Genomic DNA, 141806 nt, shown 5'->3' with positions numbered 1-141806 from the left:
CATTGAACATGCCTGACCACATTTCCCTCCGGTGACACGCTTCTTTTCATTCAATCCCAAACATGGTCTTTTGTGGCATGGCACCCCACTGTCAAATCTACTTAGAAGTGTCTTTGAAGTTCCCCCCTCCTTTTTCTTTGCTTTAGTAACCCTGGATCAAGGGTGGTGACATTTTTTACTTCGTAGGTGTCTCACAAACGTACGGAGCAACTAATCTCCATGTGTCATTTTCATAGGTAGAGACCACAGACAATGAATACCTTGCCTTCCTAATTTGAATATTTGTTCTGACTGTGTGGGACACATGCAAACGGCCAAATTAAACAGTAATGAACAGCCTTTTCTGCAATCCTATCAGTGGTATTTGATTACAGAAGGATTGTTTGGCCGTGGGTCTATTTCTAGTTTGGCATGGCATGAAAAGGAAGAGACCTAAATTCATCCCGGGCTGATTGGCAGATGCATCTGTTTGGCACGGTTCATTCTGGACAAAGTGACAGTCACTCTATCTGTCTTTTGTGTCTAACTGTCTCTCAGATAAGGATTTTGTTTCATTGTTTATTTAGAGGGATTGATTTTTATTGATACGTATCGTGTAAAAAAAGTGTTTGTGTACACAAGGTTTAGGTGTACAGTAAACGTTATTTTCTAGGCAAAAAAACATGCTTTTTCAGTTTTAAACATCACCTGAACTACTCTTGTCTCTTTTCTCAAAGACAGCACCAGCCACTGGACACCAGGGGAGTTATTTCACAGGATGGTGACAGCATGCAGTAGAGGTTACTTACCAGCTCCAAAAGTGTAGCCACCTGGCAGAGATGAGCCCTCCTGAGAACATTTACAATCCCCACAGTCACAAGTACCAAAACAATCTGTCTCTCTTCCTCTCTCTCTCTGTCGCTCTCCTTCTAAACCACCACAATCACTTCAAGTCATTGCCTCAGCTTTTATGAAATAAAAAAAAAGTTAAGGGTAAAACTGACAGACTAGAGTAAGATTAACATTATTTATCTAATTCAGGATTAAATGTTCCAGTATCTTTCAAAGCTGGACGTTTCCTGTTCCTCTTCTCCCAGTTGTCCTCGGCATTCTTGCTGAAGCCGGAATTATGAGGAAAATCTGCATCATTTTCCGGCAGTTGGCGGAGTGGCTAGTGATCTAGTTTCACTACATTTGCATTCAATCTAAATTACGACTTAACACCAGCGTTAATGGTTTATTATCGTGTTAGAGAATTGTAGGGCTCATAATCTGGCAGAGCGTGGAGATGCAGTTTCACTGGACAAAACTAATTCAATCACATGAGTGCGATCTTCTTTCCAACGAACAATCTGACTTTTAAACAGTTTAGCGAGGCTCTCGTTTGCGTAGGGGTTCTATTATCATATGTTGATTTTATTGTTTGTTCCCAAATCTCCTTTTTCTTAACTTGCCCCTCGAGGGTTAAATATGAGTAATTAGAAGCGAACTTGAAAACAAGGAGTCTTTCTTTGTGTGAAGTGAGCCACAGAGACGCAGGGAACGAGAGGAGAGACTGATTTTTTTACACTTTCTGCACAATTTCCTCTCTATTTCCTCCCTGAAGACCCTTGTCTGCAGAATGTGCAGAGTATGCTTTCCGTGGACAGGCTATGAAACCTGCCAGAACAAAAAAAAAAAATGAAAAAAGAAGAGAGAGAGAGAGTAACACTCCTCCCTCCCTCGTGTGCTGTGTTACAGAATGATGGAATTATTATACAAAAAACCTACTGCCTTATTTTTTTCACTTTTTTATCCCGGAGTTCCCGGAACACTGAGCTACTATTATAACCAGAATACTTGGACCGCACACACCGGTTACCCGCTCTGACGTCGGGAGAGAAGAAAACACAAATGCTCTTTTTGCAAAGTGCATCTGACTTTACTTCTGTCCTGAATCATGCTTAATTGGTGTTCATGTGAGAAAGTCCATGGTAGACTGTGGCTGAGGTTCAGCGACGAGTAGTGTTAGAACACCGGGATTTCCCAGCCTGCACCTTCTCAAACATATGTCGGGACTTTAGCTAATGATAGTGACAAGGCTGTTATTAGACCATACACTGCAAAAACGCCCTTGTGAATTTAATGCTGTGCTACAGTAGCAAGAGTAACATTGAAATCCTCACTAACTCTGACGCTCATACAGGTAAAATTGATCATTTGTATTTGCTGAGTGATCGTGTTTTAGAATTTTGGTGTAACTCTCACTCATGACTTTTTTGTAATGTGCATTTTGCATATTTATTTATTTATATATATTATTTATCCTATCAAAAATAGGATACCAGTACATGCTAATGCTCTCTTTTTTAACCAACCCTTTAAGAACCAACACTTTTGACTGTTGTATCTTTTTCGGTGGTGTATGTTGATTTAGTGCAACATGCACAAAGTCCTTGCTATTACCATGTTCTACAATATGTTTACCCTTGCTGCAATCAGTCAACCAGTATTTATTTTCTGCAAAAAGTCCACATTTAACAGCCTTGCTCTTCTATCAGCGACACATCCATTTTGGTCGTTTTAGAAGGAAAACAAAAGTAAACATCAACAAACCACCTCGACAAGGGCACAAGTTTTCATTCTTTTTTTAGAGCCATGGTCAATGACAACTGTCAGACAACTTTTCACTCTAATAGGTGAGAATTGCTACGCTCGGTGAACATTTGTCAGCGAGTTAAAGCAAAGGTCAGAACAGCCACATGAAGGCACCTTCTACCGAGAGAACCTGTGAAGACGCCCATTGTGCACACTGGTGTTAGAGCAAAGGAAGTTGGAGAAAAAGAAGGAAGGATGCCCTCTTAAAAATCAGGAAATGAGACTCCAGGATGCCAACTGCTCACCCTGCAGTGTCTTTTTAACCTCCTATAGTAGCAGCACACCTAGTGTTAACACGGGTCCGACATAGTGATGAGGCACATTGGCAAGAAAAGGTGTTAAAGGTAATTAATGCTCTTAGTCAACAGTGTTGCAAGTTTCAGTTCCCAACATATGCTTCAGGTTATGACAGGTGTGTTTTTGTTTGTATCGTATTTGTTTCTCAGACAACATGACATAACCGTTGTTTTCCACCTACTCTGTCGTGAGTCATCAGCAACTGCTGTTGCTGGCTGTCAATAAAAGATCATTTTATAAGCTCCTAAATTACGCTTCACTGCAAACTGTGAGGCAGCGCGGCAATAACCTCCTCCCTCCAGTTTAGCGCGCACACACACACACAGACATACACACTTAATGGCAAAAATCAGCTCTGGATATTTTAACAGTGGGAGGATGGAGGACCAAGGCCAAGGGCTGGGAAAGGGAGAGGAAGGAAAGGGGAGATGGGTAGATAGAGGGAGTCATTAAGATAGCTTGGGTGTCAGCGTAATCCGTCAAGCCTGATAAGGCCATGGCCTGCTGCCAAAGAGCAAGGTGTGGCAGTTTCCCTCACCAATCACTGTCACTGGTAGCATCCCTCATAACAAATTTGTTGTACTTACTTTTGGTATTAGTACCAAAACTGATTAAACAGAAATGAGGGAAAACATCTGGCATATGAGGGTTATTTAATGTTGTGTAGTAATAAAATCATTTCAATTGGCCTCTTTACACTTGTCCCCTAGATTAAATCTGCTTTTCCGGCAAAGCCACATTAAGCCACTGGTCCACGCTGATTTTGAGTTTTAATGCGTTTAAATGATTTAAACACACTTTAAATTGTCCTTTTGCCAAATCACTGCTTGTTTTGTCAACACAAACACAGAATTTTTAAGTATAAGTATTTATGAAACTACCAAGAACACAGAATACAAAATTTCCGAGCAAGAATGTTTATTAAATATGTTATTTACAAAAGTGTTTTAAAGTAAATAAATAAATAATTACATTAAAAAACTATTTCTTCCAGCAGGATAAAGTCAGAAATAAACTGCAATGCAGCGACATACACGCACAAGATAGTACATTCACAGTACAGTCATTTTAATTGACATTTTTTTCATTGCAAGTTTGCAGCAAATATGACTAAAACAGTGGTAAAACAATTATTTCAAAAGCGTTTTGACTGTATGCAGACATGACAAGATGCTTTGTGAAAGGAAAGATATGTAGATAAACTTTTTTAATGACAGATTAAGAGGGAGAGCTTTGAGTAAAACACAAAAATATACCAATAAATGTAATAACTAAGTACAAAAAAACTGTATAGATTGATTTGTTCATCAATGTCATGGCAGGGTTTTTTGTTTTTTTGCACTTCCCCACTTCTTGCAGTTCTTAGGTGATGACACAAAACCTGTGCAAAGAATGAACTTTGCCTTTGCATGTTAACTCTCCACCCATGACTGCAATTTATGGAAACCAACTACACCTGAAGCAAGATTTTCACTTGCACAATCGATCAGGTTCACACACACGCACACTCTCCCAAGCAGAAACAATTCAAACATACTTTTAAGTACTTTAAGCATCTAAAAAGACGTGGCTAAACCAGAGGAGTGATCGTGTGTGTTTTTCCTCTTTAAATGACCCAGAAAATGGTGTGCATCACTATAAGTGCTGTCTCCCCGAGGGCGATGATGGATGGCTTCATCAGCCCTGTTGTCTCCTGATTAAGTGGCTCTTACTAAACTCCAATTTGCCAGTTTGGTGCAGTAGCAAACCACACTGACTGACTGGACCCCTCCAGAGCATTTCACTTTCACACTTCATTCTCTCTCATCAGCTTGCTCCGCCCGTCGAGCGCTACCGTGACCAAGGTGCACTGCTTCTCGAGTGGCTTGCCTCGCAACAAGCCGTGCACAGTGAAAAGTTGCACAAATGTTCATTCATACATTCGGTCACTAAACATCATCAAAGAGAGTTTCTGTTTTCATTGGCACTGAGGCAAACACACCCAGTCCTGTTCTGCAATGAAAAGTTGCCTGTGCCTGAAATTCAAGGTGCCAAGGAAGTGTTTCAGTAACGGTGAGGTTCTCTCAAAAGTTTTTAATCAGCAGCGTGCAGGTGAACCTTGGGAATGTTTCAACATTTCAACACTTGTGACAGAAGCTTGCAAGATATTTGATATTATTTACTATGCACTGATGAAAGAGAGAACTATGCTGATCTACAAAAGGAGGTGAAGAGAGGAGGGAAGGGGGAGAACAGAGGTTTGAAAGATGACGCATAGGAGAAAGCTGAAGCCTCCTACTTGCACTTAAGGAGGTGTGAAGAGCTGTTCAGGTCCCTCTTGTTCTGGATTTGTCCCCCGAGCAATAAGAGGTAACGTGTGGGGACGAGCTTACCTTGTTGCACAAAGGATATCCTGTGTTTTTCACACAGACTCACACACTGACCCACACACTGAAATACAAAACCCCTTAAGCTTTTCCCTCTGTCAGAAGGCACACGTTTCTGAGCCCCAGCTTACAAATATTTGTTTGCTGACAGCCTGCTGGTTTTCTGAGCCACAGAGGAGAGAGAAGAGCTTTAACCCACATCTCTTTCCCTCAGGCTGATAAAGTGCTCTGATAAGCTGTGAGGTGCTGGTGAAAAGTGGCTAGCCCTCAGCCCCCAGGGTTACAATATAAAAGAGTGGCTTGTTTGGAGAGAAGCAGAACAGAAGAGATGATGAAGCCAGGGAGAGAAAAAAATGTAGAGAGGAAAAAAAAAAAGTCCAGAAGAAAAGAGCTGGATTAATGATGAAGTGGTCTGGGTGCAGCTAGTGTGTGTGTGTATGAGAGAGAGCTAGAGACTGAGTGTGTGTGTTTGCGTGTGCTGGTGAGAACTTACTTTTGCCACCAGCTGTGGGCAGTTGTGGGGGTGGTGGGTAGAAATGGGGGAGCCATGCCATGTGTTTATGTTGACTAATGAGCTAATTACCCAACCCCTAATCTACTTCAACTTGTGTCATTTCACAGGAATGCTGCAGCAGTCAAACGCTTGCAGATTATGGGTCATTTCCTGACAGTTAAAGGCAAACTACTACAGCAGTAATTCCTCCACACCCCAGGCATTAAACCACAAGTGCTACAGCCGCTCCATTTGCCTCTTTATGACTTTATTGTCGTGAAATTTGACTACAGGATTAGAAAGTGACAAAGTTGATTCCAGCAGGGGTTTTTTGTTTTTTGTTTTTTGAATATCATTTTTGCTCTAGAAGACTCAACTCTCGGTGAGCACTTTTCAAAAGCATCCCTTCCTTTTTTTATTGTTTTGTGGAAACCGGTTAAGGTCTGTGCACCATACGTTTATGTAGCATTGTGCCTAAATGTATCTGCGTGAGTTTGTATTTAAGTTTAGTCTGTACTGTTTATTAAAAAATAATGAAAAACTTGTCACCTGTTGTAAAATGACCAAACATAGTCATTTTATAATTTATCAATCAGTAGATAAACATATATCTTCTTTTTTTTTTTAAGTTAAATCTCATCTGAGAAATGCAAAAAGAAAGTATGGCTGTATGTTTGGCTAAGCTAAGCTAGCTAACTGCATGTCTTTGAGTTTTACGAGTTGACCTGACATCCTGGATAAAAATGATGATGCATGTGAAATGGCTACAAATGCTTGGACCACATGAGCACTGACTGATTTGATCATCAACACATATCTCTTGAAGAATTTCTTCCTTTCATCTAAGAATATAACGCATAACTAGAATTGCTGCGGCTCCATAATTTATTTATTTTTTAAAAGTCATATTTTTTAATGGAAGTGATGGACATTTTAGGATAAACAGGCAAAAGTTTTTCTGAGAATGAAGTCTAATTTCAAGTCAGCATGGGAGGTCTCCACCCGCTCCACCCCAGAGCAAGAGGTGTGAGTTTGGATTTGGTGAACTCTCCCCTGCTCTCCCACCCCCTGTTCATCATCCTCCCCTCCCCTGAGGTGTATGCTGGCTGCTCTACTCCCCCTCAACAGCCTCCCATCCATCACTCCTACAATTTCACTTTAATAGGTGGTCCTCTTCCTCCTTTCACACAGCCTTATGGGAAAATTCGGCCAAAGAGAACAGCAAAGACAGCAGGGGGTGAAAAGTATAGGATTAGATGCTGATGAAGATATTTACCAATAACTTTCTACGACACGTGAACTTCATTATTCATGCAAAAATAAATAGCTTTATGCGCTATTTATTTTGGACTAAAGCTATCATTTGTGTCATTAAATGCTCAATCACAAACAAGTCAACAAATGCAATAAATTTACCTTTGAATGCCATCTTTTACCATTAAGCCCTCTGGATTTGTGTGGTTTTCTGTTTCTGGGATAAGCTGCCTTATATTAGATACTATACTATAATAATTTTATACTATAGCCTTGCTTTGTTGTTGCTTCTCAGTTTGCTTTCCAACCATGAACCCAAAGCCTGAACACGTTTGCACCACAGCATACCGGACGAGCTGAAGCCGAGCTGCCGCAGTAGCCCCTCCATTCAAACAGAAGGCAGGTTTGGTTGATATTTAAATTGCCTCTGTTTATTTTTCTTCTGGTCCCGTGTGTGCATGTGAGCCCAGTATAAAGGACATGTCCTTTTGAAGGGGATAGCACCAGGAAAGTGAGGGGGAAGGAAACCTTGCTTTGGTGTTTTATATATCAGCGGAATGACTTCCCTCAAATAAAGACGTGTTCCATTCTGCCGGTGGGTCTGGAACAAGCTGCTCGTTTCCTGTCCTGAAAACTCTCAGTGTGCTCGAACAATGCTCCGGGCCAGAATAGAGGAGATGTCACGTCTCGAAGAGCCGGTGTGCTGCTTTTGTTTGACCGAAGGTTCAGCTTGAATCTCGTGTTTACAGTATTTGTGACATTTGAATGAACCGACACAATTGTGGCATTTGAATTAATATAAATGCTGAAACAATAGAGAAAGCGGCTTTTGAACTGTCATGTGGAACAAAAGGCAAACATAAACGTACCTGCCCCAGAGGGTTAAAAGTCTCTTTAAACTGGCTTTTCAGCCTAATATAGTAGCAGTGTTATAAATCTGATAATGGGGATTTTTTTTTAAAAGGTCTCCTGCAAGTAATTTATCTCAGATTCATCAGATTCATCTAAACAGTTACATTTCTACCAAAAGGCTTGGTCGCGCCACGGACAAAGGCTTCTCTTTGCCTCCCGTCTGCCAGGAGCTTGCCATGCAGAGTTTCTCACTCGCGCAGCCCCCTCATCAAATTACAGCCCTGCTCCCTCCTGTCATGTTGGCAAACAAAGGTCTTGAAGCGCACTCCCAGTGTAATTGCCTCTAATCTCAGACATAATGTGGTCTTTCATGTCAACTGGTTGCAGAGAAAAGGGAGCTGTTGTTCTCTCTCAGGCGTTTTTTTTTTCTCTGCCCCTTGAGTTGCTCCACTTTCACTTTGAGAGAAGTCTTAAAGCTCTTTCACTTTGTTTTGTGGAATGAGAATTTTATTGTGATGTTGTGCAATTATTTTTTTTTTAAAGAAAAAGAAAAACAGCCTCAGATTCTACAGGCAAATGCTTGGTGCTGCAATTAAAATAAACACGATATGGACTCAAACCCAGAGAAATAGTTGAGCTCCACTTCTCCACCTTTGGCCTGAATTCTCTCTGTGGTGAGCATCAGGCAGCCTGCAGCTGGAAGTGTTTCTGTAGTTTGGCCAGGTGTCTCTTTGCGCTGCCCATGACAAGGCCTCAGCGGGGCCTGGGACTCGAGTCTAGGAGCAGGCTGAAGGCATTGAGAGAGCTGGCTGCCCCTCCGTGATCTAAAATCTCCCGCAGACCCACCTGACTGGTGGTCAGCTGTAACTGATACAACACGATAGCAGAGCTGGAGGGGGGAAGAGAGAAAATTAAGATGTGTGTGAGCATGTGGGGAAGAGGCAGGGAAATGTAGACATGTGGAGAAAAATGTGGGAAAAGAAAAGGAGAAAGGGGTTGATGGAAATTTTGGACAAATTCTTCGACTTAAAGAGGCCCATTGGTTGAAAATATGGAACACAGACTTTAATACGGTTTCCAGGGGCTTTGGCAAGCAAAGATGAACATATCAAGTAAAAAACACAGTATCTGATATCGGCGCTGTTCTCGATGGAGAGTGAGTGTGGGGTAAGAGGAGCTGCAGTGTTTCTAAAACCATTCAGCTGGGCTTTTTTAAGGGACCCAGCTGTGCGCCCTGGAGGTCCTGAGCTCTAACTGGGGAAAAATCAGCACAGTGAGGCCAGGCTGCCGCTTCAGAGCCTGGTTAGCCATGACCTGATGTTCCAGGAGGCTCGGCGAATTGATGGGCCCCAGGAGGGTTGTCACAAGGGCCAAAGAACAATCATCCATTCATCCCTGCAGCCACAGCGAGAGGGCAAACACTCTGCAGTCTCACAAAACTTGCAAAAAGGCTTCAAGTGCAAACTAGCAACACGTGATCGTTTTTGGTACTTGAAGTGGCACAGAAGTTTTGGTGAAAAATTAAATATTATAAATATTTTTAAATATTTATAATTCTCAGGCAAGCAAACTTGGCTTTCAGTTTTGAAATTTTAAGAACTCCAAATACGCTTATATTATCCCATAAATACGGCTGGTATATTTTTGGATTATGTGGCTGAACTGGCTTGAGCCCATCACGCCTCATCTGTCACGACTACAAACTGCTGTTACATAAGACAGCTGAGCCGGTCCAGACATCAAGACCGGTCTTTATGTGGACAAAATGGGTGTGCTCACTGTGTCCCTTAGCCCAAATCCATTTACCATGTCTGCATCAGCCAACTTTTCTAATGCTTTAGTTGCTTCTTTTCAAAGTGTCTTTCACTCCCAAAGATGAGGGGCTCAGAGGTCAGCGGCGCATCGGTTACATTTTTCTGTGACTTATACCGGCCAGTTATTTATAGAGCAAGAACAAATATACAATGGAAGGCGAGTGGTGGGTAGGTTGGGTAGGAGGCAGGCTAAGCCCAGGAACATCTGTCCTTTCAAAGGCATCTCCTCCTTGGTATGCTCAGAATCCACTCCAGGGGTGTCGGCACTTCACTCTTAGTCAGAGAGCTGGCATGCTAGTCAAAACATAGATGAAAAGGAGGGGGAATGAACATCCTCATCCGAGCCTAATCTTCCATATCAAGAAGTGCAATGTATGTTTCCAAAGTCACCCAACTCTTAACAATACTAGGTTGGTCTTATGTAACAGACAACATTGTCCCCTTTTGTCAGTGCCGGGAAGAAACTTACAACAAAAGCAAAACACAAGGTGCAAAAAGAGAAACCACAGTGAGGGGTTGCAGGATGGGGATGGGTGGGTGAGTCTGAGGACTGTTTCACTATAAACATGACTTTACCAGTTACGTTTTCTGCTGACACCAGTATAATTTTCCTTTTAAGAGCTGCAGCCACGCAGCAGCCACACGGCCTTACAGTTCGACTGGTCAATGGATAAAATAGAACTCATCTTTATGATTAATTCCACAGTTTGGCTTTGTGCTGTTTTTCATGTCCCGTGATGTCTTCTCTGATGAGGGCAGGATGTATGTATGTGTTTACGTGTACGCACAGACTCTGTTTAGTCTGCCTGTGTCAGAGATACTTCACGACACACTCATAAATTCAACAGCGATGGCAGTCCCACCCCGACCTCCCACTCTCTATTTCTTTGTGACAAGCATGAAAACAAGCAAACACACACAAACATTAGAATACACGCAAATGGCATGACGATGTCAACACCTTTATTGACCACAGAGAAAGGTGACTTCTGGGGAACTGAAGAAATAATTCATATAACATTCCTGTTTGACACAAACATAACAATATACTTACAGGACGGTTTAGTCAAAGTGCAGCACAGTAAGAAAGATCATCCAAAAATGATTCAGCTCGTAATGTTTATATATTTCATCCTCAAACTTGTTTCAGTCCAAGCTTTTATAAATTCATACATGTTGACTAATAGTGTTTTTATATAGCAAATAGCAAATAATAAAATAAAACAAAGCAAAACTGGTTAAAAAAAAAAAGAATTTGTTGTGAGATTTCTTCTTTTTCTTCTCGTCTTCTTCTTCCTATGGCCCTGGTGTGTTTTACTTTCTCAGCCATGCTCTGCAGAACAAGTGAGGGCACTTTGAGGATGAATAGCAGACTAAATAAACTTGCTGAAAGCAGCAATGTCACATACTTGAACTGAAGGAGAGATGTAATATTCATGAATCTGTAAACCTCTATAATGTCTGCTCACGGAAAATTTCCAAACCTATTATGTAAATTCCATCACAAAATTAATAATTCATTCATTTTAAGTATTTAAGATTTGTGACAGAGTTATCGTTATTATCATAATCCTGAAAGTAAAGCCAACAAATATCTGTTCGAGGCCCTATTTTTCGGGGCTGCTTTGATGTTTTAAAACACGTGTAAATCTTTAACATAACAAAACATATTTTTCGGGGGTTTTTTTTGTTTTTTTTTTTGTTTGTTTTTTTTTTTTACTGTGAATAAAATGTAACCTGCCAGCTTTAAGGCAGATTGTGGATTGATCCAAATTTGAACATGTTTAATTTCACATGTAAATTAGCCATGACGTCTGTTAAATAGAAGTAGTGTAAAAATAGCTCACTCATTACTTTAAAATCGTCATAAAAACAAGTGATTCGCCTTTCCGCTCCGGTTATCCGACAATCCTTAAGTTTAAAAAGTTACTTTACAATCAAAGCAGCTGAACCTCGACTCACCTCATTATGTTTTTAATCCACTGTAGGCTCTGAAGGCGGTCTACGCCACCTCTTCAGGTCGCGCTAAATTCCGTGACCTGATCCTGGTTTGTGCGTAACTGTCAGCGACGAGGGGAGAGGCATCAATTAGAGATCTAATACAGTCCCGATGGGGTGGACTGCGCCGCGCTGGATCTGCGCCATCTCTAAACATCAACACACACTCAACATTAAGGTCTGGCCTTAAGGGAATACATGCTTTTAGAAAAAAGCATATACTAGATAAACCCCACAGGCCTAATCTTTATTTTATTTTATTAAAATCCCTTAATTAGAGGGGGAAAATAGGACTTGTCTCTTTTACATAAAAAATGGGCTGTATTTATTTAAAATTGAACACGGAAATTGTTAACCTTTTAGCATACTTTTAAAGAGGAAATTTTTATTCTAAATCCTATTTATAGGGAAATCATATTTATATTTTTGTTTTAGTTCAGTTGTGTTTTGTTTGAAATTTGTCCATAATGTGTGTACTAAGCTGGGCTATATCTTGTAATAATTGAGAGTAAAATTTCAGTGCACTTTGAGTAGTCCAACATAACATCAATATTTGGCCTAGTTCGTTGTTTTCATTATTTTTCTTTTACATCATTGTAAAAGCCAAAACACAATCACACACTTCCACACTAAAATACTTTTATTCCTACTGTAAGATATTTATTTATATAACAAAATAAATGTTTGTAGGTTTTACGTTTATCTAAAATAAATAAATTAAAATAATGCCCCTCCTTTTTTTTCTTCTTTCTTTACAAAAATCAGAAATTATGTTAAATAACAACTTGTGAATATTAACAAATCATCTTGGCTCAATATATTACGCAAATGGAAAATTTAAACAGAGTTGTCAAATGCCTGTGTCAAAAAAAAAAAAAAAAAATTCACCCTATAATTACATTTTAAGAATGGTGGAAGGGGCCTGCAGTGAACTTGGGCCTCACCAGAGACTCAGATGTACTCTCACACAGTTGCACTGCTGTAAATAATAAATGTCATATCCACGAGCACCAAAATCAGGGGTCAGGATCAGGGTGCGTGACTGCTCAGTCATGTTATTGAAAGCATGTATACTGAATGTGGGTTACTTTTTAAATTGCACAAAAAATATGGAGCATATTATCACTCTAGTATATCATCCAGTCGCCTATTGTTAAATTATAAAAAACTGCTTCTGAAGTGTAACACAATCAACAGAATCTGCCAGTTTTTCAGGATGGGGAAAGATCAGTAAGCAGCATGTTGTCACTTGTCTAGTAGCGTAGTGCCACACAATATCAGCAGACTGTAAACAATAGCAGCAGCATTCTTATAACAACCGCTGAGGTGACCTATGGAGTAAAATATTTTTGGCTGAGTGAAAACAACAGGTTTAATTAGAGAGAGAGTGAATGCGTTGAAACGCACAGAGACGTTTGCAGGATTTCCACTTGAACTGAAATGTGATATCCAACACATGCCATGGAACTTCTATTCTTCATCTGCCCATGCTTGTCTTTGATGCTGTTGCCAAAGCTGTCAGTGCAATAAACTTCTATGAACCTGTGGAGATATGCATTACTGAGATATTACACTTCAATTCATTTCAGTGACAAACAATTATTGTGAGTGGTTTTAAGATCAAAAGCAAAAACTTGTTTGACACTGAAATAACAGGGTCATACTAGCATCTAGTGCTCTTTGTAGGTATTATTTTTATTTTATTTTACCATTTATTTATTTATGGATCCACTTTTTTTTTTTTTCTTTAATTTGCATTGAAAAAAATTAAAGCTGGAAGTTTAAATCATATTTTTACGCTTTTTTCTAAAGGTATTTGATTAAAAAGTGGTCAATATCTCTTTTCAAAGAGATTAACCATCAATTAAATCTCAACTGCTCAGACCTAAGAGACGTCTATGAGCTTTGTCCCGAGCTTTTGAGCTGTAGCTCGGTGATTTAGGTTGAACTTTGTAATCTTCAGGTCAACATCAACATTGTTTCAAGGTGGCACAGCGAAGCGGTGTTGATGACACATTTTGAAACATTGGATCTGAGCACTAATTGAGGTTATAACCTTAAAAAAACCCTTCTACTTGCCTTATCAAGTACTATTGTTTTGTCTATGAAGATGCCAAATGAAACAAAACAAGTAGACTGTCAACTATAGGAAAAACAGAAACAAACCTACTACTCATCCATATCCCACGCTTATGGTCTGAACTATGCAACGCACCAAATATTTAGAGTAATAGCTAGTTACTGTGCTATCACCAACACCCAGAGCTGTCAATCTGTACCCTGGAGCTAATTAAAAGGGCTGTGGCATTTTAATTGTTTGCATACACTTTGAAGGCAGACTGGAACAGTCAGGTGAAGGGCATGGCAAGCATGCCATGCCTCCTTAAATCACTCCCCTGTGCCAAAATGCTGACACCAGACCAAAAATGCTTTTAAAAAAAGGCCCTCTGTGTGGCCATAAAAGACATAGGGAGAAAGAATCATGATGAACATATTTTAAATATGTGATTTAATTAAATGGCAAATCATCAGCTTGTTCAGTTTTTTCATTAATGATATCACCTGTGTGCTAAAGCCCATTTGCCTTCCATGAAATGCCATTCAGACACTCCAAATGACATAAAACATGTTCAAGAAATGTCATTACTTACAGTGTTATCCAGGGCTTGCGTCCCATCACCAGCATGTGTGTGGCTTCATCTTCTGCTCACTACATTTCTTTGGCTTTGTCACTTCTGCCGTTGTTCCCTTGCTTTTCTACCTTCTGAATGTCCTGACACTAAGATGGAGCTGGCATGGAATAAAAGACACATTCTAATTGTGTTGCATGGGACCCCAGGGCATTAGCTGCTCTGGCCTCATGGCTCTCTGCTGCCACCTGTCTGTTCCTAAAAGATCACATGAAGAGCTTGCATGAAGACCTGCAGAATTTGCTGAGTAATGCAAAGAGATCACATTAAAGTCGTTTGCTGTTGTAATTTTTTTTATTGCAATCAAATGTCAAAATTTGACTTTGTCAGTATGATGAGGGGAAATTCAATTTCCTTTATTCTACACTTTTATGGGCCCCAAAACTGATACACGGCTTTGTTACTTTAAAAGTACTGTATGTTTTACCTTGAAAGATTTCTACAAATAATCACATGATCTCGCTCTATGTCTAAAGACCTCATGTGAAAAAAATGGGAATGTTAAGTGACCGGACTTGCATGAAACATAAAAACAAAACAATTTCATTAACTCTAAAGAGCGGCAGAAAATGTATCTGTAAAAGAGCGTTTGCAGATTAAACCCCTGCTTTGTATGATGTGATAGCCCAACAGGAAGCCATTGAAACTCCAACATAAATAGTAATCAGGCCATGGGTAAACCAATCAGCAGCGCTGTTTCAAAATATGCACCAATCAATTAGCAAATGTATTTTCTTTCAAATGTGCAGACCAAATCAAAGCATTTCAGGAAACAAGTTACGGCTAATCTACGTTTTGTTTTTTGTATCTAAGGCTCTCGTTGCAGTTTGCACTCTCAACCTCCTAGATTTAAAATCTCAAAAATGTGTTTACATTGCAGAGATTTTAATCATTTGTTCAATCATATGTGTATAAAGAGGATTTGCAGTGAGTGCCTTTATATTTTTTGCAGTTACCACCAACTGTGCTCATTTTCTTCTCACACTTTCTCTGTTGGCAATGTCTTCTCATAAGCTCTGCAGACACTGAGCAGTTAATCAAAGGCTGATTATCTCTTGTTCATTACTGCTGTTTAAATTTAAAACGCTTTCGTTACCGAGTTTCTTTACAGGTTTTGGAAGCCAGCCTCTTGGCTTCATATGTACTCCAGTCCCACTCACACACAGCTGTCTTCCAGGCTCCATCACCTGCATCCAGCTGCAAACCACAAACAGATTGCAGTATTCCCCCGGAGGGAGATTTTGTGCAGTCGGGTCATCATCGGCACGAAAGATGAAGGGGCAATATATTAAGTAAAACCTCACTGCTCATCAACCAAGGACATTTTGCACAACACTAAGCCCCTGTGCCAGTAAGGACTGACACAGTAGTAGCTAACAATGTTGTCAGAGCATGTGACAACATTTCCCAGACCACTAAACATTGAAAACAGACCAACGAGGCAACATACTGCTTTGATTTACTTATTTGAAAAATAGCTTTGGAATGAATATCCACGTCCAGTTGTTCCTATGTGGCTGCCATACAAGTAGGGGATAAAAGGAAACATGATTTCTTATTTTAAGCGCAGGAAATGAGACAATGACAGGAGACAAATTTATCACATATTGATGTGATTGTGGCGATAAATGCGTTCTGGATGGTGATTTTATTGTCTCTCAGTGGACACATCTTCTCGTAGTTATCCCATTCATAAAAAATCTCTCATGCTTGTGTTTTAATGTGTCATCTCACGTCTGCGTGACAACAGGACGGGATCAGATCAGCTTCCATGTCTTTCACTACATGCATTGTTTGGCTGAGTCTGTGTTGCCCTTTTACCACAGCTATTTTTATTTAGTAGGATAGCCATTTGACTTGTTTTAAGAAGAAACAGGCTCAGTCCTTTGTGGTGACAAATATCTGAAGTATAGCTTTAACTTACAGTAATAATCATTTGAACTAATGTGTAGCCAAGCCCCTACTCCGATTTCTCTGAAAACGGGCAGGAGAAAATCCTCGTGTGAATCACTGCAGAGTTCTAATTTAATCTCATACGAAATGTAAATACAGCTGCTGGATTCAAAATTATTTGACTACAATCGTCCAAAATTTTCTTTTAAAATTTATCAACTCAGCCAAAATCCATATTACACATAGCACACCTGCCCTATGTGCGAACAAATATTTTAATTAGCCGCATCTGGGAAATCTGCACCAAGCACTCATCAAGGCTAGCAGAGTTTTGCCTTGTCAAAACAGACTGATTGCCCTCCATTTGATTTTCCTAAACCCTGCAAACACCAATGTGGAACTTCTGTTGAGAGCGAGAGGAGGGCAGTTGAATAAACAGGATTACTTGCTATGGCAACACCTGCAAGCAGCACGTGCGAGCAGGAGAGGGAAAAGGATCCTGGTTAACTGCTGCAGATAATGACGCTGCTATATTTATATTTGTCTTTGGCAAGGGATCCTCAGCCATTCTACTCCAAACCACAGCCAGCGTTTTTTGTTTTTTTTTAGTCTGAACAGTGCCAGTACGTCTCTTAGCTCAGTGTTAGAGTGAAACACAACAGAGGAGTTTCAAAATACTCACACAGCCAGTGTTGAAGCTGAGTCTGCAGCGTGCCAGTGAATCAAAGCAATAATGTGGCAAACAAAGAGTGAACACACGTGAACACAGTAGAATGTCTTTAATTATGATAATGACGCGGTGATTAGTCCATACATTCATGTGATTACGATGTACCACCTTCCAACGTTGTGTATGCTCATTTGTATATTGGGGAAAGAAGCGTGCATTTTCCAGAATCCCAGCTAAAGAAAAGCTTAAAGACCAGGAGGGAGCTGCCAAATGTGTGGTTTCAGAAAGGGAGACCTGATGGACCACCAAATGCAGGAAGGGTATGCTATCGGATTTCCTCAGAGCCCAAACAAAAACACTGTTTTTAACGCAAATTGAGTTATTAATTGTGGAAGGAAATCATCGGCGCTTAAAGAAAACCACACAATACACAAACAAACATATTTATGGTGTAGAAACACATAGTGTGAAAGTGGTCACTGATGATGACGAGCCCACAGGCTCCATTTGTTGACAAATCTTTTGGGGCTTTCTGTGGTCTTTTAGCTCAGTGTTTCAGTTTTTACACAACAGTTGAACTGATTAATTTCACTCATTAACATTCCTTTCAATGGGAAGCTATGGTTGGAAAAAAAAGACCAGTGAAGTTATATTAACAAACTTAGTTAGTTCCCTGGAAAATACCCAAAGGATGATCCCAATTTATCCATCAGTCAGGACAGCAGATAATACCTACCCTCCCAGGTTCAAGGTCAAATTCAGGTGGAGCTCCCGTTTGACGCCATAGAACTAAAATCCCACTAAACAGGCCCCTTTTTCTAAATAACTCTGTGACCCAGAGGTCCCAGACAGTACGCCAGGCTGTGTTCTGGGCCCGTTTATCAAGGCTTTTCCGCTCCATCGGTGCAAGCATTGTGCCAAAAAAGATGGCCACTATCAAACGAGATGGAGAATATGAGGTGAGAAAGGGCAAAGTGATGTGAAAACAAAGAGAGTGGACAAGAGATAAGGTGTCAGACAAAGAGATAGCGAGAGCAGCAAAGTGAAAAATGTGTTATCACCATGCCTGTTCATCACAAGCTCAGGTCAGAGGGGCGTGAACCGCGAGTTGGCAGAGCTAAGAGCAGGGGCTAGTTGGAATATGTGTGGGGCCATAGGAAGTGCTGTGTGGAGAAGATAACAGAGCGCAAATGTGTATGGGTGTGTGTGCGTGTGTGTGATGGAGAGGAGGCATGGGAGGTGGAGTGGGGGAGTAGAGTGAGTAACAGTGTCCATAGCTCTGCCCCGCTTTCCTCTATTCACTGCCCGCATCCTGTCTGCGTGCTGCTCCTTAATGGCTTTTAATGAGCCACCGGTGAATCGTGCTCCTTCCTGCTTTCGCACATACCAGGCAAGAGCAAGCGAAGGGAAGAGAAAGAGTGAGAGAGAGTTGATCAGTCAACATCACAGGCTCCTGTGGTGGTCACTCGCTCCCCTCCACAAGTCTGCGAAACCATCCATTAAAGGACCATGGCGACTAAAATGATACACTAAGGTCATGATGAGAGGGTCCCACCCTGGGTGTACACAGTGCACTGTAAAAAAGGCAAGACGTTCAAAAGTATTTCACATATTTGTCTTTTTCAGTACTTTTAATAGATGCCTTGTTTCCAGAGAAAAGAAAGATGTGAGCCTGGTTGTTTGGATTTTGCAACCATTTCTTTCCAACCAATCTTATATAAAAATAAGAAATCCATAGATAGAATTCCTCTATCGCTTTTGCTCAGTATCTGATAATCAGGAGAAAAAAATACACAAGAAAAATGTAGAAATATAAACATTCATAATTTCTTAATTAACATGCAATTTCAAGTCTGCTCTCAAGAGAACTTAACATTAAAAATTGCCGTTTTCTGCTATTAATTTATTATGTAGTATTGTCTTCAATTACTTATTTAGAATCTACTAATTAGGAATCCCTGATTTTCTAATATTACTAAGTTAAGTGTGCAGGTTGAACCTTTGCAATTTGTCACTCGTGTAGAAAGGTATGAAGCACTCTTTAACACCACCTTAAATGTCACGCTCTCATTTGCTCTCCTCTGTCTGCTTTCCCGCTGGCGGGATTTCATAGCTCACAGTGTCTCGTCATTGTGATAGATGACAGGTGAGAGAGTTTCTCTGATCCCTCTGACACTCTGTAATCGAGTTAAGAACGCTGGATTAGAGGCTCCTTTTGAAAGGAACTGAGGTCAGCTCTCTATTCTGCTTGATGCATAGCTTCAGAGAGTAAGAAAAGTCCTGACATTAATTGCAGGAATGTGTGTGTGTGTGTGTGTGTGTGTGTGTGTGTGTGTGTGTGTGTGTGTGTGTGTGTGTGTGTGTGTGTGTGTGTGTGTGCGAGAGACAGGGAAAGGGGAGGGAAAGAGGCCCCACACATAGTTCATGTAGAGGAAAATGTGTGGGGCCTAGAGGGTGCTGGTGCTCTGAGTACCGAGGCCCGCCCCCCTCGGTTACTGTTGCTATCGCTGTCAATCTTTCCATTTTTGCCTCAGCAAAAGAGTGGTTTGCAGTGGGAGATATACTACCTGAAATTACAAGTGGTTTTTGGATATGCAAGTTTAAAATTTCACACAAAATTACACAAAGGCTTCAATTTTGTGGCAGTTGTTACTCGGGTAAAACTGATTCTACAGTTGTCTATCTTGGCACCAAAAATAGAAGATCTACACATTATGATCCTACAGGTAAATTTAAGCCTCTTCAGCAGCTGATATATGTTGTATTGCAGGTTAAAAATATTTTAAAAAGACTGTGTTATTAAGGTGATCTCAAAAAACTAAGTCGTTAACAGCACACATGATTTAAATGTGACATGCTCTGTCTTATCCGTATCATCCAAACAGACATGCATCAGCTTGAAATTAATTTAGGGTAGAGGAATAAGTCACAGCAAGCCAAATCTGGCTTCTAGGTCAGCAAACGTTGTGTATGCGTGGCCAGTAAAACTCAAGCCTTCTCAGTTTGCTGTGAATGGGAGCAACTGTCCAAAAAGTTCTCACCAAGAAAATTACAGAAAGCTCAGTGCTGATTTTCAGACTCTTGGGAAGAATTCAAAATGCACAACATGCAACTGAAAAAAAATAAAGATAAAAATAAACCTGGTCACGTTCTTGTTTGATCTCTGGGTGGTAGATGATCCTCAACATAACTTTTCATGTCTGTCAGAAGTTGATGTTCACCCAAGCTTAAGGCCCATTATACATTATACATGTGAACGTGCAAGTGGTCATTCAGAGTTGGACTCCAGGGAGCAATCTAATATTAGTAGCAGTCAGTGTTGGGGAGTAACGGAATACATGTACCGCCGTTACGTATTTAAAATACAAAATATGAGTAACTGTATTCCGTTACAGTTACCGTTTAAAAAGGTGGTATTCAGAATACAGTTACTTTGTTGAAATAAATGGATTACACTGCAGTACTTTCCTGTTTCATATTGTCGCGGGTCAGGACTGTTTCGGTTTTGTTTGACAGCTACGTTCTTTTGTTCCAGGCGGCAGCGTTACGGTTGCCATGGTTACAGGGCGACGCTCTCTCTGCGACTGTGTGTTTCTTGGGTGAGAGAGCGCATTTTCGTTGTTGTTGTGCTAAGCTAACAGGCAGAATGCTACAAGAATGTAGCATCATGGGCAGTGTAGTCCGTGTTGCAGGGAGAATGGACTGCCATACACGTTATGGGTCTGTGAGCGCGAGGAGGGAGAAAAAGGGGAGTGGAAAGGTACGAGTTGTCATCGAGGAAAAACGGGAGCTGGAAGCATGTAAATATAATAATAACCACTGCAGCCAAGAAGAGTGCCTGACGAGCCCAGTTGTAAGTAAGCTATTAAGACTCGACTGTACACTGTGTTCGTGTTTTCCTCCGAAAACAATAAGTTCCGTTGGAGCAGTCTTTCAACGCCTCTCTCTGTCTCTCGCAAGAAAGTTGACCCACACAACAAAGTAAAGCTATTTTTCGGCTACGAGCCGACAGGGACCCCGCCGTATTAGTCAGAGGTCCCTTTACTACAGTTCGGAGTCGCGGACCTTCAGTAATAGTAATAAATCACACAGCAATAGTACATTCACGTTGTTGTAAAAAGCATGATAATATATTAAGTAATCCAAAGTATTCAGAATACGTTACTGTCATTGAGTAACGTAACGGAATACGTTACAGAATACATTTTGGGGCATGTATTCTGTATTCTGTAATGGAATACATTTTAAAAGTAACCTTCCCAACACTGGTAGCAGTACTGAAAAAGGCTGATAGGCCCACAAGAGCACTGAGCACTTTTTCAATTCCTTATGAAATGTTATTGCTATCAACACAATCGATCGTAGTTGGACAGAATACAACAGAGAATGAAAACGGATGGCTCGATGATGGATGCAGGATGAAAATGAAGGTCAAGGTTAACAACAAACATATGTGACAAACATAGTCCTTTCAGATTTGTGTTGCTGCATAACAAACCGAATAAACAGGGATGCCCTAATGTACTTTACTCTAGTAACAACAGAACAAATCTTCCATAAAGTCCAGCCCACGTCCTCACATTGTAAGACAGAAAGCAGTGTGAAATGTGGCGGGATGTTTACTGTTCAGCTTTCACCTCTGATTTGAAGGTGCGGGTGGCTCCACTCACTAATCTGAGGAAACTGGGGGTGAACCACCACCCAGCTGATAAAGATCCGAACATTAATGCATTTTAGTAAAATAAGAAACAGCTTTAATAAAACTTGAAAACAAATAAAGCAGACTTGCCAAGTAGTGTTGAGCACGGCCAACAGATGGTGGTTAGTTTAACATTAGTCATAATAGTCATGAAGCCGGTGATGATGACAATAATAGCTCAAGCAGCAGACTACAGTCGCAGGTGGGGATACAAGAAGGAGGAAACTCTGTGTGTGTGTGTGTGTGTGTGTGTGTGTGTGTGTGTGTGTGTGTGTGTGTGTGTGTGTGTGTGTGTGTGTGTGTGTGTGTGTGCAAACACCTGAGTGTCTTGGCAGCCCTCAGAGGAAGGGTCCCGGTCATCGGACATCCCTGCTGCAGGACCCACTCCCTGGAGTGGACCCCCTAATCAGTGGGAACAAAAGGGTGAGGGTGTGTAAAAGAACCAAAATAGCACAAAGAGTAGTGGAAGGATGGGGAATTTGATGCAATGCTTCAAACTGCATGCCTTGGTTATGGCCAAAGTTGACTCTAGTACAGTACACGTGCATAGGTGATATCTGCCACAAAACTATACAGGAAACCAAATGTTTAAGTGAGAAAGTGCAAATGAGAAAAATGATTCCTGCGTTTGATCGAGTGTGTGTGTAATACCCATCGTATTCAGAGGTCCCTCCTCTTAAATCATTACTTTTAAATGCAAGCTAAAGGTGTGAGGAATAGGTGAGTAGTAGTTAAGGTTGGGGCTTTGAGTGAGTCTCTGGGAAATGAATGTGAGTCAATGTAATCTCTACTGAGGGAATGGAAGCGTCACTCTGCGTGTGTGTGTGTGTGTGTGTGTGTGTGTGTGTGTGTGTGTGTGTGTGTGTGTGTGTGTGTGTGTGTGTGTGTGTGTGAGAGAGAGAGAGAGAGAGAGAGAGAGAGAGAGAGAGCACATGACTTCCTCAGCTGTTCATTATGGAGTGACAGCCTGACAAACTGTGGCTCTAGTGGTTGCATCGACTTCCTGACCTCACAACCCATGGTGTTTTCCCCTAATTGACTCTACCTCTTAGACGGGGAAACAGGGAGAATTACATCACTTATCGTGACACAGATCTGGTGTGCTGACTACATTAAATATTGTAAAGATTGTATTGATTTGTGCTTAATAATGAGTGCACACAAATGCATAACTGCAGCAAAGACAGCAGAGAGCTTTTTTCCATGCTTAGTAACCCCCACGTTTCAGTGATACATGCAATCTTACTTAAAATTCCCTTTGTGCCGCCCTCTTTGTCTCCTGTGGCTCTTTTTCACGAGGAGTCCCTGTCCAATATGAAGAAAGGCCCATCAAAAGCAGGAGATGATAAACTGGACAATAAGCGGGGGCCACCAGGTCCCCCATCTCTGGGGGCCACAGATTAGGTCTCCTGCACTTCCTTTGGAAAACAGGCACCGGACCCAGAGGAAGCTCCTGTCAGCTGCGCTCCCTTAACTCCCTGGCCTCTCTCACTCTAACTCCTAGCTCCCTTTCTCCACCGCTGTCTGTCTCCCTCATTCTCTTTTTTCCTTTCTTGCTTTTATTCTTTCTGTCTCAGAGATAAAATGCAGGCCTTTCCATTCAATACTTGCCATCAAACGCCACTCGGATACTACAGAGCAAGCTTCGTCAGCCTACTGAGCAAGCTGACACTTGGCTGCTTTTTTTTTTACTTTCATACTGCCACGTTAAGTTGCAATATCTTATATGAATAGCATCCACAAATACATAGTCACCCGTGTGTGGGTGGAGCAGTAATTAAAGAGGTACAGAGATCTATGAATAGAAGCTCCTGCTGTGAATATCCTGCATTCTGCTGTCTGGTGGAGGTCAGGTGGTCACAGTAATGGAGTGTGGACACTCCCCTTAATGCAGAGCCAAATCACAGTTTAAGTCCTTAGACAGATACACCTCCACCCTTACACTGTCTCTGGGATGACCCAGAGAATTATGTTTGGATTAGGTGGATCTTTGGCCTTTAACATCTCAGGAGTATGTCTGGCCTTATCAAAGTAGCTGCTGCATACTTGAAATCATTCATTTGGTAGTTTTGTTGAAAGACAAAGAATAAGTAACCAAACAACTAATAAAAACTCAGAGCAATCAATACACACACACACACACACACATATACATATATATATATATATATATATATATATATATATATATATATATATATATATATATATATATATAAAAACACCCAGCACGCCCCTGCGGGCGGTTTATCCTTCAAGCTCGGGTCCTCTACCAGAGGCCTGGGAGCTTGAGGGTCCTGCGCAGTATCTTAGCTGTTCCCAGGACTGCGCTCTTCTGGACAGAGATCTCCGATGTTGTTCCCGGGATCTGCTGGAGCCACTCGCCTATCTTGGGAGTCACCGCACCTAGTGCTCCGATTACCACGGGGACCACCGTTACCTTCACCCTCCACATCCTCTCGAGCTCTTCTCTGAGCCCTTGGTATTTCTCCAGCTTCTCGTGTTCCTTCTTCCTGATATATATATATATATATATATATATATATATATATATATATATATATATATATATATTTTGTGTGTGTGTGTGTGTGTGTGTGTGTATAACCTTAGAATATATCAGATATGCAACAGCAGTCTGAAGAAAGTGCTTGCAGATGGATTAACATCAACATTTCCCATCATAGTTTTTAGATCAATTTTTTGGTTTACCTTTAACTTTGAGTTTCAGTCCGCCTCGTTTTCTTGTGCAATGAGTAATTATTGACATGTTTAGTGTCACATGTGTGGCTATTATTCCATCCAGGATTGCGTTCTGGTCTTTGTAGACATGACAGGCACTTCAATACACTGCAGGACTGTGGATTCTATTTCCAGCAAGACGGCCACAGGCAATTTGGATCTCCTACTAGCCAAGTAGTGTGCTTGGTGTGGGCGCACATGGAAAGCCTAAGTAGGTAACTCTGTCAGGCTTTCATGCAGGCCCAGTGGCCAGTGAAGGTTGGCACATAGTGCCCTCCTCACCGCAAACACTGCCGCAGGTAATGTTTTCCTGAAGTCACGCCAGTCTTTTAAGAATTTCCATGCACTGAGGAAAAAGCCCCAGGCCTGACTTCTGAAATACAAGTAGTCTTTTCAGCCAAGACCAGCACTAATGTAGTCTGCCGTTACAGACAGCAAGCAGACTAAAGCGCCTCCTGTCTTGAAACCAAAGAGGTGAGAGGATTAGGGCTTGCCACAACATTTAACGACACTGAACCTTGTTTGATTCAATCAAGCGTGGTAAAAAACAGGCACAGGCAAATCTGACCTAAACCTCCTGTTTTTGACCCTGCCATCCAATGTGTGGTTGTGTTTGGGCTTCTGTAAGCATGCGTCTGTTTATGTGTGTGTGTGTGTGTCTGTGTGTGCCTGCTGAGGCTTCTGGCACCTCGCCACACCATGAGCAAGTTGAGAAGACAGATTTATCTTGAAGCAAATTTCATCATGTTATCCCCTGACAAATCTGACAAATTTACAGGAAAAGCCCATCATTTGTAATCAACACGCACTTTAGGTGTGATTAAAGGTGAGGCACGGTTCTTTTCAAAAAGGGAACCACTCAGAAAAAGTTTTTCTTCCTTTTTTTTTTTAACTCTCTGCTTAATCTATAAATGTCATCTCCACGATTTCTAAAACCATGTCAGTGGCATTCAGTGCCTGAATGACATGCTATCATTCCCACCATAGCCAAAAGCTAGACCTCAGCTAGACACCAACCAATTCCACTTGCTCCTTTGGAGCGTTGTTCAGTGATTTTACAGGGTCTAAAACTCAATCTGGTCATTCCAGAGATAGGAATGACATATGATAAATGGACCTTATCTGGAAGTTGTGGTGTTGGGAAGCTGACTCTGTTTCCCTCCGATTACATTAGCAGGCAGGAAAATGGGACACTGGGGAAAGACTGGAATTCCATAGAACGAGGGGCAGACACCCATTTTTACTTGTTTGCCGATTGATAAAGAGACCAGAAGGAGGCATCGGGAGTACTAGACACCTTCTGGGTGTATAATAAGTCTGTTTAATATGTCAGTATTATTTATCTGACAAACCACAGTCTAAAGTGTCACAAGTAAAGGCTAAATGGCAGTTCAAGTCCACGTTAACAATTCAACAATTAACAATTCAACTGATGTTCATCTGCAGGATGGTGGTGCACCATATGTGTTGTTATCTATCTGACCTTCCTGGAAAAACAAACTGTTTTAGGCCAAAATACTGGTGCCTGCACTGGTCCATACTGGGTGATTGATTGCTTGATACACCTGCACCACTTGACTACACTTGACTGGAGTGTTTCCTGTTCGCAAACCTTTTCAGGGAGACCAGAAGTGTCAGAAAGTGAATCTGCAGTATGATGCTCAGGAATAAAATAACCCAGTTATTTTTAACAGTTTTGGTTCAAATGTTGATAACGCAGCACATTTTGACACTAATAGCAATATTTACCAGCAGATGCATATTACTTTAATTACTGTAGATACTAAAGAGAGCTGTTGTTATATTCTTAAAACATTTTATTCAGTAAAGTTTCATTATTTTGCTATCACTATGTTCAATTGGCTTTTTCTGTTCCAAAATATAAGTCTTGAAGATAAAGTATTTGCCCAAAACTAGATAAACTCCTTAGAAACTGTTTGGGGAACAACATCTGAGGTGTCCCCCCAAAGAATGATGAACAACTGTGCACGTTCCCTCAATATACAATATGTTTTTAGCTACTACTTGTAATATATCACAACCCAGTCTACTTTTATCAATAAAATGTAATGTCTCTACAAACTGGGAGTGTAGATCATTTCATTCCATGTAATTTAATCCATTATCTGTGTGTCAGAGCACCTTTGTAGACATGCCTGACGCCGCAATAGCACAAAGAATAAATTGTGGAATTTTATATATATAAATGACACAGTCAGGTAGTGAATGTGGGCATCTTGACCACATGAAGTCTTCTTTTCTGCCTACCCAGATTTAAAAAGGTCCACAGTTTTCAGTGTAAAACTCGGTCAGCAAAAATATCAGATTTGTGTGTGGACACAATGTGTAAACATAGCACAAGTTTCACATTTTGTGTGGAAAAAGCCAAAGATAGTTATCTGGTGGAAATACTGTGGCTCTTTGTAAACCCACAGCTCAGATTAGTCAGGGTCCATGAGTTGCTAAGTATAATGCAAAGTTATCCCTTATCAGTCATATGTATACAGTATATGCACAAGCTTTTTACAAATGAGGCAGCGGAGCTGAATATTTCTTTTTAAACATTTTATAGCAGTGTTTTGCTTTTAAATATAGTTTCTCTGTTTTTCTTTTTAACATTTTATTACCAAGTGTCCTGCACTTTTTATATTTATGCCCATGAAGGAGTGACAGTTTCCAGGCTTTCCAGATTTTTTGAAACATAGATAACACAGAGATATAATAATATGATATTGAGGCTGAGCTCAAAAAAGGAAGAGAAAGAAACTGAGATAAGAAGTAGGCAGCAGCCCAGACGAACATGGCGTGGCCCTTCCTTACTGACATCCTGAGGAGGAAGCTATGTTGCTCCGGCCCCTCGGCTGCAATCCCAGAGAGACGAGCTCCTCCAACGGGTCATCGGAGTGAGCCAAATAATGCTTATTAACACTTTCCCTTCCGCTTTTCCTCCAGTTCCAACTCACTTTTGTTATTTATTTTTATATTGAACTCAATAGAGAGCAGCCTACCAAAAAGGCTTTCTGTCTGTCTAGATATCTTGGTATCTATACTATATCTATTCAGTTTTCCTGCCTTTTTTGCTCCCACCATTGTCTCTTTTCTACAGTCTGGCTCTTTTTCCACAATTTCAATCAACCTTTCCCCTTTCCCTTCCTTTCCACTCGCCACATCACTTATTCCCCACACCTGCTTGTCATGATTTTATGTGGATATCATATACCAAACAACTGCAGATATCCACCAGACATGCAGGAGAGCAAGCATAGGGAAAATCTTGCTCCCAGCTCCATAAATCACTATTCAGTCAATCAAGCTAATTGCTGCCCAAATGGCTTCTAACGAAGCTCTAATTGAATAAGGTGGCTGATGCAGTTAAGCAGCACAGTGAGTTGAACTGGAAAGAATATTTTGTTGTGTGTGTGTGTGTGTGTGTGTGTGTGTGTGTGTGTGTGTGTGTGTGTGTGTGTGTGTGTGTGTGTGTGTGTGTGTGTGTGTGTGCACCAGGCCTGCTGGCACCAGACACACAGTGGTAAACGGCTCAGTTTAGCATTACAGTGGTGACTCCCCACGGGCCTGTCCTCCACTGCAGCAGCAACCTGAGGAATTGCAGGCTCTTAAAGAAAAAAGGCTGGAAAATAAAGAGTGAGACCAGAAGAGAACCAGACTGTGCCAGTAAAATATGTACTCTGCAAACACACAAAAGCAAGCAATATACACATTAATCCAGCAAGTTGTTGTGCAGTTTAAGTCATAGTTTATAGATTTCATTTTATTACATAGACACACCAGGCAGAAAGTAAGTGTTTGTCCAATCCTGTGTTGGCAAAGCACATCTGACCATGTCTGACATGGGTGTGCAACTTCTGGGGTGGGCCTCGGGTTTTTGACACCAGGACTTTGACACAAATTGTTTTGGTCTTGAGACTTGTTAGGTTCTGCATCCACAGATGCTCAAGCACATTGGGTTCTGGAGGTTGGATCCAGATTCCTTGAGCCATTCAAAAGTCGGCTTTGCAGTGTGGCATTGCACATTGTCCTTCTGCGGGCTGTCAGGACATGCAGCTTTATTTTAGGAACCATTCATGGTCTTAACCATGTTTAGGTGGGTGTTAGGCGTCAAAGTAGGACCGCATGAATGCTTGGAGCCGGTGTAATATTGCATTTTAATGAGATAATCAGTGTTATTCACTTAACTTGTCGCTGTTGTGGCTGATGAGTGTATTTCTATCTTGTTTTGAAATGTGTTCCCAGCTATCAAGGATTGGAGTCCACAGACATGTTTTCAACAAGGTGTGGTCGTCCAAGCATACGCCAAAAAACAATGGGAGAGTCACTCTTTTTAAAAAAAAAAAAAAAATACCATATTGGGTAAGTATGACTGCCATGGATTGTTATTCCCCTTTCATTTTTTTCTCACATCTATTCATCCTCTATCATGGTTATCGGTTCTCTGCATGCCTGTTCAGCACAGCAGGGTTTCCCCGGGAGAACAAACCCAAACTCAAGGGTATGGAGCAGTCACACAGTCACCCCTCTCCCTCCTCCTCTCTCCCACTCTGTCTCCCACTGTGTCCCTGCCCATAAGCCCCATCAGTCTGCCTTATGACTGCATTGCTGATAAGACCAGGGGCCCCCACAGTGCCCAGCTCCTGGTGCCAGCACTTTCCTCTCATACAAAGTCAGTCCCGCTGTGTCACAGATGTTATGGGTGATCAAAAGCAGCAGCCCTCCTTAGCAAAGACCAAATACTGTAAAACAATAGGGTTTTGCTGATATGGCAGCATGTAGCAACTTTCTCACCAGAAGAGATTTCAGTTTCATTTTATCCAATAGTTCCTTTGGTTTGTGACCAAGTGTAAGCACAATTAATTACATTCTCATGTGCCACAGCTATACTCCATGCTTAATGCTAAATGGCACTTGTTAGCATGATGCAATGCTAAACTATTATTGTTAACATGGCAAATATTATATTTGACTAAATGTGCAACAGCTGTTTTGTTCGCCAGTGTGGAGCAGAAACAAGATGCAAACAGACATTAGCATGGCACTGAAGAACTGTATCAGAGTATTTCTACTCATTGCCCAAAGGATCTGCTGTGAGAACATAACAAAACTTTCTTTAACCTGCCAGGTGTGCCCATACCCAATTCAGTCATCATCAGTGTTGGGGTCATTACTCAAAAAAAGAAACGTGTTATACATTACTCGTTACTTGTCTTAAAAGCAATATAGTATGTTACGTAATTATTTACCAGAGAAAGTAATTAGTTACACTACTCATTACATTACTTTGTCATTACTACATAAAATAACTTGCAACACACTGTCTCATAATTACCAGTTATACAATAGACCGTCAGCATCACAGCAAAACGTGTAATGCACACACCGGTCTAGGGTCTCGGGCTATAGTTCCACACACCAACACAAATCCATATCCAAAGAGGACACATACAATCTTTCTGTTAGGTTAAACACAAAGTCGAAAACACAAAGCATGAAACCAGCCCTCAGAGCAATCACCACAGTGATTCTACTGTAGAAACATGAATAAGTACAAACAGAGGCTTCTAGTCTGCTTGCACATCACTGCTTTTGTTATCTGTTGAGGATCAGGCTCAGGCTGCTGGGCTGGGTCAAGCTTAAAATCACTCTGGGTTCTTAGCTAGCTTAGCGTTAGCATGCTGTCTGTGCAGACGCTCGCAAAGAGCCAAAGTTCTGTTAGCAGTATAACTGTTTCTGACTTGGATGAAGTTTCTGTGCTCTAGTCCTTTTGGCAATAAAAACAAAAGTCATGTCCATATCTCCACTCCTGAAAAGTTCTAGACCGCTCCACCATTGTCCTCCTCCTGCACACAAGCTGTTGCAGAAGTGCCCAGGAAGAAAAAAGCATCCTTGTTCTATCTGCCCAGTGTGCAGATAACTAAAGAACTTCTTAAATGAAAGTAGCAACTGTAATGTAATTACTGAATTTACTACAGTAGCATGTTGCATTACTGAGTTACTGAAAAAAGTGATTACACCAACCAGTGGTCATGATCAACCTACCATGGATGTACAACTGCAGCAGTGCGAGAACAGCACATTCACAATGAGTGAGTGTGTATCTTGTGACTTTTATCAAGCACCAGACCCTTCTAGGCCTAACAGAGCAGGCCTATTTCCAACTGGGAACATGTGTGAAGCAGACAATCTCCTGTTATGCACTACATGCTAGGAAAGCTGTTTGGAACCAGCACTGTCTTGAGTTCATGTGCTAAAAGGTTATTGTCACCATGTTAACATGATTAAGTTTGCTTTTAGCTCAATTATGCAGCAGTTGCAGCAGTTCATCACTCAAATTCTTTTCCTTTCTCTATTTTGGATTTTTAATGAAGTTGCTTGACCTGAGACAGTGAGTAAAATCTATTTGTCTCCTTGCTGCCACAGGCCAACGCTTAAACAAGGAGGCACACGCCCTCCAGCTTCTCCAAAAGATACATACAACCCATAACTCATCCTCTCACTGATTCAGCCAATAATTCACTTAAGAGCACACCTATTGAAAGAGAACGTGTGTGTGTGTGTGTGTGTGTGTGTGTGTGTGTGTGTGTGTGTGTGTGTGTGTGTGTGTGTGTGTGTGTGTGTGTGTGTGTGTGTGTGTGTGTGTGTGTGTTTGCTGTCTGGCACAGCTGAGTGTAGTCCCTGTTACTATTTGTCTGGACATATATAACAAGGCTCATCAATCTTCTTCAGGGACTGTTCGGAGTTTGGATTAAAAACACCTGGGTCTCGCCAGACTGACTCATGAGGTGGAAACATGCTCCTATACCCTGTCAGAAACCAAATAGTGGTCAGTTTAACACAGCCTCACACAGATGGGCACACATGGGCAGGGTGAGACTGGTGGTGTGGTGCTCTGGGAGATGTCTGACATATTATATCTTCTTCCAGAGCAACTAATGGAAAGAATAGACAGAGAAAGACAGCATGTGAACCTCTTTGTTAAAACTCATAATAAATCTCTGGGGGGGGGAAGAACTATATACCAGGAACAACCAAAACCTTTGCTTATTGATGATAAGTTGATGACTCAGTATGCATTCAGCCTCCTACTGGCTGAAAGTAGAAGAAAAACATCAAAACGCCCAGCAGTGAGAAGGATATTGGCTTGCTTTGTGGCCTGTTTGCCTTTCTTAGCTGTTCTTGGCACTCAGAGAGATTAAGTCAACTATGAAACAAGAAAGGTGAGACCTGAGGTGAGGTAGACTTTAAAGTGCACCCTTATTGAAAGACTGGTATAATCCACAAGAGGAAGGAAGAACAGGCAATCTGAGGGTGTTTCATAAATACATTCCTGTTCAAAGCTGAGGCAGTGCAGACAATAAATTTGTCTAAGTTGACATTCAAGTCTTTCCCTGAAAAGAAAAGATGATGGACAGTGTGTGTATCTGCATACGACTTTGAGTTCTTAGTCTGTGCGCATGCAATCATGGGTGTGTGGCTGACAGGGGTGCTATGACCCCGGTCAAGTCACTTGACTTCTCGGCACCTCAGCCTCCCCCAGCTGTAACAACACATCCCTGCTCTACCCGTACAGGCAGGCAGGCAGTGGGCCGGCAGTGTGTCAGGAGCCTGGCTTCAGCCCATCACATGGAGACTGACTGTTTGTGTGCATTGTAGGTGGAGGGGACCCTTCACCACAGCTCCACTCTGTGGAATTCTAATTATTCCTCTCCACCCTCACCCCCAACTGGCAACCATGCCCTGTGTAAACAAGCAGCTGGGGTCAGGGGCAAAGCAATCAGCACCACTGGGTAGCTCTTAATGGATTGCTGTGTTTGCTGACAGGTGGTTTGGTGGCACTTTGAAATCAATATGGACTCAGTAGAGGCAGGTTTTGGGATGTGTTGTAAGACCAATATGTATGTATGTTACGTGGCTCATGCTAATAACAATAACACTGTTATTGCTGTTATTGCAGGAGGTGCAGGTGGTGCAGTATTTAATAACAATATTAGACGTTAAAGTGTGATAAAAATCTTTGAATTTAATTCGCTATTTTCCACTGAGCCAAAATTTTCTCTAGTCTTGTTCTCTTATTCATCGTTATCCCTACATATGTGGATTTACATGGCTTACTTAGGTAACAGTGAATGACAAATGCATTTTCAAATGTAGGGACCACAAATTAATCAAATCTACATTTTGTGTTGATAATATGCTAATAGATGCATTTTCATCTGAATACATACCTGTAGCATTTTCCTATAAGTGAAGGTCAAAAATTTTATTGAAGTCTCTTGAGATGTAAAACGCGCAAGTGCTCGACCTATCATGGGACAAAGGGCAGTTAGCAAAGTGGAATCAAAAGCAGCCAACAGGATTCTAGAGGACAGTTAAGTTTATGGGGACCAGTGTCTACGAGAGAGAGGAGACGTGAGTTGATCTAGGTGAATCCTCAGATAAGGCTTCCACAGGAATGTATTGTGTATGTACACTCCTGAAATGTATTGTACACAGTATTGCGTTAGATGTGAGTAAAATTGTATATTTAGGTAATCGGAGGAGGATTCTTAGGAGGCGGGCTTTGGCTTCATTTAGTCCTGACAAAAGAGTCATAGGACGGTGGGTCAGCAAGTGAGTTGATGTGCTCTTCAATCCAAAGAGGAACAATAGGAAACAGAGAAATGCAGACATTAAACAAGAAAGGTTTACAGGAATATGATGGAAAGTCCTGATCACCACAGTAACGTAGCAGATGATCAGGTGTAGAATGGACTTAAGAGCTGGTCCTTAAATACTGGCTGACAGTGAGAGTTGATGATCAGTTGGTGTGACGACCAAAGAGCGGAAACTCAGGGAAACCTTCACCTGCGCAGCCCAACCAAGACTTTGGAGACTTCTGTATTGGGTCTTCATAGAGACTATGAGTCAAACATATTTGTCCCTCGAGTTTTTCCATTTCTTTGTACATTCCCTCGCATCCATTCCAATTACTTTTGTGCACAACATCTGTGAGTTCACTTCAAACACTACGGTGTAAAAGTATCCAGAAATACACAGGAGGACTCCATGATAGTGAGCATGCCAGTCACAATAGTTGTGGGCTGTGTTGATGCTACGTGTTGTTACATCTCCAGGGAGGTGTAGCTCAGGTTACAGGGTAGGTTTAACACAGGAGCATAAATCTCCTCTAACACTTGCTGTTGACCTTCTATTATACTTATGGTAACATAATACCTTGTTGTCAACATTGTAAAGTACTATTTCACTTCAGGTGACTGCTGTCAGCTCCACACCTGTGTGCAAGGAGGAGAAAAGGAGAAATCAGTCTTACTGTAAATTTTAGCAATTTGCAGCCTAACGACTCTCACTTTGATCCAAAGTAAGACCAGTGAAAATAAATGAGATGTATCGCACCAGCAAATTGTTTATTCGTTCCCCTTATTCTTCTTGGGCTTGTTTTCATTTATTATTTCACTAATAAATATCAACAGTTTGGTAACTTCATAATTTTTTTATCATCAGTGCTTCGCTTCACCGCAAACATCTTGTGCAGCTGTAACTTGTGTATCTGTAGGTTCAGGCGCAAAGGTGAATCACTGCATTGTGTTATATGTTTAGCTTTAAGTAATGTGATAAACATTTTAGGCCCCTTTGTTGTTGAATCCCATGTAATCCTTTCCACTTGCACAAAAAATCTGGAGAGCACAGAGCCTGAGTTTAAAAAAAAAATCCTGCTTTCATCCACCTGAGGTCATGGCAGTTTGTATATGTGTTCATATCATGCTTCACTTCAGGCTCACTACGGAAGGTAGCCGGAAGAGGATGTGGATATGGGTGGAGGGATAGAGTAGTCGAGCTACACACTGCAAAGGGTTGTTTGTGTGGACATTGATACGAATACCAGGAATGAGCATAGGGTGTATCTGACCCTGGGATACAAGTGCGGAGAGACGCGCTTTTAAAAGAAATAAACAAACAGGTGGTCTTGTTAACAGCTAAGATTTTTAACACCCTTTAACTATTTGTCTACCTCACTTGGATTTGAAATATTAAACTTCTATAATTATAACAATTATAATTACAGCTTACATTTATAAAATCCCCTATTGAAATGCACAAGGTGCTTAATGAGTAAAATCACAGCTTTAGGGAAAAACATGAAAATGTTTTCCATTTTCAAAGACACATAAGGAAGATTTTCTTTTTAAAATTGCAGCTCTCCTTACGCTGCTGTTAAAATTATAATGCATGGCTTTAAATGATGACGCGCATGATGCATGTTTAATTTCTGCCCATTGGTTTTTATGTGGATTAAAGGATGCTGGATGCCCTCGTAAGTGGCATTTAATTTAAAAAATAAATTAAAGTCTGCCACTTTACTAATCCTCTCTCAATCTCTAATATCATTACGTTGATAAATTCATCTTGGAGCGGGAAGAATGAATGGGCCTCTTGTGTTATTATTATTATTTCTGGCACGGAGCACCACACACACGCCTGTGTAGCACTGACTGAAGGTCTATGCCCAGATGGCAATGGTGCTACAACTTATTGTACAACAAACACAACTTTCAAGTCTCCAGCCAGCACTGGCCTCAATATGGGCTGGGACAAGGGCCAAACAATGCATTACCTCTCACCGCCTAACCTCCACCGCTTCCATTTCACATAGTTAGCCCTCCACTGAACAGGAGCATACCAATCCCCAGGTTGATTTACTGGCCGAGGGATGCTATGGGTTTCCCTGCTCCAGAGTAGCTGAGGAGCTGCTGTAGAACACAGCATGTAGACAAATAGCCTTTAACACAATGGCACAAATGAAGAATAAAAGGGAACATTCATACATTTAATTGGTTATCAAGTTTTGTATGGTTTCCACTGGATGACTAATGACTATTTGGAGTTGAAAGCCTTGGGGCCTTGAAAGCTTGGGTGTGTGGTTCTATACAGTCTGTGTTCTGACAGCTGGTAGAGGGGAAAAAAATAACTTGGCAGAAGTTTGCAATCCACAAAAAAAGTAGTCAATAACAGGAACTCAATCAAACTGCCCTGGTTTCCGGCAAGCTATGTACTCTGGACTGCCTGGTCTGACAGGGGCTGGCTTGCAGAAATACTGTTGGCAGCAGGTTGGCCCCCACCGCAGCACAGAGTGCACTCAGTTGGCTCTGTTGTGTGTGCCACACTCATTTGTACCTAATCTCAGTGAGGTTTTTGTGTTTTATGCCGTATACTGCAAAAGAAAGTCATTGTCAGAAACATATATGACTTGTCACAAGTCAATTTACTGTAACCTGATCTGAGTTATTCTGTTTGCAGGATAAACAACATGTGCTAGAAAAGGAACATTTGTGGAAACAGAAGTTTCACATAAATAGTGGTGTGAGTGTGTACAATACTGATCAGCAGAATGTCTCGAAACCATGGACGTCACGAGCTGATGCCTTTACCCCCTTGAGATGCGTTTACTGCAGCCATCTTTAATTGCTGCTGGTCTGTGGGTCTCTGCGTTTTATATTTAGGAATTGGAAAACATGTTGTGTTGGGTTGAGATCAGGTGACTGTCTTGGCAATTGAAGAATATCATATTTCTTTTCCGACTCTTGGGCTGCTTTTGCAATACGTGTTGGGTTATTATCCATTTGCACTGTGATACTCCACCCAATCAGTTTTGCAGCATTTGGCTGAATCTGAGCAGCGAGTATAGCCCTGCACATGTCAGAGTTTATCCTGCTACTTCTATCAGCATTCAAATCATCAATAAACACTAGTGACCCACTTCCTCTGGCAGCCTTTCATGCCCATGTCATTAGCATTCCCTCTACCGTGTTTAACCAGTGACGCTCTAGCATCTTCTCATTGACTGGCATCTAAGATTCCAGAGATGATTTCCTTTTATACCACATCCCTGACATAATATGTCATCTGAAACAAAGCTACATATTTATACAGATATAAATACAGTCTTAAAGATTTGGTTTAAAACTTTCCATACAGTTAAGGTTAGATCCAGTGAGCATGAATCATCGTTTAGTTATGCTGCTGTAGGTCTAGGCTACTTGGGCTTACCATGATGTACTTAGCGTTTCTTATTCAGTCGCCTTTTTTTACTCACTGTGTTTATATGCCACTTTGCATTTAATCATTAGTTATTATTTGACTCTGGCTCTCTTCCACAGCATGTGGTTTGTCCTGTCTTCCTTCCCTCACCACCAACTGGTCGTGGCAGATGGCTGCCCTCCGTGAGCCTGGTTCTGCTGAGAGAAAAGGGCGATAATGTTGATGCTCACATTGTATGATTTTGTGGTACACGTTGAAAATAATGTCATAGCGAGTAAACCTCCAGAGTGACATGCAGCGTTAGCTTTCCACACTTGGATTCCACAGCACCTGTCATCACCGCTACCTTGTTTAGTCTAAGTGTCTCTGTCTATCAGCTCACCTAACACAGAAGAGGCAATGCTTTGAAAATCAGATCCAGAAGTGAGAAATAAAAGAGATGTTTACAGGAGAATTTTTAGCATTAGACAGATTTTTATTTTCGTAATAATGGCCAAAATCACAAAATCATGGCTTCAAGTGTAATCTGTCTTGAACTGGTAGGGAGCGAATAGGTACAAATACTGTGCTTAATTTGTACTTTATTGTCGTATTTATCTTTCTGACAACTTTTTACTTTCACTCCCTACATTTTTAAACAAATATCTGTGCTTTCTACTCGTTACATTTTCAAAACACCCTTGTTGCTTTAGGGTCAACGTTCACAGCGTTTATACTCGGAAGTTAAAGTGGGCCGGATGGACTGCAGGTGTCCGTATATTGTGTTTGCGGTACTTATTTATCTAGCCAGCACTACAGAAGAGGTGGAGGGAGTGATGTTTTTTAAGTGGTAGGTAATTTAAAATTCAACATTTCTATCAGACTGAAAACTGTTTGTGTGCAGTTTGTCGCATAGTGTGTTGCTAGCTAAAGGTCTAGCTGCTGTATTTAACAGGAAGAGAAAAGAGTGCGACATAACTAAAGTGAGAGATGGAGAAAGATGTAGGAACACAGACAGGACAGGAAAGGAAGAAGAGAGGTTTGATTTAAAGGTAAGGTCTGCTCATTGACACCTGATAAACTCCAAATTTAAAGCTAAATAAACTAACACAAACTAAGCTGCGCTAACTTTGTGTTATTCAAATGTTGCATGAAAATACTGGGTAGCTTTGTCCAGGATAAACAGGTTAGCTTGCATTAATGTGGTGAGTTCACAGTAAAGCACTGTGTTGGATTGGTGCACGGTGCCTGTGGTGCTCATGACCAGAGGTAGGTTACATCAAGTGTAGCAGAGATGAATTTGGGTTTAAGCTGATGATGCTTAGATTAATTCACTGAATTCCAACTTTACACTGTGTAGTGTAAATACACAAGACAGTACAAACAGTATAGTGCCAGTGTAGGATAGACGTCAGCCATTATAGCTTGTGAAACTACTTGAATTCAGTTGTGTAAATCCACAAAGAGCAGCATCTTAGCGTTTTCCGACCTGCTGAATCTCAGGTTATAGGTTATAGGTGTGGAGGCAAGTCACCCTCTATAACATAGCCAACAGAAAATAGTTGTTTTTTTATTCTCTTTCACTGCTTTTGTCCTACATAACAGATTCAAGTGCAGTCATTAGAATTAGAATATAAATTTGAACATTTTTTCTTTTCATGTACTAATATTATTTTATTGTTATATTCATATAACCAAAGGGTTGCTTTGTACAAAAATTGTTAGAAGAATTGTCCTTCAAGGAGCTACTTTGTGCTTTCTTACTTTTTCACTTTTACTTGAGTAAAAGTTAATTCAGTACCTATGGTATTTTTTTTAACCTAGGTATTTCTACTTAAGTAAAGAAAGTCTGTACTTTTGACACCTTTGTTCAAAGCAGCTTACTGATGACCCATCAGGAATGAGTCACAGCCTATTTTGTATCTTTAATCAAGCTCCTGTAGTTATTTACGCCTGCTTATGAGATGTCATATAGGCGCCACCCTCTGGCGGGAAGCCTCATCTACACTTAAGAAAAAATTAACATTATCCAGCGTTATCAGTCCTCTTTAAAGTTTGTGTCTTCTCCTGTCCTGTTTGGCAAAAAAAAAAAAAAAAAAAAAAAACCATAATCATTGCCAGATCAGAAAACATTTGGGGTGGAGTTTTATCACATATGCCTCACACCACCACCTCCCGCATGTGCAGACCACCACAGTCTATCTGTACACTTTCTCACACTCTCTATTGCCCTACCCCATGTTTAGAGCCATGGCTTCAGACTAATTGAATAAGCAGCGACCCTGTGGACCGCCTCTCTGAGGGATTAGGATATGATCTCAAAAGAGCGCTCCTCTGAGGGCAAACATAGCCAATCTAGAGCCATTTCATGCTCTGGGCTCCAGCATATGAGAGGTCGGCATGGAGGCCCACACACACACCAGAGAAAAGTCATTCATGGGGTCTCAAATCAAACATGTTTTAAATTCTGGTCTTTCTCTTATGAAGCACAGATGTTCTTTATCTTTCTGTCAACCTCCCAAAATAATGGCAACTCTATTAAAAGTCAAAAACTACTCTGGCACTTAAATTCATCGCGTTCATATAGCACTAATTGTATTATAAAGAATTACAAAGGTAATATGTTTTGACACTTTTATTGATCAAGTGTTTGTGATGGCCTGCCTGAATTTCAGATGTCTGGATTTTTAAATCACTGCTGTCACACTTTTGCCTGCGTGCCATTCATCAAATTAACTGTATGAATCTTCTAATGACGCTTGCTTCAATTACAGTGATTAACGTTAGCTCTGTGGAGTGGTTCTCACACGTAACGTTGGCTACAAATCCTCCGATCCACCACTTTATTTTTGAGAAAATGCTGCAGTCTGCGAGCATTCACCTTGAGCAGCATTTCTGTGAGCTTAAGGGTTCAGAGGAAGCGAAGTCAAACAGTGTGGGTTTTATTACATGCCTCAGCAATACAGGAAAGGGGAAGCACATGTCTCAGTGAAATATGATCAAATTTAGATTATCTGTGGATATTTTGCCCCATTTTAACCTCTCACATAAAATGAATCATATAAAAGTCTACCCTAATTCTGTGTGCATTATTTGTTACATGGAGCGTCTTCTTTTCCCCGTGGGCAGCCAGTGTAGCAGTTTATTTCTACCTCTCTTTTTCCAGCTGCCTATTAGGATTGTGGCTTCCCTGTTGCCGGTGTATTTCTCCCCTATGGCAGAAAGAGAAGCATGCCATTGGTTCACCAGACCTGCCATTGCTGTCAAAATATGAGTGGGCAGTAAGCATATTAGATACCTATATTTCCTAGTAGAGCAGCCTCCATCGCTGCCTTCTCTTTTGGCACGTGGAAGAGAAAGACAAAACCCAGATGACTGGGTCCAAATCTATGAAAACATGAACTAAGTACACTGCTTTGGATGTGGATTCCGAAAGAAAATAATGAAAAAGCCACTGGTGGAAAAAAAAAAATGCTTCTCAAATGACAATTCCCCTGAGAAGACAGTTTGCTGTCATGGTTAGCTACAATCCCAAGTGCATTGTCGTGCTTTGTTTACCTGCTTGCTCTTTTTTTTCACGAGTTTGTTTCATGCATTTTGTGCTGTACTGAAAGAAAACGTGTGTTTATTTACTTTTTTTCCAAACGCAATAATTCTATTTTTTTTTTTTTTCAAACAGTGCCAGTTGCAAATGCTCACAGTGCTACTTCACCTCATCTATCTTCATCAAGGGACTCAAATAGTCGGAAGCCATTTTTTGCTATTTAGTACTGGGTTTCACTTCCACAGTGAAGCCAGTTTGATTCCTTAAGTAGCAGAGGGAATGGTGCAAGAAAGATTTGTAATAAAAGCCTGCACAGGTAAATCAATTTTCAACCTGTCATCACCCACAAGGGTAATATTATTGGAAACAGGCGGTGTGTATAGCATGTGGATGCTGGCAACTGATTTCATGGTCCCTTATGACTTGGGCACTGTTGAATTCAACACTTCTTTGTGAATTATCATCAAATATTGATGTTTTTTTCCTCATTTTTTAAAGTTCACTTTTTTGTGCATAGACCCAACTAGCAAAGAAAATCCCACCTTGTAGTAAATGTCTCAGAAATGTCACTCAGAATTTTATATTAATCTTAAATTAAGCATATATACACAAACTAAGACACTGTTATACCTGCCCTGTGCTAACAACAAGCTAAACAAAACAGGAATGTGTTAATGATAAATCATCAATAATGATAATAAAAGTTTAAGATCAGATTATAGTTTAGTTGTGTTAATAATCAAACAGTAATATTTAAATATATATTGTTGTTAATTTAATACTGTATTAAGCAAAAATAATTTCAAATCAATGTATAATCTCAAGTAAAATAAAAACTTTGTAATAGTTCAGTTCAAAACAGAGAGATTTGAAGGTGACTAAATAATAAACTCATTTTCTGGATTGATTATCTTAAAAAAAGGTTAAATATATTTATGTAACTATATATAGTTTGCTTTAAATTAAAAAAAAAATCTAATTATTGAGTTTGTAAAAAAAATTTAAAATGTATATTTTTTTCCCGTCACACGATTATTAATTCTGCAGTTATTTGAATACTCCCTCTGTCTGGCCAAAGCCTTATCCACTAAGCTGAATCTCAGGGCAGTCCACAGTTTGTGTGAGCTCTGAATCTGCAGGCTTTGCAGGCTTTCCTCTTCCCCGGGCAGGGCGGAGAGGCTGCTGACTCCACATTCTCATCCCTCTATCCCTTTTCCTCCATCCCTCCATCCCCCAGTGTCCTGTTTACTCTCTGTAGCCCTGTGGCCATACCACCTCGGAGACTCTCCAGACCACCAAGGCCCTGGCGGCCTCCTTGGATTGGTTGGTGACGGCCCTCACCATGGGAACTGCAGGGAGAGGTGCTGGAGTGGGTGGGGGAGTGGCACGGACAGTGGCTTAGTGGTGGGGATTTTTCATGCTGCGGACCAGGCCAGAGGGTGAAGATATGATTACATGTGGCCGGTCCTTGACATTCAAAATATATAGGTAGGATGTTGCATTGTGTGGCCAGGTGACCTTTTATAATGCTCCTCTGCTGCACTGGAGATTTTTTTTTATCTTTACACTGGCTAATGACTATTTCAAAACCATAAAAACCATTATGAAAAAGAAAGGGGATTTCAGATTATCGTTGGAGAAACTATAAAGATGTTAAAAGTTCCAGTTCGAATGTCTTCTCTCAGATTCTACCATTACATTCAGTCTCGGCTCTGGTTGGCAGGAGGTTTTCATACCATCCTTCTTAACTTTCCTCTATTGCCATGAAAGTAATAAGAGATGTTATTTTTGACACTCTGAGAAAACGGGAGGGAGTTATGCTGGCCTGCTAATGTCCTGGGATTCTTTCCAGAGCATTGGTCGCCCTCTGCTGGTCAGAGTCTACAATCTTGTCCTTGTCAGCAATAATGTGGTGTGTTTGCACAAAACCTACGGCCTACCACAAAAGCAGCCACAGCAAGCTCCATTATGACATTTATATTTGCATGGGTGGTCCTCTTTACATTGTTGAACTCAGTAACAGCAAGCTCTTACAAATCTAAAAAGACAGCTCGGGTCCAATTTTAGGCAGTAAAAAAACGGAGCTCCGCTTAGGTCAGTCCGTCAGCGACCCATTAAAGCAAACAGCACGGGCCAAACAGCATATTGAAGGTTTTCTCAAAACGTTCACTGGCAGGACATCGTATTCTCTTCAGGAAGGCCTGCCATGGTGGAATGATGAAGGAGTGAAGGAAATATGGGTTTCTAGTTTGGATGCGATATATATGAGGTGTTCAGGGCTAGACTCTGGAATAGAAAGAGATGAAAAAAGGAGGCTGGAAGAGGATACAGGTGTGTGTGTGTGTGTGTGTGTGTGTGTGTGTGTGTGTGTGTGTGTGTGTGTGTGTGTGTGTGTGTGTGTGTGTGTGTGACATCAAGGCATTCTGCATTAATTTTCTGCTGAGGTTTTGGAAAGCAGGTCCCAGCTCTGAGTTAAAAGTGTGTGTTTTCCCCACACTGGTGTGCTGACGTGAGCTCTGTGGGCCTACAAGTTTCTTGTGGCCCCCTGAGTTCTTTCAGAAAAGAGGGGGAGGGTCTGCTGAGACAGCACATATAGGTAAAGAGTGTGGCTTGCAGTGGTCAGTGATTAAGCAAAATTTTAGGAAATGAAAAACTTGTTTGCGAATTATTGTAAGCAGCTTCTTAACTGGACAGTGCATATGTGTCGTTTCGTGTTCCCTTTACAGTCTGAAAGGGAAGCTCTAGTTATTGATTCTAAAAACAATTATTTGTTTCCAGCTATATTCCTGAAAAATCTCACCAAACCTGAAGCAGTTCTGGAAAATGCACTTGGGGGGGGGGGGGGGGCTGACTCTAAAGTGTTTGTGTAGGGTCCTCAACATTTTGACAGCCACAGGATATGTGTGGGCCATTGTTAGTCACTCCAAGTGCTACCTCGGTGGTACAGCTTCCTCCTCTCCCACCAACTTCCATGCACCCACACACACTCAGACACACATTTACATGCCATTACACACAACTTTCCATATTACTATCACAAGTTGTTGTTTTTTACTTTTTGGTAAGTTTCAGATAAGGTTAAAGACTTTTCCTGCAGTTGCATTTCATTTACATTTACCCAACAGATACAAAGTGTTGATTCAGACAAGACTGAATAAATAACATAAGAGTAAAAGTACAAGAAATAAAAGCTAGGTTAGTGTTTCAATAAAAACCGTCACAAAATAATATAAAAAGGCATCGAACACGTCATTATTTCTTAAACTTTAGCTATATATGAATGATTTTTTGGGTGAATTTAACTGCTGGAAGAAAAGAGTGTCACCGTTGTCAGAAACATCCACCTGATAGTATTTTCCAGCTGCAATAAATCTCCAGCCTCTACCAGTAAGAGCATGAACATCATCCAAAACACCCCTGAATAGACACAGTAAATCTTTTTTCTGCTTGCGCTGCCTGCCACACAACACATAAAATGTCTCCCTCAAAATGGGCTCTTTGTGTGGTCAAGTGAATATAGCCCGAAGAATGAACCGCAGTGCTGTGATTCTTTTCCTGTTTCCCCCCGTCTAAAAGCAGACTGCCCTGAAAATGAAGGCAGGCACAAAAATGCCAAACCAAGAACAAACCAGGGAGGAATTTTTAGCTTAGGTCAGGTATCAGTGATCCCCCAGCAGTGACCGCCAATCTACGATCAACACCCAAATGGATGTTATTAAATGCAGTCAGCAGCGGTGGACAGTAATATGAGGATATCTGGCTGCTGTAGCTGTATAGTGTTTCTCAAAATATGCAGTATTGCAAATGTTGGATCCATCTTTTGCGCTGTACTAAATGTTTCAACAAGACACAAACTAAGCTGACACCCATTAAATCATTAAATCTTTTGCTTCACCTCAGAGTGACCCTTATCTCTCAGTTTCATTGTTGTGTCATCCATATAATTCTCCTGTCCCATCCTGAGCTTCATCGTGGGAAATATTTCATACTACAATAGGAGCGGCTGTACGGGTTGCCATTTGGTTGCTTCGTGCTGTGTTTTTGTTGGCCATGATGGCTGTTTTTGGGAGTCAGACGGAGAACAGGCTAAGGGTCTTTTCCCCTCTGTACGGTCCCTGCTGCAGAGAGTGCAGCTCATCGATCACTGTGCACTGGGAGGGAGGACAAACTCTGTGGGTGGGATGGGGGAACATAACAGAGACATGTACAATATGGATGTAAGAAGCTTACATACATCTAGTATGCTGTATCCTGTAACATATGAGAGCTCTACAAGTTTTATGTGTGCGCAGGCAAGTCACACACTCACACACACACAGTTCATTGGACTAGATGAAGAGGAATCCAATAAAACATGACAGGGGTATGTTGTGGGAAGGATAAGTAGAAGTTTGGGGGGGGTGAAAGGGTCAAGAAGGGAATCATTTGTGTCCCTGGAAAAATCCAAAGAGTTAAAACATGCGCACAAGCAGCGTGTTCAGACACCCACGCCTGCACACGAGCTCAAGTTAGCACACAAACCTCAGACACCAAGAACATGCGCCTTCGCCCTGCTTGAACAAGATGATCGGCTCCATTTAGTCACTTCAGCAAAAACTCCTCAGCAAGAGCTAAGGCATAAAAGCGCGAAACACATACATACAGAGGCCTGATAGATTGCGGCTCTTTCGGCCACAGAGGCCTCTCAGCGGGGCTGGCAGGATGAACAGAGACCCCATGCAGGCTGAGGGGTGAGTCGGAGGGATGAGTAAATACAAATCTGATGGAAAGGGACCGCCTAACCAGCAGTAGGGCCCAACCTGGAGATGACATGGAGCCAAGCTGATGACCCAACAGCGGGGAACCGCCAAGATCATTTAAGGTTTGAGCGTGACCATTTGATCGAAGCTGAAACCACTAAGTGAAAACACCGGACGCAGCAAGCTGCCATGTTTCTCCCTCGTCTGGAAATCAATCTGCCTGTGGGTGGGAGCTATTTTCATTCCAAGTCATGATGCACTCTCACTGAAAACAAAATTTTACTGTAAATATCTGTCAACCATATGGGACGTCAAGTTCCAAATAGTATCTGGAAAATTATTGTTAATATCAGACTAATTTGATTTTGGCATACTTTAGAACATCAACGTCCCTGATAATTTCTAGCTAAAGCTCTATTAACTGTAAGTGAACTTCTCATTGAAATTATAGCATTTTAGCTGCCTGTTAGAGATCCTGATCACTATTAGCAGCTCATTATCCAAAAGCATAGGCAACAAACCAGGTAAAATCAGGTTTCATTATTTTTGAGGGACATCGTCCATATTTTCTTGAATGTATTAATTATGTTTCTGCTAAGAGTGACCAAAGATGGCAATTAAAGAGCAACAGCAGATGATATAACACAGGATACTTCAGTGTCATTAGAGCTTTTAGAAAAGTCTCTAAAAGCATCTGGTCGTGCCAGATTTAAAGCAGTAGGTGTAAAACCACTGAGTGCACTGAACTAAAAACGAGTGTGTTTTATTGCTTGTGAGTTACACATTGCTTTTTTCTTTCAAACTTAGATCGTCTCGGTTTAACAGGAGAACAGTAGTTTGCAGGTGTGGCTGTTCAGGGTGAAAACTGTGAAGGAATAATTGGACATTGTGTTCTTATTGGTGTCAGACTTCAGCAGAGTAAAAAACAGATCACTCACCCAGCATGTTCCCACCGCTGGACGTGACGACACGTGTACTGCTATTAACTGAACATAAACATGGTCTGTTCCTCCCCTGCACAAATCAGAACCACCTGCCCTCGGGCCCTGAGAACTAGCTGGTCCTCTCTCCGGACCTCCTTTGAGAGAGCGAGAGAGAGAGCACCTCTTGTTTGGACAAACGTCAGAGCCGGTCCAGCGGCCTCCTACATGAAACGAATAGTGGAGAAAAGAGAATCTTAGCCTTCGTGTAGCCTCCTTCAACTCCAGGCTTCCTCTCCACCCCGTTGCACAGAGCCCAATATTTTTTAATTACATACAGGAAACTCCTGTTACAAAGGACACTTTCATAGTCAATCTAATGGCGGGCTGTGAGAAGTGCTGGGGTCACCTCTCCCTGTCTAATTGATTGTGTGTGGGTGGTATTGACTAACAAACTGGAGAGTGTGCAACCTAGAAATTCGGATCCACTTTCTCAAAGCCAAGAAGGCACCAGGTGCTTGAATGCAACATGCTTCTTAAAGACACCAACAGCAAAACTACATGTACAGCTATTGTCTTCACTTTTACAAGCACCTGATCTAGCAGAGAAAGCTGCCTCTGTAGCACCTTCTGTCTTATTTCCTTGTTCGTGTATCCTGGATTAAAATACTTGTCAGTCTTAACAATATTTTATATTGCCAGACAAAGAGTTAGACATGTCAATAAGCTTTTTCAATTCTCAGATTTTTTGCTCTGGTGGTCTCTAACTGACAGGAACTGAGGCGCTATTTGTTATCTTTAGGTCCAATAAGTACATCTGGTTTTGGTTTGGCTCCTCAAGATCGCCCCTGGAGATGTGGATGGAGGGGACTTAGGGGTGAGGTGGAGTAGTGGAGGGGCAGTTCTTGGAGCCTTTTTTCTTCTCCTAAATTGAATTTCTCACCATTCCAACCTGGGCCTTGGACCAGGGATAGAGCGAGAGCTTGCATTTGGCTTCCAGCCCTCAGGCTCCTGAAAAGCTATTCAAAAAAAGAGAAAAGGTAGGGAAAAATCCTTGGCCCAAATCAGTATCACCTGTTTTGCCAAATGACTCGCATGTTCAGAGTAATGGTTATTAAGCGACTCAGATTCTCTCTGCCTGTGTTTGCAATAGAGGAATGTATGAACTCTCTCTGAACCGTTCCTGACATGAAACTTTTAGTGGGATGAAATGATGTGTGAAAGTAAACAAATAGTAGACTAAACAAGACTGTCAGCCTCAGATTGGAAACTATTTGAAATGTATTTTTAGGACGCTTTATGTAAAAGTTTTTTTGATTTTCATTTTGATTTTTCCCCTCAAAATTGGTTATAAATCAGTTGCCAATATTCTAGTTCGGTTCAAGCATCTGTAATATTTATACAATACTGTCAATTGCACGTGTTCAGTAGCCCACAGGAAAACAGCTGTTGTTGGAAGAAAGATTATTATAATAACCCACTAAGGTGGCCTATGTAAGGAAGTGTGTGTTACAGTTTTTTATAATTATTGACTTTAATTATTATATAATTATCATTTCAGATTCAGGGGAGTTTAATGATATAATCAATTTTTTTTTCATTTATGTTCTGAACATTTATAATTGAAAATAAATTAGTCAATTCAGCTTAAAGGAGACATTTGTGCTTCTTGGTTTATGTCTATTAAGTTTTTAAAAATCTGAAAAAGCAGAAAAAAGGCATCCAAACTGTTTTTCTCCCAGGTTGTTTAACTTTACTGTAAAATTGAGTGTCTGTGGGGTTGCCTTTAAAGCCAGCTTCAAATAGCCATTTAATGAAGTTCAGAAGTGACACTTGGTCACTCCAGACATTAGGATTGCAGTCCAATAGAATGCATAAAGAAATGTGTTCACTGAAAACAAAGCATACAAATACACTGCAGTGGTTTGTCATTTTTCATTTACAGAAATGCTCATAAACTTACTTCCTTAGACTCCATGTGCGACAATATGCTGCTTTATACATTATTTGTGCAGTTCAAAGTCAACCAAATCTTTACATTTAAGAGTATTTAATTGAATAAAAAGTGGATTTAATGGTTCTCTTTAACAAGTTTTATTTATGATTCTTATTGTTCTCTTTTGCAGAGTGCATATATTCAAGTTTTTGTCTTAAAGTTTAATTTATTTTAAGAACAAGAACAACAATAAGAACAATGATGAACATTTACCATCCTTAATATATATTATTGCCACATATTTACCTTATATACTCACTTTTCCAATATATATTGGAATAAAAAGCTTGAAAATTATTTGTTTTTCTTAGTGTTTGTTTTTGAAGTGCACTTATTCATGATAAAAAAAAATTACATGTTTGGGTATGCTAACAAGCATAGTTTTGCATAAATGCATTTATTGATTGACTGATTTTGGTACAAATGGAGGTATGGGACATTATAGGGTCCCATATTGTAAAATGTTTATGTGCCAGTATTTACCATGTTTTTGACATATATTAGATATTCAGTCCAGCAGATTTTCATGAAGAAATCTGTCAAATAAAAAGCCATTTTAATATGCAAGAAATTTGCATAGGCCTGTTAATTCTGAGAGTCTGGTTTTATGGACAAAGCCAAACTGGAACTAAAGGATCAGGCTGTGGTGTAGAAAGGGCAGTTAAAGAACATCCTGAAATACCCGTTCTTAATGAAGAACAATAAGATTCACAAACTGAAGATAAATCATAGAATTTTCCAGCAAGATATCAAGAGTCGAACAAATATGAAAAATCTTCTTTTCCTATGGTTGTGCCTCATTCTTAAAAATCATCAAACCTTCCATTACAACTACAGAACATTTCATTATAGCTATCATGTTTTCTTTGTATTCAGTTTCGATATGAGATGATTTTTAGTTATTTTCCATGTTCAACTGCACTTTTCACATCATGTTCATTTCCTAAGAAGAAATTCAACCAAAATAATTCAAGCTTCAGCAGATTCCAGGTTTTACAGATGGAAGAAAACCCGTAACTGTCTAATGCATGCTACGCAAAGCAGAATTGCTATATAAATCAAAATAGTTTATTTTCTCAACTCTTACGATTCTGTAGCATAACAATTTCACACTGTAATTGTACTCAAATACTGGGTTCCTAAGGCTTTGGGGGCAGTTTGCATTTCTGGTATTTCTCTACAACTGAATACATGTTTTCCTGTTGTACTCTCCCATAAAGTCTTTACTTATCCCTGATTAAACCCCTGGGTTCTGTACAATAAGTGCGTATAATGCTTGCTTTGTGGGAAAGTTCTACTTTTCCTCACTGTCATTCTCCTTTTTTAAGACTCTTAGCCTGTTTTTTGTTGTCGGTACAATCCCTGATACCCTGAATCCCATTACTGCAACAGCATCGTCACCCCACACACTCAGTTTATTTTCTCAAGTGACTGTATTGCACAAACTGACCCCTTCAGATTCTCCTGATTTTGCTCCTGGAATCTGCTCTACTTTCATTCTGAGTGAAAGTGTGTGCTCCTGTGTTTCACTTATTATGTTTATTACATAAACTGAGCCAAGGTTTAAAAAAAAATAACTCTGCCAAAAATAGAATATTGCAAAGTTTATAAACACACAAAGAAAGCTATAAAGGTCTCTGTAATATTATCTTACTAAATGGATTTAGTTTTTGACAACATGCAGTATACTTAAAATTCAAAAGAAGAAAGGACAACAAACGCTTGAAGATACAATTTCAGTTTAATGAGTGTGTGCACACTTCAAAAATACATGCTAAATATGTTAGCAATCAGTGAGAATGACTTATTTTACCAGAACTACAATAATCTGGCATTTAACACGAAGGTAGATGAAAACGTAGCTCTAACTAGAGAGGCAGCAACAGGTAGACGGTGTGTCACTCTCAGTTAGTGAACCTTCACAGAAGGCGTTTCAAATAAACACTTGTTTTCTTTATTAGCGATTTTAGTGCGATGAATATGCAGAAAGAGAGGCTCTGAAGCACAAGGTACAGTTAAAAAAAACTAATGTAAATTATAACTACGTACCAAGTTCAAACTTTAGCTGCAAAGACATGCAAAAAAAAATGTATATACTTTGCTAATAAGACATATACTGTGTTGTCATGGTGTTTATTTTAAGGTGACATGTGTTGCCGACTAGTCTGTCCAGTGGAACCTCAGCAGCATTGTGTGATATTAGGTCATAAAGCGCACATACTACAGCTTGTTAAGCCAAACACACAAATTTCATTGTCTCCAATAAGCACAATGCACATCCAACAGATTCTAATTTGAATTATTAGCACCTATTTACAGCTTACCGTGTTTATAACCAAGAGGGCAGCGCACATAATTACATTTATATTACAACTGTTGCTGTAGCCTTCAAGCAGTAGCAGCTGAGGTATATTTCTAAATGCATAAAGTTGTTGTTCTCAAAAGGACAAAAAAAATCAGCAAGGAAAGGCAGTACAGTGTTTTTGGTTAGAGATAAATAAGGATGAGTCCAAGCGAGAATTTTATAGTGAAATAAAAGAGAAGAAAATGCGAATTTTTGTGCTTTCCACAAGCAAACACTATCATACAATATGTGTAATAGCAATTTGTAATAATAATAATAATAAGTATTAATATGTTTCTATTAAAACTACATCAGATTATGACTTCAGCACCATTTTGAAATGCCAAATAAAAGAATATTGCAAACCACCAGTTGAACATGTATACTTCCCCTGTCACAGTTTCAACAATAACTGAACAGTAGTAGCTTCACAATGATAGCACAGTAATCACACGTCACATAGTAATTCTACTGGATTTTTTAGTGTTATGTGATGGTCTGTTTTTTTTTTTATTTACCCTGTTTTTTTGTGACATCATCACCAGTATTTAACACACAGAACTAGCTACTGTTATACCTAAACTGAGCTATTTTCCTTTATATATTTCATCAGGGTGTTGCTTACAATAACACAACACAGTGGATCACATGTCAGGAAGAGGTTTGCGGTGTAGACAGATTTTCAGTCAGTGTCATGAGTACACTGACTAAAATCTAGGTAATTTACAGGGACAGAAGGGTTGGTCCAAGTGGCCACAGGTGGAGCGTCACCTCAGTGTAGCACCCTGGAAAGAAACATTGCGATGGTTTACTGTGAGAGAACCACATCTGTATCGCAGCATCCATTCTGCTACTCCAAACAAAATTTGAGACATGCTTCCCTCTTGTGGATGATTTGAAAGCATAACTCTGACACTGAATTTTTAAGATGTCGTCCCACAGCCCAAAAAAAACACGTCGGTTCAGTTAACTCATGATTCTAAATTGGGCGTGCATGTGAGGGTGTGTTTCTCTGTGTTTGCCCTGATACACTGGCATCCTGCCCAGGGTGAGTATAAGGAGGTGTGTGCATATAAGAGGGGAACAGATTTAAATATAGAGCAATACTTTCAGACCCACCTCAGCTTTCAGTATTGGGCACACATGATGATCTCCGTGATCTGCACATAGTTTTCTGTGAAACAGACAAAAAACAATAATCACCAGTACAACGGTAAGACAGGAATAAATATCCACAACAAATGTAAAGCACAATAAGATGCATTCAAATAATTTTCTTTACTAGGTTCACATATTTTACAAATTTAAGTACTTTTCCAGCATAAAAAGCCTTTACCCTCACAAACGCATGCTTTACCTTTGTGTGAAGACGATGATGAAGAGCAGGGTCGGCAAGCCAAGGATGCCTCAGAGCCTCACATGCCCCCATCCTCCAACTAATGGGAAACACAAAATCACAATATTTGTTTTTACACACTTCATGTATTATTAGCTTTCGTAAGATCAGAGGTCAGTGTATGTGTACAAAATCCAAATACCTTTTATTTACAATCAGGAGTCTGGAGATGAAGTCTTTGGCTTCTTCTGATGTATCTACAAACTCTTGTTCCTCAAAGTTCCACTGACAGGCCAAGATGTTATTCAGAGTCTCATTGTCATCATCGCCGAGGAAGGGACACAGACCGCTCAGACTAGCAGGGAAAAGGGAACGGATGATCAGCAAAGGTTTGTGGATGTGCATGCATGCTTCTGTGTGTTTACTTACAGCATATATGTAATTACACCAAGGCTCCACATGTCTGTGTTGAATGACACAAAGTCATAGTTGATGACTTCAGGAGCGAGAAACTCTGGAGTCCCAAAATTCACTCGGAGTTTCTCCCTTGGTTTATATCTAAGTTTGAAATATGATTGAAATTCACAAAAATGACATGTTGCATGTTGTACGACCACAGCAGTTCATCCAAGTGGGAATAAAACAGAAGTAAATACCAGTACTTACATCCTGGCAAGACCAAAGTCAATGATCTTGACCTTATTTGTGATTCTGCTCACACACAGGATGTTTTCTGGCTGAAATTCAGCAACAACAAAGTATTACCATTTGACTTTTTGAATGGGATAATCCTGTTATGCAATATATCTACAAAGTAATCACTGCAAACATGTGTGACTTTGTTACTTTCAAGTCGAGATGCAGGATGGACATTTTGTGCATGTGTTGCAGGCCATCGCAGATCTGCCTGATGAACAGCACAGCATCCAACTCCATCAAAGTGTGGTTTTCATCAATAATCCTGTCAAACAGCTCGCCTCCGGCAACGCTGAAGGCAAAGACGAGCACATGAAAAGCATTAAAAGAAATTTAAAAAAGAAAAAAAAAAGGCAGGTTAGATAAACTATGTAAGCAAAGTAAGCTGCATATGAAACCAAATTAGAAAAAAGGTAAATAATAAGCTATAAGTAAACCAAAATCCCTTCTGAAATAAATAAACATGTTTTTTAATAAAGGAACGTACTATTCAAGTACAAGGATGATGTCATTTCTTGACTCATAGGCCGCATACAGCTTGATCAGGTTGGCATGGTCGAGATTATTCATGACTTGGATCTCATTCTTCACGACCTCCTACCAAAGAGACAGAAACACAGACACACGGATGCGATGAGAGGTGTCAGCTGTTCTCTGCTAGGACAGACAATGCTTCTTCTCTTCTAGGTCAAATACTTGTCACCTCGGTGACAAGTATTTCCCTCTATCTCTGTTCCAAGAGAGATCTTGTTTTGTACTAGCGAGTGTTTAAAATTCGAAACCAGGACTCTGCTTTTTATATCATGTGATGTAGCTGTCACTGTACTTTGTAGTCGTGACAGTACATGAGAGGTGTCATACCCTTTCTTTCTGACTCCTGGCTTTGATGACTTTCGCTGCCAAAGTGAGACCGGATGAATTCTCCACACATTTGTGCACCTGGCCGAAACGACCCCTTTGAGGAGAGAAAGCAAAGACAAAAGTCAGATTTCTGTAGCTGGAGAGAAACGTGTCAGTTCCATTATCACATCAAGTCAGACGATCCAGCAGTTGGGAAAGATGGTGCTGTGATAGATGTATTTTCCCACGACGAATCAAAAACTGATCTTCCTTCATACGGGGATGTTTCTGGAGAGTCTTGTGCTTAATCTGTTATTTCATTAAATGTGAGCCAAGCTGTGTCTCCACTTTGAAGACTTGGATTAACACTTTGTGATTAGCTACCAGCTGGCACCGGGGATACAGTTTCACATGCCAGTCGGTTCTAAAGTAAAAATAACTGCCGTGACTCTGAAGTTATGAAACATCAGAAAGGCGGGGGTTGGGGGGACTTTACGCGGTTACATTTTACGGGTAATTAAAACCTGTTCTTACCATCTTTGATCTGTGATAGATCAACTTGTCGATATCTTTTACTTATTTTGCATTTCATGGAGATTTGAGGAGAAGTACAGCACTCACCCGCCCAGGATCTCCTGCCAGCTGATGGTATAGAAGTTTGTAATCAGGTTGGGCTTGGCTGACACAATGCGGTGATTAAAAGGAGCCACTGGAGGTGGAGCGGTGTCTAAAGTCGGATGGGGGCACAAGAAAAAAGATGTAATCTGTTTTAATAAGTTGAGGAATGTGAGAACATACAAGCTTCACTGATAATTAGCTACAGTGAGCCTTTGGAGAGTGTAGATAGCTGTCATAATCAAGTTAGCACATTGTGTACTAAAGTGCTATGATAATCAACAGCTACAGAGTTGCCGCTTTAATATAACAGGTTACCATTTCACTTCATTTTGTAGTATTCCATTTGTAATTATTTTTCTTTTTTTATCCTCCCTCCCCTCACCAAGAACCAGTCATACCAGATGGTCTGGCTGTACCTGCGGTTTCTTCCTGTTAAATGGGAGTTTGTCCTTCCCACTGTCGCCAAGTGCTTGCTCAGAAGTTCTTTTGATAACTGGGGTTTTATCTCTGTTACTGCAGTCTTTACCTTACAGTGTAAAGCAACTTGAGGTGACTGTGATTTGGCACTATATAAATAAACTGAACTGAATTGAATGAAGTCTGCGACTAACTATGCTCAGAGTCCCAATAAAAAGAGTGGGAACGCATATAAATGTATGTACTGATATATAAAGCTATATAAAGACTCTTTACAGATATTTGAGCAGTTCCAGTCAAGCCATTACAAAGACTTCTACTATACAGTGTACTATAAATGATACATACAGAATTTGTTGCTACCTTGAAAAAGCAAACACATTTTCAGTTTAAAAAATGTATAATGCTACAAAGATAAGTATATAATAATTTACTGGTGCTCTCACCGATAAAGTACTGCTCAGGACCATCGTCATCCTCCTTTCCTGCATCATCTTTTTCTCTCTCCTTCTCCACCTGTTGTTTCAGGTTCAGCTGGAGTTCAATTCCATCTGCCTTGAAGACACCCCAACCCTCTGACTCAGCCTTCTTCTCGTCCTTATTTTTGTTTTCTTCCTCCTCTTCCACCTTCTTTTCCAGCAGCTGGCTCTTTGGGTGTTCCTCTACAATAAAGTGTTCCTGGGTGACAAAGGACTTGGTGCTGCTGACCTGTGATATGGTGTCCTGTTCAGCCTCAGGAGATGGTGCTGCATCTTTGTGGTCATCTCTACTGAATGAAAGTCGATGTATTAGTATGTTTTTTGCATTTTTAAAAAAAAAATTTGTTATGTTTTTGTGCATAAATTTGACCAAAAAATAGAAAAAACACAAACAAACAAAAATAATGTAATAACATATCTAACACTGTTATGAATTGTTATTGAATTAATGAAATGTTTTAGATCTTAAATATATACTATACAGTCGCAATGTGACACCATACAGGACGTTCATGAAATATCATGTTTTGTTCAGCAATTTTTAACAGACACTAAAATGTTTAGTATTATAATTGTAATAATAATAAATTATTACAGATTGTTTTAGTCCTTAAATGTAATAATGGACTACCTGATTGGAGTTGCTTCCTTCTTCTTGTCAGGGGAGGTAGAAAGACCTGAGTCTTCTTCAGCTGCAGAAACACCTTTTTCCTCTTTGTCCTCTTGGACTTCAAGCTTTTCTTCTTCTTTTTGCTTCCCTAGATTCTCCACACTAGGCTTGAGCTCCTTCTCTGTAACATCCTCAGGCACCTTCTCTCCACTTTCCTCCTCACTAACTGCCTCAACATCCTCATTTTTCTCAGCAATATCCACTTGGGAGTCTTCTTGCAGGTAGTCCACCAAGCTGCTGGCAGAGGCATCGGGTTCTTGATCTTTAAGGGGCACTCCAGCTTCTAGATCCCGAAAACCAAGGGTGATCTGCTGACCTGATTTCTCAGCGTTCTCCCTGTTGAGTTTCTGAACCTCCTCAAGGAGCAAAATCTGCTTCTTCAGTGAGATATGTTCTACAAGAATACCAAAGAGAAGTTAGATTTAGTCTCTTAGGATCTGGTTAATATTCATCACTTTAAGAAGAATTAACATTTTCACTCTGAAAAATTCCACTCCGATCTTTAAACGTAGTTTCTATCCCAATTAAACGCTAGCAAGCAACAGCTACGTGTAATAACACTGTAATACAGCCACATGTTCCACTCATAGAAGGTATTTTAGAGTATTTATTTACATTTTGCTGCTGCTGTGTCTCAGATTATTTTGACTTGCAAAGAGACACTGGAGTTTGTAGAAGTAACAGTGTGTTGATCTCAGCACCTGCTGTATCTGGAGGCTTCATCTTCTTTTGTGCTTTCAGACCCTTAGGGCTCAAACGGGGTGTATCTGTCCCATCTTTGCCTTTGTGGTCTTTCAACTGTGAAATGCAAAACAGAAACTGTCAAACCAGAGACCCAGACGAGTACATTAATATGAAATGAATGCATGATCAAAGCTTTATTAGAAAATAAACAAAGCAGTTGTGTCGCCCTGGTACTATTTCTTGTCCCAGAGCGATTATAAAATACAAATGGTCTTCTTTTTTTTCGTATCTCTGGAGTGGCGATGCAAATATTTCACATGTTCTCTAAGCACATAAACGTACAAAGTTTCCACATTTGCGAGAGGTGAGGAAATGCTTTGGTCCGTGAAGCTTTATCTTGGGAGAAGACTGCAGAGTACTGGGCTCGCATGCAGGCGTTATCTCTTGTTTCCCTTTTTTCCCTTTATTAGAGGTAGTTTTCTAGTAAAAAGACAAGAAGACAATGCTTAGAAGGGTTACATGAATGCACACAGAATTGGTGGCATTTTGGTAAGTTAGATTCACACGTTAATGCACAGGATGAATCAAAAATCAAAGACATGTTGGATTTAGTGTCACATGTAAAACGCAACAAGAAGTTAATAAAACGTTGAGTAATTTGATGACAGGTGAATGAAGGATAAAATACGAAGCATTTTCTCTGTTCTCAGCACACAAATTAGCACAGTTAGTGCACATCTTTATTGCACTGGTAGAATTGCATGCCTTTGATTATTTGTGGCAGACTTGGATAGACAGGAGCAGGGCAGTGAATTTATAGCTTATCACTGGTCACACTCAGCGATGGAATGCAATGTCGACCCTGAATGGAAAATATTGCAAGTGACTGCAGGCTGTAGTTCAAATTTCTCAGCTAAGGAAACTCACTAAACACTCTCTGATCACCTTAGCATGGAAAAAAGCCTGTCTTGAACATCAGGTGTCTCACATTTGTTTTCTGTATGCTGTTGGGACATAAACAGCAGGGGAGCTATTTCAAGTGCAGCGTCTCCCCAGTGACCACGGTGATTGGAGGGTGAGGAAGTGAATGCAGATGCCGCAGTAGCCCGAATTACTTTCAAGTATGTCACACCTGTGGAGGTGGAGGAAGACGGAGCAGCCACCTGGCAAACGCTCTGACGAGAACAGAAATTCCCTGAAACGTGAGTCACGGTGAAAACATCACATTGGTATTTGGTCATTAATCATCAGGGTATAATTAAGCCATAAAATGTGACACAAACTTTTAACGGGCTTGATATCGTTGAGTCTGATTTTAACGTAACCAAGTATGGGCATATAAAACCTAAGAGTGCACCACTGCACAATGTGCACTGTTACGTAGGTATTTTTTCCAAGTATGTGATATCGTTATCATGTTACGTCAGAGCCATTTAAGTGAGTTTGCGATTTGCTTGTACGTCATACATCAAGAGAGATACAAGCTGTGTGGCGAACTGATAGGAGTGTGGTGTAAGATGTCAAGCAGCACTCAGTGACCTTTAGTGAGGTTTAACTGGATGTGAGTGGATCCTAAGTTTTCAGTTGGTGAATTGTTTTTCCTTTAAAAAAAAAGTCATATAAAAATGCATATTAGATTTTTTCTTTTTCTTCAATAAGTTCAACATTTTGAATCTTGGTAGACTTGGGGGCATTGCCTCAATGGGACTGTATTACTTCCATGAACTTGTAGCAGACTTCTGAAACACTATCTGCAGTTTAAAATAAAGACAATTACTGGAAGCTGTAATTCAAAAATACCTTGGCAGCATTGTAACAAGAACTCTCACCTAAGTTTTACATTTTATGTGCTGCAAGAAGTTTAGAAGATTGCAAGGAATCACAATGACAAAGACTTCAGACAATGACTGTTCATCAACAAAGCAATAATGGCAAAGATATGACTTGGATAGTAACACTAATAGGTCTGCACAAGAGAGCCGCAGAAATGAAATGGAAATGAAAGAAATGGACTGCATGACAGAAAAGGAAAGAAAACTCTACAGTTTGTTAACACCTGGTAAGCTGAAGGGATGCAAGACTATTTGGACCACAAACACTGTAGCCCGCATCCAAAGACAGCATTTCTAAACCAGGCCACTCGTATTTCACCGCAGACCTTGCACTGGCCCTCTCGTGCCCTGCTGGAGGTCCCCCCGCACGCTTCATGCGAAGGAGACCCTCAAGTTACACTCGGAGATCCAACATCGACACGTGTGAGTTAAACTGGGAGTTTATATATGGAATAAGTGACATACTGTCCAGTAGCTTACCCAACACTATAAAACTAGTCTTCTTGCTTACTTTACCTTTAATCAGCAGTTGGCAAGTTTGTACACGCCAAAACTCAGACACTATACCAGTCCATTATATGTGGAATTTCACACACAAGCCAAGTCACATTTGCTGCTATGATCATTTTCATATGTCCTGCCAAGAACAACAAGATCCCAGTGAGATCTTAAAAATCAAAGTCAGCATGGAAAATACAAGACTTGATGCTCATGGTGATGCATGGGCTATGATGCCTGGGCCACCTTTATATACATCAAAACAAATGCTTGTGAATCTAAATTGGATCAGTAATAAAGGTTGTCCCCTTTTTCTCCAAAACCTCATTCATGACCAAACATCTTACAGTCCTTTTGCAGTATAGAGCAGGTGCACACTTCAGCCTATATGTGCAGTGTCTTACTTCAGCTTGTCTCACCTTGTCAGGCTTTTTCGATACAGTATCTGAAGATGATTTCCTCTTTATAGCTTGCTTCCCTTTACTGTCTTTTGACCTCGAGCCCTTCTTAGCCGTCGGGCCTTTGAGCATCAGCTCCATTATCTTCGAATGTTTCACCGTCTCCCCGATGAAGCTGATCACCTGTTGCATGCTTAGGACCAATTTTTCCATTCCTTCCAGCTTCTGAGCCTGCTGCTCGGACCGCTGGTTCACCACCGACATGATGGAGCTCATCTCCTGGCAAATCTGCCCCACCTCTCGTCCCATGACTTGGGTCTGATTCATTACCCTGGGCGGGAGATGGATCTCCTCCTTGTCGACCTTCAAATTCTCCATATCCTTCTCAATGTCGTCAATGTCGTGAGACATCCCATCTAGTCGGCTGAGGACTTTTTCCTGAATATTGATGAGCTTGTCCATCTTGCTGCTCAGTGTCTCTATGCGATTTTGGATGATATCAAAGCCTGCGTTCTCGCCATCACCCACTGCATTTATTACCAGGGAACTCATGGTTTCCAGTGATGTAAAATTCACGTTAAGACACCAACTTGAGACAAGAATAGGACCAAGAATGCCCTCAAAAATACTTCTGCAAAAATCTTAGCCAGCTCTACAGAAAATGAAATAAAATTCAGAAAAAATATTCTACATCGAAAACTGCCAGGTGACAGATCAAATAAACTATAAAGCTCAATTTGTGTTTATCTCAGTTACTACTGAGTCAGACTTCTGTTCCTCCCAAACCTTATCCCTGAGCGGCTGCTCCTCTCTTCTAGAATTGGTATCTAGAATGGAGTGAGCAGGTGTCCCTAAATGTAAACGGCCAGCCTACGTCAGCAGGGTTTAAGTGATTGGGGTGGGAGCTTGGCAATGCTTGGGACATATGAGACGTTTGAGAGTCTTTAAGTGTTAAGCCCACCACCGTCACTCGCCTGCTGGCTGTCAAAACGTTCACTGTACACATTTCTGCTTCTAAGGACAATGCTCATTAATTTGCACAATTTATCCTATTTAACTGACGGAGGTATTAACTTGTTCCAAGAGACGGATACATGTGGTTCACATTTTTGAATCAACTGCACTAAAAAAAGACAGAGAGCTGAATGTGAAGTCCATGTGTGGCTTTTTAGGCAACGCAAGAGTACGTTTGAGATCATTTCAAAAGAGAAAATGTTCCGTTCGAGTGTTTATTTGTTTATTTGTTGTTTAAATGTTTGTGACATCAAGGGAAGGACTGGGCTGTAAGATATTTGGCACTGATGTATGTGACTGTGCGTGTACTGTTGTGAATGAGAACCATGTTGCAATGCAGATTCCCTCCTTATCTTTTGAATGCCTAAAACTCGCATTCAGTGTCAGGGCAACCTGAAGAGGTCTGTGTTTCTTGGTTGGGTGGAGATAGATTAAAATGTTTATCCCTGACCTGAAATAAGAGATGGGTAACATGGGCGAGTTATATGATGCTTACTCACTGACAGAAACATCCACCGATAACCATCCTTAAGACAGCAAAGGATCCATTTTAACTGAGCTGCTGTAATATGACCGCAATCCAGGTTCACTATATATCAAAATAGGCATGATGTATTCTACCAACAAATCAGAGAAAAAATATAAACACAAATGCAGCCTCGCTGTTGGTCGGGTTTTTGTTTCGTTTTGTTTTTTGCCTTTCTGAGTTCATTCTGTACCCATAAGTACACGGATGCCAAAATGAAGGAAGGATCCAGCTTTGCTCAAGCTACCATGAAATTCTTTTGACAACAGAGGCACAGAGCACAAATTGAGCCACGGTGACCTTAGCCAAACTCGTTGTGACTCGAGCCAAAGTCTGGCCTCACTGGTGCAAAGGACCAGGGAAGGTTCTGAACTCTGCAAAGGAAAGTGCAAGCAAGTGAAGTGGGACAAAAAGAGTTTACCTGTCGGCTTATGTTTCATGACAAGTCACCACACCGGGTTGAACATTTGTCTAATTTTTTTTTTTTTTTTTTTTTTTTGGTGTAGATACGTTATGTTGAACAAAGCCTTCACAAATCCTTCTACACCAGTGAGACCAGAGAGTGAACCGAACCACTGCTTCCCCTTGTATTTGTATTGTCTCGTGTCTCGCTAAAGCAAGACAGCTGCAGCGGGAAGACCAAGTAACTGTGACAGGGCAGAAACAGATGGAATGAAATGGACCATCAGTCACTCAAGGTAAGACACCAGTGCTCACACCTGTCTTTGAATGCCAGCAGATGACAGACAGCATGGGAATTAACAGCATGTTGTGTCAATTTAATGAGCTCGGACACTTTGCTTTCTTACAGTGTGCATGTGCATGTAACAAACACAAATATTAAAGACAAGACAGAGCAAATGATTCTGCAACATGGTGTTGTTGTCATATCAGTGGACATTAAACGCAACCTTGCAACATCCTGGCACAATCTCGGTAGATCTGTCAGTGGTCAGCGGTGGGAGGTTACGAAACCCAGCAGGAGATATAAAGAGACATTAGACTTATGACATAAAGCAAATGTCAAGTTTATATCACTTACACTTTACAGTGAAACTAATACCAAAGAAAGTAACAGCATCACGGCCAGGGCTCAAAGTCGTCTCTCACCATCTCTGCCAAGAGCGAGTATGTGTACACACAATGTGGAAGCTGTGAAATCTTTGCCCGGTCTGCTGCTGCGTGGTTAAAAGTTGTTACGTTAATGTGACAGCAAAATCACTGGGATGTTTAGCGGCATTGTGTAATGCATAAATGATGAATGCTTTATAAATTATTCAAAATAATTCTTTGTTATATTTACGGGTGCGTATCCCAGTTGAACTTGTAGTTCTCGAGTGACTTCTAGAGTGGAAAACATGTGAAGGTAAATTGATATACAGCACAGGGGACAACACCTTTAAATAGTAGAACTTAGAACTTTTGAGATCACCGTGTACCCTTTGTATCCCCAAAGTCATACGTAATAAAAGCACTAAGAAGAATCAATCTAGTTTATGCCACAATCACTTGGTTGCAACTGATGAAGCTGATTTATCACTCAGTGAATAAGTTCTTTGCCGTGTTGCAAAAAAAACCCCAGAAAACAGATGATGTTTTTGAATGTCTTATTTCTTCTACAACCATTCAAAAGCCCAAATATATTTATTTTCCCTGGTAAATTGCAGAAAAATCCTCTGCGAATTCATAATTATGAACTAACTGTGCATAGATTTTTGTCACTGACCTCATTTTTTTAAGCTTCAATAAATTGTCACATTATTTTGGTTATTTATTATACATTCAAGGGACATGCTTTTGGAAAATGAATGCTTAGAGGCATTTTTCTGCACAAATAATTGCTGAAAGACTTACATGTTGCTTCAAATTTCCGATGAACCTATGTACCCCTCATTGTCCTCACCTGTATGCATACATCCATCTACACATACTGTGTACATGCAGCATAGTATGTTTTTTTTTGTTTGTCTGTTTATTCATTTAAGCTTCTGTTGACAGCAGTGGAAGAATATAAAAAATGAAAAGAAGATACAAAAATGTAAAAAAGTTTACCTAAATGCCCTACAAATGTGTTTGTTTGCTTGCTTGCTTGCTTGTTTAGACAGCATTTTTTAAAGGGTCAGTGTGTGAATATTGTGGCATGACCCTCTGCATTAGGTTATTTGTTTGGCACTGAGACAAGATTAAAAATGGGCTGCCCTTACAGAGAACACAATGTCCTGGGAAGCTCTGGGGATGTGTGCTATGGCCACCATCCAGTCACCTCTCCGTCTCCGCTCACACACCGCTCTGTCTGCCAGCTCTGGCTATACTTTCTCTTGGAAACTTGTGGGCTTAAATGTGACTGGCAACCATGAAACTCAACTCCTCATGCTAATGTCTAAGAAGCCTCTTCTTTTCTCCCGCTGTCATCTCAGATTTTGTCTTGGCATGCAAACACGTTTTGCTGCTGCACTTTGACAGACTTTCTGGTTCTGTTTATATAATGTCATGAAACCACACTACACAGCGTCCTGATGATTCAATATAGTGAGACGCACACACTCCAACTTCACCCTCACCCTCTCGTTGCATACAAATATGTCTGTCTTGTTAAATGCAATTGTCACGAGGACGCATTGTGTGCACATTTCTGTATGCAAACTGAAATATGTACATATTTTGAAAGCAGCTTTTGGATCCTCCATCCAATGACCATTTAAGAAAATACAGTCATTTTTTGGGTGCTTTCACTGGTTTAATTTTTCAAATAGAAGGTGTTGTGATTTCCCATTATATTGTTAGTCATATACCACAAGGAGTGCTTCAAATAAAACCAACAAAGTGCCAGAAAACTTTCATACACGACCACCTGAGGGTCACTCCAAAAAGGAAGCTAATCCTGATAGACTCCTGTGTTATAATTTCCAACATCAGGGTAGAAATAAACATACTTACAGCTTGGTACAAAAAATATTTTCCCTTTTATAGCATATTGTCCACGCCAATGACAACTGTACAGTGGTTCCATTTCTTCCTAATTCTACAAGCTGCAAATTCTACAAGCTGGATACATTTTTTTTACATCATCTTGTAATTTTCTTATATTGTGGTGACTTCTGCCTTATAGTGCATCACATAAAGTTACAGAGATTATAAAAAATGACTGACTGAATGCTGCTTCAATGTTCCTCCACATAACATATAATCAGACAATATACATCTACAACTGTATGCAAGTCTATAAACACAATACACCCTCAAAATTTCTGTATCTCTTGAAAATAATTTATTTTTTATCTTTAAACATTGCTTTAATTCCACATTTAAACTGCTTCCATATTTCACACAAAAACTTCTTATGGTTCAATATTGTGCATCTTTAGATTTAACGTATGCCTTAAATTGTACCCATCCAATTTAAATTGCTTAAACAAAAATTCATAGGCAACGACCCATACAAAGAGAACAGTAAAATTACCTGCATACTGTCACAGTTGTTTGTTGTTGTTTTTTAATCTAAGCACTGCTCAGAATAATTTCATTCATTTGCTTCTACATAGCACAATAATCCTTATTGTAATCCTAATTCACTCCCATTAACATCAAGTGCAGTCCCACTGAGGAATATATTCCCTAAGGCACTATTATTACCAGTATGGAAATGTAAGGAGCGTTTTACACAAGAGATATCAACGTTAGTGACAGACTGCAAAGAAAGCTTGGTCAAATACGTGCCACTCTCCTAGAGTAAATGTCAGTGTGTGTCTCCTAAATGCCAAGGAATGGAAACAAGAGAGGGTGAGAAGTCTTCAGCTTGTCTCTATGGTATACTGCCACAGTATTAAAGATAACTAGAGGATGCGTGTATTTATAAGCAGCGGTGTATATAGGCAGTGTATATATTTACTCTCAGTCAGATTTCCCTCAGTATACATGAGCTTTCTTCAAAATAAAATGCCATGTAAGAGTTCTGATGGAAACAAAAACACATAGGAGACAAAGTGAACTGAACTGTTGAGCTGCAAACAACAAAAGACAAAACTGTTGAGTTGCAGAAAACATTTTTTGCTCTGATGTCAGCCCCTGAATGTACTACACTAAATCAAGGCTGCCAAAAATCACTAAGTCGCTAGATGGCAGCAAAGCCAGAATCTCCTGTCTGTTTCATCATTCAGCAGAGACACTACATTATTGTGTCTGTCATGCTCTGCCACTAGAGTACACTGTACCTTTACAGGTGATTCTCTAATGTGCTCCCACAAACGCCACCAGCTACAGTCCTAAATCAGTCCCAACAAACTGAATGTTGTGCAAAGAACTTTCCAACTTCTAATAAGCATAAGAGGAAGCCAAAGATTGTGCTGACATTCCCTTGTGGCAGTAACTGTTAAAACACAAGAAGAACAAAGCAAGTACTAAACTACACAAACAATCTAGCTCAACTATAAATTCTGCATTTACAAAGTTATTAATCTTCATCTGCTATTGACACTGACAGCGGATTTTTAGTTAAACTACTTACTTGTGATGTACTGTGGCATTGTATGTAACAGGATTTAGGCCAATTGGGTACATAAGTTTGTCTTGTTGTAATGAATTACAGGCAAATATAGTTTACATCTGTGGCACTTGTGTTGTCTGAAGTGTCATACAGACTTGCTGAGGCCAGACTTTCCATGAAACCTAAGGGTACAATAGAGCACAACATCATTTTCCTGTGTAGTATACAACTTGAACTGGACTTCACCTGTAGAATAAAAACTTTTATTATGCATCAGGTAATATTTATGTATTTTGATCCCAGCAGTGAATCTTTAGTCTATTCCAAGGAACTGAAGAAGACTAAGAGCAGAAGAGAGGTGATTATGTTCAAGTAAGGGGATATCTGCAGAAAACAGCGGTTCTTTTGACATAGTAAACTAAGTAAGTAAAGTTTATTTATACTTTATAGAGCTTTTCATAGACATAAAAGTCTCAATGCACTGTACAATAAAAAAAACAAAAAAAACCACACTTAATACCAATAGATACATGCAGCAAGACATAGCTGTAGGGTTAAAACACTGTATATCACTATCCAAGAATATTGATTTTAACACATACAGTGGTGTAATGTCCTTTCATTTAAATAATAATACTAATAATACTACTAACTTAAAAATCACCACTAGAAACATGAACACTCAAAAAGTGCAAACCTCCACCAAGGCAGCTCATTTTCTTTATGGTACATATATTTCATTTGTTCTTTTTAAACATACTTTGGAAATTGTACGTTTTTATTTCCGTAAAAAGAAGTGCAAAGTGCCGGCTTTTATTATTCACCCTGTGGAAACCCATTTTAATGTACTTGACATTATTTTGATTATAGTTATTGTTTATTTGTCTAACTGATTAGGCAGCTCATTCTCTTGCTCTTGACATACTTTCGTCAAAGATATAACACGTTTTGGGGCAAAATTGAAAAAAAAAACAGACAGATATGACAGGTCAAATGTGACATGATATTTGGATGCAAACTATAATGTAATATTTAGAATCCCCATAAATCACTCTAATATTGCCAATATAAACATTTTTTTTAAAAGATAAAAGACATATTATGAAAGCTTGACCTAATTAAAGTTTACTTAAAGAAAACATCAGTGGTCCAAAGCAACATGACATTAAGAATCCTCATAAATCCTTCCCTATATGCCTATATGCTGTCGATATAAACAATGGAAGTAAGAAACACAATTTTAAATAGCTCTGTATAGCATTATTATCACTTTGACCTTCAGATCAATTTATTAACCTTGAAGGAGAGGTCAGAGGTCAGATGTAACATGATATCTTAAATCTTTATATGGTACTTTTTATATGTTAATGATACATACCACACATGTAGGAATCGTAGTTTATACGTTATAAGGGTTTTTTGGTCAATTTATGACTCATAAATCGTGAAGTTGACCTTGATGACTTTGGTGGATGTGCGCCAAATTTTCATAGGTTGTTAACATGCCCCCACTCGGCGACTCTTTAAAGTTTTAGCAGAATTCATTGAAAATTTCTCGAGCCATCGTGTTTACAGACAGAATGACACTCGTGCACGCACGCAAAACTGACAAAGCATAACTTCCTTAGTGGAGGGAATAATTCTATTCTGCAAGAAAAATACAGTCCTGATGTGACAGTAAACACTGTTCTGCCCTTCTTGAAGGACATAGCAATGTGGACGGTGATTACCAGGTAAGAGCTGGTATTAGATGTTGCTTTAAACGCTGCTGCTGTCACCTCTTCTTAACACAGAGTTTTTGGTAGGATTGATACTATTTGTTGTAGGCCCTTTTTAATGATTGCCAGCAAGCAAAAACACAATTAGTGTTTCAGAGTAAAAGAAAACATAACTCACAGTGCAACAGTATTGTTATATGTGTACGTAATAGGGCCATTAACATTCACTTATTAATACCTCAATAAATCAAAGATGTCTTCTTCTAATTAGATTTTAAAACAACATGGCATAGCATCTTACACAGATCCAAAAAAAATGCAATTAAACAAATATGTTTTAGTATTCTGTGCTGTCTCATTAGGACTTATAACAACAAAATGATCCCCATAATGAAAAGACTGGATCTGAATATAATGTTTTTGTTTGCAAAGGTTCTTTGTCCCATCTGCTAGCTCATCAAAGCATTAAGACAATCAAACTCTTCACAGAACAACTGCTGACTATTCAAATGCTTACATTGAAACCCATACAATGAAAAAATGTAAAATACTGATAACCATTGTTTAAAAACACAAAGATATTTTAGCTTTTTACGATTAACGTGTAAATATTGTCCCACATATCAGAAGGTTTTGTATGTACCTGAATGGTGAACGCTCTTTGCTGCCTCCTGTAGTAGAATAAATCATACAGGCTGTGCCAGAGGTAGGAAAGAATCAGACACATGCTGTTGACTAGCCAGATATCCCAGAATGTGACAAAGTTGTCCATGGCTTTCACTTTACCCTTCATCCTTCCCTTTCCGCCTCGCTTTGCCTATATTTAACTACAAACGGCCTTTGAAAGCTCAAGGAGGAGTCTCTCAAGTGAAGCTGATGAGCGTATACTTTCTCAGGATAAGAGCTGGCAGGACATTAATGCTACTTTACCTCCCGCAGCCTCTTTTAATTCAGCCAAGGGTCCTACTTCAATCAGCACTTGCAGCTAAAGGAAGGGCAGTGTGTCCTCATGACAAAAGAGTGACAGGTGCCAGCAAAGGGTGTCTGGGAGATAAGCTCTCTCTCACGCTGTCCAGTCACTCCAGCTGTATTAGGAATCGACCTTTTTTAAATTTTCTATATCACTTTTGTCCCATTGATCTCCACTTTAAAACTGAGAATCACAGAATGAAGAAAAACTAAATTAAATCAGCACAGCATTGACTCTGAAGAGTGAGAGAATTGTTATGGGTTTCCAGCTCGCTGTCAACACAGACCCAGTGTAAACCAATAGCCTGTGCTATGCAATTCCCACTGCAAATGTCACAAAGACTATTACATGAAGGATTAGACTCAATGATTCCAGCTGTATCAGTTTCATATATAATAATTATTAAATGACACTACAAATGAACTTCTAATCAGTACTTCATGGTGGCTCTGAAGAGCTTTAAGCTCAGCACCATATCTTCAGTATATTGTGCAATAAAGACGTGTGTGAAAGGTGTGTGAATATATATAACCACAATCCCAAGAATGTATTATCTGGCTAAGAGTGGTACGTCACAGCTACACAGCTATGTGTAGCATGTCTGGAAACCTCCTCTGACTTGACCAGTCATTCTGCCAAACACAACACAGAGCTCACTTTTGGCTTCTGGGTGGAGGCATGTCTAAGATTGCTTCTTACAGACAAGACAGAGAAGTGTTGAGGCACATTAGTTATTGGTTTGTTTTTTGGGGGTTTTTTTTTTTAAATATTATTACTATTATTAATATTGTGTTTTATTTTTAATATTTGATCAACTGGAATTCCTCAATTTACTGAGGTCAGATTTAAGTTTCTTTTTCCCCCAATGTATTTCAAATGTTTTGTAAAATTATAACAAGTGTTGCTGATTATGTTATTTCTGGATACTGATAGACATTGATCCTGAATATGAGATCTTAGAAGTTTATCATTTAAACTTATGAACTGTGAATTTTCGCAGTGGTGTATTTTTACTGATACAGTTCAATAAACATTTTCTCCATTATAGATATAAACAATTAGATAAAGATGAAGAACAGTTAAATGGGTCATTTAAAAGACATTTAACTGGAAATAAAGAAAGCACATTCAGAATTTACAATAGAGAAATTATTAGAGAATTATTTGAATAGCGAAAACTTGCTGAAAACTTAAAATGCTTGTTCCCACAGTCTTGCAAAACCACAGCCACAACTTGCATGCCTGGGGGCATACAGGTCCTCCCGACTTTTCAGAGGAATTCACACTTTCAAACAAACAGCTCCACAAGACTATATGATTAACTTCACCGAGGTTCTTTTACTTTGACATAAAGCTACTTACAAACATCCTGGCACAGATACCTTTCACCCTGAACTCTTACAAAACAATTAAAAAATAATTAGAAATAAAGAGGGATAGAGAAGCTAAAAAAAACTGTGTGGTTCACCTTTTAAGTCCCAATTTTATTTTATTTTATTTTTTTTATAATTAGGTTCTGACTTTTTTTTTTTAAACCTATCGACACAATGTGCTTTCCTGGTGACGGACTGTCTAATCGGCACGTAAACGCACACAGGAACGTAATCCGAAAACTCGTCTAGAAAGGCAAAATGTTCATTAAAAATGTTTTTAAATCTACACACCACACCACAGCTGGTTAAAAAGAAAAAATTAATCATTAAAAATGAAAACGTCAAAAGGTCAACGCCTTGTTTTGGTCACGTGATCAAAGGTCCAACGTTTAGCGGGAACCAACATGGCGAACGAGAAGACAGCTGCAGCACCAGACTCGGTGCAATGTCCCGTTTGTTTTAAAGACTTCACGTCCGCCACAATCAACGGACATCTGGATATATGTCTGCTGAAAGGCGTTACCGACAGCAGCCCGTCCACAGCAGACGAGAGCGGACCTCCCGTAAAGAAATCCCGCACTGGTCCCGAGGCTATCATCAAACCTGCAGCCAGCTCCTCCTCCGTGGCCAGCGCGCAGTCACCGGGGATGTTTTCGCTGTTTCAGAGCAACAGGGGGAAACCTCCGGTCCAGACTGAACGGAACGGTTTGTTTGTCGGTAAACAAAGTCCTGGCAGTGCTGCCAGCAAGGGGGTGAAACGTTTACTGAACGAGGAGGCGGATCTTGGAGCGGCAGGTACAGAGACTTTGAGGAGTCAGCAGCCCGCGCCTGCATCCAGCGGGCAGGGCTTGAAAACGGCGAAACGTCTGTCACCGCGGACGTTGCTTGCAGTAGACAAACCTCTGGCGGAGGTGCTGAGACCAGAAACACTGGAGGAATACTTTGGCCAAAATAAAGTTGTAGGAGAGCAAAGTCTCTTCCGGCCACTTCTTGACTCCCAGGAAATACCGTCGCTGATCCTCTGGGGACCCCCGGGATGCGGAAAGGTGTGGAGGTGACCCAGTATGATGCTGCATCTCTCCCCAGCTTTGCTTAGTATTTTCCTGCTGTTTGATATGTGATGGTTAAAACACCTTATTGCCACTGATTCAGCTCCCCTCACTTTATTTACTGGTGTCAAGCCAGCCTCCAATTCGAGACTTGCAGTCAAGCCAGCCTCCAGTTTGTTTTACGTTCCCTGTGTATTCAAAGTATTACGGGAATGGATGTGGAAACCGGATTTCAAAATAAAAGCCAACTTCGAGTGAATTAACAGATATGTTAAGAACATAATAACATATAATTTAGGCTTTTTTTTTTTTTACAAACTCTAGTGTTAGATCTATATGACACAGCCTTGTACCCTAATTGTGCCCTGTCACTATCAAGGCCATCTTATTTTGGATTTCAAAGTAAAAGCCCTGTGAATCTTCATTTTTGAACTACTCTTTCAATGACTTAATAATGCTCTTAAAAGCAAAAGTCGTATTTCCAAATACTATTTGAACTTTATATCAACACTTTCCAACCACAGTCTTTTTACAGTGATACCATATCAATATCAAGTCAGTCTGATTTTGCCTTTCATAGTAATGGCCCTTTGAAATTGTCCATAATTGACTTAATCTTCTAACGATTCAAAATGCTCTAAAATGAAAAATTCTTGTTTCCACAGGGTAATTCCACCTTAGATCAACAGTATACAGCCCCACAGTGATACCATATCAATATCAAGTCATTCTGATTATGCCTTCCAAAATAAAAGCCTTTTTAAATTGTCCATAATTGACCTAACTTTCAGTGATTTCAAAATGCTCTAAAATGGAAATTTCCTGTTTCCACAGGGTAATTCCACTTTAGATCAACAGTATACAGCCCCACAGTGATACCATATCAATGTCAAGTCATTCTGATTTTGCCTTCCAAAGTAAAAGCTTTTTCAAATTGTCCACAATTGACCTAACTTTCAGTGATTTCAAAATGCTCTAAAATGGAAAATTCCTGTTTCCACAGGGTAATTCCACCTTAGATCAACAGTATACAGCCCCACAGTGATACCATATCAATATCAAGTCATTCTGATTTTGCTTTCAAAAATAAAAGCATTTTCAAACTGCCCATATCTGACTTGATCCTGGAACAATTTCAAAATGCTCTAAAATGGAAATTTCCTGTTTCCACAGGGTAATTCCACTTTAGATCAACAGTATACAGCCCCACAGTGATACCATATTAATATCAAGTCATTCTGATTTTGCCTTCCAAAGTAAAAGCCTTTTCAAATTGTCCACAATTGACCTAACTTTCAGTGATTTCAAAATGCTCTAAAATGGAAATTTCGTGTTTCCACAGGATAATTCTACTCCAGATCAACAGTATACAGCCCCACAGTGATACCATATTAATATCAAGTCATTCTGATTTTGCCTTCCAAAGTAAAAGCCTTTTCAAATTGTCCACAAAGATGTCATTCTAAATAAAGAAATTACAAAACAGCTTGCAAACCAACCATGACATCTTTCCACAGACTTAAAATATAAACGTACTATCAATTACAACCTAGTGGCAATTTCAGCTTCCTTTTACATCATCTTTATGATTCAATTCTGTCATAATCAATTGAGTCTGATTTTGCTTTTCAAAATGAAAACCCAATATGTGTTGAAACAGCAATTTTCATTTTTAAAACATTCTGAAATAATTGAAAGAGTATATCACATATGGACAAATTCGACGGGCCATTAATTTGAAAGGCGAAATCAGACCAACATGAAATTTACATGGTTTTACTGTCGGGTTGGATACTGTTGATCTAAAGTGGAATTATCCTGTGGAAACAGCATCTTTCAATTTAAGAGCATTTTGAAATCGTTAAACGAGTAGGTCGTCTACGGGCAATTTGAAAATACTTTTATTTTGGAAGGCAAAATCAGAGTGACTTGATCTTAACATCGTATCTCTGTGGGGTTGTATACTGTTGATTTAAAGTGAAATTATTCTGTGGAAACAGAAAATTTCCTTTTTAGAGCATTCCGAAATCACTGAAAGTTAGGTAAGTTATTGGCATTTTCAACAGGCCATTATTTTGGAAGGCAAAATCAGAATGACTTGAAATTGAAGTAGTACCATGGTGTGGATGTACACTTTTGATCTAACATGGATTCATCCTGTGGAAAGAGCAAGTTTCATTTTTAGAGCGTTCTGAATTCTTTAAAAGAGTAGGTCGTATATCGGCAATTTGAAAAGTCTTTTATTTTGGAAGGCAACATCAGACTGATTTGATATTGATATGGTATCACTGTGGGGTTGGATACTATTGATCTAAAGTGGAATTATGCTGTGGAAACAGCAATTTTCCATCTTAGAGCATTTTGAATTCGCTCCAAGAGTAAGTCATATATGGGCAAATTGAAAAAGCTTTTATTTTGAAAAGCAAAATCAGACTGACTTGAAATTGACATGGTAACATCGTGAGGTTGTATACTGTTGATCTAAAGTGGAATTACCCTGTGGAAACTGAAATCTTCCTTTTTAGAGCATTCTGAAATCACTGAAAGTTAGGTAAATTATGGGCATTTTCAACAGGCCATTATTTTGGAAGGCATAATCAGAATTACTTGAAATTGATATGGTAACATCGTGAGGTTGTATACTGTTGACCTAAAGTGAAATTATCCTGTGGAAACAGCAATTTTCACTTTTAGAGCATTTTGAAATCTTTAAAAGAGTAGGTCGTATCTTGGCAATTTGAAAAGTCTTTTATTTTGGAAGGCATAATCAGAATGACTTGATATTAATATGGTATCACTGTGGGGCTGTATACTGTTGATCTGGGGTGGAATTATCCTGTGGAAACAGGAAATTTCCATTTTAGAGCATTTTGAAATCACTGAAAGTTAGGTCAATTGTGGACAATTTGAAAAGGCTTTTACTTTGGAAGGCAAAATCAGAATGACTTGATATTAATATGGTATCACTGTGGGGCTGTATACTGTTGATCTAAAGTGGAATTACCCTGTGGAAACAGGAAATTTCCATTTTAGAGCATTTTGAAATCACTGAAAGTTAGGTCAATTATGGACAATTTAAAAAGTATTTTATTTTGGAAGGCATAATCAGAATGACTTGATATTGATATGGTATCACTGTGGGGCTGTATACTGTTGATCTAAAGTGGAATTACCCTGTGGAAACAGGAATTTTCCATTTTAGAGCATTTTGAAATTGTTCCAGGATCAAGTCAGATATGGGCATTTTGAAAATGCTTTTATTTTTGAAAGCAAAATCAGAATGACTTGATATTGATGTGGTAACATCGTGAGGTTGTATACTGTTGACCTAAAGTGAAATTATCCTGTGGAAACAGCAATTTTCACTTTTAGAGCATTTTGAAATCTTTAAAAGAGTAGGTCGTATCTTGGCAATTTGAAAAGTCTTTTATTTTGGAAGGCATAATCAGAATGACTTGATATTGATATGGTAACATCGTGAGGTTGTATACTGTTGACCTAAAGTGGAATTATCCTGTGGAAACAGCAAAATTCTTTTTAAGAACATTTTGAAATCGTTAAAAAAGTAGGTCGTATATATGCTCAATTTGAAAGGGCATTTATTTTGGAAGGCATAATCAGAATGACTTGATATTGATATGGTATCACTGTGGGGCTGTATACTGTTGATCTAAGGTGGAATTACCCTGTGGAAACAGGAATTTTCCATTTTAGAGCATTTTGAAATTGTTCCAGGATCAAGTCAGATATGGGCAGTTTGAAAATGCTTTTATTTTTGAAAGCAAAATCAGAATGACTTGATATTGATATGGTATCACTGTGGGGCTGTATACTGTTGATCTAAGGTGGAATTACCCTGTGGAAACAGGAATTTTCCTTTTTAGAGCATTTTGAAATCACTGAAAGTTAGGTCAATTATGGACAATTTGAAAAGGCTTTTATTTTTGAGAGCAAAATCAGAATGACTTGATATTGATATGGTATCACTGTGGGGCTGTATACTGTTGACCTAAAGTGGAATTACCCTGTGGAAACAGGAATGTGCCATTTTAGAGCATTTTGAAATTGTTCCAGGAGCAACTCAGATATGGGCAGTTTGAAAATGCTTTTATTTTTTAAAGCAATATCAGAATGTCTTGATATTGATATGGTAACATTGTGAGGTTGTATACTGTTGATCTGGAGTGGAATTACCCTGTGGAAACAGGAAATTTCCATTTTAAAACATTTTGAAATCACTGAAAGTTAGGTCAATTATGGACAATTTAAAAAGGCTTTTATTTTGGAAGGCATAATCAGAATGACTTGATATTGATATGGTATCACTGTGGGGCTGTATACTGTTGATCTAAGGTGGAATTACCCTGTGGAAACAAGAATTTTTCATTTTAGAGCATTTTGAATCGTTAGAAGATTAAGTCAATTATGGACAATTTCAAAGGGCCATTACTATGAAAGGCAAAATCAGACTGACTTGATATTGATATGGTATCACTGTAAAAAGACTGTGGTTGGAAAGTGTTGATATAAAGTTCAAATAGTATTTGGAAATACGACTTTTGCTTTTAAGAGCATTATTAAGTCATTGAAAGAGTAGTTCAAAAATGAAGATTCACAGGGCTTTTACTTTGAAATCCAAAATAAGATGGCCTTGATAGTGACAGGGCACAATTAGGGTACAAGGCTGTGTCATATAGATCTAACATTAGAGTTTGTAAAAAAAAAAAAAAGCCTAAATTATATGTTATTATGTTCTTAACATATCTGTTAATTCACTCGAAGTTGGCTTTTATTTTGAAATCCGGTTTCCACATCCATTCCCGTAATACTTTGAATACACAGGGAACGTAAAACAAACTGGAGGCTGGCTTGACTGCAAGTCTCGAATTGGAGGCTGGCTTGACACCAGTCTTTAACTGTGGGGGACAAATTAAACGAAAAACCTGTATCCTTCACCCCTAAGATGATAACCGGGCGGTATTATTGGGTCAATTCCAAAGGTCACTATAAATCAATGCAAAGTATTTCGGCATGATCACGTTTTATGTCTTATTGTAAAGGAGGCGATGAGTTTCAAAATTAAGTGAATCACGTGCTGTGCTGTTTTGTCCTTGTCCTATGCCACGCTCTCCAAACACCAACCGAGATGACTAAAGTCAGACGTGTCGCATCATTCATTAAAGTTTTCCTTTAATTTGTCATTAATGATATGCAGATGATGACAATAAGTCATCATCTGCTCTCGGCAACTAGTACTCAGAATTGAAGATGGTTGAACCGACTGAGTTCTAATTTCTAAAAAAAAAAGAAAATCAGGGATATTGAACAAAAACTTGTACTTTAAAAAATGTCATTATATAAAATTATCAAATGTTAATGTACAGTATAACCATATAAATATTTAACACTCTACCTCATCCATATAGTGCTTTAAAGGTGTTTTTTTAAATATAACTTATAAAGTTTCATCTATTCAGTGATTCTTAAAGCTCTACTCTGATTGTTCACACAAAAAATATTTTAATTTAAGAAGCTTTTATCAGTTTTCTTTTAGTAATATGGCAATTTTCTGTTGAATTAATAATCCACAAATTGCTGAAATTATTGTGGGTAAGAGAAAAAAAATTATTGTGATTAATTATTCGAGTGCAAATTTCTTATATTCTAATAATTACAGTCTCAGTTTTGGCATGAAACTTGGGGCTTGTCCATTTTGCACCTTTTTTCTTGTATGTTTTTAAATAATTATTGTCTAGATTAATGCTGAATATCCAATACAGTGGATTTAAGTGAATTTTCAGCTGTGGTACTCTTTGTTGTATTCAAGTAGAACTGTCGTGTTGGAAGAGTGAATGATGGCATCTGTGGCTGCTCGGTTGGTGGTACAGCTTGTTAATGACTCCTTAGGCATGTTGAGCTGCCAGCGTGGCTCATTGAGCAGTCACTAGCCATTCCCAGACTTTGTCGGCATGCTTTTCTGACACTTTATCTCTTCTTTGACCCTCCTGTCGACTGCTTTGCCGCAGTCAGGTTTCCTCATCGAATAGACGAGTCACAAAATCAGCTCATTTAACTTGATTACACATCACAGAAACTTCTCGATGAAAGCTGCATTACATGTTCTGCCTGTGAGTTTACGTTAAATTACTCTCCATGTGGCTCGCTGTATTTCAGACCACTCTAGCCCACATCATTGCCAGCACCAGTAAGAAGAAGGGGACGGCTCGCTTTGTAACTCTGTCCGCCACCAGTACATCCACCAATGAGGTCAGAGAAGTGATAAAGCAAGCGCAAAACGAGCTCCGACTGTGCAAGAGGAAGACCATCCTGTTCATCGATGAAATTCACCGCTTCAATAAATCCCAACAGGTGAGGAGGTATTTTAGAGCAGAAAGTTGTACTCTGCTTGTTGCAAACTTTTTTTTTATGTTCTTCCCCCTGCTAATAAGATTGTATATCAGCACGAGTGTATATGTATGTATAAACAGCTTACGGGACCATCTTTATCCCTTCAAAAACAGCACGAGTTCTCCAGCTCATGTCTTTGATCTATTGGAAACATACATTTTTGGGGTTTCGACTGATAATAATAAGTAGAAACGATTTATTTACATTTTGTCTCCTAATTCATTGGTAACTAAATGGTTCATGTTTATGTTTTACAGAAATCTTAAATGGTTCTATCAATCAATATAATCCATTGTCCTTTATTTGCAGTAGTTTATTCAGAGGTCTGCTTCACTACTGGTACCAAATATTGCCAAAAGTATTCACTTGTCTGCCTTCAGATGCATATGAACTTGAGTAGCATCCTATTCTTAATCTATAGGGTTTAACATGATAACGACTCAGCCTTGCAGCTTTCACAAATGTTTGTAGAAGCAGTCTGCATGCCTATGTGCTTGAATTTATAGACTTGTGGCCATGGAAGGGATTAGAACACATGAATTCAATGCTTTGGATGGGTGACATCCAATTACTACTTTTGGCACTATACTGTATTTATTCTGAAAACTGAAGCTTTAAATTCTAGCATCCTGTGAAATCCTGTATTATGTGTAACAGTAATATAACAGCCATGTCTAATAGAAACAAGGATTGGTCCAGATCCTTATTGAATGCCCAGTAAAATTAGTCTCACTTGAATCTGTATGTGTTTGCGTCTGTAGGACACCTTCCTTCCACATGTGGAGTGTGGCACAGTCACTTTGATTGGAGCGACCACTGAGAATCCATCCTTCCAGGTGAATGCTGCCCTACTGAGCAGGTGCAAGGTGCTGGTTCTGGAGAAGCTGTCTGTGGAGGCGATGGGCTCGATCCTGAACAGAGCTGTGGCCACACTTGGGATCAGAATCCAGGGACAAGATTCGACAAACCCCAAATATGAAGACCAAACAGATGGACACAGGTAGGTTCCCACAAGCTCCTCGACTGTAGTGTCACACGTGACCAAAAACCTCACTATCTTTGTAATCCTCACATAGTGGGTATCGGAAGATGGAGCCACAGCAATAGTCTCAGCTTTGGTTTTGTTTGATAGTTTGACAGATGAGGTTCAGCACGAGCTATAATCACCTGTTAGCTGCCAGCCGATGATTGCATATAATCTACTATCTGTTTAAGGTAGATTACACAAATCCATCGTTTTAGTTAATTATTTTTTTATGGGGGAAAATAAAAAACAACATTTTGACAAAACTGATGAAATCATTTTGCTGCCAGTCAGAGTGACTTATATCAAGATGTTTTTGAGATGAGTGCTGGTTAAAACGGAAGAGCATAAGACTGAGAATATTCATGATGAAAGGCATTTAAGCATTTATCTGTTTTTTATTTTTTCAATTTTATTCCATATTAAACAGTAGAGGCACTGATACAGTGTATATTTTTAATGTTTTTAGACCAAAGATTTACATTCAGCAAAAAGCCCTGGACACCATGGCCTACCTTTGTGATGGCGACGCAAGAGTCGGACTCAATAGTCTCCAGCTGGCTGTTCAGGCTCAGATGTCCAAAACAAACCTCTTAGCACCCGACGATTCTCCTCAAGAGATACTAGTGACAGAAGAGCATGTCAAAGAAGGTCTCCAAAGGTCCCACATTCTCTATGATAAAGCTGGTAAGCGCAGATGTACTCACATTGTCATTTTAGCATCGACGCTCCTTTCTTTTAAGTTCCTTTTATCAAAGCTGGTCTTTTGGGTGTCACTATGTGCAACTAGGCCTGAATAAATATTCCAGCTCATAACACTGTGACCCATGCTTGCATCATCCTCACCCTCTGTTTTCAATTGTATTTCCAATACTCTTACATGGAATCCTGTTTATGTGGAAAATGTTTTTGCAGGTGGGACCAAGAGGCAGAAATTACCGGCCTCTTGCCTCTAATTTCTTATTGAAACTGCTAATTTTTTACGTCTGTTTTGCTGGAAAACGTCACCAGAGGTCCTGGGATAACGGTTGTTTCAATAAAAGAAGAGGCTTTGTCTTTAAGGATGTGGGCAGCACTAGGCAGCACAAATCGCTCCATACTTTACAAATCCACATTTTTTAAATTCCTCTCGGCAGCGTCATTTATAGCACTCGTCATGAGTACTTTCATGCTTTGAGCTTAACAGCTCTATCATATTACGCCCCAGTGTCTTTGATCACCATTATATAACGGGGACAAACCTTATTTCTTGCGTTTCTTCGCCCCTGCTAGGTATTTAAGTGTGCTGTGTGTTTCTTGTGAGTGCAGTGCAGGTATTTTAGCTGAGCGTCAGAGCAGCGTGTGCTATTCGTTCATACCAGATTCATAAAACGAAGCGCTTTGAGACTTTTTTTTTTTTTTTTTATTGCATTCATAGCTAACTGATATTTTAATGTTTTTGCTCATTACAATAACTTATAAGGCCCGCGTTTACCTATAATCAGTGCTTTTTTTTTAGTCTGCTGTAGTTTTAGCTGTTCTTATCACCTTTGCTCATCATGCACAGAACTCCTCAGACTCATTAGTCCTCCACACTGTCCTGTTACACAACACGCAGCTGTCCCAAAAGATGGAGATTTACTGTTCCCTGCTTCACTGGGAGATGAAGCCATCATTCAGCTTGACTAATGACTTTAATGGAGACGGTATTCATCTATTTTTGCCTGATCAGTCTTTGTTTTTTTAGATAAGGTCGTTTTTTTCAGTATGTAATGTCCTTCAATCTCTTGGTTTGAAAATTGCTGATGGAATGCCACCTGAAGAAAAATCTTCTTATCTGTTTGAAACATTTCGTGTGTGTGTGTGTGTGTGTGTGTGTGTGTGTGTGTGTGTGTGTGTGTGTGTGTGTGTGTGTGTGTGTGTGTGTGTGTGTGTGTGTTACTTAAAGGTGAAGAGCATTACAACTGCATATCAGCGTTACATAAGTCTATGAGAGGCTCCCATGAGAATGCGTCTCTATACTGGCTGGGCCGTATGCTTGAGGGTGGCGAGGATCCGCTCTACGTGGCTCGCAGATTGGTCCGCTTTGCCAGTGAAGATGTGGGTAGGTGAATTTAATTATTGCATTATCTCACCTCTACATTTACATATATATATTTATATATTTTAGAATTTTCCAGCTGCAATCATCCGGTGTGTATTGACCTTTTTTTTTTTTTCCCCTGGCACAAAGGGTTAATAAATAGCAAGAAAATCAAAATACACACAGAAAAAAAAAGATACGGGCACTGCTATCAGCCCAATAATTTTTTTAAACATTATCAGTTCATCCCTAAGTTAAAGGCTTCTTACACTTTTTTCCAGTTTTTCTTCTCTACAATCCTAATCACATTTGGCTTTATTATGTCAGTAGAGCTATTTATACTTTTTTATTGTACAATTTTAAGACAAAATAAGGCAATTTTGAATTTGGTGGCAACAATATGTCTCAGAAAAGTTGGGACATGGCAACAAAAGGCTGGAAAAGTAAGAGGTACTACAAAGAAACAGCTGGAGGAACATGTTGCAACTAATTAGTGTAATTGGCAATATTACAGCAACAAGATTAGATATAAAAAAGCATCTTAGAGAAGCAGAGAGTTTCTCAGAAGTAAAGCGCAGAGGTTCAGCAATCTGCCAAAAACTGCATCTACAAATTGTTAAAAAAATGAACTAATTTTCCTCAATGTAACAAAGACTTTAAATATCTCATCATCTATAGTACATAACATTATCAAAAGATTGATGATTAAAGAAATCTCTGTGCATAATGGAGAAGGCTGAAAATCAACATCAGATTCCCGTGATGCTGCATTAAAACCGGGCACGCCGTTGTCATGGAAACCACAGCACGAGCTCAGGAACACTTCTATAAATCGCTGTCTGCGAAAATAGTTCAGAAACTACTGACTGGACTGAAATGCCAGAGAGAGAGAGAGGAAGCTTGACAAAGTAGTCATAATGTTTTTTTAAAAAGTGCTTCTTATTCTGCAGCGTTGCATCCTTCTTGTCTTTCAGGTATGGCAGATCCCGCCGCTCTTACTCAGGCTGTTTCTGCCTTCCAAGCCTGTCATTTCATTGGGATGCCTGAATGTGAGGTAAGCTCAGTGGACCAATCAGTGACTGGAAGTCTCCTGTCTTGTCAACCCTAAAGTTGTCTTCACCTCAGTTTTCTTCCTTTTGTTTCATCTGCTGATCAACAGGTGATCCTCGCTCAGTGTGTGGTCTATCTGGCACGAGCACCCAAGTCTGTTTCGATCTACAAGGCCTATGATAATGTGAAGACCTGTTTGAGAAGCCACAAAGGTCCCCTGCCTCCCGTCCCCTTGCACCTCCGCAATGCCCCAACCAGGCTTATGAAACAGCTGGGATACTCGAAAGGCTACAAATACAACCCAGCCTTCAGCGACCCCGTAGAGCAGGAGTACTTACCTGAGGAGCTGCAAGGAATCAACTTCTTCACCTGGAAGCCCTCAGACTCATGAGTACTTTTGTAAAAACAAAAAACACAAAAGTAAACACAGCAAATTTATTTTCTCCACATAAGTTATATCCACTCAGCTCTGCTTCACTGCATATTATTCTGTAGTTGTCCAGCTACCCTGCTGTACTGACACACTGAACCACAGTTTGAAAACCACTGCTGTCATGTTCTTTAAAACTGAGGCTGCTACAAGGACCAGTTAAGGCTTATTATATAAGCTGTGTATTTACGCTGGCAGTTAAGATTTTTTGTTTGTGTCACAAACTTGTTAATTACAAAGGTTAGAAAAAAATAATAAAAAACTGCACTCATTCTATAAACGGTCATTTCTCATGTTATAGTTTTTACATTTGCTTTGTAGTTATACAAATAGATCAATGACACAGTAACTAAATACACCCAACTCACCTTTGTATTTTCATAATGCTAATTCAGACTTTTTAAAACTGTCCATGTTTGGATTTATCTTTGTAAAACATGTATATATTGTTTAAAATGAATAAATGCATTTCCTTATCTGTTCAATCCTGCATGTTTCTTATAATGTGTAGATGCTTAAAGGAAATGCAAGTCAGACATAATACAAACATTTTATTATACACTTTAATGTTCAGTTTCTTCACATGTTATGAAGTCTAAATCAGTTTTGGGCCGTTGTCTGCAAAGAAACATCACCAGAGTTTGTACCTGTCTCGGAGAGAATTTTCTTTACAGGGCAGTGAAACAGATTCCTGTCATCGACTTCCTGATTTGTTCTTTTTCACATATGAAATATGAATATGAAATATTCCAGATAAAACAAAATTTAATGTCAGATAAAGATAACCCAGGTAAATACAGAATGCAGTTTTTAAATAATTTAAGGGAATAAAGCTATACAACCCTACCTGGCCCTGTGTGAAAAGGTAAATGGCCCACTTAAATTATGAATTAACTTAGAAAAGAGTTCAATTTCACTAACCACACACTGACCTGATTACTGCCAGGCCTGTTGAATCAAAAAGATTACTTTAACAGAACCTGTATAACAAAGTGAAGTATGCTTAAAGATCATGCCACGATCTAAAGAAACTCGAGAACAAATGAGAAACTGTTAAGTTTCCAGATTGATACAAGTGGATGACATCTATCTGTCTGTAAAGGTTACGTCACATCTAAGGCTTTGGGACTCCAGAGAGTAGACAGCCTACCAAAATTACTCCCAAGAATACATCAGCACCTCATCCAGATCACAAATGAACGCAGGACAACATCTAAAAAACAGCAGGCTTCACTTGCCTCAGTTAAGGTCAGAGTTCATGATTCAATAATAAGAAAGAGGCCAGGCAAAAATGGCATCCATGGGGGAGTTCAAAGGTTAAAACCACTACTGGCCTCCAGAGTCACCCTGAACCGTAACACATACACTGAACAGTTTATTTTGCAAAAATATAACAAAGTTCTGTTGTTGTTTTTCACATGGCATGCTGACTTGCTTTCACCTCCTGCACAGACCATTGTTGTCTTTACTGAACCACCCCACCAGTCACTTTAACTGCAGACGCTGTGATCCACCACCTGCTGTGGTGTAGCAGGGGGCTAAAGATCACAACACCAATCAAATCGAATGCATAATAACTGAGTATTTAGAATTTAACAAAGATGTGCCACACTTGACAATAGCAGTGGGTCTTACTGTAGAGACGACCCCACCCTGTGATGTAGCAGGGCTGGTTGTGGGTGAGAGTAGCATCAGGCAAGCCAGCTGAACCTCATCCCTGATAGTGGTTCTCTTCTCCAGTTTTAGTAGGGCAATGTCATTCCTGTGAACAAGGATGAGGAAAAAAATAGACTGTGTCATTGTTTTCCTACAAGTTAAAGAGTAGAAAGCAACACCATATCCACACGACACACAGTTCCATTTGGGGTGTATGAATTTTTCAATGATAATGAACTATTCAGGTCCCTCTTTGTTCATGTCATGCTCAGCAAGAACCACCCTGTATGTGTAGAAACTGGAATTGAAACGAAAAAGGCTTTCAGTTCATCTTCATGACACTTTTTTTTAGTATTCAAAATGGCTGCTTATATGTGATCTGGCCACGAAAACACCAAGAACAAATTCGCTCTCGTGTGATGCAGTGTGCTGCTGTCAAGACCCAGTTAGGTGCAATTATTGTCCCTCCACAAGTGGGTTAGAAGGACCGCAAAGAAACCTGAAAGTAAAGGAAAACTTTGATTGATTTGGATCAGAAATCACATTCACAAGGCTCAGATCCTTCAGCGTTAGCAGCAAGATGCTCTATATGTTTTATCAGTCTGCTGTTGCAAAAACCGTCTTCTTTGCTGTAGCATGCTGGAGTCCAGGCATCAAGGCAAAGGACACAAACAGACTGTACAAACTCATCTGGAAGGCAGAGTCTGTTTTTGGCATGAAGCTCGCCACCCTGGAGGAGGTGAACAGTGACAGAATGCTGGCAAGACTGCTGGCAATCATGGACAATGACTCCCACCCCTCCATAACACACTGGACAATCTGAAGAGCAGTTTCAGTAATGGGTTCCTTCAACTTTGCTATCTGAGGGAACGTTACAGGAGGTTGTTCCTTCCTGTTGCTATCAGACTCTTTAATTTATCCCCGTGGGTCACTTTTGTGCACCACAACATATATTTTCACACATACTTGTCCTATTATATTTATATGTATATTTATATTTATACCTATATCTCTATATTTATCTATATGTCTTAATGTTTATTTATTAATATCGCCGTTTCTACACTCATTTTGTATGAGTGCTTGATGTTTGTTGTATATCTGCTGCTATGACAACTCAATTTCCCTCTGGGATTAATAAAGTTTTTCTGATTCTTATTCTGATCTGCTCATGTTTTTACGAGGCGCTCTAAAAGATGCAGTTATACTCCCTGCCACAAGAGGGCGTTTCATGAAAACAGCTTGTAGAGGAGCCGAAGAAGAAACTTTAATTTAAAGATGGCGCTACCCGGTGTTTTACTCGTGCGTTTGAGAGCGCTATGCAACATTGGCAAATGCGTTCACAGTGGCTGTAAAACGGCGTCTGACTTGAGTAAAGAAATGCGGTGGTATGGGACCAAATCTCCAAGCTTTCAGATGAATGCGACATCTTATTTCCAGAGTAAACGAGGTGAGTGAAGATGCCGGTTAGCTAACGGGTGACAGCTCGCCAGCAGCGGCGCTAAAAACTCAAGGGCACGTCATTTAAAAGGTTATGGTTTGTGCTTGTATTTCGCAGTCTTGCTTCTTTTATCTCATATTTGGACTCCCATGTATCCACTGCCGACAGTCACCTTTTACAATTTTTATTATATTTACTATTTAGTCGATAGCAGACGCCACCTCCTGAAGGAGTTTCCAGATCCTAAAAGCCTCCTGCACAACACCATCTCACGGTCACTGGGAGTCAGCGACCTCTCTCAGCTCATCCAGTACAGTTGCATGGAACATGCTGGTGTTAAGGTCAGCGCTAAAGTCAGAGCGAGACAGCATTATTGCTTTCACTGTACATGTGACAAAATCCGTTGATGGTGTTAAGCTTTGTGTTGTGGCTCCTCTGTAGAAGGCCACTGTCACGCTGCAGTGGCCCTGCAAGATAGAAGAGGAGGGTTACGGCTCAAAGAAGAGCGAGGCAGAGCAATTTGCAGCAGCTGCCGCTTGTCAGAAGCTCAGAGTAAGCTGAAAACCAGCATGTGAGTTTGCAGTATATGATATGTCTCTTTCTCCCCTCTCACCGTTCTTTGATTGTGTTTGTTTACAGGAAATGGGTGTGATAGGGCCAAACAACCAGCTCCCCAGGAGGAGAGCTGGCCGAGGGAGAGGAGGGCTGCATACACCTCTTCATGATAATGAGGATAATTCCTGGACAGGTGATATCTACAGAGGCAGAGCAAATGACCGGGCACCTGCTAAAGAGGATGACTCCAATGTGTCAGAAGCTCTTTCCTTGTTTCCACAACCTAAATCTCTGTTGAATAGGGTTATCCAGGTGGCCACATCGTCCAACAATATCTGGGTTTGTAGTTCACTTTGTTTTGGGCGGTAACAATCTATCCTCTTTAAACTCAATGTGCATTGTAAGCTACCATGTGACTTATTACTGCAGGAGCTACTGCAGTTCAGAACAACAGGAGGGAAGCTAAAGACGTGTGAACTGACTCTGCTCTGGCCCGAGGAGATGACATTCACAGCCAAAGCAGGCAGCCGGGCGGCAGCAGAGGCGAGAGCTGCTGCACTTGCCTGCATGAAGCTAAAGGTGAGTATTTGTCGAGAACTACTGTATCTTAACAAGTCAAGATTGTACTTAATATATGCATCTCACCTGCTGGTTACAGGAATTGGAGCTGCTGGATAAGGACAACAACCCACTGACACATGCCAAGTATCATCGAGAAAAGGTGAGGGAGGCTGGAGAGAGGGAGAGGCGCCCACTTCCATTGGAGATTCCAAAATATCTGGAGCAAAGCGTGAGAGAGTACCTCACCCAGGTGAGTCTTGGTACAAGGAGGATTAGTGGTGTTTGACTGAGTTTTGACAAAAATGTAAGTTTCTGAGTTTGCGCATTTTTCTAACAGTACCCAGTGACAACAGAGGTACAGAAACTATGGGAAGAGGAAGAGGCAAAAGAACAGCAGACAATAAACCGGAATGATGAGGAAGAGGAGGATTTTATAACAGATGCCATCACAGGCAGGCCGTACAGGCCTCTTTCTGAATCTGAGGCTCAGCAGCTCAGCATCCACCTGCAGGAGAGATGGAACAGAGCGAACCCCGAACTGAGCCTCGAGCTCCCGGTCGACGCCCACCGTCAGCGTGTGATCTCAGCTGTGCAGGCCTCCAGGGTAGTTGTGATTGCTGGAGAAACAGGATGTGGCAAGACAACTCGGGTCCCTCGTTTTCTGCTGGAGGATCGCGTGAGAGGGGGCAGCGGGGCTGAGTGCAACATCTTGGTAACCCAGCCTCGCCGGATCAGTGCTGTGTCGGTGGCCCACCGTGTTGCTCAGGAGATGGGTCCAGCTCTGAAACAGTCTGTAGGATATCAGGTTAGGACAGCTGCATAGATTATACAATATCTTAGTTGAACACAAAACGATTTGTTTTGATTTCTCTAATAAGAGAAATGTATTTGCACAACTTCAAAACTTCGTCTTGTGCTTTTAAAACTTTTTATTCAGTAAACGTATTTGAAATTCCTCTCGGCAAAGCTGTTTTAGGGCTCACACAACAAAGTGCTCTAACTTTAATTTCAGTCATCACCGGGACATAAAATTATGTCATAGGTGTTTTTGTTATTTTTGATTTTATGAAGCTATCTAGATTACAGTAAAATGTTTGATCTGCCTGCACCTCTCTCTAGAAAACTTGAGCGTTGCAGCTCATGCAATGACTACAGATTTATATTAAAGTTCTAATTTTTGAGGGCCTTCCTCATATCTATTGTTTTTAACTATTTTCTGACATAAAGAGTAAAAAGTAGAATAAAATAAACTGGCAGTTTTCTCATTCTACCACATTGGTTTTGTAACTGAACCCTTGAATTGTGGCTGGTAGCATCGCAAGGATATGAAGGGTTGAGTAATCTTTTCCATAGTAATGCATAATATTTGTATTATCTTTCTCCTGTAGGTGAGACTCGAGAGCCGACTCCCAGAGCACAGTGGAGGAGCGTTGCTCTTCCTCACAGTGGGTGTCCTGCTGAGGAAGCTGCAGTCAAACCCAACCCTGAAGGGAATCAGCCACGTGGTGGTTGACGAGGTCCACGAGAGAGACATAAACACAGACCTGCTGCTGGCTCTGCTGCGCACAAGCCTGAATGAGAACCCTGACCTGAGGGTCGTTCTCATGAGTGCCACTGGGGACAACCAGAGGCTGGCACAGTACTTTGGCGGCTGCCCGATCGTAAAGGTGCCAGGGTTCATGCACCCAGTACGAGACAAGTACCTGGAAGATGTACTAAAAGAGATGGGGCGTCGGTCTCAGGTCCCAGAAAGGGCGAAGACGGACAAAGAGGTGGAACTCACATCTGCCACATTTTTGTTTTTCACACATTTTCTTTTTCTTTTTTTTCCAAACTGATGAGTTGCTCTGCGTCTTCTTCTTGTTTAGAACGATGCCACACCGGATCTCGATTTAGTCGCTGATGTCATCGAACACATTGACAGATGTGGAGAACCAGGTGCCTATTTTACCAAGCTGTTAATTCACTTTAAATAATAGTGTTTGAAATTTTGGGCAGAGTCATATTTTACAACAACTCCTCTCCCCTCGTTCTACAGGTGCAGTGCTGTGTTTCCTCCCGGGATGGCAGGACATAAAGGCTGTTCAAGAGAAGCTCGAGGAAAAACCGCGCTTCTCCTCTGGCTCCCAGATGATCCTGCCCTGTAAGTAAGGCGATGGATTTCCAGAGGCCAAAAAGGAGGCCTCTGGAAAAAGGTTCCCCACCTATAACCAGTTTATAATTGGTTCTGCTTTTCTTTTAGTGCACTCAAGTTTATCAGTGGCTGACCAGCAGGCTGTGTTCCAGCGCCCCCAAGTGGGACAAAGAAAGATTGTCCTGGCCACAAACATTGCTGAGACCTCAGTTACAATAGATGACATTGTTCACGTGGTGGATGCAGGAACTCACAAAGAACAGAATTATGACCCAAGGACTAAGGTTAGTATTGACATTTGATTTTATTCCAGGAAAATGTCAGCAAAAGTAATCTCATTTATTTATTTCGCCCCAGGTGTCCTGTCTGGATACAGTTTGGATTTCCCGTTCAAATGTTACACAAAGAAAAGGGAGAGCAGGCCGGTGTCAGCCGGGACAGTCCTACCACCTTTTCTCAAGAAAACAGCTGGAATCCATGCCTCCCTTTCCCATCCCTGAGATCCTGCGCATCCCACTTGAGAGTTTAGTAGTGCAGGCTAAAATCCACAGTCCAAACTCAAAGGTACAGGAATAATTTTTTCCCTGTTCTTTCTTGTATCTGTATTTACATTTTTCTTCTATTTTATATTTATTAATGGCTTATCATTTTTGGTGCTTGTAGGCTGTAGATTTCTTATCCCAAGTATTGGACAGCCCAGAGCCAGAGTCTGTGAGAGACGCTGTCCGTAATCTACAAGATATAGGTAAGCGCGTCTTTACTCGTCTTTGCTCGTCTTTACTTGTCTTTACTTGTCATTTTGATGCACTTTTGTTTTGCAGGAGTCCTGGACAGGACCGAAACACTGACTCCATTAGGGGATCGTGTCGCCTGCATGTCATGTGACCCACGGCTGGGCAAAATATTAGTCCTGAGTAGCATGTTTAGATGTGTTATGCCTATGTTGTCTGTAGCTGCCTGTCTCACTAGAGACCCTTTCCACAACAGCTTGCAGAACAGAGCACTAGTCAACAAGGTGAGATGTCTTCACCATAATAAATTTTGCCATATTTTTGTTTGCTAAGCTGTTACTGAGTCGTCTGCTTTGTTTGTTCAGGCCAAAGAGGCTCTGAGTGGCTCAAGCTACAGTGACTATCTGGTGGTCAGTAGAGCTGTTCTGGGCTGGAGGAAAGTTCAGCACGACGGCAACCGAGAGGACAGGGATGACTTTCTGGAGAGACACACCCTGTCCAAGGCCAGCCTTCGTTTTATAAACGGTCAGTCTTTTACACCCTGTCTCAGTCCACTTTTGGAAGTTAAAAATCCCTGCCCTCTTGTTTTTTGCTAAATTCAAATATTTCTGTCATCTGATCCTATTGCAGGTCTTATATCTCAGTTCAGTGATAATCTGCATGACGCCGGGCTTGTTTCTCATCCCAGTGACTGCCAGCGTTACACCTCTCTCTACAATGAGCACAGCAACCAGGATGAGCTGCTTAAAGCTGTGCTGCTGGCTGGGCTGTATCCCAACCTCATTCAGGTACATGGCAGCTACCCAGACTGACTTTCATTGCCTATATCCTGCTATAATCCCCCCCAGGGACTCATAATTAACTCATAACAGTGATGTAACGGTTCTATAAATCTACTTGAGCTTTTCTAGGTTAAAGCTGTATAGGTGTTTGTGTTGAATCTGACATTGCATTGCATTTAAATTAGACCTGGTTTGTTTTGTTCTTTTGTTTTTAGGTGAAGAAAGGTGTTGTGACTAAAGGAGGACGCTTTCGTCCCAACAGCATTTCTTTGCGAACACTCAGTGGGCCAGTGCTGCTTCACCGCTCCTCAGTGAACCGGTCAGAGCATGCCCTAAATATTGAGTTGCATCACAAACAGACTTGATGTGCATGTAAAGTTTGTTTTCATTTTATATTGTAGTGGGAAAGAAGACCTCCCTAGTCGGTGGTTGACATTCTTCAGTGCCATCAAGTCCAACGGGAATGTTTTCATCAGAGACTCTTCTACAGTCCATCCACTCGCTCTGTTGCTGCTTACAGACTGCGATATCACAGAGATGGGTAAGATGTTTTCTGCTCTCCCTAAAGAATGCATTTGTAGCACAGGTTGGAGGATGGTAATCTGACTGAAGTCCGTTGTTTGTGCACGTCTCTGATCAGCTGAAAATCTTGTTGGTTTAGATGTGTTCAAGTGCTGACTAATGCTTTTGGACTGTTATGGAGTGCTACAGTAAAAATGAAATTATTTCAACTGTGCAAGTCTGTCTACATGTTTGTAGTTTGCATTTTAGACAAGCACCAAAAATGAAATCATCCCTCTGCATTAGCAGACTTGAATACTACTCTTCTTTTTCTTGTGACCAGTGCATGGCGACAAAATAGAAGTATCATTTTCTGGACGATCTCTGGTGCGCTGTGAGCTGCAGGTTGAGACGTGGGAGCTGCTCTGGGAGCTACGCACTTCCATTCAGACCATGCTGCACCGAAACCTCAACAGCCCCAGTAACACAAACGCTTCTCAAGATGGAAAGCTCATCTCTTTACTAGTACAGCTGCTGAACAATACAGATTCAAACCCTCTTGTTCACAGCAGTGACAGTGAGGTGGATTGATAAGACTGAGGGTTTTCTACATGTCTGCTGGCTCAGACAGATTAAGTGGCTAATGATTTGCTGTTTTGACATCACTTTTTTTTCTTTTCTTTTTTTTTTTTCCCCCCCCTATTTTAGTGCTGGATTCCATTGTGAAAGCACGGAATTTATCAGGAACTCTTTAAAGAACACACTACTATTTTTTTTTTTTTTTTAAATTTAATTTTTTAATGATTGCTGATGTAAGGCCTCATTTGAATTTGGAACTTGTAATAGACGGTTAGTTGCTTTCTGAAAAGCTGAAGCTGTATCTTACTCTAATGGGTAGTGACAAAAGATGGCTGACCAAAGATTGTATGCAATAAATGTCATATTTATTAAAATCAACATCGCTGTTTCAAAAATTGGTTTGATTTTCTATATAGAGTTATGGGATTACAGAAAAAAGAGACTCCAATGGGAACTTTGTCTTTAAGAAAAATCCTTCATAAATGTCATGTGGAAGCTGCTCAGGCGTCTCAGTAATTCCTCCATGACGTCCTGAGGGACCGCGATGCAAAATCTGCAGAGACAAAAAAAAAAAAAAAAAAAAAAAAAGACTTTGAGACTTGGACCATGAAATGAATCCATCTGCAGTCTAAACACAGACTTCTTTTAACAATAGAAATTATTTTTTGTTTTATACCAAAAATAAAATTGCTTTATATAATATCTATAATTTCCTAATGATGTACTTTGAAGAGTGCCCGACTTGTGTTGTACCTGATGTGGTAGGTGCCCTCCTTTTGTCCGTACTCCCAACCAGGACCGGTAAACACTCCACCTTCTTCTAGCAGTCTCGTACAGTAGAATGTGTCTGGCTGCAGTCCTAATTCCTGAAATATCCAAGGAAAACAACAAACACATTTCAGGAAAATGAACCAGGAGAAAGTTCAAAGGGCTTCAACACAGATTATGTAATACATCCTCTTGCATTTCTGCTGTAACCTTGGCTTTCTGAATAGCTTTTGGTGTGAGGTGCAGTCTGGGGAACGCAAACAATCCTCCTTCAATGGGTGGGCAGCTGAATCCCGGTAGGCTGTTGACAACCTCGTGGACTTTCTTCACGCTATGAACCAGCACAGTCCTGATCTGCTCAATTTCCTGCAGAAGACATCAGCTTGTAGAAAATGGCAAATTCTTTATCAAAAACAGCTACAGCGCTACATGTAGTTGGTCATCCTCAGCTAAACAAGAGTACAGTTCTCAGGTCCAACCTGTTTATAGAGCAGGTACGAGGGGTCTCCTGGCTTTGGAGGGTCCGTCATCAGATCCAGGGCAATCTGACCTAAAACTGGTGAACAATCTTTGGAGAACAGTGTGTGGATGTATTTCATGACAGCAGGATCCAGATTTACCAGCTCGACATATCCAGCACGGAGACCACACCTAATGAAAGAGACTTGCATGTAGAAACAACAAAAATGTAGCTGTTCTGGAGCTTTGCTTCTCATGATCACTCTCAGTGGATGACCAGTTTATCACTGAATTTCATTGTTTTGTTTTGTTTTTTTCATTTCACACTATTCCTACCAACCCTCTGCACGCCCTTCTTTACGACATCCTATGAAGATTTCTTCTTTACTTCTTGCCTGCCAGCTCAAGGGGACTGGTACATCAAAGCTCAGGTTGAGCAGGTTGGAGACATAGTTTGAGACCGAGATGGTTTGGACATGTGCAGAGGAAGGATAGTGGATATACTGGACACACAACCTTCCTTTTCACTCTTGCCATGAAATGCATCCCTATCCTCTCCACCCTGCTTGCACTCTTAAAAATATCACTGCTACACCTGTGATACTTTTAAGTTCCGCATTTTAGCTTGTATAAGAAGTGTTTAAACTTACAATGAGACTCTGGTCAATGATCTCTTTGTTCATACCAGTCTAAAGAAAATGTCCAAAGCTATTTTAGCACACTTGGCACTAATTTGCATGAATTTCAAAAAGACATTTCTACAATTAACACCGAAAATATATGTTAAACACAAAAGTGTAATTGTCACGATGCAAGTTGTGCAATGCAATCAACTTTGGAAGATTTTACCTGACAGCCATAAAAGACTGACAGACAACATGGGCACCCAAGTTTGTGAATGTGATAACTCGAGAACAAACTGATGTAGGAGTTTTAAATTACATCATAGGTGTATCTACTAGAAGGCTGAGAGGTGCCACTAACTGCCGCCAGTATCAGGGTAACCATTGCACTGGTTAGCATATTAACTTGGCTGCAAGGAGGTTCAGGGGTCAAACCTGCTGACCAGCTGGAGTCTCTCCCTGTGCATATGTGGGATTTGTCCAGGTTATCTGGCAACCTTTCAGAGTCCAAAGATTGCATGTTAGGTTAATTGGTGACTTTAAGTGTGAATGTGTTTATAAATGACTGTCTCTCTGTGCTGGTCCAATAACAGCCTGCCAGCCTGACTAGGGTGTATCTCACGCAGTGATGCTAAGGTACCCAAAAATCTCCTCAGAACTTGTTTTTTTTTTTCACTAGTATATCCAGTGTTCAGATTTCTCTTCTGAAAAAAGCATAAACTGTAGAGAGTAGCTTATGTCACATTTGTGTTTTTCAAGATAAGATTTCTTAAAACTCAACAATACAGAGAAATAATATTTGTAATGCAGTTAACAAACTTGAGAAGTTTGGTGTATAAGTTTTTAAAAATCCTGATCATCTTTGTAGTTGTGCAAATAATGCACAATAGCACTTATAAGTATCAGTGAGCAAACTAACGTCTTCATCTTTTTGATCTTGTAGTGAGATTGCTTATTTGACTGCTTTATTTCTTTAAATTTCAGTTTAATTTTTGCCTCAAGCTTTGTGAGAATCATCCATTACAAACCAGATACATATCTGGACTGAACACATACTCTCCCGAGAAGCCTTTGGACACTGAGTGAAAGGACGCCAGCTCCACTGTGCCTGAGAAAGGAGGCCCCATCTCGCTCACAGCCCTTTTGTAGGAGACAAACTCACAGTTTTCCCCATAAACACAGTCCTGATAGAGCTGCAATGCAACATGTAAACATCCATAAGTTCCTTTATACAGATGCATTTGGTTTTTAAAATATGCTTGCATGGATGATAATAGCTTCTTCACCTCATCAACCAGAAGAAAGAGCCTCTTTTCCCAAGCAAACCGGATCACCTCTAGCACTGATTTTTGACTCTGAACATAACCTACAGGCAGTGTGGCATAAAAACAAGTAAGGGTATAATATTCATCCTATAACACAAAGAACAAACACTTACAGTAGATGATCCCCACACTGGCTGGAATAAATACCTGCTGGATTTCCGGGGTTGATGACGTACAGAGCCACAGGATTACAGACTCCCTTTGCAGATTCGTGCGCTCGCTGCAGCTCTTCCACCTGCAGCGCCCATCCCTGCTCCTCACTCAGGTAATAAGGGACGGCGACTGCACCCAACTGCGTTATGGACAACACGGTTTTGTTGTGGCATGGCACTGGAATCAACACACCTGTTCTTGGTGAAGCCTCACGGTTCACTAAGACACTGAGAATGTTCTAGAAAGCACAGAAAAGAGAGATTGTGATGATCCATTAGAAAGCACATACACATGGCCTTATGGCCTCTGACAGTGAACTCATCTCTGTGCTTGTCCTGGTAGACCTTAGTGCAGCGTTCAATACTGTTGACCATAATATCCTATTAGAGCGATTAGAACATGCTGTAGGTATTACAGGTACTGCACTGCAGTGGTTTGTATCATATCTATCTAATAGACTCCAATTTGTGCATGTAAATGGAGAGTCCTCTTCACACACTGAGGTTAATTATGGAGTTCCACAGGGTTCAGTGCTAGGACCAATTCTGTTTACATTATACACGCTTCCCTTAGGCAGTATCATTAGAAGACATAGCATACATTTTCACTGCTATGCAGATGACACCCAGCTCTATCTGTCCATGAAGCCAGATAACACACACCAATTAGTTAAACTGCAGGAATGTCTTAAAGACATAAAGACCTGGATGGCCGCTAACTTTCTGCTTCTTAATTCAGATAAAACTGAGGTTATTGTACTCGGCCCTGAAAAGCTTAGAAATATGGTATCTAACCAGATTCTTACTCTGGATGGCATTACCTTGGCCTCCAGTAACGCTGTGAGGAACCTTGGAGTCATTTTTGACCAGGACATGTCCTTCAACGCACATATTAAACAAATATGTAAGACTGCGTTCTTCCATTTGCGCAACATCTCTAAAATTAGAAATATCCTGTCTCAGAGTGACGCTGAAAAACTAGTTCATGCATTTAGTACTTCCAGGCTGGACTACTGTAATTCATTATTATCAGGATGTCCAAAAAACTCACTGAAAAGCCTTCAGCTAATCCAAAATGCTGCAGCAAGAGTCCTGACAGGGACTAGAAAGAGAGAGCATATTTCTCTTGTTTTGGCTTCCCTTCATTGGCTTCCTGTTAAATCCAGAATTGAATTCAAAATCCTGCTCCTCACATACAGTAATCAGGCCCCATCTTATCTTAATGACCTTGTAGCACCATATCACCCTATTAGAGCACTTCGCTCTCACTCTGCAGGCCTACTTGCTGTTCCTAGAGTATTTAAAAGTAGAATGGGAGGGAGAGCCTTCAGTTTTCAGGCCCCTCTTCTGTGGAACCAGCTTCCAGTTTGGATTCGGGAGACAGACACTATCTCTACTTTTAAGATTAGGCTTAAAACTTTCCTTTTTGCTAAAGCATATAGTTAGGGCTGGACCAGGTGACCCTGAATCCTCCCTTAGTTATGCTGCAATAGACGTAGGCTGCTGGGAGATTCCCATGATGCATTGAGTTTTTCCTTTCCATTCACCTTTCTCGCTCACTATGTATTAACAGACCTCTCTGCATTGAATCATATCTGTTATTAACCTCTGTCTCTCTTCCACAGCATGTCTTTTATCCTGTCTTCCTTCTCTCACCCCAACCGGTCGCAGCAGATGGCCGCCCCTCCCTGAGCCTGGTTCTGCCGGAGGTCTCTTCCTGTTAAAAGGGAGTTTTTCCTTCCCACTGTTGCCAAAGTGCTTGCTCATAGGGGGTCATATGATTGTTGGGTTTTTCTCTGTATCTATGAAGCGCCTTGAGGCAACTTATGTTGTGATTTGGCGCTATATAAATAAAATTGAATTGAATTGAATTGAACATGTATGCAGGATGTCGGTAATCATGGAGTTACCGAGATTGACCACTGTGAGCCAGGGCTGATGTAAATGTTCTCGGGGTGAGATGGAATTCCTCCGTCTCGTCTCTTTATGAATTCAGAGATGCTGTGGATGATTTCTGGTATGCCAGGTGCAGCAGAATATGAACCTGAAGAGATTGAAAACAGACTTTAACTCACATAAAACACACCAACAACTTGATCCTGCAAAACAAAGCAGACTTTCGGTATTATTATTTCTGCCTAGATTTGAATTCATAAAATGGCTTTTTTAAACCATTTTATAAGACATATACATTTCATTGTATTTATAATGTTTGTCTATATGAGCCTATAGTTCATTAAACACTATATTGGAATAATTTTTCTTTTTTATTATTGCTTCCTGCTTCTCGTATAGAGACTTTTATGTATATAATAAGCATAGATGCCAGAGTCTCGTCTCTTTATGAATTCAGAGATGCTGTGGATGATTTCTGGTATCCCAGGTGCAGCAGAATATGAACCTGAAGAGATTGAAAACAGACTTTAACTCACATACATTGGGGGCGATCGTGGCTCAAGAGTTGGCAGTTTGTCTTGTAATCGGAAGGTTGCCGGTTCGAGCCCCAGCTTGGACAGTCTCGGTTGTTGTGTCCTCAGTGTTGGGGAGTAACGGAATACATGTACCGCCGTTACGTATTTAAAATACAAAATATGAGTAACTATATTCCGTTACCGTTTAAAAAGGTGGTATTTAGAATACAGTTACTTTGTTGAAATAAATGGATTACACGGCGGTACTTCCCTATTTCATATTATGGCGGGTCAGGACTGTTTGGGTTTTGTTTGACAGCTATGTTCTGTTGTTCCAGGCGGCAGCGTTACGGTTGCCATGGTTACAGGGTGACGCTCTCTCTGCTGTTTCCTGGGTGAGAGAGCGCCTTTTTGTTGTTGTGCTAAGCTAATAGGCAGAATGCTACAGGTACAGGGAGTGGAGAATTATTAGGCAAATGAGTATTTTGTCAACATCTTCCTCTTCATGCATGTTTTCCTACTCCAAGCTGTATAGGATTGAAAGCCTACTACCAATTAAGCATATTAGGTGATGTGCATCTCTGTAATGAGAAGGGGTGTGGTCTAATGACATCAACACCCTATATCAGGTGTGCATAATTATTAGGCAACGTCCTTTCCTTTGGCAAAATGGGTCAAAAGAAGGACTTGACAGGCTCAGAAAAGTCAAAAATAGTGAGATATCTTGCAGAGGGATGCAGCAGTCTCAAAATTGCAAAGCTTCTGAAGCGTGATCATCGAACAATCAAGCGTTTCATTCAAAATAGTCAACAGGGTCGCAAGAAGCGTGTGGAAAAACCAAGGCGCCAAATAACTGCCCATGAACTGAGAAAAGTCAAGCGTGCAGCTGCCAAGATGCCACTTGCCACCAGTTTGGCCATATTTCAGAGCTGCAACATCACTGAAGTGCCCAAAAGCACAAGGTGTGCAATACTCAGAGACATGGACAAGGTAAGAAAGGCTGAAAGACGACCACCACTGAACAAGACACACAAGCTGAAACGTTAAGACTGGGCCAAGAAATATCTCAAGACTGATTTTTCTAAGGTTTTATGGACTGATGAAATGAGAGTGAGTCTTGATGGGCCAGATGGATGGGCCCGTGGCTGGATTGGTAAAGGGCAGAGAGCTCCAGTCCGACTCAGACGCCAGCAAGGTGGAGGTGGAGTACTGGTTTGGGCTGGTATCATCAAAGATGAGCTTGTGGGGCCTTTTCGGGTTGAGGATGGAGTCAAGCTCAACTCCCAGTCCTACTGCCAGTTTCTGGAAGACACCTACTTCAAGCAGTGGTACAGGAAGAAGTCTGCATCCTTCAAGAAAAACATGATTTTCATGCAGGACAATGCTCCATCACACACGTCCAAGTACTCCACAGCGTGGCTGGCAAGAAAGGGTATAAAAGAAGAAAAACTAATGACATGGCCACCTTGTTCACCTGATCTGAACCCCATTGAGAACCTGTGGTCCATCATCAAATGTGAGATTTACAAGGAGGGAAAACAGTACACCTCTCTGAACAGTGTCTGGGAGGCTGTGGTTGCTGCTGCACGCAATGTTGATGGTGAACAGATCAAAACACTGACAGAATCCATGGATGGCAGGCTTTTGAGTGTCCTTGCAAAGAAAGGTGGCTATATTGGTCGCTGATTTGTTTTTGTTTTGTTTTCGAATGTCAGAAATGTATATTTGTGAATGTGGAGATGTTATATTGGTTTCACTGGTAAAAATAAATAATTGAAATTGGTATATATTTGTTTTTTGTTAAGTTGCCTAATAATTATGCACAGTAATAGTCACCTGCACACACAGATATCCCCCTAAAATAGCTGAAACTAAAAACAAACTAAAAACTACTTCCAAAAACATTCAGCTTTGATATTAATGAGTTTTTTGGGTTCATTGAGAACATGGTTGTTGTTCAATAATAACATTATTCCTCAAAAATACCACTTTCCTAATAATTCTGCACTCCCTGTATAGCTCTAAAGAATGTAGCATCATGGGCAGTGTAGTCCGTGCTGCAGGGAGAATGGACTGCCATACACGTTATGTGTCTGTGAGCGAGGGAGGGAGAAAAAGGAAAAGTACGAGTTGTCATTGAGGAAAAACGGGAGTTGGAAGCATGTAAATATAATAACAACCACTGCAGCCAAGAAGAGTGCCTGACGAGCCCAGTTGTAAGTAAGCTATTAAGACTCGACTGTACACCGTGTTCGTGTTTTCCTCCAAAAACAACAAGTTCCGTTGGAGCAGCCTTTCAACGCCTCTCTCTGTCTCTCGCAAGCAAAGTTGACCCACACAACAAAGTAAAGCTATTTTTCGGCTACGAGCCCGACACAAACCTGACGTATTAGCCAGAGGTCTCTTTACTACGGTTCAGAGCCGCAAACCTTCAGTAACAGTAATAAATCACAGCAATAGTACATTCACGTAGTTGTAAACAGCATGATAATATATTAAGTAATCCAAAGTATTCAGAATACATTACTCTCATTGAGTAACGTAACGGAATACGTTACAGAATACATTTTGGGGCATGTAATCTGTAATCTGTAATGGAATACATTTTAAAAGTAACCTTCCCAACACTGTGTGTCCTTGGGCAAGACACTTCACCTACCGCCTACTGGTGATGGCCAGAGGGGCCGATGTGCGATATGGCAGCCTCGCTTCTGTCAGTCTGCCCCAGGGCAGCTGTGGCTACAACTGTAGCTGCCTCCACCAGTGTATGAATGTGAGAGTGAATGAATAGTGGAATTGTAAAGCGCTTTGAGGGTCTCGAAAAGCGCTATATAAATGCAATCCATTATTATTATTATTATTATAAAACACACCTACAACTTGATCTGGCAAAACAAAGCAGACTTTTTGTATTTGTATTTCTGCCTAGATTTGAATTCATAAAATGGCTTTTTAAAAATGTTTTATAAGACATATACATTTCATTGTATTTATAATGTTTGTCTATATGAGCCTATAGTTTATTAAACACTTCTATTATTACATATGCTTCCTGTATAGAGACTTTTATGTATATGATAAACATGGAAGCCAGAGTATGACAGTATTTCTGCGCAGTTTATTTGTAATCTGTGGAGACCTGTTACTGTTGTTTTAAGTGAATCACTGAAAGTAAGATATTCTCACCCAACTTTATGAATTAAAAAACTTTTTTAAAAGAATTCTTGCAAACCTCATTTTTTATACATAAACAGCTATCTTATTTTATTTTAGATTTGAATTGAATTTAGATTTTTTTTTCTATTGCACACAGTGGGCAAAACGCATTTCAGTGCTGTGTATGTCCTGTACATTGCAGAACTGACAATAAAGTTTGATTTGACTTGTTTGATTGTAGTAACCCTAAGAACCTTAAAGGTATTCTCCAGTTCCATTTTTACCAGTTGAAGCTCTCTAGATCTGTATCTGTAGATAGTTTTGATGCCATCTGCCCTGTTTTGGGGGTTTTAGTCTTTTGCTATTTCTGCCACCACACGGTTACTGCAGATAAAGCCTTTTGGCAGGGGCATGGTCTCTGGCCTGCTGCAGCGGAGAAAACGTCACAGTGAGCTCATGGGGCGGTGCTGAGGCGGGGAGAATAGGTGCGCAGGTGCATCAATTGACTGTGTGTCTGCTTTTTGTCAGGGAAAGCTAGCTGGGAAGGTGTGGCAGCGAGATGGGGTGCCTGTGTCCGGAGCCAAGGGCCGAAACCACAGTAGTAGTTGTCACACAATCTTTATTGTGTGACAACTACTACTGTGGTAGGTGGAGTTTATGCGCTCCACCTTGGGGGTCCTGCACTACAAGCATTTTCATTTTTTTCCACGTCATTAGACCGCATACGTTGCCCTCACCTACACTCCCTCCAACACATCTCCCCAGCTCCTCCTGGGCCCTCTGTCTTACATCAAGTGGCAGATTGCTGCTGTTGATAAGCGGCGGGTAAACACACGCTGCAAGAACCTGTGAAAAAGCGCAACACGGGCAATCCTTACTCAAAGGAAACGTAATGAGTTTACACAGTGTGTAAAGGTCCAAGTTTACCTGTCTGACAAATGTCAGAGGTTTCATTCCTGCCCTGTGTAAATCACCCTGGAAGACATCGATCACTTCTTTGTAGGGTCTTCTTACTCCCTGTAGAAGAGGAATTGAAAGCAAAGGTTAAAGATATTACAACAAAGACAGCATGACTTTATGCTTCCTTTATTACAACTCTGTGTAAACATAGTTTTTCTTGCCTGTCTGAGCTCGTTCTTGATCTGGTTTGCTCGTCTTGCCAGGGCTCCATACTCTAACTGCTTCATGTTCCACATGTTTGGATGGATGTCCTGCTACGCAGATATTACTGTAACCTTCTTTACTTTGTTCAGACCAACAGAAGTGTGGAGGAGGTGAGCTGAGTCTTTTCTTCCTTCACGGCTTGATGTGAGAAGAATCATTTACCAAAGGACTTGTTTTTTAGTCAGATGTGCACAGAATTAGGCAATATGTGCCTTATTAACAGACCCTGTGCTGGAAGGACAGACTTCTTGAATTGACTCCAGTGCACAATTCGATGCTTTACTTCTGCATTGTGTATAAACTTTTGGTCATGACCATGCATGACAGAGCCCATTAAAGTATCTTCTCTTAGTGCCTCTGTGTGCGATCTGTCAGTCTTATTTAGAGAGAAGTTTTAAACAAATAATTATGATTTGTTTTTATTTATTTATTTATTTATTTATTTAGATCTCCATAAATAGGAATAAACAACTTATGTGCCATGTGGTATGTGCCACTGAACAGCTTTCATTATGGCACAAAGGTTAGAAGGAGGTTAATACTTTCCTTAGAAGAAAATGTCTAAGAAAGACTCTCCCTCTCTGCTGTTCAAGGTTATCAGTGCTTGTACGTTCATCTACGTTTGCAGTACCACGCAGAAGTTTTGATCCACCCTCATTTCTTTATATTTTGCTCACAAAATGAAAAAATAAGTGCATCAATTTATTGAAATGTGAAAATATACATGGAAATACAGAATACAAGGTAAAATTGAGCTTTTATAGTTCAAATGTGCTTGAAAGTCGATATTGTGTTTGACCACCTTTATTCTTCAGCACAGTCTGACATCTCTTAGCCAAGCTTTCTGATCATTTCTTTAAGTAGTCTTAAGGAATAGTTCTTCCTTCTTGAAGAACATCCAAAGCTCTTCTTTGAATGTTGGCTTCCTTTTTGTTCTGTTCTAAGTCAAGATGATCCCACACTGCTTCAATAAATGTTGAGGTCCGGGCTCTTGGCAGGCTGATCCATGACTGTCAGTGCTCCATTGTGTGGTATGCTTTTACTGCATTGGCAGTGTATTTGGGATCACTGCCATGCTGAAAAACGAAACCCTTGGAAATCAGATGTTTTAGAAATAGTGTTTCATGGATGATCAAAATCTGGTGGTACTGTTCTGCATTAATAATTCTATCAATTTTGACATGATTCCCACTGGCTGAAATGCGGACCCCAGACAAAACCCAAAACATCCTCCACTGTGTTTTACAGATGGCTGTAGACACTCACTGTTGTACATCTTCACTGATTTTCTCTGTATACGTTGATAATTTGAACTACACGTTTCAGTTTGGATTCATTACTCCATCAGATCAGTTCATGTGAAATGTGGCATACCTCAGCCACAAAGAGGAGAAAACATCTTTCCCTTCATTAACAATGGCTTCTTGACAGCCACTCCTCCACTGAGACCATATCCGATGAGGTTTCAGTGAACAGCATGAATTTAGCTGAAGGCCCAGATGCATGTCTCAGGTCCTGTATTAGGTCTTTGCTGGATTGTTTCCTATTTTTATAAGGGCATAACTTTCAGATTCTGTTCAACTGTTTTAGATAGTTTTTAGGCCCGACACTCTTTTTTTCCTCCATTTGTCCAGTTTCCTAAATTGTTTTTAGGCACACAGTTTCGAGATATGTCAGGTTTTTGACTAACAGCTCTTTGGGAATCACCTTACTGGTACAAAAGTATTTCACTCTCTCTTTTTTTTTTTGTCTATCAAACCATGTTATGTTTGGTATTTTTCATAGATCCAACCAAAGAAACTGGAACAAGTTATATGTTTTGCACTAGGTTCAACCCTTTGTTATGCTGCTACAACAATGTGAATTTCCCAACTCTGGGATTAATAAGGGGTTAGTAAAGGGTGTTAACATCCATGTCTTACCATCCATAAAGCTTAAATAACTTATAGCCTACTGGGATGACTGTTTCTTTCATTTTCTTTTTCTGAACAGTGCATATAAATAACATGAAGCAAAGGCAAGTATGATTAATATTAGAGATATAATTCTTTATTAGAGATGATTAGAGATTAATATTTTTAATTTTTAATCCGAGTGTGTGTTTTAAATCTTTCTTATATTGCGCTGTTTTAAAATTGGAGTCGCTGTTTCTTTACGGAGAAGATTTACAGTCGTACTCTTCAGCTTCCTGTTTTGTTTTTCTGTCGCTCGGCTTCGGGTAGACATGGAAGAATTTGCGAGGCGCGGAGACAGCCAGAGCCTCCCCGTGATAAAACGCGCTCTCTTTAAACACCGGTGGACCTGTTAAACCCCGCAGAAGACACGGGCAGCAGTACCGAGCCTCACCCGTCCGTGGTGTCCGCGACATGGCTCTCAGCTCGGGCGGCTGGGCACCGCCAGCCCCGATTCCTGCCTCGTCCCCACAGGCTGCATGCGGCGGCCCTGCACCTACCGCCTGCTGCAGTACAGTCTTAATGTCCGTCCGTGTTTCGGTGTGCCATTCCGGGATCCGACCGCTGTACCTCCCCGGAGCGGGCAGCGAGGCTCTGCGCCTGCAGCTCAGCATGGACCCGAGCCGGGCCGGAGAGTTCCGACTGGCTTTACGCGATACGAGCGGAAACCGCAGTGTGGTAAGCGTAGACACACACACACATCTGTATGTTTAGAACAAATGCTTTTGTTATCAACCTAAACGTGTGTGTGTGTGTGTGTGTGTGTGTGTGTGTGTGTGTGTGTGTGTGTGTGTGTGTGTGTGTGTGTGTGTGTGTGCACGTGCACAAACGCCTTTTTTAAGTGACATTTATATTCTTAACTAACAAAAGGCCTTTACGCGCAGTTTTACGGATCTCATAGCACGACATGTGCACCTTGGTGGATTCAATTTGAGGCACGACAAATCTCAGAACAACAGAAACTCTTTCCTCCAGTTTACACCAGGATCCACTGTGACAATCAAGCGCCTGATAGCAGAGCCTTCAGACTCCCTCCCCGGTGTCGTGCTTATTACCAAACAGTATGTTTTTAAAAGGGGGGTCTTAAAAAGCCTCACATTGTTGTTTTAACGGAGAAGTAGTGTAGTTACTAAAACTTTTAGTTTCGTTTTCATTTTCGGCCCTTCCACGACATAACAGCATCACGGGGGAAGTCCTTTATAGTGGTAAACTCTCCAAATCTTAATGGCAAAATGGCAGGTGGGAATTTCCACGATCCTCTTGTCATCTGAACAAACATGCAGATTTCAGCCTTGTACTGGCAAGTCATTTCTCATTATGTGTGTTGTAGGAAGTCTGTATTTATTCACTGGTATTCTATACCAAATGATTCAAACAGTGGCTTAAGCAGAAGAAGAAGCTTTAGTCATTCTGTTAGCCAGTTAATGGCGTGACTAACCTTAGTGCTCAAGCCCTCCTGTGATTGGAGAGTTGGTAATGACAGATAAAAATAACAGCATGGCTTATCAGGAAAACCACACTGAGCACAGAGGTTCATTTACCTTAGCGCTTTACCACTGTTTCCATTTAGATTGTTGACTGTGGCTCTAACAAAAAGACAGCAGGCAGAGTTGAAGATATATTTGATTTTCATTGGAAGTGACCAGGAATTAGAAATGAGTACAACAGAAGGACAGCTCAGGTTGAGCGGTTTGGAGACAACGTTAGAAAGGCAAGGCTGAGTTGGTTAGAACATGTGCAGAGGAGGGAAAGTGGATATATTGGAAAAGGGATGGTGAAGATGGCGGTGGGAAACATCAGGCACCCCAGGATATGATAGTTATTTAACATTTTATAATATGAAGAACTGTGTCACTAACAGATTATACTTTTGAACAAGAGAAACAGTGTAAGGGTTAAACACAGAATTATGATTAATTTGTGAGTTTGCAGGTAGTTAATTATGCACAATACTGATCAGAACATAATCAGAAAATATAAAAGTGTTTGAGTTTGGCTAAAATGATGAATAAGAATAAAGGTAAGAAAAGAAAATAATCATTTTAGAGACAGGCGTAAGTCAGGCCTGGATCGCAGTCGGTCCAAGTCAGACTGCGACTGTTTGCACAAAATTTGTATCCTATCAGGTGAACTCTGGGCAACCATTTAATCACAACAAGTTACCATCCGTCACAAAATGTGAAAAACAAAAAACAGTACAGTCTCCAGGCAACCACCAGTTTTTTGAAATACATGGAAGGATGTTGCTATCCTGTTTTCACTGAGCTTTTAGCTTTGTCGAGCTAAGAGTGTCCACTGTTGGATGGTTCTTTGGTTGACCCGATTAAAAAGTAAGAGCCAGGAGGATTGCTGTGGTTTATACAATCGAACAACCTCTGGCTAAGAGGATGGCACAATGCAGAGCCCACAACTACCTCTTCAGGCCAGGACTCTGCAGTCTATTTACTCCTGTAGGCCAGTGGACACTTTCAGTGATGTGGATGTACACATATTGGACAGGGATGAGCATTGGGGAGTCTAGGAGGCCACGCTCAAGAAGAACATAGAGGAGATTGATGGATGTATGGTGGATGACGGATGTGACAGAAGAAGATGGTAGGGATAGGGTGAGATAGAGGCGGGTGATGCGCTGTGGTGGCCCTTAAATGGAGCAGCAGAAAGAAGAAATGAATGTTTACAGGCTGTATAAAACACCAAATGTAAGCGTAGTACTTTCAACTTCTAATGTCGGATTAGTTCTCGCATCTTTAGTGCTTCTCATTCGTGAAGTGTCTCCATACTCTTTCCCATGGTTCTTGTGTGGTTTGTGGCGTTTGAACCTGTTGTGTTTGGCATAATTTGCTGTGTTTGTGTGTGTGTGTGTGTGTCTATGTGTGTCAGCCCTTCGTTTAGGAGCAAGCTCCTCGATTTGTCTCGGATGGTCCTGCTGCTGTTCAGAGCTACCTATGCAAGCCTGCACACCGTCATCCAAATAATTAAAAAGTATTGCCGCAAAATGTAACGTGTGACACCATGAAATAAATCATGGAGCCTAATATGAAACTGTAGATCTATGATATGATATTTAGACACATTTTTCGGACAGTTTTTGCCCATGCAGCAAAGGGCCACCATTCAGACTCGAGCATGACATACGGTCATTTTTCAAATTTACTGCTTGTTTTTATGTTTTATTGTCTCTCTTTCAGTAACAGCAACTTGTTCAGTTTAAATAAAGCTTTGATCTTAAATACTAAATACTTAAAAACCGACCAATTCTAAGCAGTCTGTGAGACTAAACGTGTATTTTTGCACAATTAATCTGGCAAAGCAAGCCATTTAAAGCTGTTTGGCTTCACATAATTGTGCTTTTTTTTTTACTACTTTTTGACGATCAAAGGATCAATTAGCAGATTGTGGCATGCAAAAGACATTTCAATACAAACACAAGTTTAATCTTCTCAATACTGGCAATAAAATAAACAAAAAAGGCACACATGCTTAAGCTCACCTCACTTTGCACAGTGTCTGACTGGCCAGATCATAACTTAACTCCCAGATCTGCCCTTTGTTTGTCACATTCACTGTGTGTCATCTTCCTGAACTCTGACAGGCTCTGAATTTGCTTTTGCATCTCCACTCTGACAGATTTCCCCCTCGACTACCGAAACACGTCTTGATTCAACTTCTTTTAGCTCGTCTGTCTCAGCTCAAAGACTTGACAGCCACCCCGCGTTATCGTATCAGACAATGTGCATGCATTCCTTCCGGCAGAAGGCAAATCCATCTTCCCGGCTTTTGTCTGTGCCCTGAAGATCCCACTGCCACAGTGAATGTTCCAAGACGGATTGTGTGTAAAAGAAATCTCTGCTGCCAAATTCACTCACTGATGACACGTCTTTCTCTGTCAAAGTGAGGATTTCACATGCTTCATTTTGCCATGTATCAGGGGATTGTTTCCTTTCTATTAAACTGTGATAGTCCTCCAAAGAGAACTGCAGTTTGGATTTGTTGCATCTACTGTTTGTTTTTTTTCCTCCCTCAGCTCTTGTTCAGTGCAAAGGAGGGTCTTCCTTTTTAATATGCTAAACATTCGTTAGCTTTTCAGGTTTGAGGTGTTTTTTGACATATTAAACAATTAGTCATGTGGATGCAAACGAAAGTGATTTGACTTGTTGGTGTTGGAACTGAGTTTTTGGCTCTAGGATTCATTTGTCACACTTCAGCTAACGTATGGGGAAGAAATTTTCTTACATCACTTTGTGTTTTTACCTGCAGTTTATCGCAGAGTTTGACCTGCGCTCTGTGCAGTATGAGGTCAAGTCCTCTCGCTGCCATGAGATGCATCTTGTTGCTCCGCCTCACGACTGCATCCGCTTCAACTTCCGCTGCGACCGAGAGGCCGAGGAGTGGGCCACCGTGATGATGTCTTCACTAAGAGAGGCACACAGAGGTCAGTTTGACAATTTTGTTTCTTTATTTCCGATAAAATGAAAAATGGTTTATATCAGTCAAATATAAATGTAACACTCATTACACAACATTGTACATCCTTTCCAAAAATCCATTTTAGTAAACATTAGGACTAAAGACTCAGTAACTGAAACCAGGCCTTTTGTTGGTTGTTGTTCTGAGATTTTAAGGTCCAGGTCACTAAGATCACCCTTCTCCCCTGTTGTGATACTCTGTTCAGCAGGGCATCTCTACCATGTCTACATACCAAAATGTGCCGAGGTCCTGTCCTGTGATTCGTGTTAACAAGCAGTTGAAAAAGGTGTAGCTAACAAAGCAGCCAGTGAGCATACAGTCACTTGACTCCTTCAACTTCAGCAGGTCGTCTTGACCATGCCTAAAAACATGGAGCTGTGGATTTTAAACCACAGCTGCTGCACAATTCTACTAAAGCAAATCCAGCAAACAGCAACCTATTTTAGTCGATTTTAGTTGCACAGTTTCTGCCATGTTTGCTGTAACTAATTAGATATTTGTTAACGAGTGGTTTGAGAGGACGTAAAGTGTATTTCACAATTCTGTTCCCTGTGACGCATTTTTTTCCGCTGTGTTGCTTCAATTTGAAAACTCAGTTCAACTTTCACCCAAATATCTGCTGAGTAAAGGATCCTCTTCTGCGTTTTGACTGGCAACGGTCCATTTTGAATCAGCTTTGATGAACTGCAAATCTCTTGAAAGCACAAAGCATCAGCGTCCTTACTTTGTGCATACACAGCAAAACCGTTTCTTACTGGTTCTTTTTTACAATGACGCAAAACTTTTTGTCTTAATCTGTGTTGCACTCAGTTTTTGCTGTAACAGTTCAACAAACAAAATGCTTTCAAGCCTCCACCCAAAGGGAGAGAGTATGTAATCGGTCTGTTTCCTAACAGTCTAGCATCCTGAGTTTTCAAGATATCGTTTTCAAATTTCCTGTGATGGTAGATGCCAGAATCAGGTCAAGTTAAAGGTCATACCAAATGTGGAAATCAGTACAAACTTTAAATTAACCACAATTTTTCATGGATCATCTTCAAATTTTGCAACAACATAGTAGGCCTTGGGGGACATGAGTACCTAGGTTGGTTAAGCATTTGACCTTGACCTTCAAATGACCGTGAAAATAAATCCAAGAACACATATGGAGTAATATGTCATATGAAAGGGCATGGAGACCCTGCGACGTCACAATGACGCCGTAAAGCTTTGCAAAAGTCACACAGAGCATGAATAAATGTTTTTTCAGCTTACAGAAGCCAAAGATTTCAGTCAGTTGGGTTCCAATCATGTGGGTGAAGATGATAAAATACACTATTCGAGTATTTAATGCTTCAAGGTCATAGGTCAAAGGTTAGGGTCACACCAATTAAGAAAAAAGCTGTAAAGCAATATATTGGTCATTGGGGGACATAAGCTTTTTTTTTCTTCTTTAAAACATTTTTTCAATATAAGATTATATAACTTCACAATGACTCAAAAAGATTAATAAACTACACTTGCTGCGTCAGCATGTTGTAATAAAAACATCATAAAACATTAAAGTGTCAGTGTAGCCCGCTGAGAGCTCTTGTTTGTAAAGAATTGATTTAATGTTGATAATCCATCAAAGAAATAAAACCTGAGGCGCCCTCTGGTGGCGGCATGCTGATGAACAATCTATTTTTTTTCTCTACCCGTTTTGCCTGTCTCTCTCTCCCCTCATACTTTTGTTTATTACATTTTTCTTTTCATAAAAACGTGAAAATAGGGTTTACCTCAGGTTAAAGGGGATGAATAAAACCATTTGTTAAACCGTTAAAAAGACTCTTTATAAACAAACTGAGTAAATAAGGGCAAATTACTGACCCTTGTTATACTGTAAACGTATTGCACCTAAAAAAAATTTGTGTCTGCGAAACGTAACTCACGCTGTGAGAAGTCAAAGAAAAAGCACTTTAGATGTTTTCTATCTGAGGTTAATGGTAAAAGCTGGAATCAAATCAAAGCAGCGTTACACATGTTAGTTGGAGGAGATAAAGTATCGTTTGGTTTGGGTCAACTGTTATAGGGCGTTAGTCTTTGTATGCTTTTGCTTTGTTGCTTAGTGATAAACGTGCGCAGACGTAGGACCTTTATCAACCCGGTGCAGCAAGTGTAAACACTGATATCGGCTGAACTTGGTATGTGTTGACTTCAAGGCGTTGTAAAGCACTTCAGTGACAAACTTCTCCATCTCTCCTCTGACAGTTGCAAATGTGGATACATACGAATCAGACAGCAAACAGAACAACACGGCAGTGGCGAAGGAGCAGTGGAGCTCAGCCTCGCTCCCGCTGAGCGGTGAGCATCCATGTTTGTCGCCATGGTTTTTTTTTTCTCTCTCTCTCTCTCTCTTTACTCACAGTGTAGTTTAATAATGTCACGTTTAATTGCTGTGCTGTGCTTTTCAGAGGAGCTGTGTTTGGAGCTCACCAGGGCAATCGAAGCCGGCGACACGCAAGCTGCTTCACAGCACGCGTCCGCGCTGGCTCGACAGAAAGCGGCGCTGACGATACAGCTGTCGGAAAAAAACTACGCAGATGGGGAAATCAGGTGAGGAGGTGGAGAAACGTTTGGCTGCGCAGGGCTATTCAAGGTCATTATTATGACCGCTGTGTCTTCCAGGGTTTACCCGTGTGCCATGTCTGTGTTGCAGTTTATCTGTGGTGGTGGAGGATGTCTCCTCGTCCTGTTGCGTCACAGTGAAAGTGTTTCCCTACATGACTGTGGCTGCACTCAAGCAACAGGTCAGAAACCTGCTGGTTACAACAGCTGGAAATGTAGCTGATCTTAAATTTGCACTCACTGACTTCCTCCTCCTTTCTTCTTCTTCTTCTTCTTCAGGTATTTCTCGAGTACGGTTTCCATCCTCGCGTCCAGCGCTGGGTGATCGGTCAGTGTTTGTGCACCGAGCCGAGGTCATTAGCTTCCTACGGGGTGCAGAAGGATGGCGATACAGCGTACCTATACTTGATCTCTGCCCGGCAAGCCCGGATTACCCGCCAGCTGTTCCAGCAGGACCTGGAGAGTGCCCTACTCACCACACCTCTCCCCCCAGGCAACGGGCCCACCTCCCAGGACTGGAGGGGTTACAACACCCTCCCTTCAAGGCTTCCCCACAACAACCAGGGTGAGTTCAAGGTACATTGTGATGATGATGTTTCGGTTGCATCTGCAGTGCACTGCTGCGGTCCTGCTAATTAACAACAACACTTGTTAGCAGAGTCAGTCGCAGCCACCTTAACCATCCTCAGTACTTTAGAGCTTTTTGTCACTGATGTGCTGAGATAATACTGATATAAACTGAACCTTTCCTGCTGCTGAATCAGGGGGATGTTGGAAGTTATTGCATAATTAGTTTCATTTCATTAGGTAAAGAAACCCTTCATGGAGGAAGCGTTGCCGCCGAGCAGCCAGCACTCTGTGACCGAACACCGGAGCAATGTTTGCTGACTCGATCATCTTTTAGATTTACTGCGTCTCAAACTCGTGGTCAACGAAGCATAAAGTCTAGTAGAAAGTCACCTGTGTACACATTAAAGTCTCGTGATTTCCAGATTAGTTCCTGACTGCAGAAGATTTGCACCCAGTCTTTAACTGTCCACGTTTTTAACTGCCAGCCTGTCTTATCGTCTTTCGTTGGTGTCCGAAACACCAACATAGACCTTCGTTTCAAGAAGGATGAACACCTGTCCACACACATGGCATCGACCAAATCGAGTGCTTCCGAGCACCAAGATACAGAGTCCCATTTGTAAAACCGATGGTGCCCTGGGAGGAGCAGATAGAGGAGCATGACAGGAGGAAAGGGGAAATAGATATGATGGTACTAATCTGAAATCCAAGCCAGACTGCGTAACGGCTAAATTCCTGAAAAGCATGATGACCGCTGATACTGATGAGCATAAAGTGCTATTAGATTAATTATTCTAATTACTCGCTGTCTTTTGGGGGAAGCTATGTGGAGAAAATACAAGAATCCGGACAATCCCTACGGTTTGAGAGTCATCAAACCTGAATTAACACTGCAGGAAAACAATTCCTAATGTAGGAATTATACATGTTCTGTCAGGAATTTGTGAGTGGGGCTGCTAAATAACCTTAAGATATTATTCAAAAATTACAATTCTTTATTTTGGGATTTTTGTAGGCGTGTGAAAGTCTTTCAAGCTGGATGTAGATGCAGCCAGTTTAACATTGTGTTGTCCGCAGGTACAGGTGGAGGGAGCGACAGACCAGGTGACATCAAAGATGTTCTCGACATTGAGAAGCTGCAGCTGAATGATCATACCAGCAAAGCGAGTAAAACACAGGTATGTGTTTAGTATATGATGCTTCTAACATTGCAGGGACACAGGAATGCCAAACTTGATTAACTCCCCTGCACCCTAATAACAAGGACATGTTTTGGCTCTAGTACGCTGTATAAACTGACCCAGTCATTTTGTCCTGGAAGCCAGCCTACAATATGAAAGAAACTGCTCTGTTCAGAAAAGAGAAACAAGGGTTACCCCTAGTAGGCATCCCAGGAGGGAAGAGTTAAAGGATAGATTATGCTTGGAGTGAATTAAACCTTAAAGTAAACCTGTTTGTAATGCAGTCATAGGTCAGTGTTGGTGGGCTCTGGGCTCTTAATCCCCACAGACAAGAGTTAATGCAAAATCTACCTAATTTTTCAAACCATAGTTCCCAGCAAGAAAAGTAATGGTGTATTTGTTAATTACGAATAATGAACACCTTGACAGCACAGACATTATAGATAAGCAGTATTATTACTTTTGATAGAGCTCTAAATGAACTCCACATGTTTGTGAACTCAGCAGACAGAGTGGGCGTGTCCCTCGTGCACTTTCATCAACAAGCCATCTCGTCCCGGCTGCGAGATCTGCGCTACAGCCAGACCTGACACACAGAGCTTTATCCAGCAGGTACTATAACAGATACCTAGGAATCAATATTTGTTTTACTCTCCTGGACCTTCTCCCCCTGCTGACAGTGATCTTTTTTTCATCTCACACAAAGGAGAAAGGAAGGCGAGAGGATCGGGGAGAGTCTGGTTTAAGCAGCAGCTGACTGCCCTTCATCACTGTCCTGTTTTCACTTCTCACTCACTCGCACGCACACATACATACACACAGAGTGAGAAGACTAATTCTGCCACTTACATGTTGACAAAATACTTACACGAAGCCTGTCAAGTGCACTGAGAGTCCTCTGACAGCTGGCTGGCTGCTGAAGACGGGGCCGTTTGAAGCGATGTAGCATGACGCAGAGCTGCACCCTTCGCTGCTCAGACGATGAACTGCTGACGCGAAGCTTTGACAGTTTATATGGACATGACCTGACCATGACATACATCTGCATCGAGCCAGATCTCCTTGCTATTTATTTTCCTGTGTGCGTGCGTGGGTGTTAGTGAGTGAGTGTGTGTGTGTGCGTGCGTGTGTGTGTGGAGCAAGCAACACAGACAGCCTAATATTTATTTTAGGTGGGAAGAGAAGGGAGGTAAATTTGATTGGAGCTGAATTTGTGGAAATGTCAAACTCCGGTGTCTGCCAACTGTGAAGTGATAAGAAAGGTTGAAGCCTTGTGCAATACCCTATTCTGTCTGTTAATATGACATCTGTTGGTGCCAAAAGAATATTAAAAGTGTTTTTAAAATAAAAAAAGAAGCAGCAGTGGCTGTAAAGAGAAGGATTTGTGATGCATTTACAGGGTTGTTGAGTGCTTTTATTTTTGTATAACATTGTATTACTTGTATTATTTTTACCAGAGGAGCATTGAGTAATTGTACATTTAGCAGCTGATCTAATTTGTTTCTTTGAGATGTGACAGCAAAAGAATGATCTGTTTTCAGTACATAATACTGTAAAAGCTCACATTATCTGAATAAACAAAATGGAATTAAAATAAATGCTGTTTCTTCTGTTCTTGTGAGATCTAAAAATGTCACGTTATTAGGCACAGCCTGCTAGTAAGAGGTTGGACCTCTGTTTGCCTTCAGAATTAACTTAATTCTTCATGGCGCAGATTCGACAAGGTGCTGGAAACATCCATCAGAATGGCATGACGGCATCGTACAGATGCTGCACATCTGTCAGCTGCACATACACATACATGATGTTAATCTCCTGTTCCACATCATCCCAAAGGTGCTTTGTTGCCTTGAGATCTGTGATTGTGGAGGCCATGCGAGTAGAGTGAACTCATTGTCATATCAAGAAACCAGTTTGAGATGATTTGAGTTTTCTGACATGGTACGTTATCCTGCAGCCATCAGACGATGGGTCCACTGTGGTCATAAAGGCATGAACACGGTCAGCATCAATACTCAAGAAGGCTGCAGTGTGAATCATAGCCTCAGCTTCCTGCTCCTAGGTGAACAGAATCTGGTGCGATCTTCTGCTGCTGTAGCCCATCGGCTTTAAGGCTCAAGATGCTCTTCAGCATACTTTGCTGTAATGTGGTTATTTCTGGGTCTTATCTTGAAGCAGTGTGGTCTTCTTCTCCAACCTCTAGCATCAAACAGGCATGTTTAACCAGAGAACTGCAGCTCACTGGGTATTTTGTCTTTGACCGTTCTCTGTAAACCCTCCAGATGTTTGTACAGGGCCTTTGTGGAAGTCCTTTTAATCTGTGGCAACAGGTCTGAAATCTTTCTGTAGGAAAAGTGTCATTTCACTCTTTTTTTGTGTTTTTCTACACTAAAAAAACTATTTTTCATCCATGTTTATTATATTACAGATTAATGTTAAATAATTCTGTGACACGGTAAATGATATCAAATTCGTGAACACCCCTGTCCTAATGGAACGTTTTTATGTATTTGCCGCAGTAAATAAGATGTACGTGTGTGCAGTGATAATACAGGAAGGTGTCAAAATGTATTTTATTTTTGGCAGCCATAAATATGAAATAAACACAAACCAAAATTTCAACAAGTATAAAAATATTAGATGTAGTGATGGCTTGTTCCAATGCAGACAAACATTTTAAAAAGAGGCAGACGGCCAAAATGGTTTCTACCATTATATCACTGTTTTATATGTTGGTACCGAGTCAATGTTTAGCATCCTGTATGATTAATAAAAAAACTGTATTGTTCTTTATGTATCCCCCCAAAAAACCTTTAGAAGAAATCCCCAAAAAAGTCTTTAATCAAAATCTCCTTTTACACAAATCAACCCAACGGTGACTTTTATAGTTATTGGGAAACTCATCCCCTTCATGCAGCTATACTGTGTAATTCTAAGACTGATGTTAAGTAGAAATCAGTTCATTTTGCTCACTTTCAAATAGTTTTTGGTGACTCAGAAATGCCTCTGATGTTTAAAGTCTGAAATATTTTGAGTAAACGTAATAACCAAATGTCCAAACATGGAGTTGGAGTTGCTGCGTCTTCTCCAAGGCAACTACAGTACATTGTTTTTTTCCTCTCCAGTGGATTCAACTGGTAATTCTTCACATTCACCCAGCAATGACAGACCTGAGTACATTTCGGAGGGCGGTCGCACTCACGAGACCCTTCAGTGGACCTGTGGGCTACTTCCAGAAGAGGATGTTCCAGAAAAGCAGCCAGCATGGATAAACCAGCAATGCTATGAGTGGGTAGACTAAAGATCCGTACAGGGAGTGGTCCAGGATCCCCTGTGAAATGACTGATAGATACAGCAACCAGCCATCTTGGAAGCTGACAGGCATGTCTTGCAGCTCTTGAAAGAAAAAGACTGAAAACAGGAGCGTGCAAGCTGGGCTGAGGATGACCAAGATGAATGCTGACAAAACCCTGGAGAGAGAAAAAGAGCAGAACACGGTTTTAGTTCTGTATAGTGATAGAGGGCTATGAAGGCCAAAGTGTCTGTGCAGGTGTTTACTTTGGAACGTGGGGTGTGACAAAGGCAGCTAAGGGCACCAGAGTGAGAGCCAGAATGAAGCCTAAGGAGAAGTTGATGAGGGCAGTGCAGCCCAGCAGCACAGCCAGGTACAGCACCGCGACGAGCTTCAGCACTCTCCAGCCCTGCTCCGTGCCCTCCCCCGACAGCAGTCTGCAACAAACAACACAACAGCTCACTTAATCTCCTGCGTCAAGTTAGCCATTGTCTGATAATCAACTAAAAGTTATGTTTTGACATGTTTACAATTTAACTTTATGTACTGAACTTTGAGGGGTAATCCACACAGGAAGCTCACTTTAGTTGATCGACTCATTCGGGCCCCACAGATTTTACGTCGCCGTCCCCTTTTTAACTTAAAGTTACCAAGTGCTACTGACTTTCTGTGGTTTCTGGTCACTTTGAAATCACTTCCTATGTGGATGTCTCTTAAGTGTGTCACTGATGCATACATAACTCAGTGTGAGAACCCTGAATGATTTGAATTTGTGCTCATACTGAAAACTCAGTTTCATAGTTTGTACATTAATGTTTTGCCCTCCTCGAGTCACTCTACTCTGACATCAGGAACTGTCGCTCACTGGATATTTTTCTCTCTTTTTCTGATCATTCTCTGTAAACCCTAGAGATTGTTGTGTGGGCAGTTTGTGAAATACTCAGACAAACCACTTCTTACTATCATCTGATTGATTGATTAAATATTTGGGTTAACAAGCAGTAGGACAGGTGTATTTAATAAAATGTACAAGGAAATAAACAAGGAAAATCAATTTACACACACACACACACACACACACACACACACACACACACACACACACACACACACACACACACACACACACACTGTAGTACCTGTGTGTGTTATGCGGCAACGCCAGGCCTGCTGTGTAAATAGCAATTGCTGTCAGAACCACAGCCTCGGTCTCAGACACAGGGAAATGTTCGACAGCAGTCTCCTGAAAACGGATCGGCAGCGCGTACAGAGCAACTCCTGTCAGGTGGCTGATCACCAGAGGAGTCAACACCGACAGCACTCCTGGACTGGACTGCTGGAAGGAAGCAGATTTTTATTAAAGTGTTGCTTAACCAGCAAAATTCAGGTTCAGTTTTGATGAGTTTGTCTTAGCACGTGTGTCTAACCTGATCAATGTCAGCAACTCCATCCTCTGTTGTCGATGGTGGAGTATTGAGTTGAACCCACAAGTCTAATGCCTGTATTACAGTCAAGGAAAAAAACTGAAGGTTGAATTTGTTCCCACCCTGCTCTCAGCTGTTATTAGGTTTCTTTTATACATTTCATTTCATTTTTATTTCAGGATACACGAAGCAGCAGAATAACGGCGAGCAGGCCGAAGGCTGGCATGTAGTATCCAATAGAGACAAAGTGAGAGAGTGACGGCATGAGGTAGAAGAAGTAGGACTGGTGCAGGCGCTCCAGGAGGTTATTCAGCTTACGATACATTCCTTCCAGCAGCCTGCAGGACATTCATTTAGACAAAAAAAAGATCATAAAAGTGTCAAATTACAAGCAGAACATAAAAGCCTTAAATATAAACAAAATCAGTATACACCATCTCTGACCTGCCGATGGTAGTGGCGTCAGTCTTGTACTGCCGGAAGCTGTTGACACCCTTGATGGTTGCAGCTTCGATGTGGTAGCGCAGAAACAGGCCGTGGTCTCCCCAGGGCCGCCCACTGGCCTGCTTCATCACCATCAGCATCATAGTCTGCACAGCGTGGTTGTACCCTGACACGCTATCCCAATCGTTCCTTTGCAGCTGTAAACACATCCACAAAGAAAAGCTACATAACGACTCTCCAACACATAATCTTAGCACTCTGCTAACCATGCACAGAGCAGAGTGCGTCTGTTTATAAGCATTTACCTTGCCCTGGATGGTGCAAAGAACTCCTATCTTCTGACAAAAGGCATAGAAGAGGTTTGCTAAGTCCAGGTTGGGTAACTGGCCATTGAGGCCTTCCAGTACCAGGTCCAAACTGGTGATGACATCACTGCTAAGCTCCAGGGACAGTGCTGCCTGAATTGATCCGCCACGGCCTTGTAATGGAGACCACGACATACCTGGATGAACCATTTCAGCAGTAAAGTTAACTTAGTTGTACATCTCTTTCCTTTATTTTACTGTACTGTAACTAGATACACGTGTTTGATCACCTGTAGTGTTGGTGTGATGGTAGCCCTCCAACCAGGCCTGCATACCAATCAAATCATGCTCATTGACAAGGAAGATGATGTCCTTTGCCCAGTAAATCTGATCTATTAAAAAAACAACATTCATTAAACCAAGAAAAGCAACTGCAGCATCATTCAAATTGTGGAGGAGGAGAGGGGAATGAGTGTTGTACTCACTTCTGAAGTACTGAGCCAAGCCGAGAAGCAGTCCCACAGCCTGGTTGTTGTTATCACCTGGGCTGCAGGGAGCACTCAGCACCAAGGCTTCAGTTCGTGGAGCTCTAGGAGCTCGAAGGATACCATATACATTTGTGCCTTTTACAATCTGCCAAGAAGAGGAGACAGCACCAAAAACAAAGTCATGAAATATTCATAAAGATTATGCAAACACCAGTCTGTCTCTTGCTGAGAACAAAATCAGTTTTCCACGATAAACGTACATATCGCTCTTTGTTTTCATCAGGGAAGGGTAGTGTGCGAGAGAAGCTCTGAGTAAACACTTCCAGTCCTCGATCCTGCATATTCTTCACAAGCCAGTCCACTGGCATCCCACTGCAGAGAAGCAAATAGTCAAACAAGATTACACTAAAAACGATCAGACTTCTACCTAGACTTGAGTTTGAAAAAACAACAAAAAACTAGGAACAAACTGCATAAAGACCCACAAGCTTATAGTAAACCTTACCCAACTTTCTTCTTATGGGCTGCAAACTCCCTCCCTGTGGCCAGCGCTCTCTCCCCAGCTGGAAAGCGCTCCTCCACCATGGTAGAGCCCATGGCATTCTCTGACATGTATGTCCGCAGAGTGAACGGCTCAAAGGCCAAACCCATGAACCAAGCCACACCGGCAAAGTAGCAGACCACACTAAAACAAGACAGAAGTAATATTAATAGAGAGAGAGAGAGAGAGAGCTAAACGAAAGTAGGCAGACGGTTCGCACTGACTAAAGCTCACCAGATTGGGGCATTGAGGCGAGTCAGCATGCTGATCAAAGCCCGTCTTCTGTTTGGGTCAGATAGCAGCCCCATATTATCAGCTGTAACGTTACTCCAAAGCCTGGGTTTACTGGCGGATCCTGAAGGAAACACACTAACAATCCGTCAGGATAGCTGCCGCTGAGGAATAAACATCGATATGAAGACATTTATGACCATTCGACGCTGCGGTAATCACGCCTTTATATCGAGCTAAGAAATTGCTTCCTGGGATCCATTGTCAGAGCATCTACTGACAGCTGAGGTTAGCCAGGACGATTTCGCTAAATGGTAAATGTTTAAACCCGCTATACCCTGCAAACGCGTTTTTAAGATGTTTAACAATAACTTTGTATTATTTTGCAGAATGTATATGAAAAACCCACCTGTGTCCACTGGTCACATCCACCTTCAGAGGTGGGGCTTTATCGCAGAAGCCGCTGCTGGACGTTTTCGATTTCCTTGTTCCTGCGGGAACATTACTGCGGCGCACCGACTTCCGCTCAACCAAGTTAAAAATAAAAGAAAGTAAAACAAAATAAAACGACACAAAGAAATATTGAAAATACTCGATGAATAACCTGTTCCATCGTTATTTTAAGGTACATGTTTAAAACTTCCCATAAAATTTTTCTTAAATGCCTAAAGCTCGTAGTTTTCATTTAGCGTGTGAGTTTACGCGTTTATTTAGTTTTAAACATCTAAACTTAGTTTTTTTTAAATTATTATTTATTGCTATAAAATGTAGAACATCGATGTGGTAGCTTGTGGTAGCTTGCCAGTGGAAAAAAAAAAAAAAAATATATATATATATATATATTATATATATATATATATATATATATATATATATATATCTCTCATCTCAAAATGTGTGAGCTCAGAAGTAAGACAAAATTTCAAGAACTTAGTAACTTAAACTTTTGAGAAAAGGTTAAAATCGCAAAAAAAAAAAAAAAATGGAGTTGGACAAACAAGCTTCCATCGTAGACAGTAGGGAGCAGGTGGGGAAGATAACCGGGAGTGATGGAGGTGTGTCCTGGAGAGAAGGTCAGTAGAAACAAGAGAGGATACGTGTTTTAATGGCAGGTGGAGAGGTGAAGCTGCAGGAGCAGATGTCATATAAGTAGACAAGTTTGAATACCTCCCTCATAAATAAACAACCAATAAGGAAACGATGCATGACTAACATATTTATTATTACATTTATCACATTCATACAAAAGTATTCAGTGACTGATATAAATGAATTAAAGGTTAATATCATTTGTAAATATTTAAAGTCCAATAACACTTTCAAGCTGCACTTGGAATCCACATGTTCCCGCTGCCGTCCCACGTCACTCTCCGGTGAGCACCGAGGCTTCTTGAAGATGCTGCCTCACCACCTCATCCAGCACTTTGCTCACACCTTTACAAGCAGTCATTGCAGCCTCAATCAGAGTCTCGAGGTGATCCTGATGCAGTCTGGCATCCATCTGCAGCAGAGCGATCTGTCCACCTCGGGGCAGAAGCGCTAAAGCCAATGAGCTCACGCCTCCATTTTCCTCCGCGTAGCACAGGTCAGCAAGGGGGGTCTCATCCACAAACCCCACAGTGCAGGCACACACATAGTCCCGCATGGGGATGCCAGCGTCAATCACTGCCAATGTGGCAGCATTCACGCAAACGCTGTAATTCCCTCCGTCTGACTGCAGAATCTGTTGAAAGACGATGGAAACGTGCTTGTGAACAATTACAAAAAAATCTATTTCTGCAATAATACCTCTCACCAGATGAAGCGTCAGTCCAACACGAACCTTGACATAGATATCAATTTGAGATCGAGGGTACAGCTGGGTCATCACAGCAGCCTCAAACGTCTGCTTCAGGTGGAGGCTCATCTCAGTGGATTTGCGGTCTCCGTGTGGTCGTCTCTTCCTCTCCGCTGTGCTGAACGTGGCCATGCTATACTGGCAGTTGATAACTGCTCGATCATGAAGAGTCCGACTTCGAGAACCTCGCATCTGGAGGAAAACGACAGGTAAGAACTGATGTACAGCTTGGACTGGACGTTACTGTGCTTACACACTGGAACAATGTTAACTGCACCCAACATAAATAAATGCTGCAATATACACCAACTGGACACATTTTTTGGTGCACTTGTTCGACGGCTTGTTAACACAAATGGAATATAAACGTATCATTTGCACAGAGTCAACCTGATTATTGTTGCTGACTGTGTTCATCCCTTTATGATCACATCTTGGGATGTTTGCTTCCAGCAGGATAGCACCCCACGTCACACACCTCAAACAGGTTTCTTTGATATTCTCAAATGACCTCTACAATTACCATGTCTCATTCCAAAGGAGCACCTTTAGGATGTGGCGTAACAGGAGATTAATATTATGGATGTGCAACCAACAAATCAACAGCCACTGTGTGATGCTATTATCTCAATATGGACTAAAAAACTCAAGTGGAAAAGTGTTGTTGAATTCATACCATTAAACAAGGTATGAATTCAACAACAAGTGTAGAGAATGTATATGCTATCATAACTTTGATTTCAATTCATACTTCATGCTGTTGAGCCTTATATAAAACTTACTACACATCCCGTCTGCTTTGAGCAATAATTTAATAATGATACCACACTGTGCAAGTACTGCTACAAGCAAAGGGTCTCGCTGAAAATGCCCCTTTCTCAGGTATTTACACTATATTATATCAAAATGTGGCGACTTTATGTTACTGGTGTGATGACCATAATCAAATGCATTTTATTGTTTATCCCCACTAACCCTCTCCTCCATCCGCGGCACTTACTTCGTGGGGACCGTACACCACGGCCAGAGCTTTGGTGTTCCCCTGCTCTAAATACGCAGAGCCGTCGGCCTGAGTGAACACACCCATACGGGCCTGAAGCTTCCGCAGCTCGGTGGCTTTCCTTCCATCTAAACGGTATCCTTGATCAGACAGCAGTTCCAGGCCCGCCATGTTTCCGTAAACTTCGAATGAACGGCAACGCAGCGTCCCACGTGTCTCCTGCTACACTACATTACCCATACGCCGAGTACCTAATAGAAATACGGCAACAGCATAGGTCCAAACCGAACGACAACTTCCGGAAAAGAAAACCAGGCAGAACGGAAACCATGAGAAGCACAGTTAGTATCCACAGTAAACCGTTTTCATTGTGTTTAATACTCTGGTTTCACGTCACTGGTGGCTATGGTCATCTTTTATATACACTGCTGTGGTCCAAGTTGTTCATACCAAGATGCCAAATCAGGAATCCGTGCTCATTGTGACGATTGTGATACAAACTTGCTCAAAACGTCTAAAATAAAATATCTTCTCTTGAGGCCTCTGGACTTTTGTTACTACCCAGATCACACAGTAGGATCCGCAATCCACAATGGAAGAAAGGGTGCAAGAAAATTCCAACACTTTTAAAAATAAAATTTATTAGCATCTCTAATGTGTATAAATAAAAACATATATGAAACAATGCATATACGTATGATGTAATGAGCTTAACAATAACAGGGTTACATGTGATACAAAGGAGCAGTCTTCATTTTAGCCAGTGTATTGTGAGGAAAACTGAAATCAAGCTTTCAAATATGCATACCTATAAGTTGCAAATCTACATTCTTTGACAAGAATGAAATAAAGAATCTCTTTGGGGCGATAACAGGGAGAATATGGTAAATATCCTTTTTATGCATTCCTGTTCAAAGATTTTAAAACATCTTTCATTGAGTACATTATACTTCTTTTTTTTAAGGTTCACTAAAGGTTGAGGCGCGGAGATGCAACACTATTCACACTGACCCTCTCAGCTTTACATAAAAGTTAAAATCCTAAAAGGATTTCTCTTTACTCCCTTTTACCAAGGACACGTTGTTCCACAGACTTGTAATGAGGGTCTTTATAAGCAGGCCCGATGGGAACAATATGACTATAATGTTTGACACAGCGACAAAATATTGGAACATATCAAACTTTACATGTAACTAGCGGACCCAAGCAGATCAAACAAACAAGTGGATTTTACATTTTTACTAATGTAACAAGGTTTGTCATTTTCTGCATGGCTTGCTGTGCCTGGGTCACGATACAAAGGAGACAGTGAACATGGGGGTGAGGGGGGCTCATCTAAGGATTTGGCTCTCTAAGGCTTAAAGCAAAGAATGGAAAGGACCTCTCTTCTTGTGTCACTTAGCGTTTTCCCATTTGGTCATCCTTTAATCAGTCAAAGTTGTCAAATGTCTGGACAGATTTGCACCTAAGACAAAATCTAAATGTGATGCACACTCTTAATTTACATTGCTGACAACTGGACGGGAATCCCTACAACCCAAAACGTGTGTATCATTATTGGCCACTGTCAGTTTTTCCTCATAAATTGAAAAATATCACATTTTTATAGGGGATAACAACATCCAAGACTAACTGCTTCAAAGTAAAAAAAAAAAGGATAAGTACAAAAAAAAAAAAAAAAAAAAGAAAGAAAGAGAAAAGTGATGTGTCTGCTTTAATATGCAGGTGTACGTGACGGTGACAGGTTATCGGCACCCAAGGATCATGGCGACCTCATTCAGCCTTGTGGAATGAAGGGACTATGTAGTAGATCTGAAAAAGATGGTCTCTGCTCCATCCCAAGTCTTCAGAAGAGTGCAAAGATCCCCTTATTTTCCCTGATATATCCATGTTCTCACGTCCTAAAACTCTGCGAACTCCTTTGCGCATTTTTCCGTTAAAGAAACACGGATTTCCTCCTCCTCGTAGTCGTCGAAGTTGCTGGTGTCCCCCGGGCCTCTACACTTTGGTATGAATGGAGCTTCAACCTGCAGAAGAACAGAAGGACTTGTTTTACTGGGTGAGATTATATTATATTTATGCCTACACTGGCTTGTCAGTAGAGCAGGCAAGACTGTATTGTATTACAGTGAATGTAGACAGCATCTGTTGTCCTGGCAAACCCCGAATGCTGTCAACTTAAATGATGTGCCTGTCAGATAGCTAGTGTCTGAAGCCTCTCCCTTTACAATGGAGGCAGTTTTTAATAACTTAACAAAAACTGTCAACTCTGCAGTTTGTGTAACAATTCACCAGATGTGCAGATACGAGAGCACACACATCTAAATTTCCCTCTAAAGTCTGCTTTTCATTCCTAAAACTACTTTATTCACGTCCTATGAGTACAACAAAGCACAAAAGCATGAATCCTTTGATTAGACATCTTAATCCCATCTTAAAAATCATCTTCAAAGCATCTGATCTGAAGAGCTTCCACACCACAGATATAGACACTTGTGCCTTCATACATAATCAGACACACACTGTACAAACCAGCTGATGCATAGCAAAGAGTTAACCCTTTAAAGCCCTAACCAAGAAATCATTCAGAGAATTTGTTCATTGAATCTTCTGACAATTTTTGCAATTTATCGTTTAAAAGTGTGTTGTCCAATTTATTTAGGTTTTATGGGAGAAGAAAAACCCAAAAGAGCAGAATCAAAGATGATGAAAAACTGTATGTATCAAATATGTTACAGGTTAATGGGTACCTCTGGTATCGCTTGTACTTTCATCTTTGTCCCCTCTAATTTAACAGGATTTTGTATAGCTACATTTTAACTAGGGCTGCACAATGACTCAAATTTTAATCTCAATCATTTGAGAATTTGACTTCCCATAACTGTTCAGCATCACATTTCCTGAAAGCACTTGACTGGGGTGATATACTCCAGGTAACAGCCATCGAAACAAAATTTAAATGTCTGGCGCAGCACGACGTGGAGCTTGTCCCTAGAAGCGGATCATCATTCATAGTTTGGAAATACTTTGGATGTAGGGCAAGCAACGTCAGCCAAGTCATATTATGTCTGTGCCACAAAGCAGCACAAGTACCTTATTGAAAACACATCACAAACTGCAGGATAATTAATGCATGAAGGCTAAGGAAAAACAATGCAATGGCTGCTAACAAGAATTTTCCAACATCAACTCAGACGTTTGTAAAAATAAGCCAATGCAACGCCTTCGTATGCGTATCCGTCTGTCTCACAAAGACACGCTGAAATCAAAAAAGTAGCCACATTAATTTAACCAAAGATATGAGAGTTTAAAAAAAACAGGGTGAGTAATGTAGGCTTCTGGAAAATGATCGACAAAAGAGCCGTTATCCCCAACGCAATTATTTTTCCAAAGTGGTAATACCTGCCCTGTATGCAAAACGTTGCAGGGGAAATGGCAAATGATCTCACAGCTGTCGGGCACTTGGTACTCCAAGCTTAGGTCACTTAGGTCACTGAAATATTTGTCTGCAAAGATGTTTTAATTAACAGGAATTTTAGAAAATTTTTAGAAAAGCTAAAAATCGCTGACTCAACTATGCGTTAAGTTCTACTTTAATTTTTATAAATATTTATTTTTCTTCTAAATGATGCACTGAATTTAGTCATTCAGTATGTTTTATTTGTTTGTTTACATCTGGCTTGTGGACAACAGTTAAAAATTAGCCATCTGGCAAACATTGTATATTTGACCTCTTCGGACAAAGCATTATCCTTGATAAAATTAATATAATTTATATGATCTATATTTAACTTTCTTTTAACTTGCTCTTTGTACTGTGTTTGTACATTAATTTTACCCATTATTTAACAGAAGTCATATGATTGCAGCTTATTCAAATACATAATACACATAACTGAGACTAAAGACAAACTGTGATTGGATGATTTTCTCAAACAGCAGAGTTGCATCTGTAATGCTTCAATACATCACTTACTGAACACTACTTTCAAAGATGCACTCAGTACAACACAACGTGTATATCTTAAATACAAAAACTGTGGCATTTTTTCAGAGTTGCCCGTTCAACTCCCTCTGCTCTGGATTTACTACATGTCAGAGAATAACCTTACACGCAGAAGCATGTGACATTAGCCAGGATCCAGAAACAAATGTTATACAATTAATCTGATCATTTCGTCGTAGTCAGATGTCTACTTTTTTTCCATAATTATTCCATCCTGAAAATACATATTAAAACAAAATGATCAAAGAGAAGAAAGGACCTCTGCAAATATAACAAAATATGCTTATATGAGCTGGACTAGAATATTCAAATAGGATATTTGTTCACTGGGACTTTATAAAATCTCAGCATGGGTGCCCGCCAACTTACAGTGAGACTACACAGTGATTGGCCCAAGATATTACATTCTAACACTGTCATACAGCAATATACTAAAGGCAACTGTCCACAAAGAAAAGGTTCCAACTTCACTGTAAATACAAAACGGCTTCTCTTCCTTTTTGCAGCTCTTTATCTTACTTTTACTTCATAAAACCCCAGGAAGCAATTCTGCTCATGAGGAACTACTCTGGAGTTTTACTGGACTAACTTGAACAGAGAACGCTGCTTATTTTCATCTTATAGCAAATCACAGGTAGAGTGCAAAAACAAAGTTAATAAAAAAAACCCCATAATGATTCCATATTAAGCTAAACTAAAGGAAGTCTATAAGATTTAAGCCCAAGCTAAATAACTAATTAGATTTATCCAAACAGTCCATTATCACTGTCACGCCTGCAAACTGGCATGTGGCACCATGTGCAGTAAAGCTGGGTGATTTCCAAGTGAAAAAACCCCACACCTTTACTGGCCAGTTAAAAAATAAAATAAATATATTAAGTAAATACTGTGCATGCAACAGTAACGACAATCAGAAAGGACCGTGTAGTAAAACTGATTGAAGAGTATTTAGAAACTTTCTAGAAAATAAATAAATAAGTATGGGTGTAAATCGATATGTAATTAACTCTACGAGCTAATTCTGTATGGTGTCACTTTAATGTGTGTTTGGTATCTTGCCTTTCTCTCATAAATTGCGATCCAGTCTGTTGTGGCGAACCATTTGTGTCCTTTGATGTCATTGACTCCATTCTTCAAGTTGCCGTAGCGTTTGGTCAGATCCACCTGCAGCAGGTTTCTCAACAGGTCCTTTAAATCGGAGCTGAAGTGAGACGGGAACCGAACCTGAAAAGGCCACAAGTGTTAGGATTTCATTTCTAGTAGTTAATCGTTAATCGTGCACATTTAATTTAACTTAGCTATCATGCATGACCGTTGCTCCTCATGCCATCATGTTTGCATTTCCAAAAGAAGCAGCTTCTTACCTTTCCAGACACAATCTTCTCATAGATCTGAATAGGCTGATCTGCAAAGAAAGGAGGGTAGCCAGCTGCCATTTCATAGATGAGGACTCCAAGGGCCCACCAATCCACAGCTTTGTTATAGCCCTAAAATGAACATAACACATGTTAATGTAACAGAAACACACAAGAAGAAAAACACTTCTAGTATATAAGTGGAGAAAAAGTAGGCTGTTTTTAAGACATTTAAGACTTTCTCATTATAATTTATCACTTGAGAAAACTTCCAAATGGCTCCCGCAGCTGCACTTGGATAATAACACTGAGGAGCTTTGGTTAGTTGCATTGTAAGAATCTGCACGTCACCACTAATTTTACTCTGACCTGCAGTTAGAAAACTGGAACTTTGTATATAGAAATAAGACATTTGTATAGCAAGCACAGACAATTCTGTTCCCTCTCTAGATAAATTCCTGCAACAGTTCTTTTCTTTTAATGATGATTTTATTTTTTGGTCATAGAAACTTTTGTAAAATATGACTCATCTACAGACCAGTGTTTAGGCTTTACAAGCATCCATTAGCAGAAATGAAACTGTACTCATAAACGCAATTAACGCAAATGTTTAATCACCCAATCATACTGCACATCTCAATTCATTTATGCACGGTCAGGACAACCTACTGAAGTTCAAACTGAGCATCAGAATGGGAAAGAAGGGTGTTTTAAGTGACTTAGACCTTAATATAGTTGTTGGTGCCAGGCAGGCTGGTCTGAGGATTTGAGAAACTGATCTGCTGGGATTATCCCACACAACCAACTCTAGGGTTTACAGAGAATGGTTTGACAAAGGGAAACTATGCAGAAAGCAGCAGTTCTCTGTGTAAAAATGTCTTGTTGATGCCAAAGGCCAGAAGAGAATGAGAGGTCAACAGCAACTGCATTCAAAACTCACTGAACCTTGAAGCAGATTGGCTATAACAGCAGAAGAGGACACCTGGTGCCACTCCTGTCAGCTAAGAACAAGAAACTGAGGCTATAAATCACACCGGTTCACCAAAACTCAATAATAGCAGATGGAAAAATGTTGCCTGGTCTGATGAGTCTCGATTTCTGCTCCAAAGTTTGGTCAGGTTTTAGTGAAAACAACATGAAAGCATATATCCGGCTGCTGGTGGTGGTGTAATGATGTGGGGGATATTTCTTTGGCACACTTTGAGCCCGAGTACCAATTGAGCATCATTTAAACATCACAGAGTATTGTTGCTGACCATGTCCATCCCTTTATGAGAACAGAATCTATATAAAATGAAGAATTCAGTCAGTTCTGAAGCCAAATGGAGATCTGTACCTAAAGTTGCCCGGGAGTTTTTATTACTGTATCACCTATAACTAAAAGTTTTGTGTTGTTAGAATGTGCCCTTCTTATTTACACAGGCAGTAGGTCCACTTCCATTGAGCTGCAGCGGACACTTAAAGCTCACCTACATGTCTAGAAAGGAACCAGTGATGAGGTTGCTTGCAGTCCTACAGACAAGCTGTTTAAAAGATAAGCTGTAAACCTTTTCTTCCTATGTAGTCACACAATTCTTGATGTTATTTTGCTTCAACATTTCTGTGTGGCATCGCTGATTTGCAATATTAATCAAATAATGACTAAAGTAAGAAAAAATGCTTTGATGCAGTGCAGAAAAGTAATGAAAAAATAAAGTTACAAAATGATGTCCATACTTTGCTGAGTATGATTTCCGGAGCCAGGTACTCCGGTGTCCCACACAACGTCCATGTCCTGCCTTTTACCCGCTTAGCAAATCCAAAATCTGTCACCTGGAAGTCAGTCGCACATTGTTTATTCAGCAAGTGTGGACACACAGAAAACACAGCAGAATTGTGTATTGATCTGCGTTCTGGCTCACCTGAATGTAGCCGTGGTGGTCAATGAGAAGATTCTCGGGTTTCAGATCTCTGTATATGAGATCTAGTGAATGGAGGTATTCAAATGTCAGCACTATCTGGGCGGCATAAAACCGCGCATGTGGTTCACTGGAACGGAAGAAGAGATAATTCTGTTTAGAGTCGTAAACAAACACGCGCGAGTAATATCAGAAAATCTATATGACGAATCAAAACCGCAGGAGACTGCAGACGAAAACTAACCTGAACCTTCCAATTCGTCTTAGGTGTGAGAACATCTCACCACCTGGAACATACTCCATTACCATGTACAAATTGGAGTTGTCCTAAAACAAGAGGGGAGGGGCCAAAAAACACACTTTAATTTTACTGAGACTCAAATAAAGGAATTTTAATTATATAATGCCAAAAATCATACTGTACCTTAAATGCGTACTCAAGTTTGACGAGAAAGGGGAAGCTCACTGCCTGTAATATCCTCTTCTCATTTAATGTGTGTTCTATTTGCTTGAGTTTCACCACCTGACAGATAAAGAGATAAGATGACCTTGCCGGGCAAATCTCACTAACATTAGCAACAGACACGGCTGAACACTGAAAGCAAAGGCAGCTTTTAGTTATAATTTATTTTACTTGTGTCCCCCAGTAACCCTTTTAATACAACAAGAACAGGTTATAATGTCATTTTTTTAAGAAGATTAGCAGCCATTTGTTGGATGTGTTTAGCGCCACCTCACTTTCATCGTCATGCGTGGTTCCCGCTTATGTCAACACTACTGTCTGTTTGACAGTGTTGCCACTGACCTTCTGCTTGTCCAGTATTTTCATGGCGAAGTATTGCTCTGTTCCTTTGTGCTTCACCAGCATGACTCTACCGAACGAGCCGGTACCCAGCGTCTTTAATCTGTCAAAGTCATCTAGGCACGTCGTGCTCTGTTGAAACAACATTATGTTAGCCTGCTTCGTGTGCCAAGTCTTTAAATAGCGAGTTCAACTTTTCGAGATTCTGACCTGTGGTGGGCATTCCCATTTCCGTAAGAAATCTTCTTTGGCTTTGGCTAGAAACTCTTTAACTAAAAGATAAAGAGCACAGACAGGCAGTCAGCACACACTTCTTTATGCCAAAAGAGCTTGGCTTATGAGTACAAAAGTTATATTTGGCAAAAAGAACGAAGGGCATTGTTATAGAAGGGAAAGGAACAAATGAGGAGAACAATACGGGCAATCAACTCTCATCTGGATATGAATTAAAACATATATTAAAAGTATCACATACTTTAGTTTAAAGAGGGGGACAAAATACAAACACAAGACAGCAACATCCACAACAAGCAGACTAGTGATGCATTCCAAGACACTCAGAACGTTCTCTGTTATTTTGTAGCCTTACTAAAAACGGTAAGAGGACCACAGCACTCAGAAATGAGAGGGAAAAGTGTATCTGAGCATCTTGTGCATCACTTACAAGGAGTTTGTGGGAAGGCTACCAAACAAAGCATAAAATGGTAAGCATAAACAAACCAATGTATGGGACACACAGCAGATATCCAGATTGAGAGAATGCAGATAACAAAAAACACTGAATTATTTTCAAAGCAGGACAAAGTAAAAAGCAAGCACGTCTAGCAGGTTTTCACAATAAGACCAATTCTGTTTGCCATTCTGGTCATCTTTGGAGGAATTTAGCATACCAAAGGTCTCTATTGATCACCAAGGTTTTTCAGGAACAATCACCCACACGGATGACGTGATAGAAAAGAGAAGACAGAGAGAAATATAGAGTTCATGTACATAAAAACAAGTATAACACGTCAACAAACATGGAGCATGTGTAGTGAATAGAAGCAACAGGAATGAAAACAGAGCTGAGAGTCACGTGAGGAATCGAAGAAGAGACTGACTGCCTACTATGGTGTTTTAAAAAAAAGCTGTATCAGAAATTCAGCCATGCGTGCTAGATCAGCCTGAAAAGATCATCTGTAGCAAAGATAAAAACATTACAAATCTAATCTGAACTACAAACTTTTTTTTATTTAAAGCATCTTCTTTCTTTTTTCACTCCCACTGAAAAAAGAACAGCTATGGTACAGTAACAAGTGGCTACCTCAATGTCGGAATTGAAGGTTTTTAGCAATAACTTTTTGTTGATAAACTCTATGGACACCAAGACATTTGGGTGTTTTTGTCTTTAACATGAGTATAGTGATTTTGTCAAATGAGGTTCTGGTTTCTAAGAATCAGACACGTGCAATCTGAGTCACTTCCAGCACCCTTTCAAAACAACAGCAGTTCCTTAGTTCCCAAACTCTTCCATTGGGCTGTGAAAACAAAGAGGTGATACAATACAGCAGTAAACATCCTCCTTCACCAACTTTTTAAAGCGTGCTGTTGGTATCAAGTTCAACACAAGCATTTTTATGAGGGAAAATAATACAGTTTTTCAGTTTCCATTGGATATATTGACTGGCAGGTCATAGCATACAGATTTTATTTGCATTTAACAGTGCCCTGTATATCATCCATTACACATTTTCACAGCAGATGCTGTTGCAGATGCAACATCACTTATCCTGCTGAACCACTGCGCAATATTTTTGTACTATTGAGTGATTATTGTTATCGTTTTGTGTTTTTTGTTACCATTTATATGCATTTTTATACTTTTAACTAAAACATCTGTAGAGCTGCAAAACCAAATTTCGTTTCACTGCATATTCTGTTGTTGCCAACTTGTATCATCTATTCTCTTAATTACTTTTCTTAGCTCTAGTATGACCTTTTATAAACTTTAATCTGTTAAAAATAAGAAAATAATGCCCCAAACTGCAGAGGTCAAAGTTAAAGACATATTTTTACCCTTGCTTAAATAACCCATCACAAACTAAACATAAATTCCAATTCCAAGGTCTGCAAATACATTAGAAGAAAATATCCAGCTTGTTAGAGAAATAAATGAAGCATCTAAAAATTATATCAAAAACTTGAGGAATATACTGTCTCAAGTCTAATTCAGTGCGGGGGTTGGAAAAAACAAACTGTGAGGTTTAGGCTTGTTCAGTTTAAATCTTCAATACTCTTTGCAATGCTGCGTGTCTATAGAGTAAAGTTAGCACAGTCGACAAGCCCTTTCTGAGATCAATGCCAAACTCCACACAAGCAAGACATGGTTGAGTTATGTTGGCTTATCCAGTTACACTACAGTACACGCGCACTGTGATATAAAACAGGTGTCATGATGGCAAGTGTTTAATCTCTCCGTCCAAGTGTGACCGTGTCAGTGCTCTTCCAACCGGTCCAGCTTGTTGCATCAATGTACAGTAAACACAGGTAACGTGCAGCTCTGTGGGTAACCAGGTCGTCTTATCAGGGCGGCTACACTCCAGACAAATCTGCCCCTCGGAGCACAGTGTCAGCTTAAATGGGTTTAACAGTTAGCTATGGCCCAGGATCTAGGGATCATAGTTGCATTCAGCGGAAATGCTTGGCAGTATAGATAATATAGCTGATCTGATCATCTCCATCTGCCTGAGTACGTCTGCTTGGAACTGTGCACAGGGCCTGTCTGGTGTCTCTCTACAGGTCAATAAATCTCAGCAATCACTGCATCATAAAGTGGCATTACCTTAAACAAACTCAGTGTACAACTCAACACAGATGGTTCTCTGCTTTGTGTTGTTTTTTTTAAGAGTAAGAAAATGCACTGGGCGTGTTTTTGTTTGTAGCCAAATACAGGAGGATTTCTTTTTATTATTTAAGAGCAAGGGGATGCTCAATGATGACCAGCTGCACACATAAAAGCATATGAGCACAAAGTAACACTGGCCTAGTCTGAGCTACGTCAAACCTTTCAAAGCTTGTAATACCCCTTATCCTCTGACGAAGGTCTGATGACAAGCTGCTCCAGTCAATGACACTGAGTGTGAGAAGTGAGCCCTGATGGACCTTTACCACAGTAAGATTAGCAAAGGGACTCTAAACAAATGAGTGACACAATTAAAGTGTGCTTTCTGGGGAGCGTGCGGCCCTAATGCTGGGAAGACGGCAGCAGGTCCAGGCTTTATGAATGGAAAGAGGGCATTTGTCATTTCTCCACCATATTTGGTCATGCTGCTGTTTATGCAGCCCAGAATAAAATGTGGCAGTGAAGAGCCCGGGGCAGGAACAATCCTACGCTGCCTTCAGATAAAATTTACTGTCTATTTATTTAACAATTACCCAAGAGCCTGCGGTTTATTGCCGCAGATTTAAGACCATCTGTGAAAACTTTCTGTCTTCGTACAACTAGCTGCTGTTGTTATTGTTGAGAAGAAGCCTGCAGTCAAATATGCAGCAAGAGCCAAAGAATTATAAAGCTCGAGATGACACAACAAAAGAGGTGGCGAGGTGATGCTAAGGCTCAGGATTTTTACTCATTAAGCAGGGATTTTGACATGAGACAAATACAAGTCGCTGATGAGTGTGTCAGTGTATGAAGGCCCTAGAAAGCTACAACCATCAAGAGGCAATGAAGTGACAGGGGCCTTCTGAGGGCTAATCCCCCCACCACTACCACCACCACCACTTAAAGCTAAAGTTAGCAGGCTAGCTGCTCTTCCAGGCTCTCTTGTGCTCCAGTTTGCATGCAAATCGCCTTTTTAACATTTGAAATTACCATAGAGAGCCATTAATAGACACGCACTGTTTTCCTGGCTACTTAACAGGCTTTAATAGTCTCCTAACACTGCCAGAGCTCCCCTTCCCCACCCCCCTGAATGCCAAAAAAACCACAACAATCCGGGGGTCTTCTTGGCGCTATAGCTACCTTCAGTAGCCCCCCTACTTTAAAAAAATGGATATATATACGCAGAACCACAAAAACAATACTTCATGCTCATTTTTCTATCTAAACGCAGAGTGCTTTCAGCGTCGGTGCAATGTGAGAATGTGCGGGGGGCGATGACGGACGGACGGCCCTCCCTTGCTTTACTCTGGCTGGTAGTTTAAACAGTTTTTAGTTATAACAGGCTAGCTGGCTGCTTCGTGGCATCTTGTTGAGATGACTAAACGCAACACAATAACACTTCTGAGTTCAAACGACAGCTCGCACTCACCGCTCTCTAGCTCGTTGCCCTTCTTGGCGGTGGCAGCGTTCCCCATGGTGTGGAAGACACGGCGGTCGCTCCGACTGAGAAGAGATGGCGGCGGCTAGCTAACCTTCCAGCTTATGTTTTCGAGGTCTTCAAAAGAGGCTAGCCCGAAATCGATGCAAGTGTTTACTCGGTTTAAAAGGCGAGGAAAGCAACGTCCAGTAGCCGCCCCCTTTCCTTCCAGCTGCCCCCTCGCTCTCCCTCTGTCTCTCCCGCTCCTTCTTCCCTGCGAAAGATGTTCCGCTCCCGCTAGTTCACTGATGTCTGCACGGCTGTCATGAAGCTAGCGGTCACTCCTGTTTCTGACTAAGCTGCTCCCGAGAACCGTCACCAGCACTCAGCTGCGTTCACGGAGCGCTCAGGGGCTTGGATTGGCCACAGATGGCTCTGAGCAGATGCCAAACCAGGCATGCTTCCGCGTTTTTGGAGCATCGCGGCGATTGTATTTCGCAGATGTGGGATACCGTTAGAGTGCTCTTTTGTCTGACTTTAGAGGAATGAGTCTTTATTTCATTTGTGTGTTCAGAGCCAAACGCTATTAGTGTTCCCTTACACCATGTCAGCTGCACATCTGCTTTGACAAGTTCATTGCACAGCTTCAAATGTTTATTTGTATGCCTGTGTGATTTATACATGACAAGTACGCGATAGACAGATATAGTATCACAAATATAGTAGTAATAACTCATATATTATCATTATTAGATTTAACTGAAAAGGAAAGGGAAAATTATGTTAAAACCATGTTGTTTTTCTATCAAAAATAACCAAGGTTTTTATAGTTAACTGAAAGTAGACAAAAAACTAAAACTAGATTTGTTTTTATTTAACTGAAAAAATAATAAAAACTACAAATGTAAAAAAAAAAAGTGCAAAGTAAATTTCAAAAAAGTAATTAAAGTAAGTTAAACAAAAAAAGTCAGTGAAACGATTTTGTGAACTTGGAAAACAAAACAAAAATATATATATATATGAAATATCCTGAATTTTGGTATTTGTTCAGTCTACGGCCTTTGTCTATAGACTGAAAGTCAACTGCTTTTAAAAAGTTCTGTTTGTGATTTTTATAAATCTTGTCTCTGGCATTTGTCATACATAAAATAACAAAAATTAAAAATAAATAAATAAATGATATAAAATACTCTGAAAACAGATAAAATAAAATAAAATATGCAGAACGTTTCGTTTACATTTTTACAGATTTGGTTGTATTTATTTACTAGTCAAGTACATAGAGGACTGTTTGTAATCTACTTTAAATTTTATATTTCTATCTATCTGTAAAACATTTCAGACTAGATTTCAGGTTTAAAAACTTTCTTAGAGTAAAGTATGTTTTTCTATCAAACTAAGATTTGGTACATAAAGGAGTTTTAAAGCGATTTAAAAACCTTAATTTAGACACCCCAAGCTGTCTTCATAAATTTTTGTATTATAAAATCTAGTTTAAACCTTCCTCAAAATTCCCATATTAGGACAGGGTATTTATTTTATAAATAAAATAATAATACCATAAATACCGCAAGAAATAGAGTAAAACATAACACAAAACAAAAATGCAAGACTAAAAACATAGTATTAATGTTTCTAATAAAAATATTGAAATTATTTGTCTGCCAATCTATCATCACAGCTTTTTCTGAACTGCAAACAGTAAATAATCAATAATAAGTTATTTTGTAAGTACAAATTTAATAAGCATACCTGTAGTTACAACCACTGCAGCTGCCTCATTCTTTTCTGACAAGATGTGGCTCGCTTTGCTCCATTCAGCTACATGTGCCTCGCAGGTAATACCATGTGGTAGATGGTATAAGACCTCCTTGATCTTCTTGCTTCTTTTCCCTCTGTAACATCTGTGTCAGGGTTTTGTTCTTTGCCTGCAGATCTGAAGAGAGGCAAGTGCATTGTGCTTTTGCGAGGCACAGTGCAGCTTGGCTTTAGGGTGACAAATGAAAAAAATTCCTGCATTTCTTTTTTGTTTTATTCCGTTTTAATTTTTAGTATTGGTAACTTCTGGTAACTACTGAATCTTCCTGTGGTAACGTGAGTCTCATATGGACTTTCTAATATAGGAAAAATGCCAAGGGTGGAATTGTGGTACTACAGGAAGAAGTCTGGAGCGGCAGAGAAGTATGTGAGGGTGATGTAGGAGGTGAGGACAGCGTAACAGAGGTGAGATGTGTGGTGTGGTCGGTTTAGGGCAGCTGTGGCTCAGGTGGTAGGCAGGTCATCTACCAATCAGAAGGTCTGCGGATTAGTAACTGTGAACAAGATACAGAATCCCGAGTTGTCCTTGATGTACCCACTGGACTGTGAGTGGGTGAATTTTAGATAAAAGTCATTATGTGTGTGATGTTGCTGTGGTTGGGGTGAAAAATAGGTTCAAGGTGGGGGTTGGAATACATCAGGTGGTCAACCATACATAGCAACAGATAGTTCACAAGAGAGGAGAAAAAGAGTGTGAATGCTGGGTGGAGTGGGTGGAGATGAGTGTCTGGGGTGATTTGTGACAGAAAGATAGCAGCAGAAGTGAAAGGGAAGATAGTAGAGAGACCAGCGATGATGAATGGTTTGTAGACAGTGGTACTGACAAAAAGACAAGAGGCTGAGCTGGAGATCTTCATTGACTAGAATGGACAAAATCAGAAATGAGTACATCTGTGGTGAACCCAAATAGAGCAGCTGGAAGAAGAAGAAGAGAAAAAGGCTAGATAATAACGTCTGGCTTTGCTTATTTATCTGTGCTGTGAACTAGCAGAATGGTTGGAGAATCTGATCCAAGCTTTGCAGTTTACCTCAGGCCTACATCAGCTTCAAATCCACACTGGGTATTCAGTCTGACAGACTAACTGTATGGTGATGTTCCTATTTAGATGCGTATCTGTGTGCATCTGCTTGGAGTTTGGATCATTTCCTGTGGCTTGTTCACAGTTCAGATTTCCTGGTTTTCATACACGCGACCTGGATCAGTGTCTTGCATCTTAGGAACAAGCCTGTTATCTCGTGCTTTAATCTTTGGTAAGCGATAGCTTTCTTTAAATAATTATGGCAGCGCTGCCAAGAATGTCACAACTACAGCATGCAGGAAGATTATTAGAGGAAGTGAGGAAGTAATCCATGCCTTTGGAGTGATGACCAGCGAAGCAGAGCATTTGGTATCCAGCCTTGCTGTCATATGACATCATGGGTGTCTGATGATTGCTATCAAACATTGGCTGGTCAGTTATTTTGAGGGCAGAAGCTGAAAAAGCATTTTATTCGACATATATTCTGACACAGGAAGAAGAAAAGATCAAAATGTTTTTAGGTGTTTATTTCAGGCTAGTGGTTTGCCTCCGTAGATTAAAAAAATATTTTATACTTCCATTCTTCCAAAACACAAGGAATATGTTTACATTGTCCTTCAAGGACAAGCATATCGCCTTGCTGTCCTTCATTTTAGTCTGTCATAGGCAAACTACGTCTTTACAAGATGCATGAGCACTAAGGAGATTGTTCCTGAGGAGTGCAAATATCCCTTACTTGGAAGACTGACTCATTTGCACCCCTTTACCTCAGGAAGCAGAAGGAAGAGAAAATCCATCCTCATCAAGGTATCAGGCAACTCTGCGAAGGGCAAGAGGTCTTTTGACCCAACCCACCTGTCCATGTTTGTTTGTTTTGTATCACTGGATTCAGTGGAAATGTTAGCCTTTTCTCACTTTCTTGGGGGCAAGTTTGTGTTTATTGTCACACTAGAGGTGGATCTCTAGGGAAGAGGGGATACAGATGATTTGGCATTGTTATGGGAAAGCCCAGCCCTTTGTTTCACACACAAAGATTGCTCTATGTTGTTTTCTCTGGCAGAGACCAGCATTCCTCAGGGGATGGATGGCTTTTCCAACAACTGCCTGAAGGGTCTTCTCTTCTATGCATTTTCTTCACTCTCCTAACAGCATCTCACTTGGCGAGATCATCTTCTCACACGAAATCCCCTGAAGGCCCCCAGGTAGCCATCAATATGATTGTTGGACAGAAATCACCTGGAAGCCTCCAATCAGGATAGAGCTTTGGGTGTGGCCACCAAAAGCTTACAAAAGGGGTTAGTGACATTTAGGTGTCCTTCAGTCTTGAATTTAGCAGACTTTCCGTTACCCAATGGCGCCAAAAGAGCTGTTTACTATAACAGACACCAGACTACAGATCCAAAATGACTGCTCTTTACAGCACATGCAGTAGCTTTAAAGAATTTTTGAACTTAAATATAAATTACTTTATGCAACCCTGAAGAATAACCTCGGAGGTGGTTGATTAAAACCTTCTGCAAAAAATGTCAAAGAAAAGCAAAGTAAGCTCCGAGGAAAGTTCAAGGATTGCTTGTCTGCACACTATTATTCAAATCATATGCAAAGCAAATCAGTCCTCCATCACATTTACTAATCCTGATCAAAATTCATAAATGGAGGACTTCTGTCGAGAACAGAAGGCAAACAGGAGGAGCCAAAAGGGCACAGCAGTAAACTGAGCCATATAACTGTGCGTAAAGTCAAGACGATGACACACAGAGATCACAGAGAATTACCAGTTCACCAGTGTTAGGCCCAAAATTCATCAAAAGCCCAAAGAGTAAGAAATTTTCCTTTGCAAAAGAAAAACAGCAGCTTTTAGAGACTTCTGCATTCCACCTGCGCGTCTCTGGCAGCAGAGATGTGACGTATTTATGTTAGGGTCCCTGGGTCGTTGACCCAGTGTTTTTGTGTTTTTGGTTCTTTGATTTTGTTATTTCATTATATTCTAGCTTTGCTTTATGGGTTTTAGGATTATTCTTAGTTTAGGTTCTCTGGGTGGGGTTTGGTTAGTTTTAGTGTTCTGGTTTTCTGTCTGTGTTCCATGTTGCTGTCTCCCCTTTCTGCTGTATCCCCACATCCAGTCAGTGTCTCTGTTCCCTTTGTTATAGTGCCTGCCCGTGAGTCTGTTATGTTTCCTGTTTTACTTTGAAAGTCCAGATTGCTCCCTCTGTGTATTTTAGCCCTGTGTTTCTTAGTGTCTGTGTCGCGATCTACCGTTTACTTTGCTGTGTGTTTTGTCATTTTTCTAGTTTAAGTTTGTTTTGAGTTTTTTCAGTCATGTTATATTTTGAGTCTTAAATTAAAGCCTTTTTGAGTTCACGTCTGTCTCCGGAGTCTGCACCTTGGGTCCTATTCCTGCTTGCACACAGCCTCACCTAACAATTTAAAGCTTTACAAGTCACCTTTTATACGCTGTGATACTGTATGTGCAATATTACTTTTTTCCACTTCTGCAGTGTTGCTTACTGTTCTAATGATCACATCCCAAAACCCTGCCCGCCCTGTTGTTTTTAAGACCAATAGCAGAGATGGTTGAGATAGCAGAACTCACTGCTTGGCTTAGTGCAGATATCAAGGGTCTTATTATCGCCAGCATGTGGGGTGGGAGGTTCCCCCCTTCACTGACAGACTCAGCCAGCTGTCATATTTTGATAAGGTGTCTGATGATTGGCTTTTCCTGTTCGACTGCAGCCTTCCTGCATACTGTAACCAGATATCCCCACCATTTGTTGTCGCTGCACTGATCCACAGTTAGGTTTACATGTATTCACCTTTGGATTGCATTTCAGGGGGCTGTTATGCAACTTATAGCATATGTTAAAATGCTGAAAAACCTACAAACCAATTTTATTCTGGCATTTTAATGAAATCAATTATTGCTAGCTAAGTGATTAAGACAGGTGATTTTTGCTATTAACAACACTACTTATTTTATTACTGACAACTAAAAGATTAGTTTGAACTCTTATCCCTGTGTGGAATTTATCCTGTTTACATTTACACTGAAATATTTGTGCCGTCTTTGGCATTTCAAATGCAAATTTCATCCATCTATTTTCTTACGCTTATCCGATTCAGGGTCACGAGGAGTTTGGAGACCAGCTGCTGTAGGGCAAAAAAGTGCGGTAAATTTTGGACATGTTGCCAGTCTACTGCAAAGGTAGACCTATAACCATTCACACCAACATTCACATCTATCACCAATTTAGAATCACCAGTTCTTCTAATGGGTTTACTGAGCTTGGACTGTGGGAGGAAGCATAAGTACCTGGGTGAAACCCAGGCAAACACAGGGAGAGTGTAAAATTCCACACAAAAACACACACACAGCCAGCTGGCTGGTGGATTCAAATCCAAGACCTTGCTGCCTGAATTGTTTGATTTTAAATATATCTTGGACACCTGGAAATGTGAACGTGTGCATTATTTTTGCAAGATGAAAACCAGATTTATGTGCTTTATCTCGCAAATGTGTTCAAAGTCGCTAAAGACAACAGAATGACTGACATAAGAATACTGATAATACTGTGTGAGTGGCTCCTAGGGCGGTGTATTGCACGTTTGCCCATTGAGTGAAAGATCCTTGCTTTGATCCTGGGAGGGGACACAAATCCCTTGGGGTTTGTTGCAGGAACAGCAAAATAATGGGAGCTACCTGCTGGGGTGACCCCTTGTGAATGAGGGGAGCAGCCAACAGTAGCTTTTACTGTGTGACATTAAATACAGCTTTTACTGTGCTCCCTCTCTCTCTCTCGGTATTGCATCAGGCCAAACTTTGAGCTGTAGTTATCTTTCACTACACAAGAGGGCAGCAGACCTCTGCCGCATAACCTGTGATAAACACCCGAACCAATTCTCTGTGCACTCATGTTTTGCCTTGACCGCAGTCAGAGGGAGTTGATTTAATTTTTTGATTTTAGTTCATTGCGGTCAGCTTTGCAAACTCGGTTCAGTGAGTCTGCTTATATTGCATTTGGCTGATGTAAAGTTTGGTGCTTGTCTGCTGTGTGAATTTAAGACTTACAAACAAGGCTTTCTCTTGTGGCCAAAGTAAGTTGCACTTTCTGCAACAAACATGTGACAGTGTGTCCTTACAGAGCTGTGGCGTGTCTGAAGGTTAAAAAAAGAAGTGTTTTTTGTGGATTGATAGCTATCCAAGAGTTTTTCTCTCTGAAAATGTGGTGCCTCATCGTGTTTTTCACAGAAATTGCGTGCAAGCACGTAAAGAGATATTTTGGTTATTGAATGGAACATTCATCTGTTTTCACTCTTTTACCTCCTCGTTTTTTCCCTTTCTTTCTCTTTTCTTCTCAGCAAACAGCAGGTCATATTCATCTCGATTGACCAGCTGCTCTCCATATTGGCTTTCTTATGTTTCTTGCAAACAGTCTCGGCTGCGCTTCAAAGGGAATGATTTATGCCCTTAAATGAATGAATGAAAAGCCATATCTTCCATGTTTTCAGATTTGATCGCCTCAGACCTGTGACTGGAGAGTATGCTGCATTCTTTCAGCCTTCTTTTATCTTAATCACAACAATAGCCACAATGATTATTGTAATTATACTGTAACCGCGACTCTCGACTCATTTGATGACATTGTAAAACAATGATAATTCTATTCTAGGTGCTTATTTGTCCAAGCAATTGAAATATTGGGTAGAGTGGCTGTATTTCAGACACGCCCTGCTACACATTCACACAGGAGCTGCCTAGTACAACCACAGATTTCCTCTGTTGGCAACCGACCAGCTCTACTCCAGTGGTTGAGGCTTGAGTGCCTTCATCCACAGCACATCAGCTGAATTTATAGGGAGTAGGGTGTGTGATATTTGCAGCTCTCCAGCTCCTGGTTGTCACTGAATCCCTTAATTTCCTTCCACTTGCTGGGATTCAAATCAACAACATTGGAATACCACATTCACTGCAATCATTTTGTGGCCGCTAAAACCTAGGGAGTGAAGTTATTGGACCCATTTTGCTTAAAAATCGCCTATTCTTCTTTAGGCAGGGGGCGTGAGTGGTGAGCTTGGGAGTGATTGTATGAATATTGCTACTATTAAGCCTCACATGAAACGAGGGCAAACTGATCAACGTGTATGCTTAAATATGTTCAAATCTGCATTATTCTAACATTGTGAGCTGGTTAAAGGGAGAAAGAAAAAGGTCACAGGTAGCAGACAGACACGGATGTTCTGGTTATCTCCCTCTTATCAGTCACCAGCTCCTATTAGGATGTTGCATGTGGTTCCAGGACATTACCCATTTCCTCCTCTGTATATCAAAGCCTCGAGGTGCCCCTCCCTCTAACCCCCTAATTTACTCCAGATGAGCACAATGGGACATTTGATTTAGTGTGCAAAGACACATGTATACAGCTGTGTCAGCTTGCCTCAAACAGCTGGCGCAGAGCTTCGGTACAACTTTTAATCATGCATTTGTTTATGTAATTAAGATTTAAAAAAAAAAAAAACAGCGCCAAAGACTGTGTCGTATTGTGCTCAGCTGCGGTCCGATCAGATATTTCAGTATGATGTAGGTCCTGTCTCTACTGTAGCTCACATTGCTAGCAAATGCTCATGGTTTAATGACATGCAGGTGATACAAATCAAGTGCAAACTGCCGAAGGTCTTCCAAGAGTGTGTCAACAAACGTGACAGCTCTCCCACTGAATATATTTTTGCTGAATATGTACTTTAGACCCCAAACAAGAGGCTTAAATAACCTGTTGCAAAGACCGCTTGTGAGCTAACATGTGGTCCTTTTTTTTTATCAGCCTTTATTTAACATTTTTATTACAGTGATAAAATGTCAGACATGAGCTGCAAGAATGCAGGACACATTTTGTATATTCACTTCCCGTTTTAGTTTTACAGCCATCAAGTATTGATGCTTGAATTTGCTGCTTGGCACCCTAGTCCTGTGTTAGCTCCAAGCAGGGTGAGCACTGGGCATGAAGAGGTATCATATATTTACAACACGTCTGTCTGGGAATGTTGATCTGAAAACCATAAGGGCTTTTCTCTATTGGTTCTCTGTTCACTGTGCTAAGTCTCCTTTGTGTCTTTATGTGGGAAATATTCAAGTTTTTTGTCCTTTAGCAGCCTTCATGGTGCACTACTACACAAATGCCTGTAATTTCCCAACCGCAAGATAGTGTATTCTTACCAACAGAGGATGGTCTCAAAGTGCTCAGACAGTTGCAAAGGCAGCTAATTTGGGATAGATGCACAATATCCCTTTGAAGTTCTGCTTTAGCGCTAGCGCTCTAAAATTTCCCCCTTAGAAAGCAGCACATAAGAGCTCCTCTGTTGTGCACTGTTTTAGTTGCTGAAGGGAAAGCAATGTTGCATTTGATTAAGTGGAAGGTTTATTCATTAACAAAACAGGGCGTGCACGTGGAAGTCCAAGTGCAAAGTAAGAAAGTGTTCTGGGTCACCTTGCCAGAATCCTGCTTGTTTCATTTCAAATAACTGCAATATTTTCTTCTTCAGATGAATAAACTATATATTTTTTTCCAAGATGTATCCAGGGTTTCCTCAGAACTGTTTCTTCCCTGAGCTTTTATTAATAGATAAGGTGTTTCATGCTTACTGTGCGGGGTGAAAATATTGCCCAGTGCAGAGACACAGAAACCCTGTCAGTGTTTTTTTCCACTGCAGTGTTTCAGCGATGGAAGAGATTATGGGAGGATAACACTGCACAACATGGCTGCCCCAAAACCAGATCAAAGCAAAGACAATCAA

The 141806-nt window shown here is 40.5% G+C and overlaps 8 protein-coding genes, 1 long non-coding RNA gene and 1 pseudogene across 16 annotated transcripts; 3 read left to right on the top strand and 7 right to left on the bottom strand.

Moving 5' to 3' along the window:
* Positions 1 to 10644: 10644 nt before the first annotated feature.
* LOC146648051 (uncharacterized) lies at positions 10645 to 14474 on the bottom strand. Its single transcript, XR_014908501.1, has 4 exons — positions 14342 to 14474; positions 13098 to 13232; positions 11655 to 11839; positions 10645 to 11025 (listed from the first exon to the last, which is right to left on the bottom strand). It is a non-coding gene; the product is annotated as an uncharacterized LOC146648051 (long non-coding RNA).
* Positions 14475 to 49342: 34868 nt separating this feature from the next.
* mylk4a (myosin light chain kinase family, member 4a) lies at positions 49343 to 59260 on the bottom strand. 3 transcript variants are annotated; one of them, XM_085389817.1, is made up of 15 exons: positions 58444 to 59260; positions 56037 to 56174; positions 55712 to 55808; positions 54972 to 55404; positions 54308 to 54630; positions 53448 to 53553; positions 52848 to 52941; positions 52474 to 52583; positions 52137 to 52278; positions 51957 to 52027; positions 51720 to 51848; positions 51493 to 51645; positions 51312 to 51390; positions 51074 to 51128; positions 49343 to 50739 (listed from the first exon to the last, which is right to left on the bottom strand). In XM_085389817.1, the coding sequence occupies exons 1-14, from the start codon at positions 58972 to 58974 to the stop codon at positions 51075 to 51077; spliced, it is 2460 nt and encodes an 819-aa protein (XP_085245943.1). In that variant the 5' UTR covers positions 58975 to 59260; the 3' UTR covers positions 49343 to 50739; position 51074. The 3 variants fall into 3 exon arrangements, with proteins under 3 accessions (XP_085245943.1, XP_085245944.1, XP_085245945.1); XM_085389818.1 differs by having other exon boundaries at positions 54308 to 54627; XM_085389819.1 differs by lacking the exon at positions 56037 to 56174.
* A 9550-nt stretch (positions 59261 to 68810) lies between these two features.
* wrnip1 (WRN helicase interacting protein 1) lies at positions 68811 to 81014 on the top strand. The gene is made up of 7 exons (XM_085389901.1): positions 68811 to 69552; positions 75730 to 75924; positions 76725 to 76963; positions 77457 to 77674; positions 78915 to 79070; positions 80024 to 80103; positions 80209 to 81014. Exons 1-7 carry the CDS (start codon positions 68911 to 68913, stop codon positions 80488 to 80490), a joined length of 1812 nt encoding a protein of 603 aa, XP_085246027.1. The 5' UTR covers positions 68811 to 68910; the 3' UTR covers positions 80491 to 81014.
* Positions 81015 to 81855: 841 nt separating this feature from the next.
* On the bottom strand, positions 81856 to 82965 carry LOC146648048 (chymotrypsin-like elastase family member 3B; annotated as a pseudogene).
* Positions 82966 to 83316: 351 nt separating this feature from the next.
* dhx30 (DEAH (Asp-Glu-Ala-His) box helicase 30) lies at positions 83317 to 89811 on the top strand. The gene is made up of 19 exons (XM_085389944.1): positions 83317 to 83635; positions 83831 to 83967; positions 84068 to 84178; positions 84266 to 84520; positions 84611 to 84760; positions 84840 to 84992; positions 85080 to 85547; positions 86131 to 86514; positions 86611 to 86680; positions 86781 to 86885; positions 86985 to 87160; positions 87234 to 87440; positions 87540 to 87621; positions 87698 to 87891; positions 87973 to 88132; positions 88238 to 88395; positions 88605 to 88708; positions 88791 to 88930; positions 89234 to 89811. The coding sequence occupies exons 1-19, from the start codon at positions 83464 to 83466 to the stop codon at positions 89479 to 89481; spliced, it is 3474 nt and encodes a 1157-aa protein (XP_085246070.1). The 5' UTR covers positions 83317 to 83463; the 3' UTR covers positions 89482 to 89811.
* LOC146648046 (alanine aminotransferase 1) lies at positions 89660 to 99583 on the bottom strand. Its single transcript, XM_085389954.1, has 11 exons — positions 99485 to 99583; positions 99291 to 99380; positions 99101 to 99209; positions 94707 to 94840; positions 92792 to 93035; positions 92606 to 92685; positions 92376 to 92512; positions 90717 to 90888; positions 90448 to 90603; positions 90223 to 90335; positions 89660 to 90022 (listed from the first exon to the last, which is right to left on the bottom strand). Exons 1-11 carry the CDS (start codon positions 99557 to 99559, stop codon positions 89932 to 89934), a joined length of 1401 nt encoding a protein of 466 aa, XP_085246080.1. The 5' UTR covers positions 99560 to 99583; the 3' UTR covers positions 89660 to 89931.
* Positions 99584 to 101703: 2120 nt separating this feature from the next.
* sharpin (SHANK-associated RH domain interacting protein) lies at positions 101704 to 111881 on the top strand. Of its 4 annotated transcripts, none has more exons than XM_085389952.1 (9): positions 101704 to 102157; positions 105737 to 105911; positions 108176 to 108268; positions 108379 to 108520; positions 108624 to 108714; positions 108812 to 109097; positions 110186 to 110280; positions 110791 to 110895; positions 110990 to 111881. In XM_085389952.1, the coding sequence occupies exons 1-9, from the start codon at positions 101894 to 101896 to the stop codon at positions 111038 to 111040; spliced, it is 1302 nt and encodes a 433-aa protein (XP_085246078.1). In that variant the 5' UTR covers positions 101704 to 101893; the 3' UTR covers positions 111041 to 111881. The 4 variants fall into 4 exon arrangements, with proteins under 4 accessions (XP_085246078.1, XP_085246077.1, XP_085246076.1 ...); XM_085389951.1 differs by having other exon boundaries at positions 110788 to 110895; XM_085389950.1 differs by having other exon boundaries at positions 110180 to 110280.
* A 958-nt stretch (positions 111882 to 112839) lies between these two features.
* On the bottom strand, positions 112840 to 117565 carry gpaa1 (glycosylphosphatidylinositol anchor attachment 1). Of its 3 annotated transcripts, none has more exons than XM_085389947.1 (13): positions 117418 to 117565; positions 117012 to 117132; positions 116742 to 116921; positions 116497 to 116608; positions 116234 to 116381; positions 116039 to 116140; positions 115749 to 115945; positions 115444 to 115640; positions 115184 to 115337; positions 115003 to 115074; positions 114715 to 114908; positions 113842 to 114012; positions 112840 to 113753 (listed from the first exon to the last, which is right to left on the bottom strand). In XM_085389947.1, exons 2-13 carry the CDS (start codon positions 117083 to 117085, stop codon positions 113510 to 113512), a joined length of 1845 nt encoding a protein of 614 aa, XP_085246073.1. In that variant the 5' UTR covers positions 117086 to 117132; positions 117418 to 117565; the 3' UTR covers positions 112840 to 113509. The 3 variants fall into 3 exon arrangements, with proteins under 3 accessions (XP_085246073.1, XP_085246071.1, XP_085246072.1); XM_085389945.1 differs by having other exon boundaries at positions 114715 to 114911; positions 117418 to 117564; XM_085389946.1 differs by having other exon boundaries at positions 114715 to 114911; positions 117012 to 117172; positions 117418 to 117507.
* A 646-nt stretch (positions 117566 to 118211) lies between these two features.
* On the bottom strand, positions 118212 to 120090 carry exosc4 (exosome component 4). The gene is made up of 3 exons (XM_085389953.1): positions 119846 to 120090; positions 118831 to 119037; positions 118212 to 118731 (listed from the first exon to the last, which is right to left on the bottom strand). Exons 1-3 carry the CDS (start codon positions 120014 to 120016, stop codon positions 118372 to 118374), a joined length of 738 nt encoding a protein of 245 aa, XP_085246079.1. The 5' UTR covers positions 120017 to 120090; the 3' UTR covers positions 118212 to 118371.
* Positions 120091 to 121612: 1522 nt separating this feature from the next.
* prkacbb (protein kinase, cAMP-dependent, catalytic, beta b) lies at positions 121613 to 132585 on the bottom strand. The gene is made up of 10 exons (XM_085388631.1): positions 132196 to 132585; positions 128117 to 128178; positions 127910 to 128038; positions 127529 to 127627; positions 127349 to 127431; positions 127108 to 127234; positions 126923 to 127018; positions 125216 to 125338; positions 124911 to 125075; positions 121613 to 121872 (listed from the first exon to the last, which is right to left on the bottom strand). The coding sequence occupies exons 1-10, from the start codon at positions 132239 to 132241 to the stop codon at positions 121747 to 121749; spliced, it is 1056 nt and encodes a 351-aa protein (XP_085244757.1). The 5' UTR covers positions 132242 to 132585; the 3' UTR covers positions 121613 to 121746.
* Positions 132586 to 141806: the final 9221 nt, after the last annotated feature.

Source organism: Rhamphochromis longiceps, linkage group LG18 (genome assembly GCF_057381845.1).
Source record: "Rhamphochromis longiceps isolate RC_006_pf linkage group LG18, R_longiceps_female_GT1.1, whole genome shotgun sequence".
Lineage (NCBI taxonomy): Eukaryota > Metazoa > Chordata > Actinopteri > Cichliformes > Cichlidae > Rhamphochromis > Rhamphochromis longiceps.
The sequence above is the reverse complement of the archived record's forward strand: the minus strand, read 5'-3'. Positions and strand labels throughout refer to the sequence as shown.

Bases quoted from the DNA above. Each gene is read 5' to 3' on its own strand.
- exosc4 (XM_085389953.1), bottom strand. From the start codon at position 120,016: ATGGCGGGCCTGGAACTGCTGTCTGATCAAGGATACCGTTTAGATGGA. The intron at 119,038-119,845 runs GTAAGTGCCGCG...GTTTTCCTCCAG, and splicing joins TGGTGTACGGTCCCCACGAA to ATGCGAGGTTCTCGAAGTCG. The intron at 118,732-118,830 runs GTTCGTGTTGGA...GTCTTTCAACAG, and splicing joins AAATTGATATCTATGTCAAG to ATTCTGCAGTCAGACGGAGG.
- wrnip1 (XM_085389901.1), top strand. From the start codon at position 68,911: ATGGCGAACGAGAAGACAGCTGCAGCACCAGACTCGGTGCAATGTCCC. The intron at 69,553-75,729 runs GTGTGGAGGTGA...GCTGTATTTCAG, and splicing joins GACCCCCGGGATGCGGAAAG to ACCACTCTAGCCCACATCAT. The intron at 79,071-80,023 runs GTAGGTGAATTT...CTTGTCTTTCAG, and splicing joins CTTTGCCAGTGAAGATGTGG to GTATGGCAGATCCCGCCGCT.
- gpaa1 (XM_085389945.1), bottom strand. From the start codon at position 117,085: ATGGGGCTGCTATCTGACCCAAACAGAAGACGGGCTTTGATCAGCATG. The intron at 116,382-116,496 runs GTACGTTTATCG...TCTTCTTGGCAG, and splicing joins ATGAAAACAAAGAGCGATAT to ATTGTAAAAGGCACAAATGT. The intron at 115,075-115,183 runs GTATCCTGAAAT...ACTGTAATACAG, and splicing joins CCGTTATTCTGCTGCTTCGT to GCATTAGACTTGTGGGTTCA.
- LOC146648046 (XM_085389954.1), bottom strand. From the start codon at position 99,559: ATGTGGAACATGAAGCAGTTAGAGTATGGAGCCCTGGCAAGACGAGCA. The intron at 93,036-94,706 runs GTAACTCCATGA...TGTGCTTTCTAG, and splicing joins GCTCACAGTGGTCAATCTCG to AACATTCTCAGTGTCTTAGT. The intron at 92,513-92,605 runs GTGAAGAAGCTA...GTTGCATTGCAG, and splicing joins TCTTTCTTCTGGTTGATGAG to CTCTATCAGGACTGTGTTTA.
- dhx30 (XM_085389944.1), top strand. From the start codon at position 83,464: ATGGCGCTACCCGGTGTTTTACTCGTGCGTTTGAGAGCGCTATGCAAC. The intron at 86,681-86,780 runs GTGCCTATTTTA...CTCGTTCTACAG, and splicing joins TGACAGATGTGGAGAACCAG to GTGCAGTGCTGTGTTTCCTC. The intron at 87,161-87,233 runs GTTAGTATTGAC...ATTTCGCCCCAG, and splicing joins ATTATGACCCAAGGACTAAG to GTGTCCTGTCTGGATACAGT.
- mylk4a (XM_085389817.1), bottom strand. From the start codon at position 58,974: ATGAGTTCCCTGGTAATAAATGCAGTGGGTGATGGCGAGAACGCAGGC. The intron at 53,554-54,307 runs GTGAGAGCACCA...ATCCGACTTTAG, and splicing joins TCCTGAGCAGTACTTTATCG to ACACCGCTCCACCTCCAGTG. The intron at 52,942-53,447 runs GTGAGTGCTGTA...CTCTCCTCAAAG, and splicing joins TGGCAGGAGATCCTGGGCGG to GGGTCGTTTCGGCCAGGTGC.
- sharpin (XM_085389949.1), top strand. From the start codon at position 101,894: ATGGCTCTCAGCTCGGGCGGCTGGGCACCGCCAGCCCCGATTCCTGCC. The intron at 105,912-108,175 runs GTCAGTTTGACA...CTCCTCTGACAG, and splicing joins ACTAAGAGAGGCACACAGAG to TTGCAAATGTGGATACATAC. The intron at 108,521-108,623 runs GTGAGGAGGTGG...TCTGTGTTGCAG, and splicing joins TACGCAGATGGGGAAATCAG to TTTATCTGTGGTGGTGGAGG.
- prkacbb (XM_085388631.1), bottom strand. From the start codon at position 132,241: ATGGGGAACGCTGCCACCGCCAAGAAGGGCAACGAGCTAGAGAGCG. The intron at 127,628-127,909 runs GTCAGTGGCAAC...TTTATCTGTCAG, and splicing joins AAATACTGGACAAGCAGAAG to GTGGTGAAACTCAAGCAAAT. The intron at 125,339-126,922 runs GTATGGACATCA...TGTTCATTTTAG, and splicing joins CGGAAATCATACTCAGCAAA to GGCTATAACAAAGCTGTGGA.